Source organism: Arvicola amphibius, chromosome 10 (assembly GCF_903992535.2).
Source record: "Arvicola amphibius chromosome 10, mArvAmp1.2, whole genome shotgun sequence".
In the NCBI taxonomy this organism is placed as follows: domain Eukaryota; kingdom Metazoa; phylum Chordata; class Mammalia; order Rodentia; family Cricetidae; genus Arvicola; species Arvicola amphibius.
This window is the reverse complement of record NC_052056.1, coordinates 99,219,008-99,333,852: the sequence shown is the minus strand read 5'-3', so window position 1 is coordinate 99,333,852 and position 114,845 is coordinate 99,219,008. Positions and strand designations below refer to the sequence as shown.

The 114,845-nt window shown below is 46.7% G+C and overlaps 2 protein-coding genes across 3 annotated transcripts; one reads left to right on the top strand and one right to left on the bottom strand.

Moving 5' to 3' along the window:
* Window positions 1–1,186: 1,186 nt before the first annotated feature.
* Gna12 (G protein subunit alpha 12) lies at window positions 1,187–84,511 on the top strand. The gene is made up of 4 exons (XM_038346443.2): window positions 1,187–1,504; window positions 48,809–49,024; window positions 80,229–80,279; window positions 81,666–84,511. The coding sequence occupies exons 1-4, from the start codon at window positions 1,202–1,204 to the stop codon at window positions 82,233–82,235; spliced, it is 1,140 nt and encodes a 379-aa protein (XP_038202371.1). The 5' UTR covers window positions 1,187–1,201; the 3' UTR covers window positions 82,236–84,511.
* Window positions 84,512–89,759: 5,248 nt separating this feature from the next.
* Window positions 89,760–104,501, bottom strand: Amz1 (archaelysin family metallopeptidase 1). Of its 2 annotated transcripts, none has more exons than XM_038346180.1 (6): window positions 104,198–104,501; window positions 101,804–101,971; window positions 98,361–98,489; window positions 97,879–98,061; window positions 92,083–92,189; window positions 89,760–90,711 (listed from the first exon to the last, which is right to left on the bottom strand). In XM_038346180.1, exons 1-6 carry the CDS (start codon window positions 104,499–104,501, stop codon window positions 90,154–90,156), a joined length of 1,449 nt encoding a protein of 482 aa, XP_038202108.1. In that variant the 3' UTR covers window positions 89,760–90,153. The 2 variants fall into 2 exon arrangements, with proteins under 2 accessions (XP_038202108.1, XP_038202107.1); XM_038346179.1 differs by having other exon boundaries at window positions 92,083–92,259; window positions 97,892–98,061.
* Between the last annotated feature and the right edge of the window lie 10,344 nt (window positions 104,502–114,845).

Sequence of the window (114,845 nt, the reverse complement as noted above, 5' to 3'; positions counted from 1 at the left end):
CTCTCAAGTTCTGTGATGACCTACGTGCACCACCAATACCCTTCAGGACTCATGCTTTCTCTCACCATGCCATTTCAGAATGCCTTTGAGTGATTTTAACAATCACGCGTGCGTGTTTGTGTGTGGCAGTGCCCACACATACAGAGGCCATGAGGTCACCCAGTGTCTTGCTCTATTGCCTCTCTACCTTCAGTTTGGAGACAGATTCTCTTATCGGACCTTAAACTTACTCTTCGGGCTAGGCTAGCTGCCTAGCAAGTTCCCGGAATTAGTCTATAACTTGGCTTCTCCAATGCTGGGGATACAGATACAACTGGGAAACTCATGTTCTCACGCTTTCCCACAAATGCTCTTTCCCACTGAGCCGTCTCCCCTTAATCACACTTTAAGATTAAAGTACCCAGGAAGGCCCAAGCAACTCTCTTTTTTTGTTTGTTTTTCCTTTATTTTGAATCCATGCAACACTTAAAGGAGCATTTGTTTGAAAAATTATGGCCCACCGTGCTCCAGTGTGTTTTGGAAGGAAAACGGCTGAGTTTTCTCCCTAAACTTAAGAGCAAGCGGACCTCATCGGTATTTCCCAGCTTTACGGCCCGTCTTATGTGGCTCCGGGAAGATCTAGGTCCCATAGCCGGACCCAACCTGGGAAACTGGGCAGAAAGTCACTCTGTACACCTGGCACTTGTGGCCACGCCTCGTTTCGCCCAATTTCCAATCCCACGCATGGTCACTGTGATGGACAGACACTAAGAGAACTTATAATTGGCCGCGGAGAACTGCAGCTCCTCCTCCTCGATGGCCCCGCCTCCCTTTCATTCTGAAAGAAAGAAGCTCGCCCAGCCGTCCAATGAGACGTCCCTCGCCGCAAAGATCCCGCCTCTTTCGGCGCCGGCTCCGCCCCAAAGGCCGCAGGAGCTCCCGCCTCCTCCGAAGTGCACTTGTCCAATAAAAAGTCGTGCTCCACCGAATAGACGGCTTCTCAACCAATAAACGGGCTCCTGAGCGGCGCCGCCCCACCCTCCGCGCCTTTCCCTCCGCCCCTCAACCGGCCGGGCTAGTGAGGGCCTCGGGGCGGCGGCGGCGGACGCGGCCTGAGGGAGCGGCGGGCGGGGCGGCGCCTGGCCCGGCAGGGCCGCGCCGGCTGAGGGGCGTCCATGGCGCGCGGGCCTCGGCGGGGCGCGGCCGCGGCCTGAGGGCGGCCATGTCCGGGGTGGTGCGGACCCTCAGCCGCTGCCTGCTGCCGGCCGAGGCCGGAGCCCGCGAGCGCAGGGCCGGCGCGGCGCGCGACGCGGAGCGCGAGGCCCGACGGCGCAGCCGCGACATCGACGCTCTGCTGGCCCGCGAGCGGCGCGCGGTCAGGCGGCTGGTCAAGATCCTGCTGCTGGGCGCCGGCGAGAGCGGCAAGTCCACGTTCCTCAAGCAGATGCGCATCATCCACGGCCGGGAGTTCGACCAGAAGGCTCTGCTGGAGTTCCGCGACACCATCTTCGACAACATCCTCAAGGTGACGCGCGGCACCGCCCACACACACCTGGCCCCGAGTGGGCTCAGGACCCCGCCCCCTTTGTCCTCCCCGGGACCGGCCACCCTGCTGCCGAGCGCCCCTCCCCTCCGAAAGGGACCTCTAGCCGCGCCAGCCGGGGTTACTCCGGTGACCCCCAGGGGCCTGATAGCTTTCCAGAATCTTGGTTGCCTGGGGACCGTGGGAGTGGAAACTGGACCACGCGCGGGGCCTTGGGTTCTGAAGGACTCTTAGGGCTGGACACGTAGAGTAAGTGTCGCAGGCGAAGTTTACAGTGTAGGTTGGAGGACATCCGTCCCTGTTCTTATTTGTAAATGAGAATCGACCATTCTAATCGTTATTTTTTGGACACAGTGTCTCTTATATCCCAGTCTAGCCTTGAACTCACTAAATAACTGAGAATGACCTTGAACTTTTGATCCTACTTCCCGCCCCCCCCACCGCTTCCACTCCCCAAATACTGGAATTACTGGGGATGTGGGGCGCTGTGTCACCACGCTTGGTCCACAGAGGGCTAGGGATTGAACCAGGGCTAGGTGGCACTTGACTGACTAAAACTATCTTGCCAGTCCCTAGTCTTCAGTTTTAAAGTTTTGTTTTGGATTTTTGAGACAGGGTCTCGTGAAGCCCAGGCTGGCCTTGCTGTGTAGCCCAGGATGACCTTGAGCTCATACGACATCCTTCTGCTCCCCATCTCCCCAGTGGTAGGATTACAGGCATGTGCCAGCCCCACATTGTTTTTAAACTTTTTAGTATGAACACTTAACATATACGTACCAAGTTAGAGGAGATGTTAGAAGGAGCTGTGAGACACAGCTCAGCTTTAAAACAAGGATCCATTCTGTGCCGATCTCCTTCACCTCTGACTCCCTGGTCTCTAAGTAAATTCCAGATGTATAACTGTATTAGAAAATATTTTGGTATGTGTCACTAAACAATAAGACCTTACTTTAAAAGCTTACGCACAGGAGCATTATGGAACTAAAGGAAGAAAAAAAAAAAAACTAGGACTGGGGAATTGTTGGGTGGTAAAGCACTTGTCTAGCCTGTACAAGCTCCTGGGCTTCAGCCCCGCAAAGCAAAACATAAAGCTTCCTGAAAGCCTGTTCACTGTGATTCAGTGTCCACATTGTCTTCGTTGTTGCATGGTTGTTGTTGACTTTGGACCAGATACAATAATCTTCATGTGGTTTTGAACTCAGGGTCCTGTCCCTTGTGCCTTTTATATTCTGTGGCACATGTGCGAAAGAAACAGTCATGTTGACAGAGTCTAGGGCCGGTGTTAGAACTGTGAGTCTGTACAAAAGGGTCTGAAAAAAAGATCTGGAGGGCTGGGCCTGTAGCTCAGTTGGTAGAGTGCTTGCCTAGCACCCACAAGGCCCTAGATTGAGTAAACTGGCCATGGTGGCCTACTCCTGTAATTCCAGCACTGGAGGTAGAGGCAGGAGGTGAAGTTCCAGGCTTAGCTACATAACGAGTCTGATGCTAGCTTGGGCTATGTAAGATCCTATTTCAAAAAAGAAAGCTATAGAAAAGTCTAGAGGAAGGCAGAGAGCATCCTATCTAACCTCGATTAGTTTCCTCTCGAAGTTTCTCATCTCCCTTTTTTTTTTTATCTTCTTGATCCTTCCCAAGCCCCAAGTTATTTGGCGGGGAGGGCAAATTATAGGTCTGAGTAAAGCTGTCTCAAACAGGTGGAGAGCTTTGTCCTACCCTAAAGCCAATTTGGAGACCAGATTTATAGAGCCTAATAGGCTTTTAATTTAGCAAGGGGGCACAGAAACCCATCTGGGACATGTCTTTCACTTCGGCCTTGAGGAACCTTGGTGTAGGGTGGTTGGGCTGGGATCCTGGGAGCCAGACTTCCGGGCCAACACTCCCACACTCAACATGTTTGTTACTAAATGTTTCGTTTTAATACAAGTAGCTCCTTTGGGCTCAAGATAGGAAGAAAATCATTTGAAGGATAAATCATACCCTTTTTCACCTTTCAGAGCCTCAGGCAGCTCAGGGTTCTGGCCAAGTGCTCCGTAAACATTAGACAGTCACCTTAAAGGGATGGATATAGTTGTTCAAATTTCCCTCAGCGACAGAGGGGCAAAACGCACTTGACTGTCACTCAAGGAGCCTGGTTTTATTTTTGCTGCTTTTCTGTATCCCAGAACCAGGTAGGCTTGAGGGCTCAGTTTCTTTCAACCTGGGAGGCAGAAAAAAATATTTAGAAACGTAAACTCAAGTCTACTTGAGTCTGTTAAGTACATTTTAGAGAAGTCAGTCTCTGCTTCCTGAGCTCTTAGTGTTTGCTTTTACTGGCCTCCTTATCAACAGAATAGCGATTTGTTAACAGGGATTCTGCAGTGTCTTTTTTTTTTTAAATGTACTTTGTTAAATTAGTAATTTAAAATGTGTAGTCCTTTACAATTTCATATATGTATAAAATGTCTTTTGGCTGTTTTTAGACTCTAGCCACTATCTTTCAGCCCCTCCTAGTCTCTCTGAGTCCTTCTTCCCAGCAGGCCCCTTCTACTTTCAAGGCATTTTTTTTTACCCAACCTTTTTACTCATTGTTCTATATTAAATGTGTTTTATCTGCGGTAACTAGTTAGAATTCATTTTTCAACTTTAAATCCTTCTCTGTCCCTGGCCTCCTCACTGATCCTGGCCTTGATCAATCAGTTCTCCCAATTCTATCATTTTGTCATTTCAAAACTATTGCATTGGAGCTGAGGAGATGGTTCAGTTGGTAAGAGCATTTGTTCTGCAAACAGGGTACCTGGGTTTGAACCCCCAACACCCATGTAAAAAGCTGGGCAAGGCTGTAAACCACAGCATTGGGGTTTGGGGCACCAGAGACAAGGATGACCCCAGCTAAGACCCTAAGCAATAGCAGAGAGAGTACCTGAACTGGTCTTCCCCTGTAATCAGATTGATGACTACCTTAATTGTCATCATAGAACTCACCAGAGCTTGCTTGGCAGCCAGCCTGGCAGAAACATGCTTCTAGTTCAGTAAGAGACCCTTTCTCAAGGCCATAAGGCAATATGATAGAGGATGACACCTGATGTCCTGTTCTGGCTCCTGTGCACACCCACACACTCACATGCATCCACTGTACACCCCACACAGCATATTCTATAAATGGAATTCATGCAGTGTATGGTCTTTTGGAATTGACTTTTATCAAAACATTTCTGTGGCGCTCCCCATGTAAGCAACTGCACACGGCCATAATTCTCGCCTTCCTGCTGAGTAATGTACCACCTCTCTGATTACCTGGTGAGGGTATCTGTGTTCTTCCCACCTGCCGCTCACTACACATAGACTACTACATTCTTTTAGATTGGTTGGCTGATTGGTTAGTTGTGACACGGTCTCAGGTACCCTAGACTAGCCTCAAACTTAACCATGTTACTGAGGCTGGCTGCTGCTTCTACTACCTTCCAAGTGCTGGGATAGCAGACATGGGCCGCTAGTCTCAATTTTGTGTCTGTGTCTATGTTTTCATGTGTCTGGAATAATGTTCAACAGTGATGTGTTCATCTTTATAAGAAACTGTCAGACTGTTTCCCAAAGGTTCTTTTGTACGTGTCAGTTTCTCTGCATCCCTGCTGGCATTAGGTGATGTCACCAGCTTTCTTCAGCTGTTCTTAGAGGTATATGCTGTATTTTCTTAGAGTTTTAATTTGCATTTCCCTACTTTTAATGATGCTGAATGTCTTTTTTCCTCTTTGGGGAAAAAACATATTTTTTGGTCCCTCTTCTAATTAGGTTCTTTGTGCTTTGTTGAATTTAAGGAGTTCTTTATATATGGTGGATAGTAGTCCTTTATTCCACATAAAGACTGTACATATGGTCTGTCCTTCCATTCTCTACATTGGGTCTTTTGCAAAGTAAACATTTTTAATTTCAGTAAAGTCAGTTTATCCATTTTTATTTTTATGGATCATGCTTTTGCTATCATGTCTTAAGAACTTTTTGCTTGGCCTAGATACAAAAAAGTTTTCTCTAAGACTTTTATAGTTTTTCTCTTTTAAGTTTGTAGTTTAAGTTGAAGCTCTTTTTTTTTCTGCCTGTGAATATTGATGTTCAGAACTATTAGCTATTTTCTTATTAAACTGCTTTATGTCTCTATAAAAAATGATAATCAGTTGGTCTATTTGTATATGTGTGAGTTTTCTAATTTGTTCCCATGGTCTGTATGTTTGTCCTTATGCTAGTGTCACACAGTGTTGATTACTGTAACTATATGTGAGTTTCAGTATTTCTCCCACATTGTCTTTTCCTTTGTCCCAGATTTTAGCTAGTCCAGGGCCTGTCTTTTTTTCCTTATAACTTAAAAAAAAAATCATGTGAATTCTTATGTCTTAGTATGGGTACATTCAGGAGTACAGTGCCCTTGGAAAGCAGAAGAGGGAGTTGGACACCCCACCCCCACCCCCACGCCAGAGTTATTGTGGTTGTGAGCTGTCTGATGTTGGTTCTGGAAGCCTAACTTGGGTCCTCTACAAGAGCAGTACACTCTTATTCCCTGAGCCATCCCTCTAGCCCCAGTGTAACTTCTATAAATGACCTCCTATGTCTATAAAAACATTGTTGGGAAATTGATGATTTAAACCAGAAGATCAGCTTGGAAAGAACTGACCTCATGCCCATGTTGAGCTTTCTAATCCATGAACACAGCATCTTCGTTTAAGCCTGATTTTTTTTTCACCAGCCTGCTCCGCGTCTCGTGATTCTAAACATGTTTTATGAAGTTTATGCCCCAGAGCAGTTTTCTTTAAGGCAATTATAAAAGATACTCTGCTTTCGCTTTCAGCCCACTCACTGTTAATGATAACAGTGTACTTGGCCTCTGTATTTGGGTCTTGTGCCATGATATTGCTGAGTGGTTATAGGGGCTTTCTGTCACTTGCAGTAGTCTGCACAAACTGTTGTGTTATCTGCAAGTAGAGGCTATTTTAATTCTTCCTTCCCTTGAGTCTGCCCTTGTACATATGGCAGTATTTAAGAAAATAAGAAGTTGGAGGTCTGGTGGGAGCATGGAGGGAGAATAGAGTGTGGATTTAAAAAATAAAAACAATTGGCATAGTTCTGAAAGAAAAGAGAATACCTTTCATTTCTTTTTCTTTGCCTATTGCAATGGCTACAATACTATGTCAAGTGACTGTGCTAAGAATCCTATGGCCTCTCTTTTTTTACTGCTGCTGACAGTGTTTTCTATTCTTTGACTGATTTTTTTGTGCCTTTGCGTATGTGTGGCTGTACCTGTGTGCATGTGGAGATCAGAGATCAACCTTGAGTGTCATCCCTTGCTTTTGAGACAAGGTCTCTCACTGGCCTAAAGCTCACTGATTAAGCTAGGCTAGCTATCTGGTGAGCCCCCAGGGATTCACCTGTCTCCTCTTTCTCACAGTTGGGATTAAAGTATATCACCACCACGTTCAACTTTTTCATGCCAGTTCTGGGACTCAAACTCATGTTTCAATACTTCCTCATGTAAACACCCTACCAACTGAACCATCTACTTGACTGGATTGATTGATTTTAACACCACACTCACACCCACACTTTTTTTTTAGGAGATGGTGCCCAGGGTGTTGCACATGCTAGATAAGTGCTCTGCTGCTGAGCCTCACTCCAGCTCTCTGTTTTCTACTCTTCCTAGAGGGTTATTAGTTTTACTGCTAATTTTTCCCTAACCAAAAATGATCAACTTTTTTATTCCATTAGTTTTTTCTCCTCTGTGATATTCCAGTTTTAAATTTTATTTATTTCTGTTTATTTTCTTGTTTTTAAGAATTGGAGGGGGGGTAGCCAGACTGGCTTTGAACTAACTATGGCAATCTTCATGCCTCAGCTTCCCGAGTTCTGAGATAGGTGTGAGCCACCACCCCAGGGTTAATTCTGCTCTTTACTGTTTCTTTCCTTCTGTTTACTTTGGATTTAATTTACACTCCCTTGTTCCTGGTTTGTTGAAAGAGAGTACCTCCCCAGAGGTGGGATTAAAGGTGTGAGCCACCCATGTTTGGTTCCTTTCCTTTTTGCTGTTTTCAGATAGCCTCATGTTGACTGGTCTCAAACCAATGATGCAAATGAGGCTGACCCAGAGCTTGCAATCCTCCAGCCCCACCTCCCAAGTGCTAGGACTCTCCATCTTGTTGAAGCAGAGTCTTGTTTCTGCCTTGCGATGAGCTCCTCACTCTCAGATCCTACTTTCTCTGGCTTCATCTCACCCTTAGAAGAGCTGGGATTCTGGGTGCCCACCACTCACTGCATCTGAATATGGCTTTTTAGGGGTTCTAAGGATTGAACTTGGCTTTTCAGCTTGTCAGGCTTCTGAGCCAAGGGCCTTTACCACTGAGCCATCCCACTGCCCCAGCATCTTTTTTTCTAACAGACATTTTAAGTCTGCCTCCACTGTCACCATATATCTCAATATGCTCTTTTGTTTTTAATTACCCTTGTGTTCATTTATTTTATTTAGCCATCTTCAACTCATAAATTATTTGTATGTGTGATGTAGTTTCTGACTATTGTCAGTTTGTTATTGAGTACTAGCAGAGTTCATTGTGGTTGGAGGACACAATGTATATGCTTCCTATTCTTTTCTATTTCTTGAGTGTGTCTTACAGCCCAAATCACAATCTCTTAAGCATATATTTTGTGGTCCTATCAGTGAATATTCTATAGGCACTTAAATATGCATAGCTTTCTATTTTCTGGAATATTCTGCAAATCAGCTGTTGTTAGTTGACATTGATGAGCACAGTATTCTGACTGAGCTGTCCAGTGGGTTTCATCAGTTCCTGAGAGTCAGGTATTTGGGTCCCCAACTATAATTGTGCATCTGTCTTGCCTGTAGCTGTGTCCATTTGCTTTGTATATTTTGAGGTTCTGTTTTGTGTTCCATAAACATTCACAATTTGAAGCATATTTCTCTGAATGTATGTGGCCTTTTCATGAGGTCAGGATGTGTATATCAAGCCACAGACAGTGAGGGAACTGTCTAGTTTCCTTGCACTGGTACCTTCTTTAACAGCCATTGTCTCACAGCTTTCTCTTGATGATTCCATAGTGTCTGCTCCCTCTTGCTTGTACTTTTCATCTGCTCTTCCCTACCCCCTGTGTGTGTATGTGTCTGTGATGTACGTGATAAATGTGCCTGAGCCCAGACATACGTGCTGTGGCACGGATGTGGGTGGAAGCCAAAGAATAACTTGTTTCTGGAAAAAGGGCCTCTATGTGTATCCTAGACCAGTCTCTGACTTGTGATCCCTCCTTCCTGAGCTTCCCAAGCACTGGGGTTATAGGCTTGTACTACCATACCCAGTTTATGAAGTACTGAGGATCGAACTCGGGGTTTTTTACATTCTAGGCAAATACTGTACTGACTGAGCCCTTTTGCCCTTCATTCTTAAAGACTATCCCATCACCACCTTTAGAATTCATATTTAACACTTACTTATTTACTCTGAGATAGCATCTCATACAGCTTGGTCTGGCCAGCCTTGTCTGTTCTCTAACAAGGACAGCCTTGAATTATGATCCTCCTGCCTCCATCTCCCTAGTGCTGGGATTATAGGCATGTGCTACCATATCCGGTTTATGTCCTCCTGGTGATGAAACCCAGGGAGATCCTCTATCAAGTGAGCTACATCCCAAGTGGGACACTTTTAGTACTTAGAAATGTTCCATGTTCCTCCTCCCCTACTGTTGATTTTGGAGAAGTCCTTTTTTTGGGATTTGTTCCTCTTTGATGCTTTATTTTTCTCCAGCTACTTTTATGGCCTTTTTTCTTTGTCTTTAATTTCCAGAAATTTAATTATGATTTAGCTCAACATAGATTTCTGCTTATCCTGTTTGGGCCTTGATCATCTTCCTGAGTTTGGACATTTATGTCTTTTGCCAGATTTTAGGGGAGGGTTCCAGCAATGTTTTGTCAAATACTTTTCAGTTCTATGCACTTTTTTTTTCTTAACGTGGGACTCTATTGACAGAGCTGTCCACTTCTTTTTGTTGTTCTGTTTTGTTTCTTGTTTTCTTGGACTGGGGGTTGAGCTGCATGCCACCCTCTAGCCAGGCAGCCACTGCACACTCAGCTGTTGCTCCAGCTGCACTTTTGTTCTTGACCTCTGCGTCCTTGTCCATTGAGGCTGTGACATCAGTCTCTGGGCCGGGGTGACAGAGTAACACTAACCCAGTCCCCATTTCCTGCATCCTTGGTCCAATATGAGAGCCCTGACACTAGGCAGTGGAGGAATAGGAGCATCCCTGCCAAGCAGAGGGTCGGAGGTTAGACCCCTTTGTGGCACTGCCACCTCCCTCTGCTGGGCCACATGGAACATGCCTGTCTCCTGGTTCCTCAGGGCAGGAATATAGAGGAAATCAGCTTCCCTCTCCACTCTGCTGAGCTAAATATTTAGGCCTACTTGTTGCTTTGATTTACCATAAATAATCCCAATAAGACTGCCTGGTTCATTCTTTCTCCAGTCTTAAAGATGACACTCTCTTGATTCCGACCTGGGGCTCCCTTGGGGCTTGTATATTAAGTATTTTGGAAACCATTAGTAATAGAATGCCCCCCGCACTGAAGCCCAGCTTGGTATCATCTGACAGTGTTTTCATCCTTTGATCTGTGTGTGATGTGTTCAATTTTAAAATCATTGTTAATTACTGAATTTCACATACAGTTAGAAGCTAATGATCTGTTTGGAGGATCTTTGTTATATCTTGTAATTCCATCTACATAATTATATTGTTTCTCATTTAACTACTTCAACTGAGATTTGCCTTGCATGTGTATGCATTGCTTTAGAAACTTCTGGGAAATTTGGATTATTTGAGTGGGTAGTCCCACATTGAAACTGAAATAAAATAATTAAATTCAGAATGTTCAGGGTTGGAGAGATGGCTCAGCAGTTAAGAGTACTTCCCACTCCTCCAAAGGACAGAAATTGAGTTCCCAGCACCCACATCTGGTGGCTCAAGGCCATCTGTAACTCCAGCTCCAAGTGATCCAGTGCCTTCTTCTGATCTCCGTGGGCAGCTACACACACGTAATATATATTCCACACAAGCACACATATAAATAAAAATAAATTTTAAAAAGGTATTTAGGTTTAGAATGTGCAATGTACTGTACTGGGAGCTGAGGGGGGTACATTTCATGACTATCAATTATTTTCAGCCTTGGGCATCTGTTTCCTGCAGAGATATTGCACAAGTACCTAGAGTATGATTGTATACAACACTAAACACCACTGAAGAGGTGGAGAGATGACTCAGTAGGAGAAGGGAAGATTAACCCTGGCAGAGGCATCAAGAGGCCTGGTCCAGGAAGTGTGAATGCACCAGCCTTTGAAGACTCTGGAAGATTCCAGCAGGTAGAGAAGGAGGATACAGATGCAGGCAAGAACCATTTGGGCACATGCAACAGCTAGAACTGAGGGGACAGTCAGCACAGGTATGAGCTGGGCTTTGTAATTTAAAGGAGTGGTTAAAATATGGTGGTTTGCTGTGGCAACTACAGCCACAATAGAAAGTTCATATACAAGCATCTACTTTCAAGGATATCTATGGACTGCAAATTCAAAACTTTTATTGTAAATTGGAAAGATTGTGTTAAAATTGAAGGTTTTAAGAGTTGAAGCCTGGCTTCAACTGTAAAATGATTGATGCAAGCATGAGGACCTGAGTTTAGATCCCTCAGCTCCCACATAAAAAGCTGGGCACAGCAGTGCATGCCTGTAACCCCAGCACTGGTGGAGTGGAGACTAGGGACCTGCTGGCCAGTCAGTGTTGCTGACACCGTGAGCTCTGTGTTCAGTGAAAAGAACTTGACTCCAAAACTTATGTGGACAAGAATAGAGATGAGACAACCAGTTATCTGCCTTTAGTCTGCACATGTGTACATATAGGCAAGTGTACCTGCACATACATATACACACATGCATGTACCCTTCATACACACACACATGCTCAACACAAAAGAGTCAATTGGGTTTTGTTATTTAGAGCTTGAGGCAAAGGAGTCTGAGACTCTGGAGATGCCTCTGTTGCCTGTTTGTGTTTTTAGTCACGTTGAAACTCCTGGCTTCTGCTAGTCACTGATTTTTGGGCTCAGAAGCCCCACTTGGGGCTCAGTGCCTCCCACAGTGGGTGGGCTGGCACGGGTGCTGAGGCGGAAGCTCCCTGGGTCTGGAGCACAGTTGGGTTTTTACTGCCTTGTTGGCAAATTGCACTTGAGTAAGCAAATTTTCTCTTACACTTGGACACATGTGGTTGGTTCTTTTGAAACGCCCAAAAACAAAAGCATCTTTTCCATCAGTTGAGAGAGAAAAAGCCAGCAAGAACGTTGTGGCTACAAAAGGGATTCAGAGCTCCAAATGATAGGTCTTTTCCTCCCAGATTCCCAATTACTTGTGTGAGAGGAGCAGCATTTGCACTTCATCATCTGTCAGGTGCATTTGGAACAGGGCTGTTGTAGGAAGGCTGCTGGTTAGTTCCCAGCTGCTCAGCCCTGAAATAATCACACAGAAACCATATTATTTGCAATACTGTTTGGCCAATATCTTAAGCATATTTCTGGCTAACTCATATCTTAAATTAACCCATCTCCATTAATCTGTGTATCAACACGAGGCTGTGTCTTACCAGGTAAAGTTCTGGTGTCTGTCTCTGGCGGGGCTACATGGCTTCTCTTAACTCTGCCTTCTTTCTCCCAGCATTCAGTTTAGTTTCCATGCCCTACCTCTGTTCTGCCCTGCTATAGGCTCAAGCCAGCTTTCTTTATTCACTAATGATAATCACAGCATACAGAGGGGAATCCCACATCACAGGACTGCACCTGGTATTGGCAGATGTTCACAGTCAACTCTTAGCAATTTTGTTATGGCAAAACCAAGAATGGGCAAAGCCAAGAATGGGCCATAGAGCCCATCAGTCATAGATGAAGATATAAAATGTATCTAGAGCTGTAATTACAGGGTAATTGTCAGAGGAACTTGTGTAATGCTGCTGGTCCTTCTCTCACTACCTGAAGGGCAGCAGCATTCCTAAAGATAGGTAGATTGCATCTAGACAAAAGGGTCAAAGCCTGTGAGACTAAGGCAGGAGAGTCACTGCAAACTTGCAGCCGGCTTGGTCTGTGCTGTAAGGACAACATAGGGGACACCCTCTCTGAGGAAACCAAGAGGTTTCACAACCAAGTTCAATCCCCAAAACCCACATAAAGACTCAAAGAGAAAACTGATTTCACAAAGTGGTGTCCTGTGACCTCCACTTTGTGAATGTGCACTGTGGCACTCATGTGCCCAAATACACATATTAAGTGTATTCACAATAACAAATAAAATCGAGGTTTGGAAAAGAAAATCAAGAGAATTGCAGTCTTTGTGTCTCTTGTCAAGTGAGCTATCAGAGCTGTCACCTAATATCACCTGATTCCCTTGTAGGGTAAACAGAGCAGTACTAATTATTGCTGGCCTATGTCACAGTCTTTCTGTGCGTATCTTTTGCCAATTAAGACATCTGTGTTGAGCTGTCGAGATGTCTCAGTGGTTAAGAGCCCTGGCTGTTGTTGCAGAGGACTCAAGTTCAGTTCCCAACACACACATGGTGGCTCATTAGTGCCTATAACTCTAGCTCTAGGGCATCTGACACTCTTTTTTGGCCTCTGGAAACACTTGTATGAACATGGTGTACATATATACACATAAAATCAAGTAAGACATCTGTTTTGGGGCAGAGAGTATGGCTCAGTAGAAAAGCATGGGTTTAGCATGCATGAGGCCTTGGGTTTCATTTCCAGCACCTTTCACAGGAAAGTGTCTGTGTCTGAATACATGTTTAAGTCTGTCCTGGTACACTGGCTTTGGAGAACAGACATAATTTTCACTCCACATTAGTATATCTATTGGAGCAGCTGCTTCTGCATCAGTTTCTTGAACTAGTCTGAAAATTAAACTTTAGATACGTACCATCTGTAGGGCAACAAGGAACAGTTGTTCCAGGGGTGGGGGCTTTTGAGGAGCAATCAAGAGTTGCAAATGTCCAAAGGAGGTAATGTCCCTGACCTCTGCCATAATATACAGCTTCAGCAGTCTGGTGACTGGCAGCTTTCTCTGAACTCTGGCATCTATTTTACCATCTTACCTGGGTACAATTGGCCCAGTAGAGTTAGACTGCTATAAACAAGGCAATGGTAATGATCATCACTGTGCTAGCCTATGCTTTTGCAGGTGACAGAAGATACCAAGTAGCTACTGCAGCAGGGTTGAGCAGAATTGTGGGTGGGGGAATATGCAAATGCAGATAGTGGATTAATGTCATGACTGTGTCTACTGGGGATGAACCAGTCATCAGGGTCTATTTGGAGCAGTAAAGGAGTCAAATGGCTTTCAAGTGTGCAGGAAGACCTGCTCCATCTCTCAGAGCCAGTAAGAGCCAGGTCCTGTGTGTGGCTCTTGGGCTTATCTCTGGTGGCTTATCTCTGGGGACTGGGAAGATAAGGGGAGGACAGAGCAGAAGGCTGGATGTCACTGTCAATAGTCTGGGAGGATGCAGCCCAGGAGACCTTGCCTGGCTTTTGGCTACTCCATCCTTCTAATGGGTGTCTGATGAGATTTGCTTGATTAATCCTGCACTATGCTGGGGCCAGTGCTTCAGACAGATGGGAAATTTCAATCAGGACTAGGGTTAAGGTGGACACACCTCCTCACCCACTAACAGCACCAAGATTCACAAATTGCATGAATTTTTAAAGTGAAATTCTGCTTGTCTTTCTAGACAAGATGCACAGGGCTCTGAGAAAAAGACCTATTAACGCAGAAAGGAAGTTACTCCCTTCCAGCTCCCTTCCCAGTTATAGTTATTAATTGCTTGAGAGGAGTGCTTTCAGCCCACCTGTAATCCTAGCACTCAAGAGACTGAGGCAGGAGGTTCACAAATTCAAAGTCAGCCTGGCCTACAAGGTGAGACCCTATATATAGAAAGAAGAAGGAGGAAGGAAGGAAGGAAAGAAGTCACAAAACAGGACTGAAGAAATGAGCTCAGTCAGGAAAATTCTGGAAGACCAAACCGTAGTTTGATCCCTAGAACATATATTAAAAAGCTTTGTGTGATAGTACATGTCTGTGATCCAAGCATTGGGAAGCAAAGACAGGATTTCTAGGCTCTCTGGCCAGCTTGTTGAGCCTACTTGATGAGACTTATCTTAAAAAGAAAGTTGGGGGGGGGGAGGTGGACAGCACCTGTGGAACAACACCTGAGGATATCCTTTCACACATACACACATGCCCTCCCTTCAGTACACACGAACATATTTCAAAAGATGATTTTTGAAAGCTTTTCTCTATTATAATAGGATTTTCAGTTCCCACTTGAATTTCTATCTTTAATTCTTGCCTCACACAAGGTAGCCAGTGACTATATATTTTTGTGGCCACATGCTTTTTTTCAGGGAAACAGTTTCATAGTTCTAGGATAGGGAAAGGTTGTCCTAGGACCCTAAAACTTGTAGGTGGAAAAACGCTGTTAATGTTAATTCCAGGGTGTGGTAGCACCCATTTATAATTCTAGCACTTGTGAGAGGGGACATTAGAATTAGAAACTCAATGTTATTTTCAGCTATGTACTGTATTTGAGGTCTGCCTGGGCTACTTAAGACACTTAATCCTAGCACTGGGAGGCAGAGGCTGGTGGAACTCTGTGAGTTCAAGTCCAGGACCACATAGTGAAACACATCTCAAAACAAGAACAGAGAGGGAGAGAGGACCAGAGGAAGACCCTGTTAGAGGATGTGGAGTGTCTCCCTGGGAACTTGGTCATTTACCTCCTTATCAGTACATATTTAGTGTGACTATAAAGTACTAAGATTAAACAAATATACCAGGACTGTCAGCGACTAGTTAGAGCAGGTGTCTCATTAAAAGTAATCATTTGGGGAAGCTGAGTCAGCAAGTCCCTTAATGTCTAACTAACCGTGAGCCAGACCCTGCTGCAGCTGCCAGTCTGCCTAAGAGGGATGCCTCTGTGCCAAGGTGGTCTGTGTTCTTTCCTCCACATCTTAATTGTCACTGTGTCAAAGCCTTGGGTAACCCTGTCTGGGTAAGGCTGAAGTTTCTGGTGAACAGGATCTTCATCTTCCTAACCTCAACCACTATGATCCGTTACCTTCTCCCACTTCCTCTTTGCCCCATGTGCCAAGGAAGGAGCAATGGCTAGCTGTGCTGGTGAGTTTGTGGGAACAAGTGGGTAGACTGGGCTCAGCAGACCTGCTATCAGAGCACATTCCGTTTTCTTGATGCTGTGGACTGTAAGGTACTTGCCTATGTCTGTTGGCTGGCTTTAAAGAGCTTGCCTGCCCTCAAGCTAAGCTCTTAGGAACACACTCAACATTTTGATCTCCATTTGCCTGACTCCTACATTTTTCCTTTTTTATTTGTTGTTGTTTTGTAATGCTGTTTTGAGACAGGGTCTCACTATGTAGCTCAGGCTGACCTTGAACCCATGATTCTCCTGTCTCAGCCTCCCAAGGGCTGGAATTGCAGGTGTTTTCCAGCCATACCCAGTTCTGACTCTTGTTTTAAATCCAGAATCCAATCAACTGGTGTGAATATGAATGCTGTAACTAGGACAGAGGGACGATTCTAGCACTGGTATAGTGAGGAGCTGCGGGCAGGCCTGCTTTTCGTCCCGCTCAGCTCCCAGCCACCTGGCTAGCTTATGCCCTGAAATAACAACACACAAACTATATTCATTTAAGCACTGCCTGGCCCATTAGTTTCAGCCTCTTACTCACATCTTGACTAACCCATATCGAATAATCTATGTAACACCACAAAGTGGTGTCTTACCGGGAAAGATTCAGCATGTCTGACCTGGTGGCTGGCTTCATGGCGACCGTCCCAGAGAGGAGAGGTGGGACAATTGTCTGAGCCATCTACTTCACTTCCTTCTTCCTCTTCTGTCTACTCCACCCACCTAAGGGCTGGCCTATTAAATGGGCCAAGGCAGTTTCTTTATTAACGAATGAAATCAACACAAACAGAAGACTCTCCCAAATCACACTGGGGTTGCAAGAAAGAAGCCATCCAAGGAAAAGACAAGACACATGGACAACACTGGGGTGGGCTTCTCTGCATTCTTGCTAATGAGCTCCAGTCTGGGAAGAAGCAGACCCAGGAATCTGAGATTCAGGGGACCTTGGCAGGGGCAGAGAGAATATTGTCTCCAGATCCCTGGTTATACCTGGAGGTAAGCCTGAGTCCTAGAACCCTAAGCAAGATGGAAAACAGAGTTCATCCCAAACCAGTGTTTGGCATTCTTCACCTCCTTCTTGCAAACCATGTCTGTCCATCCAGCAACTTCAACTCTGAGTTTGGAAGCAAGAAGGAAAAGTGCATGATGACCTAGAGCACTTCTGATAAATGGGTTAATGGAGAGCCACACATGGGAAAACTAAAAAAAATGGCCTGATATGGTTGCACATGCCTGAGATCCATAAGAGGCTGGGCAGCTTGGGCTACAAAGTAAGGGCAAGGGCAGTCTAGGCAACCCCATCTCAAAATAGAAAATCAAGAGTGGGAGAGATGGCTCAAAGGTTAGGAACGCTGCTGCTGCTCTTCCAGAGGACTCAACTCTGATAACAGGACCACATTGGGGAGCTTACTGCTACCTATAGCCAGGGGATCTGATACCCACTTCTGGCATCTATGGTCATATACGTGGCATATATACACAGATTCAGATAAACTAAGTATAAATAAAACAAAAACAGAGTTTGAAATGGAGTTCAGAGGTAAAGTGCTTAGCTAGCATGTATAAAGCCCTACTTTCAATTCAAAGGTGGGAGAGGGAGGGAGGGACACATACACAAAGAGAAAGAGAAAGAGAGAGACAGACATAGAGACTTTTTAGATGCCAAAGCCAAAAGCCTGGAAGACAGGGGAATGGAGAAGACAAAAGACTGAAAACCAAGTCTGAGAAGGGAAAAACCGGCAGACTGGAAAGAAGTTGATTGCCCAGGATGTTCTATATTGTATGAGAACACAGGGCATATGGGTCAAAGATAGAGTGAGACAATGGCACAAGATAAAGAGGGATTGCAGTGCTAATGAGAAGATAACAGCTGGGAGACCTAACAGGTGAGAAACTGGGAGCAGCAGATAGACGCAACTGAAGAATAAGTTAACAGCAGTCCCAGCTTGAGGCGTTGGGAGTTGCATCTGGACTCCTGCAAATGCTTCCTATGGAACGAACATGGCATCAGTGTCCAGAGGCTTGTGGCTTTCCTTCCCATCATAGATCAGGAGGAGTGGGGATTGGCTTGTTCTGGGATCACCTCTTCCTCCTGTCATCTCTCTTCACATGGCCTTCTGTCCTCATGGTGTCTGCCCTTTGCCCCTGATCACTGTGGACAGGCCATCTCAACATGGATGTGCCTACAAAAAAAAAAAAAAAAAAAAAAAAGGCCTATTTGAACAGAGAATTGTGTTCCTTTGACCACTGCTGAACCGAGGTCCTCAAAAGGAGGACTGTGTTTGGTTCTTTAATTGTGTGTGAGTGTGTGTGTGTCTGTGTGTGTGTGAACACATTGATGTGAGAGTATGAGCATGTGGGGGTCAGATAACAACCTCATGTGTTGGTCCCTGATTTCCACCTTGTTTGGAACACAGTCTCTTATTTTTTTGTTTTGTTTTGGTTTTTGTTTTTGTTTTTTTCTGCTGTGTACCCCAAGCTTGCTGGCCCAGGTACTTCCAAGGATTCTCCTATCTCCATTCACTAGGAATGGAGTCCTGGGAATTCAGACACATGCCCAGTACATGGGTTCTGTGGACTTGAACTCAAGTCTTCACACTTTCACAGCAAACACTTTAACCCACTGAATCATCTCTCCAGCCCCAGGAATCATTTTAGCAATTACTGGTTTTTGATATTTTAATGTATATTTTTGTTTGTGAGTGTATGCCCTATTCATGTGAGTGCCTGCAGAAGTAAGAAGAGGTTGCTAGAACCCTTGGAGCTAGAGTTGCAGGTAGTCTTAAGTTGCCTGCTATGGGTGCAGGGAACATGGAAGAGTAGCAAGTGATCTTAATCACAGAGCCAACTGCTCCAGGTGTGGCAGGCCACTCTGGCCTTGGTACTGTGGAGGTATTTGGCTTCACAGTTCTCAACCCCTCCTCCCACATACATCCTTCTCAGTGGTTCAGTGGTGGCAGCCCATGATTACTGGGGAGACGCAAGACAGTGCTTATGTTTCAGAGAGAAAAACAGAGCTACTAGTCCATGTGACATGGACTGCCTGGTAAGCAATGGAAAGATAGTTACAGGTCCGTGAGCTTGTCTAGTAAGAGAAACAGGAATGCTGGAAGTGTGGGAATTGCTACCTGGGAACATACACTCCAAGGCTGGTGTGGGAGGATAAATGCTCATATTTCTGTCAAGCTTACCTCACACTACCTACCCTTGCTCACACTCACCTTCTCACTGACAAATCATCTCACATTCACTCACCTTGTGCTAGCTCACTGTCTTGCTTATTGCCCACACTTATCTCATGCTGGCACACATATGCTCACAGGAACCACTTTATACTGATGTGCTAACCTTGTCAGGCACCCACACTCACACCAACACTCAAATATAAGCACAGTAGAATAAGTAGTATTAGGATCCTGTTTTTAAAACACATGCTTATTTCTAAGATATAACTGTGGACATGTTAGCTCTAAAATATATTTTCTACAGTAAATGGTGTTTTAGAAACTTCTATGTAGCTCTTTTACCATGTGAATCCCTAGGAAGATAGCCCTCCCATATTGACTGAAGTCTTGGTACCTGACAGCTCTTCTGCAGTTGCCCAGAAACTTTGATTTTTGAACCGTAGGTGTTTTAACTTAAGTTCTGGTTAGAATCCTGCGTTAGAATTTTTGTCATCTCGACTATTTTCAGAATGTGTAAATATTTGCCAAGCAGACCACAGCATCTTCAGCATTTTCTTTTTAATTGGAAACTTGTTTTAATTCTTGGTGACTTGCCTGAGTTCCCATCCTCCCATAAGTCTCTCCCGTGACCCGTGTGTTTGTTATACTTGATGGGCCAGAGTTGAGGTACCCTTAGGAACTAGAGTCCGTGTTTACATTAGGGTCCACTCTCTATGTCATGTGATTCTGTGAGTTTTGGCAAATGTATCATGCAGTAAAGTTTCACTGGCCAAAGTCCCCTGTTTCCTACTTCCTCCTCCCCCAGCTGCTGGCTGCTGGTCTCATTGTCTCTGTCACCTTCTCTAGAACATCTCAGATGTGAGTCACAGCCTCTTTAGAGTTAGCTCGTCGCACTTGGCAGTACAGAACTGAGGTTCTCTGGGGATTTTCTATGTGGCCGCACGGGTTGTTTCTTTTCATGCAGAATCATAAACCTTTGTGTGGATGTACCATTCACTTGCTTGTTAAAGAACATCTTAATATTCCCCAAATCTGAGCAATTATGACCCAAACGCTTGGGTGCGGATTGTTTTGTAGTACTCACAAGTGTTGAATTCATTTTGTCAAGGAATGGTCTTGAGTGTTTTGCATTCCCAGCAGTAGGGACTGAAAAGTGGCTGTTGGTCCACATTTGTGCTGCATTTGGTGTGGTCAGTGCTTTGGATTAAGCCATGTTAATAAGTATGTAGTGCTAGTTCACTTGCTATAGGGTTTGTGGTTTTTTGTTTGTTTGGGGTTGTTTTCTTCAGGCTATGGTTATAGGCATGAGGCGCCACAGCTGGTTTCAGTACCTCACTCATTTAATGGCCAAATAATATTCCATTGTGTAGGTGTACACAGTGTGTATCTATCAGTTGATGGACATTTGGGATTGTTTCCACTTTTTGATTATTACAGACAAGCCTCTCTGACCATTCATGTGTGGACATATGCCTGTGTAAACAGATCTGTATATCATTAGATATATGTGTTAGCTTTTCATTGCTATAAAGCATCTTAACTAAATAGACTTACAAAAGAAAGAGTTAAATTTGGCCCGCGGCTTTGGAAGTTAGTTGGCCATACTGCCTGTAGGTCCTGGGGAGTCACCCTGTCAGGTAAGGAAGAGGAGGAAGGGAGAGCTCACATCTCTCTTTGGGGCCACACTATCAGTGCCCTAAAGATTTCCACTGCTATCTCCCACTAGCACCTCTGTCAGGGTCTGAGTTTTGGGGCCTCATACTGAAGACTGGGTTTGTCAGCACAGGTGGCAGCCCTGTGGCTGACATTCTGAGGAGTACCAGGCTGCTTTCCAAAGCAGGGTAATATTCTCTTCATGTGTATTCCAGCTCACGGAGGCCCCACTGTTCTCCGGGCCCTGGCCAACACTTGCTATTGCCTGTTTCTTTTAGTGTAGCCATTGTGGGTTTGAATTTGCATTTCCCTTGTGTTGAGATCCTTCCATATGCTTATTCACTGTGTTCTGCCTTTAAGAGCATTTTATTCTTCTCCTGGGAATGGCGCTCGAGCCCAGGTCCTCTAACATACTAGTCAAGTTCACTACACTAAGCTAAGTTCCATCCCAAGACTTGTTTTTGACTTCTTGTCATCTTTTTATTTCCTAAGACCTGGGTGGTGACTCATCCTGTTTTCCTAATGACCCTTATGTATATAGGAGGGAGGGACCTATAGCAATTTGGGGTGATCATATATCAAAGAATTGGAAGTATGTATGCAGTGATTTTTTTCAAGTGTTATATTGTCATTATTTTGAAGAAAATGTTGGGAATGTACAACTGGAGTCAAAATTCTCTCAAGAGTTACCATTTTCAGCTGTTTATGTTTCCTTCTGCACAGCCACCATTCTGAGTGGGGGTGTCCTTCCTCGATGTCTTCTGCATACCTGTCCTAAGAAAGTCTTTTCATATGTTCTTCATAAGGATGTTTTCCTGCTGAGGAAATTAACAGTGGGCCTCAATCTCCCCTCCCGATCTACCTTTCTTCCTTTTTTTCTTCCTTCCTTCCTTCTTTCCTTCTTTCCTGCCTTCCTTCTTTCCTTCTTTCCTTCTTTCCTTTCAGATAGGATCTCACATTGTAGCTCAGTTTCACTTGGGACTTGTGTTCTTCCTGTGCTAGACCCCGGAGTTGGGGGAAGGAGGAGGTTGCACACATGTGTAGTGAGTGCCTAGGGATGCCATTGGATGTTACCAGTCACTCTCCACCTTAGTTTTTGGCATAGGTCTCTTACTGCTCTTGGCTCTCACTTTGGTTAGAATACTAGCCAGTGAGTCCCTGGGATCCTTCTGTCACTGCTTCTCTAGTGCAGGGATTTCAGGTACACATAACACAGCTTTTCTTTATTATTTACATGAGTTCTTGGGGATCAAATGCAAGTCCTATGTTTTCAGTGAAAGCACTTTACTGCAGCCCTGCATACAGTCATTAGTAAGGCAGAAATGACCACAGTGGCTATTGTCCATCAAATACAAAACACTCCTTTCTTGCTAGGCCCCCTCCTGTCCCTGGCCTTCTTCCTACTCTGCTTTCTCCACTTCTTTTTTTCCTTTTATTTTATTTTATTTTATTTTATTGAGCTCTACATTTTTCTCTACTCCTCTACCTCTCCCCTCCCCTTCAACCCTCTCCCAAGGTCCCCATGCTCTCAATTTACTCAGGAGATCTTGTCTTTTTCTACTTCCCATGTAGATTAGATCTATGGTTGTCTCTCTTAGGGTCCTCATTGTTGTTTAGATTCTCTGGGATTGTGATTTGTGGGCTGGTTTTCTTTGCTTTATGTTTAAAAACCACTTATGAGTGAGTACATGTGATAATTGTCTTTCTGTATCTGGGTTACCTCACTCAAAATGATGCTTTCTAGCTCCATCCATTTGCCTGCAAAATTCAAGGTGTCGTTACTTCTAAGCGTCAACAAATCAAGTGAAAAACACTTTGGGGGAAAGTAGAGAGCTTCATGTTCTTTATACACTGCTGCAGGGTGGGTCTTTGGGAACTCACAGAAGCTTCTGATTGGTCCTGTCTTGTTCCCTTCACCCTCTGCCATTGCCCTCACCACAGCTGACCTGGTTGATGAGAGCTACAGTTTTCCTACTTTCTAGCTGCTGTGTAGTAGTGGAGGAACCCTGGCAAGGGATCAGAGGTAAAAGAAAGGGAGTCCTTCCTCCTTCCTCGTTTGTTGTGGTTCCCGAGCCTCCACCTCCTCCAATCTGTGTGTGCTCTTTGCTTTCTCATGGGCACCAGAGGGATGTAGAGTATAGGCTGGTATAAGCTGCCTTCTGAGGGCAGCCGATGATCAGAGATGGTCACGAAGATTCATTTACTACCCAGGACAGCTTCTGGGTCCAGTCAGCCAGGCCCATGCCAGAGAGGGTGGTGCCTCCTTGCCTCATTTCACAGACGGTGTTGCTTGAGTGATCTTGTGCTGCTGTGGTACAGTCTTGGTAGTCTTGTTCACATCCAAATGTGATTCAGTAGGCCAGAAGCAGGGTCTGAGAGTCAGAAGCTCTTCAAGTTCACAGCTGATATTTATGCTTCCCTTTGAGTAGCAAGGATACTCGGGATTTTAAAAACCTGCAACAAGCTCACTGAGTGTCAGGATAAAATGACAGCATAATAGGGACCACCTCCCTGTCCCCAAAGTATTTAATCAGCAAATATTTACTGAACACTTACTGTATAGTTGCTCAGGACACATCCCTGGAACAAAAAGAAAACAAGCCAGACACAGTGGTCTGGCTTTAATGCTAAACACAGGCAGTTGAGGCAGGAGGATTACAAGTTTCAGGCCAGCCTGGACTATATAGTAAAACCCTGTCTCAAAGAGGGGAATGGAGGTAGGAGGTGCTCAAACTCTTTAGTGTCCATGGAGCCCTGGGCAGAAGACATAAAGAGGCAAGACAAGGACTGTGAAGACAGAGATGCAACTGCAGAGACTGAGCAGTGAAGACAGGGAGCTAGCTGCCAGTACAGGGTTGGGGCATCCTGGAAAGACATGTAAGCCAGTATGGCCAGCTTAGGATAAGGGCCTAATTCCTCATCCTAAGCTGCGATTTCCATGGGCCTTGCAGGCCACTGGGTCCTTGGTCTTAACAGAGGACTCTCACCTTGAAGTTTGTCCTGCCAGCTGACCCTGGAGAAAGGCTAGAGGTCACAGGGGCTCCAGTGGAGGTATAACAATGGGAGTGGGCAAAGGCACCAGGGCCTGGAGTCTGGAAATGTTTCCAAGAAATTAGTTGACTTGGAAAAAGCAAATGGTGTGTTTCATTTCATTTTGTTTTGTTTTTGTATGTGTGAGTATAGAAAGAGAGGGAACGGGGGTGTTTGTGTTTGTGTGTATGGGTAGATGGTATTTGTGTATTATAGGGGATGGATGGGGGTGGTGTTTGTATGTGTGTGATATTTATTTGGTGTGGGTGGGTGTGGGTTTGGTGTGTGGGAGGGTGTTATATGTGGAAGATGTAAGGTGTTCTGCTCTGTGTCTTGACCTTATTCCTTTGAGGCAGGGGATTTTGATGCTGGATATTCCTTTGATGCTGGGGAATCAGGTCCTTATGGACAAGCACAGCAAGCATTCTGACCCACTGGGCCATCTCCTCAGCCTCATGAGCTCCAAATAGAGACATATTCATGCACATAAATAAAAAATAGAATAAATCTTTTTTTTAAAATGGTGGTTGATATGTTGACATTCATCAAAATAATCAACTAGTGGGGAACTTTTACTTCTCTTTCCTAGAATATACACTAGCTTAACACACAAGTTAAATTGTTTTGCTCCTTGTATATGTGATTTTAACACATATTCTTTATTCTTCCATTGGGTCACTCATTTGCATTGTGTTTTATAGGTTTAGTTTCATTGAAACAAGGTCTTGCTCTGTAGCCCAAGCTAAGCTCTTGGTGAAACTCACTGTATAGTCAGGCTGGCCTGGAACCCCAAATCCTTCTGCCTCAGACTCCCAAGTCCTGGAGTTAGAAGCATGTAACAATACCTGGCACATTTTATAGATCAGAGTATATGGTTTAACTTTATTATGTCTGTAACATGCCTTTTAATTTTTATTCTGTTAATTTTGTTTGTCTGGCCAACTAGAATATGGGTCCTTTGACATCCAGGGCTGTAATTTGGTTCTCCTTGTCCAGGCAGTGACAAATCCTTCCTAAGTGTGTGTTGAGTGGATTGTTTTAAGTCTTTGCATCATGCCTGCTTCAAGACAGCCTTGTTTTTCTAACTCTACAATGGTTTATTATTAGCATAGCCAAGAGCATAAGGGACAGCCATCTGACTTTAGAAGGCCCATGCTCAGGCTCTATGCCTTTTACTTGCCCTAGGGACTCTTTCCTGATGCCATTAGAAAGTTCAGAATTTGGGACTGGAGAAATGACTTAGCAGTTAAGAGTGCTTGCTGCTCTTTCAGAGAATCTAGATTCAGTTCCCAACACTCACATCTGGAACTGTAGCTCCAGAGCATTCAGCATCTCCTACCGTATCCGAAGGCACATGCACTTACATGCACAGACCCACCTACATATGTAAAATCAAAAATAATTACTGTAGAAACTGGAGCATCAGAAGTCATATTTGCCCATACTGCTGTCATTCCTTAGTCAGATAAGCAGTTCCTTCCCCCTCTCTGCAGTTAGGAAACCAATCCCTTGGGCTTGTGTGTGCATTAAGTGAAGTGTAGAAGAGTGTTCTGAGGGCCTGGCCAGCTCCATACTGCACCCAAAGTATGCAAAAGGCCCCTCAAGCAAAGGTCACAGGAAATGGCTTGGGTCTAACCTTCGTCTTACATACCCCCATGAATAGTGCCTGGCCATCAGAACCACTGTCATCAAAGCCACAGGGGAGGCTAATGCCTGCTGTGTTCCTAAAGAACTTTCTGTCTCTAATCTCTGGACTGTGTTCCAGCAAATGTGAGGTCACTGAGAGTAGCAGAGGGCCTCAGTGATTAATCTGTGGAGCTTCTCTCATTGGTGTTCTAGGAGTGTTCGCTGACTGCCTTGGGATTAGGGGCCTAAGAACCATCGATTTTGTTTGACTCCTTTGCAAGTCCCTCTCCTCAGTCCTCATAGGGTGTAAGAAAGGAACCCAGGTGACAAGTATCTTTGAGACTATAGGAAGGAACATGCCACATTCTCTGGTTATTGGACAGTCTATAGATCCTAGTGCCAACAGGTGGGTCTTTGAATGCTGAAGAGGCTGCTCCTGTGTGCTGGTGCACACCTGTAATCCTAGCACTAAGGAGGTGGAACAGGAGGATCGTCTAGGCCATGTGGTGACTCCTTATCTCAAACACACAGACACATAGAAAGGGAGAAAGAGAGGGAGAGTTTACAGCTGACCCCCAGCAAGCAAACCTGGGAGAAAAACCTTCAAAGGATGCATCTCAAAGAATTCCTTCTAGTAGTAACTACAGGATGATCAGGTTTATTCAGAAGGTTTTGGTTTCTTTTTCCAACATGGAACCCAGGGCCCTGAATATTCTAACACCAAGCACTCTGCCACTGAGCCGTACTCTAGTCTAGCCAGAAGTTAGGAGATAGAAGTTGGAAATACTGATTCTCATATCTTCAGGCTCACTTGGTCAAGAATGTCAATGTTTATGTGAATCCCACTCGTGCATATGATGTTGCACATAGTTACAGGTAGTGGACCCCAGAATGTTCTAGGTAGCCTGGCACACTGCTGACACACAGTAGGTACTCAAATGTTTATTGGATATATAAATAAATACTTTACAATGTCTGGAGGAAACTTGCAAAGCAGATTTCAATATTGCTGATCTTGTCAACAGAATATTTACCATGTTTCAGTAACAAAACGGTTGAGATCTGTGGACAGGAACACAGTATGGCCCCGATTTTCCTGGTGGCTCTCCCTTGATTGGTAGACCTGCTGAAGGTGGAAAATAGCTCATGGGTTCTAGAGTATGACAGTCTTTTAAGGTGGAATGGACAGAGGAGCAGAGAGCTCCAGAATATAGAACTACTTACTAGAGGATTCCATTGTCCTTGGGAGCCTGGCTCAGGATGGATTGTTTTGCCTGGGGCCACCCAGGGAGTTAGTGGGGATTTGCAAGGCTCCTTTCCTTATATAGAGTCATTGGGAGGATTCATTAGTCTTGTGAGCAGATGGTAAAAGCAGTTCTGTATTCATGACTCTCTTGAGCTGGTGATACAAGGATATGGTTGCTCTGACATCCTCTGGGGACTGACACCATTTTCTTGTACCCTACTTACTACTGAAGAGAATGCAGGCTTCCAGTAAGACCTCAGGATGGGCTTCTAGTAGCAGGAAGTAGTAGACCACCACTGTTGAGAAGAGGACTCCGCTTCTCAGTGGTCTTCATAGAACAGCTGTCATTCACACAGCTTCAGAATTCATAAACCTAGAATAGTTAGAAGGTTCATCGGAAAAATCCTTGATTGGTGTCTTTCATTTAGCATCTCAGAAGAATGGGAAGGGCTCCTATAGGGGGTTGTCCCTGTAGATTAGAAGGTGGCAGCACTGTCATCTTTATGAGGTGATAAGGCAGAGACTATTTGTGGCTTGACCAACAGACTGTACTGGGCAGGTTGGTGCAGGACTGGGAAGTTTGCAGCTGCTTCACCTCACTGGAAGATTTTCTTTTCATCTTTGCAGTATTGAGAATTGAACCTAGAACCATATATATACTAGACAAGTGCTTCCTACCTGAGCTGCATCTCCAGACACTGTTTTCTTTTGCTCTCACAAATATTGCTCCAGTTGGCCTCAGACTTTTAATTTTGATTTTGCCTTAGCCTTTCCCATGCTGGGATTACAGGCATGAACCACCATAACCAGCTAGGACTTTTTTTCACCTAAACTATTGCCAGGTCTGGTGGTGCCTGAGCTCTGTGAGGGGCAGGCACTTCAGGCTCAAGCTCCACTTAGTGTGATGTTTCCAAGTCATCTATATTGTGCAGTGGAAGCCTGTTCCTTGGAGAGTTGAGTGGTATTCTGTCTAATAGCAGTTACTGGTCCATTACTCAGGCAGTGGACATGGAGTGTAGTGTTATATGTATATGTGTGGTGTGTGCGCATGTGTGTACAAGTGCACGCACACACGCAGATGACCAAGAAGGACAATTAGTGTCCTACTCTATCACTACCTTCTTCTTTGATACAGTCTCTCGCTGAACCTGGACTTTGCCATAATCACCCCAGTGATCCGCCTGTCTGTCTACACACACACACACACACACACACACACAGAGAGAGAGAGAGAGACAGAGACAGAGACAGAGACAGAGAGAGAAATAACTGGGGTTACAAGCATGTATTACCATACCCAGCTTTCTACATAGGCTCTGGGAATTTAAACTCAAGTCCTCATGTTTACAAAGCAGATGCACTTGCCTCTGAACCATCTCCCCAACCCCATTTCATTCTTTACAGCTGAAAAAACTCTATTGCATGTCTGTTCATGGGTATGTGGCAAGGTCTGTAACCTCACTATTGAAACAGTGCAGTCCTTAGAGTATACCCTCAGAACTGGTGGCCAGAGTTTGGGTTTCTTTCCATTGTGATTGCACCCATTTACATCTCTGCCAACAGTGTATGGGGTCCCTTCTCACCAGCACTTGTTTTCTCTATAGCAGCCATTCTGACTGCGGTGAGATGGAATCTCAGTGTCATTTTAGTGTGCCTTTCCCCCGCCCCCCCACAGCCGAGGGTGATGAACATTTTCTCAAGTTTACTTGCTGTTTGTACTCTGTGTCTCAGGGACTATCTGTCTATTGTATTTGCTCATTTACTGACTGGCTCATTTGTTTGGGGAGCACTTGATTTTTTGCATATTCTTTAAATAGTCTAGATATTAATCCCATCAGTTGTCTAAATGGCAAAGATTTTTCTCCTATACTTTAAGCCATCTTCACCCAGGTCACTGTTTCTTTTGCTATGCAGAAGACTTGGGATGACCAGTTTTTTAAATGGCAGTGTTGCTTTGTCTAATAAGTCTTTTTAATGGCAATTCCCCCAGAACCTTCCAAACCCTAATGTGCCTTTTAGCCATTATATAGTCATCGTCTATTCAGTAAACTAACTTTAATGTACTGTACTGAATGTTAGAACCATTTGAAATGTTAATTTCATGGTGTTCTAGTGCCTTTTAAACTAGTGATTAGTGTGCAATGTACTCAACAGAGATTTAAAAATAAAACCGAGACGAGAGATTTGCAAGTAGGAGAGACCCAGGAAGAGAGGCAGAAAGAGGCTATGCACCCCAAATGTCCATCACTCATAGCTGATAGCCAAAGACATCACCATTCTTATTTCAGTGTGTCGTCCATTTCATCACTTTGAACTTTCTTCCATGATGCTTTCTTCTCCTCCTAGAACTGAACCACACTAGTAGACTAGAGTCTTCACCAACTCCATCTCTGTGTTTTGGGATAAGTGTCTCATTCATGCATGCATCCATTCATCCCAGGAACTCCTGAGTGCTAGGGGCTAAACTCAGCATTAGGAAGACAGCAGTAGTCAGTCAGATAGACACAGTCTTTACAGCCATGGAGTTTACATTCTTGTGGTTAGACAGCTTAGTAACAAATAGTAAATTAAGAAATATATGATTCAGGCGTGGTAACATGTACATATAATCCCAGCATCCAAAACTTTGAGGCAGGATTGCAAGCTCCAGGTCAGACTATGCTACACAGTGAGATCTTGTCTCAAAACAAACAAACAAACAAGCAGAGAGGTGGTGATGCACACCTTTAATCCCAGCACTTGAGAGGCAGAGGCGGGCAGATCTCTATGAGTTTGAGGCCAGTCTGGTCTACAGAGCGAATTCCAAGACAGCCAGGACTACACAGAGAAACTCTGTCTTGGGGTGGGGGTGTGGGGGTGGGAGAAAAAAAACATGAAGGGAGCTGGAGAGATGTCTCTGAAGTTAAGACCACTGACTACTCTTCCAGAGGACTTCCATTTAATTTTCAGGACCTAATGGCAGCTTCCAACTGTCTGTAACTCCAATTGCAGGGGATCTAATGCCCTCTCTGGCCTCTGTGGGCACCAAACACATACATGATGTACATATATACAGGCAAAACACTCATACACTAAAATAATTTCTTAAATTTTTTAAACAGAAAGAAAGGAGTGTGACTGCCAGGTGATATGGAGCCTAAGGAATAATCAATTAGATTGAGGGAGGAAAGAATTGCTGATTTGTGCCAAGCTTCCAGGTTGAGGATGATGAGCAAAACCTTGAAGAAGAAATAAAATAGTAGATGTCTGAGAAAGACTACCCAGGCAGAGGGGTCAGGGAACAGACACTCGGGAAGGCTCGTACCTACAGATTGTAGACAGCCAAGGATGGCCAAAGCACAGCATCCCACAGATATGGGGGCAGGAAGAATGATGTGGTAGACAGTCTCCATTTACAATGGAGAACGTACCTATAATCCCAGCACTCAGGAGACTGAGACCAGCCTCGCCTGTGTAGCTTCAGACCAGCCTGGACTGTCCATCAAGTCTTTGTCTCAAAGGAACCAAAGTAGGAGGTAAGCCCTGGGCTTCATCCCCTGAGCTGCAAAGATAGTTAAAATGGAAAGGACTAGGGAGATAACTCAGTCAGTAAAGTGCTTGCACATGCAAGCATGAGGACCTGAGTTCAGGTCCCAGCACCCCATAAAAACCCAAGTGAGGTGCTGTCCAGTTGCAGTCCCAGTGCTGGGAGGCAGAGACAGGAGTTCCTTGGGGATCTTTGATCACAGCCAGCCTAGCCTAATCAGTGAGTCCAGGGTCCCAGTGAGAGACCCTGTCTCCAAAAATAATAAATAAAGTAAATAAAAAATAAAACAAAAAAGATCACTTCTGAGTAACAACACCTAAGGTCAACTCCTGGCCTTTACACAGACACACGTGTGTGCACACTTGCTATATATACATAAACATACACACAAATAAAAATAAGTGGTAGGAAGTCATTGCCATGAGTATAAGAGACAAACAATGCAACCTGTAATTCTAGTGCTTTCTGCTTAGTGGGATATTGTCCAAGAGCAGGAGGTGGGTACAAGATTCAGAAAGAGTAAGAGTAAGGTGGACACTCAGAGGGAAACAGGATCCACTCAGGAGGGCCAATGTGTGTGGTGCCCTCACTGGAATGCATTTCCTGTTATACTCAGTTTGTGAGCCAGCTTCCTCACCTGTGAACTGGAATGTGATTATCCCTTTCTCATGGTTGCTCTTGGGGTAAAAAGGGTCTGTGCACTCCTGATTTGTGTCTGGACATAGCTAGGTGCCATTTTGTCAGCTTCATAGTTATTCTTCCTATAGCTGCTGCCCTCGGCCCAGAGGCAACAACTTGATTTGTTCAGACCATGTTCTTACATCTCTGTTATATGAGCATGTGCACACGCACGTGTGTGTGTGTGTGTGTGTGTGTGTGTGTGTGTGTGTTAAGAATTTAAATAAGTGCCAGGCATGGTGGCATACCCCTTTAATTCCAGCACTTGGGAGGCAGAGGCAAGCAGATCTCTGTGAGTTCTAGGCCAGCCCCATCTACAAAACAAGTTCCAGGACAGCCAGAGATGCTACACAGAGAAACCCTGTCTTGAAAAACAAAACAAACAAAAAATTTAAGCAGCCAGATGGTGCTGGTGGTACATGACTTTAATCCCAGCACTTGAGAGGCAGAGGCAGGCAGATCTCTGTGAGTTTGAGGCCAGCCTGATCTACAAGAGCTAGTTCCAGGACAGGCTCCAAAGCTACAGAGAAACCCTGTCTCAAAAAAAAAAAAAAAAAAAAAAAAGGAGGAGGGGAGGAGGAGGAGGAGGAGGAGGAGAAAAGAAGAAGAATTTAAATAAGCAAAGTGGTGATGGTGCACCACTCAGAAGGCAGAAGCAGGCAGATCTCCAAGTTCAAGGACAGCTTAATCTACAGAGTTCCAGGACAACTAGGGCAATACATAGAAACACTTTCTCAAAAAAAAAAAAGAAAAGAAAAGAAAAAGAAGAAAGAAAAGAAATTTTAAATAAATAGTGCCACTTTGAACACATTGTTTGAAAAATCCAACTACTGTCCTGTCAGTTTGTATCCCATCCATGCTGATATGTGAAGCTGTTGACTCTCACCAACGCATGGCTTGCCACAGTGATGATCTGTTCCCCTCCTGATGGTGTTAGGTTGTTTACCGTTTCTCCTGCGCCCAACAGTGCTGCACTGTATGTCCTTGCCCATGTCCCTAGTGTGCTGTGGCCAGAACTGCTCTGGAACGTACTTAGATGTGGGTCAAGGAGCAGTTTTAGGCCAGGCTGTCTCCACCAGATGCCGTCAACACTGCTTCTCAAGGGACGTATCCAAGGTCTGGAAAACCACACAGCTTATTTTAGATTAATGAACAATGCACAGTAAATATATCATTGGATCTTACTGAATATGTGCGCTGTAAAAAGAAGGAAAGGGTGATGGAGTGGCGCCAGGATCTGTCTCCAGCAGGGATGGGAGACATGCAGAAATGGATGTTACTATGCTGAAGAAAGGGCTTAATTCTCACTGGTCTGGGAAACCCGAGCAGGCATACCTTACTTGGCCTCCACTGTGGTTTCTGCAAAAAGAAACAAGCGAAGTGGGACAGAAGGTTTAGGGTCAGGCAGGTTAAATCATGTTTGGGGCTACAGAGTGGTACCTGGGTTACTGGGGCAGAGGAATACAGGGGAAGCTTCAAAGAGGTGTACTCTGAGTGTGTGCTCTGTGCAATGGAAAGGGTTCTCACAGGAGAGTATGTCTTGTCCTTAGGAAAAGCTGTCTTACCAATCAGCAAGGCCTCAGGTGTCACAATACCAGAGATACAGAAAATGAACTCATTTGTGAATCTGGAATGCCAAGAAATGTGAAATCCACCATTTTCCTGTCCTAACTGTGTGGAACTACAGGACAGACCCTCGGAAGTGCTCGACCTGGACTCCAGCGCCAGAGACCTTGAATCAAGATGTCTGGGGTTCAGCCTGGAGTCCAGAGGTTCAAATTGCCCAAGTGATTCTGAGGCTGCGGAGAGGATATAGCCTGCTCATGAGGACCACTGACATATGAAGTCACACAGAGAAGAGAAAGAGTCCTGAGGTTAGCTCATGGCTGTCAGAACATGGCATCCAGAAAGCAATATGTGTAACAAGAGAAGCAAACTCCATACTGCTATTATGGATAGGATTCACAATACAGTGACAACAGTGGAGTACACCTTCTTATGACAGTGTTTACCAAGGGGAGGTTTGTACCTTCTGGGGGACATTTCACTTAAGATACGAAGTCATTTTCCAACCATCTAATCAGTGATTTTGTCTACCTGTCCCCTAAGAGATGGTCATGCAAGAGTGTCTGTCCTGGTCTGAACTCATGTCACCATAGCTCACCCCCTCCCTAGTGTACAACCCATAGTTCTTGACTGAGGGCAGTGTGGAGAGAGACCTTAATTCTATCCTGTGGTTCTGACAGTCCAATGTCGGCCTGCTCCTAATGCTTTGAGGTTTGGGCTTCCCCGTGGATGCAGACCGAATTACAGGCTTCTTAGCATCACCCAGCCCTGGAGAAGGCGGTCTCTGATGACCTCAGAGTGAGCAGGCAAACACAGCTTCTTATAGTCTGGCTCTCCCCTAGACCTGGTGCTGTGTGGTGGGGGCAAGGCAAGCAGTGTCCTCAGCTTTATTGGCATCTTGACCAGTGGTGACCAAATCTGAGAGGGGCTTTGTGGTCCACACATGGATAAATGTGTGACAGAAGGCCAAGCTCCCAAATGGGCAGTCTCCAAGTCTATTTTGGCAAACTTATAAAGAATTTTCTTTTAGGTGCTAGAGATGTAACCAAGGGCTTCGTGCATGTGAGACAAACACTTTACCACTAAATTATACAGTAGTCCTCAAAGGTGTGTGTGTGTGTATGTGTGTGTGTGTGTGTTTGTGTGCATGGAGAGATCAAAGGACAACCTTTAATGTTCCTCATGTGCTGGCCACCTTGTGTTTTGAGACAGGACTGACTGGCCAATCAGACTAGCAGTCTGCCTGTGTCCACGTTTCCAGCACTAAGATTACAAGTGCATCACTACTTTTTTTTTTAGTTTGTTTTGTTTTTAGTGTGGGCTTCAGGGACATACCAGTCCTCCTTAAACTAAAATGTTTCTGTTTGTATGTATATATGATATGCATGCATGTATGACTGTTGAGGACACACGTATGTATGGGTACATGTATAAGTATGGACAGTTGAGTTGACCCTGGGAGTCTTTCTCAATCTCTCTCCACTTTATTGAGGCAGGGTCTCTCACCCAACACAGAACTTGCCAATTGATTAATCGAGCCAACTAGCCCCAGACTCTCCCTACTTGCCTCCGAAGGTGCTGAAAAAACAGGCCTTTCCAGTTTTCACAGGCGTTCTGGGGATCCAAACTCCAGTCCTCATGTTTGCATGACGTACAAGTTACCCACAAAACTGTCTCTCTAGCCCCTTATAAAAAATTTTAATAAAATATCAACCTTGACATTAAATTTCCTCTATTTCCAAATGATTTTACTCATTTTCAAACAGTAGTCAAAGAAAAATCCAAAAAGTCCAGTGAAGCCTAGGCCACAGCTTTAACCCAGTGCCTACCTCCTCAGTGATATCTTCTCGCAACATTATCCTGGCCTCTCCAGTGCTTTGTTTAATTTCGTAAAAATGCACACCTCAATGGCCTTTGCCTGTGAGATTCCTGCTGACAGGGAAACTGTGCCAGTTTCCTGAATGGCTGGTTCCTCAGCTTAGGGTCAGTATCAGTGCTACTCTCTTTGTGACCTTCTGGCAGCTTGGCTTTTGACAGTCCCTTCCCACAGACAGAACACTGGTGTGGTCCTGCAGGCTGCCCTGCCTTTCTGTTGTTGTCGTCCATATTCTTCCTCCACAGTCAGCTTCTCAGTGACCCAGCCATAACTGGCCTTGGTGCTGCCACAGTACCAGCACACAGCAGCTCAGGAGGCAAACTGAATTAGGTTTAGTGGGTTGCCACAGGAGAGAAATAATGTCCTTGTCACATGTGTTAAGCATGAGAAATAAAATGTGATAGTGTCCTAAGCCCTGTGTATAGTGCAGCCTAGCAGGGAAGCTGGCAAGCCACTACAAATTCCTATGGTGTATCATACAAAAAGGAAAGTGTGGGAGGCTGGGGGTGCTTATGGGGCTTGTAGTTACTCGGGGTATCAGACTCAGTCTGATAAACTCCCGGCTCTGAAATCCTGTGCCATGACAAGCAGCCAGGCAGAAAGTAGAGCAAGGAGTTGTGGGGGAGTAAGCACACCTGAAACCCCAGTGGCTGAACTTCATGGGTGCAAAAGAAGTCCCCCAGAGTCTTAGTGTGTGACTTTGAGTTTGTTCATGAGCTTAGAGGAAGTTGAAAGGTGGTTTATTCTGATGTCTGTAATTGTCTTTACTTCAGGCTGTTGGAGGTGTGTGTGTGTGTACATATGGGTGTGTTCGCCAGTGTGTGTGCTTGTGTAGAGGTCAGAGATCAATAGATGTCTTCCTCAGATACTCTTCACCTTTTTCTTTAGACTCCCTGAACCCACAGCTAGCTGTCTCCACTACACTGACTAGCCAACAAGCTCTCCAGTGCTGGGTTTAACAACCAGCTTTTTAAAGCACGTGCTGGGAATGTTTAACATGACCTGGGAACTCATGTCCTCATGCTCTCCTACTGTGCTGTCTCCTCAGTCACCATCCCCCACCCCCCATTTTGAGGTTACTACTCTGTAGCCCAGGCTGGCCTCAAGCTTGCTGACTCCTTGCCTCAGTCTCCTTATGTGTTCTGGTTACAGGCATGCATCACCATTCCAGCCCGACCCAGTTACTAGTATTAACTAGAGTTAACTAGGTTACTAAAGTCTACCGTCAGTGTTGCTAGTGCTCAGAAATGAGTGCTGCTGTTGAGTTGTTCTGATGAAGGCACAGACACATGGAGTTTAGCTCCCAGAGGCAGCATTGCTAATAGCCAGTCAGAGCCTCCTAATCTCTGCCTGGCCAGAGCTCTCCAGGGAAACATCCGAGAGGATATGTAGCAGCTATGTGAAAGGAGATTTCATGTGAGGAGTTGGCTCCATGATTATGGAGGCTGAGCAGTTCAGTGATCTGCCAGTTTGGAGACCTGAGGAGGCCAGGGTGAAATCCAAGCACAGTCCTAAAGCCTGAGAATGTAGGCGGCTGGCAATGGGAGCCCCAGTCTGAGAGCAGATCAGTGAGTTGTCCTGGCTCAAGCAGCAAGGCAAGGAAAGGACAGGTCCCTCCCCACTGGGCCTTTCCTTTGTCCAGGTTGTTAGGGGCAGGGAGATGCTCACCAGTGCTCTGAATGGCTGTTCTTTACTAAGCCTCAGAGTCAGCATCCTTGGAAATACCCAGGATCAGTGACCTATCTGGTCACCTCAGGAACTTCATGTTGACACATACATTAATGATCCTAGTTTATGTCCCTTGCTTATAGACATAGAGTGCTAGGCATGGTCAGGGATCCAGATCTCCTCACTGCAGCTTGCTCCACCAGGAGCAGATCCATCTTACACCTAACCAGGGACACTTGCCTCATCTGTCTTTCTGTCATAGATTCAAGTGCATCTATGTTGTTGTGGAATGCCTGTTTTTGTCTTCAGCTTCAACCCAAAGTCCAGAGATAGCACCGTCCAGTTCCCACATGTCCCTCTGACCCCAAGTCCACTCATGACTGCATGGTGCCATTAACACTGTCAGCAAACATTGCTGACAGAAAGGCTCCCTTTCCTCCCTGTGCCAGTTGTACCTATGAAGTTTGTAACACATGCCTTCCCTGGACTTAGAAAATACAAACATCACCTTTGTCTTATCAAAGCCTACAAATATTTACAGTTTTGAAACTGTGTTTCGTTCTTGAGCTAGAAAATATACACTGCAACCTTTATAATAGGGGCAAGCTGATTACACTTCAAATGTAGGAAATTCTTAATGATTATTTACATTTGTATGTATATACATTTTTTTCTTAAGCCCCTTGAAAGCCAAGTAACTGTACTTCCTTTACTTTGAGTTAGAGATAAAGCACTCCCCCGTCTCACACACACATGTGCAATCTGTGTGTGTATGGTGTATGCACACGTGAGCAGGTGTGTATACCTATGTGCAGGTGTGTAGAGATGGAAGAGGATGTGGCCTGCCTTATTCACTTGAAACAGAGCCTCACTGAACCTGGAGCAGGCTAGCTCTCTGTTTTATTTTTATTATCATAATCAAAAGCTGAGTTATGAATCTTGGGAGATGGCACAGGGGGAAAGTGACTGCTATACAAGAATGAACACCCAAATTCAAAAACGCAATGCCTGCATGAAAGCTGTGTACAGTGTCATGCATCTGTAGTTCCAGCTCTAACAGAGATAGGCCAATCTGACAGCCAGTCTGTTCAAAAACTGAGCTCCAGGTTTAGTGAGAAATCCTGTCTCAGAAAATAAGGGTGAGTGGCTAGAGAGGTAGTTAGGTGGTTAAGAGTGCTGGATGCTCTTGCAGATTACCTGGGTTCAGTTCCCAGTGCCCACATGGCAGCTTACAATCAGGGATCCAACATCCTTTTCATGCACACATGTACACACAAAATACTTACATACATTTACACTTGTATATCATAAAATAAAAATAAATCTTCAAAAATTAAATTGTAGGCCAGGCACCTGAGAGGCAGAGGCACTCTTGAGTTCAAGGTCAGCCTGTTCTGCATAGTGAGTTGCAGGCAAGCTAGGACCATATAGTGAGACCCTGTCTCAAAAAATATATATAAGTAAATAAAATAAAGTAAAGAAGCCATTGAGGAAGACACCTGATATTTACCTCTGATCTCCACACACACATGCACAGGTAAATGTACCCACACACAACCTTACACACATGCACTGCAGACACCGCAAACCTAAGTTGCCCCTAAAAGACTCACCATGGCTGATAGTTGTGGTATTACGACTTCTGTGTTGCTGTGGTCTGAAGGTCCCCCACCCTCCGCAGACCCACATACTAAAATTCCACCCCAAAGTGGTAGTATTAAGAGACACGGCCTTTGGATAATAATGATCAGGTCACTAGCACAAAGACCTCCTGAATGGGATTGGAAGCCTTAAAAAGGGGGTTCCAGAGAGCTTTTACCCCTCTACCCCATGAGGAAACAGAAGGCCTCACGAACCAGAAAGCATCCCTGACCTCTGAATAGCTCAGCTGGTGCTTGGTCTAAGATTCCTACTCCCAGAAGTGAAAACTACATTTCTGCTCTCTGCAGGCCACCCAGCCTGTTGTATTTTACTGTAGCTCAAAGAGAGATGCAGAACCCTGAAAAATCACCATTAAGTTGATGCTTCCTCAGAATGCCCTTCCCTCCCAGGAAGACTCCTTCTAAGCAGCAGAATGTTTCTCAGTAGACTGGGCCCCAGGTTCCTGTGCTTATTAGCCAGAAAAACAACTGTATACTTCGAAAACAAATGAAACAGATGGGAAAGTTCTTCTGCCCGTGCCACCTGTCCTTTGCAGCTCTATATTCACATCAGTAAACCAAGCTTTTTGGTTGAACTCTTCTGTCAGTTGGCTCTTTTCTTTTGTCATTGACACATGAAAAGGGCGTATTTGCTAAAAAAGAATTTAAGCTAGGTGGTGGTGGTGCACACCTTTAATCCAGAACTCTGGGAGGCAGAGACAAGCGGATCTCTGTAAGTTAGAGGCTAGCCTGATCTACAAAGCAAGTTCCAGGACAGTCAGGACTACACAGAGAAACCCTGTTTCAAGTGGGGATGAAAAAATCACCACTACCACCAACAAAAGAATTTAAAGATACAGCCTTTTTATTTTTTTTTTTTAATCAGGATGAGCCACTATGCATTTTTAACCTCATTGATGAGTGTGCCTCATGTCATGGACCTCCCTCTGGAACCTGGCTAATGATATCTTATTTGTCTCCTGTTGGGGAATGATAGTGTAATGCACATCTATTCATATAAATAATGGAGAGTAACTGAAGTGTGGTGGTGCACTCCTAGGATCCCAGCACCAGCCTGAGCTACATGATGACTGTCTCAAGAATGATAGCTTCAGGCGTTCCTCTCTGTAGCCTGTGAGACAGAAGGGTGATCACTATTATAAGTGATGACCCCAAGAAATCTTTCATTCTTCTTCTCACAGGGGCATCTGCTGTGTGTCAGGCCAAGGGACATGGAAGGGAACATGGCAAACAATCCTGCCCTCCTAGGGCTGACATTCCAGTAAGGGAATAAAGGAGAGATAGTAACCAAGATAAATGAGTAATCTAATGTGTGTTTGCTAAAGAGAAAAACAAAGGTTTGTGAAAGATGGACAAGGGGCTTAGCCTTCAGGTACCAGAAGTGCTAAGGCCCCTAGGCAGAAACAAAGAGACCTTTGAGGCTGGAGTAGAGCAGGCCACAGGAATAAGTGAAGGAAGTAGTGTCAGAAGTCACAGGCTGACCCATGCAGGTCTCTAGGGTGTTTATAAGGACCTCTGCTTTTACTCTGAATCCAATGGTGGCCCTTGTGGGGATCTGAACAAATCACTGATCTCAGCTGACTTGGTTTAATCAACTGACTGGCTGCTGGTTTTGAGAGTAGACTGATGGGATAAATGTAGATGAAAGGACACCAGTCAGAAGACCTGCAGCCATCTAGCTGAGACTGTAATAGTAGTCAAGGGACAGCATTTGCTGACAGCGGGATACAGGACATGGGGGACATGTTCCTCCCACCTGTCACCACCGAAACTCTCTAAATACATGTAGTCTCATTATACCAACCTACAAGGGGCCTAACTTGAGTACTAGGATCTCTCTTGGACCATGGCCAGCCTGCAGGGGAGGCACAGGCTTTGGGGGCCAGCCGGTCTCTTGGCAGCTGTTTTTGGCAATCTACAGAGAGCCCTGGAGTGATTCTTACAAACACATACTGATGGCAAGGACCTAGACCCAGCCTGAGCCTTCCATGGACTGAGGTGTGCAGAAAATTGGAAATCACTGTAAAGATGGAAGGAGGGAACTGAGTGGAAAGAAAATGCATCAGCAGATTCCTGAAACAGATGTTGGAACTGCAGGGACCAACTCTGCCCTTTCATAGTGCTAATTAAGTGCAGCTTAAAATTTTTGTTCTCAGCTATCTAGACTGGTACCATCCAGTCCATGGAAGGCAGGTGCCTGAGTTACTGCTCAACTTCTAAGATGAAGGAAACAGCCATAAAAATACCAAAGTAGATGGGGAAGGGCAGCGTGAGACAGGGCCCCATTCTATAGCCCAAACTGGCCTTGAACTCGAGATCCTAGTGTTTTCAGGCTCTGGGGTGCTGGGGTGGAATGTGGGCTCCAACAGTCCTCTTCCATCTAATTATGACAGTGACTCCTCCATGGCCAAAGCAGTGTTATGTTCCCCTGAGTTTTTTCCCTAGGAGCCAAGCAGCCACACTCTCCCAAGTCTGTTTATGTCTGAAACCTGCCACTTAACTTGAAATGCTCAGTGTGACAGTTCAACAAGAGGCCACTTAGTGCTGATCCTAAATTTACTGACATGCCAAAGTACATTTTTGCTGATGTTTATGTTACCATTGAGTTTATTTTCTCTGATAATCATTTTATCTTCTGTCAGTTTTTCTTTAGTCAATTGGGTCATATCAGATTGGTTTTTGCAGAGCTGGGCCTGGAACTTGGGGCTTCATAGCTGCCTGGCAGTACTTCATCCACCTTCCCCACTCCATGCTAGATAGTTCTAGAGGCAAGGAACAGCGACCATGAGCAAGTCATTTTCCCTTATACTTTATTTTAATGTGTCAGTGTTTCACATAAACAGTCATTAATGTTAGCTTGCCCATCAAATTCAAGGCTCGTCTGTACTCAGACTGAATGTTTTTAATTTCACTTTATGCCCTGACATGATGGTTCTCTGGGAAGTATTGGCTGGACCTCAGAACACTAGACATTAGCACTTTATCACTTTATTACTTAGGAATGGCTACTCACTGCCGGCATAAAGATTGAATGTGAACGTCTATCTGATGGATGGAACCCAAATATCTGTTCCTTTTCTGCATTTTCTATTTAACTACTGTCTGAATAGAGTCAGTGAACCTGCTACATTTTCATTTCTGCTGTGGTTTTCTGACCTGTGCTTCAAAGATAGCTACAAAGGTATTGGTGAAGGACAGTTTCAGTAAAAAAGATTGATTAAAAACAATTTGTGAAAATTAAAGGGCAATGAAAAAGTATCAATCTGTAAATATTGCATCTTTTCGGAGTGTATCTTAGTACTACTTGTCAGAAGCATCAAATATATATGCATATATTTTATTTTTAAAAATATGTTTAAACATTTATTTATTTTGTGTGCAGAGGGATAGATATATACCTGCTGCAATGCATTGCAGGGGTCAGTGCGCAAACTCGGGTGGTCAGGCTTGGCCGGAGGTACCTTTACTGGCTGAGCCATCTTTCTGTACTATGCATATATTCTGTGTGTCTGTGTCTGTGTGTGTGCACACACACATGCAGTTGTCTGTAGAGGCCAGAAGAAGGAGTTGGATCCCCTGGAACTAGAGTTACAGGTGGTATTGAGCCCCCATATGGGTGTGGAAAACTAAACCAAACTGGTTCTCTGCAGTCTCAGCAAACACTCTTAATCACTGAGTCATTTTCTAATTCCTTATACATAAATTTTGACCCAGAAATTCCATAATTCATCTAGCTGGAATTTCTTACTAGGAAATATAATCAGATACATACCAGTATATATGATCAAGAGGATTCCTGAATGATTTTTCTACTCTTCATTTACTGGCAATGATCCTGGGTTGTTTGATTGTTTATTTTTGAGACAAGGCCTCTTACATCCTAGACTAGCCTCAAACTCCTTGTACCAAGGATAAGCCTGAACTTCTAATCATTCTGCCTGTACATCCATTCTCAACAGCCTGCTATCCTTCTTCCCAAAACCTACCCCTAAACCTAATGGGTTGACACAGTGGGCACCAGCAAGGGCCAGCCCCTGTGGTGCTTGACAGAAGAATGTATTACACAACTCAGCCTGCAAAGATAGACACACACACACACACAGAGAGAGAGAGAGAGAGAGAGAGAGAGAGAGAGAGAGAGAGAGAGAGAGAGAGAGAGAGAGAGAGAGAGAGAGAGAGCACACTTGGATATATTCATTCAGGTTTTGTGCTCCTTATGATAATGTGGCTATTTATTTTGAGCAAAAATTGTATGAAGCACCTTCCCTATGTACAATTTATTCCAGTATTTACTATTACATGCTATTTCCTTCCTTTAAAATACCATGGAGATTATTTCACTGGCTTGAATCAGAAAACATGGAATGAGCACATGGGGCTGGAGTGGTAGGGGTGTTTGTTTACTCTTGCTTGTCAGGGCTAAGCGCATTACAGGAAAGCCTTCTTTCCCCTCGGTGTTTGTCTTTATAACATTTGGCGAAATGTTTAGAAGATTCCAGGGTTTCTGGGCTGACACCTGGGAGAACAGGCGAGGAGGGACTTGGCTGTGAGTGGCCGCAGGTGGTGGTTTTAGGAAGCCTCTAAATGCTGGAGTTTGAGCTCTCACCCAGTTTTGCATGCACCGCATTAGGAGAACTGAGGAAACCTGGGCAGATGTTGGAAGCCCTCTTTTCCCCTTCTTTGCCTTTCAGAAAACTGTTTTCTAGGCAGTTGAGGATCTATGGTGATGTCCTCTTTCTCTCCATATCCTAAACCCAGAAGGTTGTTATGTCTGTTTTAGGGGGTTTGTAGTTGTTTTTGAAGGTCTCATGTGTTCCAGGCTGACATCCATTTTGTTATGTACCCTTGTCTTTCTATGTCCAACCTCCCCAGTGAAGGGATCACAGGCATGTGCTACCTCACCCAACAAAGCCCAGTTTGGTCTCTGGGTCCATCTATTTTCTGAAAATTTTGCTTGGAATTTCCCACTGACCCACTAATTTAAGTTTGCCAAAATCTCACCCACGCATTACCCCACTGCTTCCCGGCTTGCTCTGTGTTCTTTTAGGGTTTGCCCCCTCTCCTTTGTTTGGCTCTCTGCGACTGCCCTGCCTTCTGTTCCTTCTTCTTGCAAGACCCTACTCTACATAAATCTGGAGGTGCAGCTAGGCCTCATGTCTCTTTTCCAGAACCTTTGTTTGTTCCCATTTCTTACCAAAGAAGTTCCAGATTTCTTAGCTGGCCCATCATCTGTCTTTAAACCACGCCTCCCACCATCAGTGACATTACTGGCTATCCCTTCATTGTTCTGACCTTCCTTTGTAGCATTATCTCTAGACTCCATCTGATGGCCCTGCTCTGTCCTGCTCTGAGAATCTTTGAACACACCCTGGGAGCAGGAGTCACATTCTAGCCTCTTGGATCTTTTCCCATTGCCTGGCACTGTTCTTTGCCTCAGGCTGCTGGTAGAACTCAGTGGGTGGCTTTCCTAGCAGAATAATGTGCTTGTGTGTCCCAGAGAGAGGCAGCAGACAGAACCGCCAAGGGTAGGGGTGCCATCCACCTTCTCATCGTCAAAAATAGGGTGCACTGGCTGCCTTTACTTTTCTTTCTCATCTCTCTGGCCTTTAAAATGTGAACAACCCTGGTTCTGGTTCCAGAGAGAAACTGAGAGGCACTGTCTCTGCCTGCCGGATTCATCAACTTACAGAAACGCATCCTGTTTACATTTCTGGCAGCCTCTCGTTGATTTGGATGGTGGCCAACAGCTAGCCACTCAACCCTTGTGGGTTTTTAACCAACAGTATTCCAAGTGCACATGCGCTGTGAAAGCATATTCAAACCCAACATGTCCTCTGTGCACCACCACAGCCAAATCTCCTTGCTGGCCTCTAGTGTCTAGCAAGGCTTTAGTGTGTTTTGTGGAAAGACTTCAGTCAGGAGTCACTGCTCTAAAAAGACTGGGTGACCAGGGACTAACCTACAAAACCCATTGGAAATGAGGCCAGAGTTTTCAACTTTGGGTCCTCATCTGAAAAAAGAGTCAAACTAAAACACCCAAAATCCATCTCTCCATTAGACAGGGGCTCTGTTCTCAACTGGACATTTAAATGGCTAGATTTATAAGCTGTCTTAAAGATGCCCTTTGAACAGTTTAAAGTGCTCCGTTGTTCTGAGATGAAGTCATCAAACTGCTTACGACCTTATTTATGTTTTCACAACTGACCGAAATGTGCAGTTGTTAACAGATTAAATGTGCAGTAACAGTTCCTGGGAACGGGGCTTTCCTCCCGGCTATTAGAGAATCCAGTCTGTAGACTTCTGCCTGCCTGCTTTCTGTCTGTCTGTCTTCTTTAGGTGTATTCCAGTTTTTAGGTTTTCTTTGCTTTCTTATTTAGGAAATTGATCTTTTACTTTAAAAGAGGGTAGGAGACAATGTCATAGTGTTAGACTGTGCAGCACCCACACACATCTGTGTAGCCCAGGTAGGCCTTAACTCGATCATCCTGCCTCTGTCTTCCCAATTCTGGAATTAGAAACTTGTACCACCACACCCAAGCTAGTGTCTTACTTTTAGGTTTGTTTTTGGTTTTTGGTTTTTTGGGGTTTTTTGTTTTTTTTTTTTTTTTTTTTTTTTTTTTTTTGGTTTTTTGAGACAGGGTTTCTCTGTATAACAGTCCTAGTTGTCTTGGAACTCACTTTGTAGACCAGGCTGGCCTCAAAGTCACAGAGATCTACCTGCCTCTGCCTCCCAAGTGCTGAGATTAAAGGCATGCGCCACCACCACCTGGTATAGTCTCTTACTTTTAAAACACTGGTAACTCTCAGTTCTTTTTTTTTTTCCCTAAATTTTCTTTTAATTGTGTGTGTATACTCTCACTTGCTCAAATATTTGTAACATAGCACACATGTGGAGGTCACAAGACAACTTGCAGGAGTCACCTTGAGGATCCCAGGGTTTGAACTCAGGTCATCAGGCTTGGTGGCAAATACTCTTACCAGCTGGGCCATCTCACAGACCCTGCAAGCACATTGTAAGCCCAGCCAGTGTCCCTATCAGCACTGCAGAAGGCCTGATTCCTGGTGCTGGGAACAGTCTTAATAAATAATCTATAGAGATTTGTGTCTGTGTGGGCACAGTCTTTGTTTCTGCTATAGAAAAATGATTGTTCTTGAGAATTATCCATCTCTTTTGTGTTTGTACATTTGTTTTCTTGAGACAGGATTTAACCCCTAAGATGCCTAGACTGTCCTTGAACTTGATCTTCTTGCCTCAGCCTCCCAAGTGCTAACAGTGTCTACCATTACAACCTGGCTTGGGTTTTAGATTTCATTGAGTAAATCAAACCCTCAATAAAGCTAAATTATTATATGAAAATAACACCTGAAAAATACCTTGTAGTAGACACTTGGGAGGTAGAGGCAAGAGGATCTCTGAGGGTTCAAATCCATCCTGGGCTTTGTCACAAGACCCTGTCTCCAAAAGCAAAACAAGGCCTGATACCACAGAGTAGCACAACAGGGCTGCCCATGTCATCTGTTGAGTGGATTGGCTTCCTGATCCAGGCCATGTGGAGGCTGAAATCCTATCCCGACTGTCTTTGCCAGGCTCAGACTGCCACTGCCTAGCAGGACAGGGGACCTCCTTCTGGTTTCAACAAATGGGACTCTGCATACTCAGGTTAAGTTTTGTGGTACATAATGTACAGAGTAAGAATGACCTCTCATTCACAACCTTTAGGCTTTTGTCTTTCGGGGAAGTCAGAGATGAGATAGTGTGGTATGAGAAAGCAGAAGGTGGGAAGGCCTCAAAGGCAGCAGCCAGCTGAGAGCAGAGCAGTGAGGTAGGAGAGTAGGGGACTTGCTCAGACACTGGCCCCAAGTGAGTCCCGGTGGTCACACTCAGTATCTGCTGAAGACCCAGCTCCTGTTAGGGCCTTCAGAACCTCAGGAGCCTTGCCTTTTCCTGCACTGTCCTCTGTCTTTTCTAGTTCCTGTCCCCTTCATCATCATTGAAACATAAACTGTTCTGGTTGCTGGTGAACTTTCTGAAGCCTTTTTATTTGAAATAATGATAGGTTTGCAGGAGGCTACCAAGCTAGTCTGAGCAGTGTCAGCCAGCGTTCTCCACTGTTGTGACACACATAATTATAGTACAATAGCAGAGCCAGGAAATGGACATGGGTATAGTGTGCATAACCATCACAGTCGGGATCCCAGAGATCCTGTGCTATCCCTTGTCATCATCATCCCTTCCTCCCATCACCAACCTCCACAACCGTCGCGCACTGCCCACCTTTACATTATGATTTCAAGAACATCATATAGGGGATTGAAGAGGGGGAAGAAATAACACACAAACTGTTGTGTAATTTGATCTTTTCAGACTGCACTCTTTATTTGGAGTATTGCACATGAAATCCTTACAGGTTGCTATGACCATTGGTTGCAGAGCTAAACCCATTGCGTTTTTACTTGCAGTACCAAAGATGGAACACGGGGCCTTCTGCATGCTAAGAAAACACTCAACCCCTGAACCACACCCCATCACTGCCCATTCCTTTTTATTGCTGAGTACTATTACATGATGTGAACATTTCACCCTCCATACCATATTAACATTCTTGTGAAGTTTTTGTGAATAAGTTTTGATTTCTCTGGGATGAATGCTTAAGAGGAAGGTCCCTGAGCTGTATAATGTGTTTCGTTTCCAAAATGCTTCTGAATCTTCCAGTACTCTCACCCTCACACCGTACTGGATTGTCCCTGAGTAAATGGGTGTGTCTTCAGTCAAGGCCTTGCTCTACTTTTTCAATCTGTGACCATTGTAGGCATGTGGGCTTCTCCTTCACCTGTTGACTCACTGGCTATGCCTGCTCTTTGCTGAAATCCCTGATGTCCTTCACTCATTTTCTTTTTTTTTTTTTTTTTTTTTTTTTTTTTTTTGGGTTTTTCGAGACAGGGTTTCTCTGTAGCTTTGAAGCCTATCCTGGAACTAGCTCTTGTAGACCAGGCTGGTCTCGAACTCACAGAGATCCGCCTGCCTCTGCCTCCCGAGTGCTGGGATTAAAGGCGTGCGCCACCACCGCCCGGCCTTCACTCATTTTCTAACCTGATTAGAAACTATTGAATTTGGATGTTCTTACATCTCTCTCTCCCTCAATGTGTGTGTGATGCACATGTGCGGCAGTTAAAAGACAGGGAGTTGATTCTTTCCATTGTGTGGGTCTATAGGATTGAACGCAGGTTGTCAGGTTTGGCAGTAAGCTTCTTTGCCTGCTGAGCTATCTCAGCACCCCAGGTTTGAGTTCTTTATAAATTAATACTAAGCACAACTCCATTGTCAGCTGTGTGTTTTTTTAAATGTTTCCTCCCATTGTTAGTGAATGATGTGAGTGAGATCACCCCAACTCCAAGGGGACAGCACCTCTGCCAGACGTTCTTATCAGTTAGACCTCCAGAGAAGACTGAGGTATCACTACATTGCCTCAGTGGATTGAGGCAAGAGTGGAAGGCTGCACTTGAACTGTGTAGTAGGTACAGCTGATGAGGGCCTGCCTTGTGGTTAGAGTGATGTATCTTAGGATAAGGGACAACTAAAACCATGGAGCCATGCACTTTACATGAGCAACATACATTATATCACAATAAGTCTGTTATTTTTTTAAGGGTAAGTATGTGGGATGGGGTAGTGCATACCTATCATCTCAACACTCGGGCTGTGGAGGTAGGAAGATCAAGAGTTCAAGGCCAGCCTTGGCTACACAGTTCAAAGCCAGCCTGTACTGTATGATTCCTTGTCTCATAGATAGGTAGGTAGGTAGGTAGGTAGGTAGGTAGGTAGGTAGATAGATAGATAGATAGATAGATAGATAGATAGATAGATAGATAGATAGATAAAATGAGTAGCTTTGGAGAGTTGACTTGGTGAGAAAGAGCTCTTGTAGTGCATGTGTGGAGATCTGAGTTGAATCCACTGCAGTACATAAAAATTAGGCACGGTCATGTGGACCTATAACTGCAGCCCTGTTAGGATGGAGACAGCGGGATTCGGGGCTTACTGCCTGCCAGCCTTCCAGGTTTATTGTGATAAAGGAATAAGGTAGAGAGCAACAGAGCAAGATACTAGATATCCCCCTCTGGCCTCCACACGAAAGCACAGGCAGGTGCACCCATATGCACATACACCACACACATAAATCAGTAAAAAAGGATAAAATACCATGTGAGAAGTAGTGGAGCTGGTGATATGTAGACTGGCAGGCAGCAGGGCAAACAGACTGCCCTGAACTGGGGGGTCTTTCCTACCATTGTCTTCTTGATGTCTGCACTACTCTACACAGTACTAACTATTCAGAGAGAGCTGAGTGATCTGAGAGGGTGACCAGGAGCCTCCACTTAGATGGAGTTTTTCTGAGCCAGGCGTCCCCTAGCACTGTTTTATTTAGGCTCCTCCATCCCCTTGACCCTGTCTATAAGGGGAGAAAAGGGCAGAGAAGCACTCACTGTGAGGAAACAAGCAAAAGAACAGAAAGCAGTTTTTGCCAGCAGCACAGTGTAGCAGTACATCTGGGGCCTTGGCTCCTGCCAGGGGTAGGCTCAGCTAATGTCAGCTCCATCTTTTCCTGTCTCAGGGTCGCTCACTGCCCTGTATGCATGACTTCCTGTCTGTTCTGAGTTGAAACAAGCAGATGTATCTTGGTAGGAGTTGACAGTCCTAGGACAGTGTGGCTAAATGTGTGCTCCCCCATGCAGCAGCCCTCTCCCAGTGCTTTCATAGGAGGGGAAGGAGACACTGCACATGAACCTCCACCTGGAGATATAGGCTGTTGTTCTAGTTTCTTTTCTACTACTGGGTAAAACACACTCACCAAAAGCAATCCGGGGAAGAAAGGGTTTATTTCATCCTGTACAAGGTCACAGTTCATCATTGAGCAAGTCAGGGCAGGAACTGGAAGCAGAAACTATGAAGGAACATGGCTTGCTGGTTCCCTCTCTGGCTCATTCAGCTAGCTTTCTAATACAGCCCAGGACCACTTGCCCAGGGTGGTGCTGCCCGCAGAGGGCTGGGCCCTCCTCATTGATTAATAGTCAAGACAATCCTCCACAGACAACTTTGATCTAGGCAGTTCCCCAGTTGAGGCTTTTCTCCCAGATGACTAGCTGTGGTCCTGGGACTCGAGACATTCATGCTCAGACAAATGAGGAGACATGCAGTGACTGCAAACTTGATGGCTTGTGAGTTTCCTGCCTGTGACAGCCAGTGCTAAAGTTCTCCACTGTGGGCTCAGAGCACACAATTAAACTTCCTTTCCCTTCTCACCTCCTTCCAGGGCTCGAGGGTGCTTGTGGACGCACGTGACAAGCTCGGCATTCCCTGGCAGCACTCTGAGAACGAGAAGCACGGGATGTTTCTGATGGCCTTTGAGAACAAGGCAGGACTGCCTGTGGAGCCTGCCACCTTCCAGCTCTACGTGCCAGCCCTGAGTGCACTCTGGAGGGACTCCGGGATCAGGGAAGCCTTCAGCCGCAGGAGCGAGTTCCAGCTGGTGAGGGAGCCTTCAGCCTCTATGTGACAATCCTGTCCCCTAGAATTTCCTTTCAAACCCAGCTCTGTTGTTCCCACAATCACTCAGGATGCTGGGGCAGGAGGATCTTGAGCTCAAGGACAGCCTAGGTTTTGTAGAGAGACCATCAAACAAGAGGGAAAAAAATGTATTAGCAGGAGTGAGCTTTATCATACTACAAACCCTAATATTAAACAAAACAACATAGCAGAGCCCTGGCCATCTCAATGGTTCTAGGGAGAGCACACTACTCTTGGCACAAAGAGCAAAGGGTTCTTACCATAGTCCAGACTAGCATTCGAGCTACCTTGCCCTCATAGGAAAGCGGTACCCTTGAAACAGCTTTCCCTCCGAAGAGGTGCAGCAGCCACAAGTCACAGGTGTTCTGTGATGCCCTTTGCAGTTGTCTGACCTCTGCAAGTCAGTCTCTGCAGGTTTTTTCTCTCCACTGGAGGGTCTATAAGTCTCAGAAAGACTAATCACTGTAGCTATTTCAGCTACTAAGGACAAAACCTACAGCCGAAAAATGAGGGATATTTTGCTTGTTTGCTTTGGGTTTTTTTTTCCCAGCAATCCTACAAAACTGTCAGTTTTCAAAGAAAAGTGTTAGATCTGTCCAGTAACCAGGAGATGCACAGCTGACTGCTATGGTCACGGTATATCAGGACCTCAACACACTTCTTGTGTCTTTGCCCCAGGTATAGAGGATCCTGTTCCACCTCCTTCATCCCTAGCCTTCTTTTGTGGTGATGTTGCTGTAATAGTTCATTTTTAAGCAATATGATCTTGAACTTTCAACAGTTTTTAAGCTTGTATCAGTGGTTTCATAGGACATAATTTCTTTTGTAACTTGCTTTTTTTCCCCCAATTCAGATTATTCTCCATGTTTTCTTTTCACTGCTGACTACTGTACCATTGTGCAAACAAAAAGACTATTGCTTTTCATTGGTGTCTTTCTTTGTAGTTTCTATGTTTTGTCTCACAGAGATGGCTGTGACTGTCTTTATCTTTCTCCAGGTGTGTACACGCTCAGGGGTGGCTCTAGGTTGTCTACCTCAGAATGTAATCACGGGGTCATGAGGTATATTTATCTACAGATAAACACGGTGACGTCAGCCTCTTTGCAGAATAGCAGTTGTACTGGTTGTGCTGCTTCTGGTGCTAGAGAGGGATCCTGTTGTCCACACACAAGCTATTGTTTACTATTCACAGGTCAGGGTTTAGCTGCTCTCCTTAGGGTATATTTGAAGTTGTCTTAAGTTCATCTATGGGTTGCATGTATTTTCTCTTCTACAGAGTATCTTCTTCTGTCTTTTGCCATTTCTTTGCTGTTGAGCTGTGCTTTCTCGTTCATCTGGCAGGTTCTGCTCACAGTCCACTAACACACTCCTTTCAGTTTAGTCCCTGTGGTGACATCTTCCACAGCCAAGACCAGCTCTGGATGCCCATTGTGTGGAGCTATCTGTCCACTTGGTCTCTTCCATCTTCCCTGACTGTTATGACCTAGACACCTGAAGACCACTAGCCAATTACTTTATAGAATGTTCCTGTGTGTCCAGTGTCTGGTCATCACTGGAATGAGGTCTTGGAGGGTGGGCACAGTAGCACAGTCCTGTCATCCCAGCACTTTGAAGAGTCAGGCGGGAGGATTGTGAGTTGAAGGGCAGCCTGGGTTTTTAAAAAGAGAATAAGGCGGATGACAGGAGAGGTGGCTCGGCAGTTAAGAATCTTTGCTGAGTAATTGTGAGACTGGAGTTCAGATCCCAACATCCTGCAAATACCTGTACCTATCTCTGAGGGATCTGCTGCCCTCTTTCTGGCCTCTGTCCAGCATAGGCACACATATCAAAACACATGTGTGCATGTATTCACTGATAAATTCACACTCATGTAAGTAAATAAAGTGAATCTTTTTAAAAGAAGAACACTTTTTTTTGGGGGGGGGGGGCAGGAAAGCCACAGATGTGGCATTGTCCCCAGACACCATGTCAGGAGGCATGTTCAGTTGCTTAGTTACAGCCCTGTCTGATGGCCTTTCTCTTCTGGAAAGTTACTATTTCTCTGTATTCCTTCTTCATACTTACTCTGGGAGACACTATGAGACTGTGTGTATCCTCTTTTTCTTCAGTTTATGTGTGCATGCGCATGCATGCGTGCATATGGAGGCCAGAACTTGACATCTTCCTCAGTTGTTCTCTATCTTATATATTGAGGCAGGGCCTCTCACTTGAACCCGGGGCTCACTGGTTTGACTAATCTAGCTAGCCATCTTGTTCCTAGGATCCCCTGTCTCTGCCTTTTAGGGAATTGCCATTGGGTCCCCACATCCTTGCAGCATTTACATGTGTTCTAGAAATCAGAACTCCAGTCCTCACATTTGTATGGCAAGTACTTCTTCCAGTAAGCCATCTCCTAGCCCTGCCTTCACCTTTACACGCTAATTTTTAAAGTCTATCTAGAGAGCATGGTGATACTATCTTTCCCCCTTTGAGGCAGAGTCTTCCTACCCAGCCCAAAACCTCACAGATCCTCCTGCCTCAGCCTCCAGGGTACTGAGATTCTACAGATTCTAGCTGATGCTTTCAGTAGCCCTTTCCATTTGCACACACTTCCTGAAGTTAACTTGAACAGCTAAGGAGAAAGAATGAAAAGTAGATGATGATGTTGTCTTAGGGAAAACTTTTTCACAAGAGTAGGAATGTAAGCAAGGACTGGGTACTGAGTAGAAGTTACAATGTGTAATTGAATGTTGGACCTTTCTCCGTCAAGTCCTGTGGCCAGGGAAAGGGGCTGCAGACCTGAAGTTGAAATGAAAATTATTCTAGTGTGGAGAGTTTGCCAGGGAAGAAAGTGCGAACATCCAGAGTGTTTATTTCCAACGGCAGCTTGATAAGATCTCCATCTAGGAAGTTAATGTGGAGTTCTCTGGTCAGATTTTGCCTGCCTTGTCCCACTGGGTATAGTGTCTTAAAACTGGGATGGATCCCTGACCTAGGAAGTCAGCTCTGTGTTGTTTAAGGAATGGGAATAAGCCCAGAAAGGTGGTAGGGTGGTTAAAGGCCTTGTCTTCTTGATAGTCAATGAGAAATTGGGGTTTCAAATTCTTTTGCTTATTTTTATTTCCCTGTATTCATTTACTTACTCAACATTGAATGCATATCCAGGTGTGCTGGACACCCAACTCTAGTGCTGAGGATTGAGCCAGGTGCTAGGGACACAGCAGGCAGACCAAAAATGTTTGATCCTGCAGCTTCCAATCCAGAAATAATGTGGCTTACATTCAGACTTAGGCTGCCCCTGGTGAGGGGACAACAGTCATGTCTCTTCATCATCTTGCCATCATCCACTTCAGCTGCAGCTTGAGGTCACCTGTGTGTGATTTCAAAGACAAAGTTAAATACATACCAGTGTGGCTGGTTGACTTCCTGTTTAGTGGATGGCAGGAACATGGTGTTTCATCCCTATACTTTGTACATTCCTGTAGTTTTCTTTTAGGAAAGCAGCTGACCAGTAGTGCTGAGCTGCCCTTGTCAGACAGTGATTTGTGCAGCACTTGGAGAGTGTGGTCCTCCCTCCCTGTGCCTAGCTCTCCCCAGAAGCTCTCAGTGTCAGAAGCCTTCCCTGGACTGCATTCCAGCCATTTGTGTTTAGGGCTCTTTCCCTTTCTGCTACACTGAGAATCACGTCAGCAAAGTGGCAACTTCCTTGTCCTTTGCCATCTCAGATGTCTTTCCACACAGAAGAAGAAAAAAGGCTGGGTCTGGTGACCATCTTAAGACAGCTTTCTCCTCTGAGGAGAGGGAGACATGGGATCTTCCCTCTCCAAACATGAGTCAATTTATCTTTGTCCCGGTCCCTAGGCTTCACGTGCACACTAGCGTCCACTGCCTAAATGTGCCTGTGCCTCAATGACAGAGAAAGATGACTTTTCTAGGTTGTACCTCAGTTCTTATAGCACAATGAAGGGGGCTGGCAGGAGGGCTCAGCCAGAGTTCCATTCCTGGGTCCCACATGTTGGAAGGAAAGAACCAACTTCTGAAAGTTGTTCTCTGACCACACGCAAGCCAAGGCTTGCCATGTGTACACACAAATGGGGAGGGGGATTTTAAAATCTTTTCAAAATAAAACAGTGAAAGGAGAGAAGTGTAACAAGACACTCAACAGAAGATTTTGTCGTAAGTATATGGTTATGGATATGATCTTACCTGTCCTCTGTGTGTGTGATAAATGCACAGATGTGTGAATATATGTGCCCATGAAGTCAAAGAAGGATGGCATTTGTCCAGCTCTATTACTCTCTACCTTATTTCCTCGAAATAGGGTGTATCACTGAACGTGGAACTGGGCTGGCAGCCTCAGGCCCTGTCCTCCTGTTTCTGCCACTCCAGGTACTGGGTTACAGGGATGTATGCCACACCTGGCTTTTTAAATTTTTGCAAGTGTGCTGGGGGTTTGACTCAGGTCCTCATGCTTGCACAGCAAGTGCTCTTACCTACTGAGCCATCTCCCTAGCCTATGACCTGCCCTCCTTTTCTATAAAATGGATTTAGGATATTTTAAAACACAGCATGTGAATTATTACTGACCACCATGTTTTCTACTTAGGACATGGGTGGTATCACCTGAGTGATCTACTTTCTATTACCCCGTGTACTTTGAGGCATTAGCTAGTTAGAATGGGTTAGCAGTCATCTTTGGTAGCTAACCAGAGTATGCTCTGAGTATCTTATAAATTTGCACAATCCAACCCCCCAGGGATGCCTGACACACACTGTCAAGTCCTAGTTTCTCAGAGAAATAATAAGACAAACACATAAACCAGTATTGCAATAATATGTGATAAATATAATCAAGGATCACACAGGTCATGTGAGGCATACAGGGCAAAGGATCTGTATCTGGCAGGATTAGGTCAGGGTTGTCTCAGGGTGTTTTTTGATAAAGATAGGTATATTGTATCCAGCCATGGTAGAGATGAGTTGACATGGAGGTGGGGGGTGGTGCTGAGGCCCAGCAGGACTATAAGGGCCACACACCCACTGGCATAAAAGCAGGACTCAGCTCCAGCTGACTCTATCCACAAAAAGATGGTATTGGCTAAGAGCTGACAGAGCTCAAGACTGGAGAATAACACAGGGGCATGGCCTGCATCTGAACTATTCACAGTTCTGTTCCTCACTCTACAGTGCTGGTTTATTCTGGCCAGGCTTCTGTGACACCTAATGGTGTCAGCAGGATCATCTGACAGGTGTGCACCACTCATTACATCTCTAAACTCATACTGATGGTGGTAAGGGTGACCTCACTATGGCAGAGTGATCCCCAAATATTGTGTACACTATGTAGAGTGGAGCAGGGCTTTTGCTGTGGCCATGAAGACCACACTAAGCAATGAGGACTCTTCTACAGGCTAGAAGGTGTAGAAGGAGCGGGCAGGCCTGCTTTTCGTGCCTTTCTTTTTTGTTTAAACAGAAAAGGGGGAAATGATGGAGGACTCTCAATGGTTAATAAAGAAACTGCCTTGGCTTTTTGATAGGACAGGATTTAGATAGGTGGAGTAGATAGAACAGAATGCTGGGAAGAAGGCAGTGAGGCAGATGCCTCAGGCAATCGCCATCCCTCTCTTCTCTGGGTCAAAAGCCATGGAGCCAGCCACCAGGTCAGACATGCTGAATCTTTCCCGATAAGCCACCACCTTGTGGTGCTACACAGATACTAAATATGGGTTAAAGCAAGATGTGAGAATTAGCCAGTAAGAGGCTAGAGCTAATGGGCCAGGCAGTGTTTAAAAGAATACAATTTGTGTGTTGTTATTTCAGGGGCTAAGCTAGCCATGCGGAGCAGGGCGGGATGAAAAGCAGGCCTGCCTGCAGCCCCTCACTACAAGAAGGCTCCTCTGAGGTATTGGAAGTAAAGGGAGGCAGAGATGGCTGCCACTCTCTGTCCAGAGGCTGGGAGAGCTGCACCTGCTGCAGCAGTTTCAACACTTAGACTTGTGTCTGGGATTTGTGTCAACCACAGTTTTTAAACAGGCTTTGGCGTGCCCTGTGCTTCCGTTCCTTGCTATGCTTCCCCAAAACAGGTCCTGAGAGGGAAGATGACTAGGTACAGCACTCGTCAGCTATTATTTAAAGTGTGCCCTGGAAATCATGGAAGTCAAATAAATGAAATGGCTGATTTGTCTCTAGAAGTTAGGTTGACCTTTTCACTCTGTCAGGACAGGACAGTTAGCTCAGGAGTTTGTGCATCTGTCTGTGTCTTCTCTGGACATCTCCATGACTGTTTCCAGCCAGGCAGTCACTTGCTGGGGAGGCCTCACTGAGGTAGATGTGCTGCATGCAAAGAGACCTATTTTCTCTGTCCTCTTCTCAGGTACTTTCTGCTGCCTTCTTCTTGGCCACTGAGAGAAGTCACTGAACCAGGAGTCACTCACTCCTGTCAGTTCTTATTTCAGGTCCCATACATTCTTGAAAGACCTGCACTATTGATGTTGGAAGTTGCAAGTAATGAACTCCATTCACAGAGGGTCAACTGGTGTCACAGCTGGTGTTACCCTCATGCACGTGCGTGTGCATGTATGTGTGTCTGTTTTCAGGAAACAGACTGGAAATCCAGGACTTTGCATATGCTAGGCAAGCACTATAAGACTCTGCCCCTGAACCGCAGCTCTAGCTTTCCTTTTGTCTTCTATTTTGAGACTGCCTTACTAAGTTGCCCAGCACTAAGCTCATGGTCCTCCTCCTGAGTGGGATGACATGCCTGCACTACCTCACCTGGCTCTCAGGTGAATTTGAGATGTGGGGAAGACTGTGGTTGTATGCCTTAAGATTCAGCTGTGTGAATCTGACAAGGAAAACCACAGCATGGAGAGCAATGCTAAGCACAAATAACAGCCTGTTTACAAAAGTCATAGGATCCCCAACTGAATGATGTGAGCACGCCAAGCTGGCTTGTCCATCCCTGTCTCCCTCTTCCTCCCTCCAGGCTACCTCTAACTTGTAATGTTCTACTGTAGCCACACCCCGAGCTGGAATTATAGGCACATAACACCACACCAAACAGGTTGATACTATTTTAATTGACTCTCAAAGTGTTTTTCTACAGGAACTAGGGAGGGCTTGTGGATAAAGTATTTGCCAAGCAAGTGTGAGAGAGAACCTGAGTTTGAGTCCCCAGAAGCCACAGAAAGCAAGCATGGTAATACACCTCTGGAGAGATGGGAGAGAGACAGAAGGATCCCTAAAGCCCAGAGGCTGGCTTGCCTGGAGTACATATCAGTGAACAAGAGATGTCTTAGTTGTCTCAAAACAAGTTAGAAGGTGAGACCAGACACTAGAGGTTGTCCTCATACCTCTACACTTACACCATGGCACACAAGTTCTTACACTCACACTGTATACTTATACATCATATATACACTAAATAAATAAATATACAAAAGTGCCTTTCTCCAAATTTTTAAAGATATATTTATTATTTTATGAGTATGTGTGTATATCTGAATATGTGAGTAATGTACCACATGCATGCAATTGCCCTCTCGGGCTGTAAGAGGGTATCCTGGAACTGGAAATTATAGTTATAGACGGTTATAAACTGCCTGTTGTAGGTGTAGGAGCCAAACCCAGGTCCTCTAGGAGAGCAGCAAGGGTCCACAACAGCCAGGCTAAGGAAGAAAGGGAAGTTTGTAGCTGCAACAGCCTTCTGTAATGGTTTTGAGGCCACAGGAGCAAAGTGTCTTTGCTGCTCACTGCTGTGTGTGCATTGGAAAGAGCTGTGATTGACCTGGCGGTGACTTGACAGTTCAACCCTCATGGAAAACTCTCCTCATAAAGTAGCAGCATTTCTATAACAAATGACAAGCTCCCTGCGGGTTCTGTTAGTCAGTGTTTTGACCATCCAGTGGTCACCATTACCCTGTCGATGGGGTCTTGCTTTTTCCACAGACTTGATTACCTTTGAGACATACTATATATAGTTCAGGCTGTGAACTAGAGGAAGAGAGAAGCCTGGAGAGCTGGTGAGCATAGTCTTGGACCTTAGTGTTTCTTGTTTGTTGAAACAGTCAACCATTTCAGAGAATTGTTGCTGTATAGAATCCACATGGCCCTACTGCCAGTAGCAACTGAGTCTTCCTAGGACCTGTGCTTTTGCCTTCAAGCTAGTTGATGTCCCAGAAGAGGAGACTCAAGCTTGGCTTTCAGGCATAACCATGACACTGCACTCCAGACAGAAGACAAAGACAAGCATCCACCCTGTGGAAGCTCTGTCCAACAGCAGTCCTTGAAAGACACATTGCCTAGACCTACCAGGAAGGCAATTGGCCAAACATAGTTTCTCAGCTGGCAAATTGTCACCAAGGAGAAAGAGCAAGCTGCAATGGAGGAGATCCCTGACAACATCAGCCAGAGTTCCTGTGGGACCTTTCCTATCTAATCTGAGGCCTGGGAAGTCAGTGTGACCTGTGGAACCCACCCTACATAGGCTACATTTGGGCTGTGCTGAGTCATTTTACTATCATGTCCAGTGTAGTCTGTGAAGTGTTTCACAGGCTGATGGAGATCAAGACAGGTGTACTTGAAGTCTTGTTCATCTTTTTAATCATCTCATTCTACAAATACTTGCAGAGGAGCCACTGTGGATCTAGTGTTCTTATGGGAGCAGGAAAATTGTAGCGGCTAAGACCCCCTCCTCTTAGGGAAGCTGTGTCATACGTGGGAAAAGACAGTAAAGAAACTGTCTTACTCTGGTTGAGAGCAGCTGTGGGACTAAGGGCTTGTTGTTTCTCTTTAGGTTCCTGAGCATGTTTGCCCAACCTTTGTCTCTGCCCACTGACTGCTCCAGGTCAGGAATCTTGATGGCAGTGGAGCCATGGTGCCGCCTTGGTGTCTAACCTAGGCCTAGAACAACTTGCTAGAACTAGAACTAGAACAGCTTACCAGAAAGGTCAAGGGGTGGGAGAGGCCAGAGGGAGGGTGTTCAGAGTGCAACAAGAGGGAGGTCAGATGGAACCTCAGCTGGAGTAGCGAAAGATGTCAGATCCAGGCAGGCAGCTGTTGTGAAGCACACAACAGGTCCTGGAGAGAGTTGGCTGCAGCGGAGGAGTGGTATAGCTGTTGTATTTAGTCAGACTGTTTCAGTAGCTTCATTGAAAATAAAAGCAAGGGTCACCTGGGAGAGAAGAGTGGATGATTACAGGTGCATCACCACACCCAGCTCAGAAGCTCAGCTTTCAAAATGTAAGATCCCAATGGGACTTTAAAAACTCATTGACTAAATCCTGTATCTAGAGACCATCCCAGTCCTGGTGGGACAAAGCCAGTGAATGTCCTGTGCCAGAGCGTGGGAACTGGCAGCTCTGGTGGCTTCAGCTCGTTTGGGTCCTGAGCCTATACTAGAGGGGTAGGAATTGCAACTGTGCTCTTAGGTGGCTCTTCCTGAGGATAAAGCTCCAGAAAGTTGGGTTGTGAGCTCTTCCTGGGCCTCGAGCTGCTGAGAAGCCTCTGCTCCAGCTGTAGTGCACACTGTTCTTTGCCTTTCACTGACCTCATATAACACAAGTGTGGAAACTTCTAGAAAACCACCACTGTGGAAAGCATACAGTGTTGCATGCTTTACCACAGATCCTTCTGGAATATGCTGCCAGAGGCTTTTATCTCTGAAGGGCTTGTCAACCTGAGATACAGTGTGGATAAAGTAGAAATAATCATGACATAGTCTACACAGTGAGGCCAGAAATCTCAAAGAGAATGAGTAGCGGGGGTAAATGGAAATACAGTCTTAGCTTTTATATGGTGTGAGTTAGCATGAAGAAAACAGCAAATGCTGAATCAGGGGAAAGTACAACATATAAAAAGGTTCTTTAAGGAGCTGGAGAGATCGCTCAGTGGTTAAGAGCACTGGCTGCTCATCCAAAGGACCCGGATTCAATTCCCAGCACCCACGTGTCAGCTTACAATTGTCTGTAACTTCAGTTCCAGTAGACCTAACACCTTCACATAGATATATATGCAGGCAACATACCAGTGCACAAAAAATAAAAATAAAGTCCTTAAAAAAAAAAGATCCTTTGAGGGACGGGAGCAATGGCTCTGTGGATACAAGCATTCACTCTGTAAACATGAAGACCAGAATTCAAGTCCCCAGTACCGTTAGGAAAGTCAGGCGTAGCCATTAAACCCATAAACCCAGGATTAGGGAGTAGACACAAGTCGATCTAAGAACCAGTCAGCCAGCACGTTTCCAATGGTGTCAGGGTTTTTTGTTGTTGCTGCTGTTTTTGTTTGCCTGTTTGTTTAGGAGGGGGTGTTGACACAGCATTTTGTCTCGAGCTCAAAGAGATCCACCTGCCTTTGCTTCCTAAGAGCACGGATTATAGACATGCACACCACACCCAGCAAGTTATTATTTATTTATTTTGAGGTGTTTTTTTTTTTTTTCGAGACAGGGTTTCTCTGTAGCTTTGGAGCCTGTCCTGGCTCTTGTAGACCAGGCTGGCCTTGAACTCACAGAGATCTGCCTGCCTCTGCCCCCCCGAGTGTTCGGATTAAAGGTGTGCGCCACCACCGTCCGGTTCAGCATTTTAAGAAGGCTAAAATGAGTGCCAGAATTGAGGGTGCAGTGATGTGTACCTTAGTAGTAGAGCCCCTGTCTAGCACACAAGACCCTAGTTTCTGTCCTCAACAATACAAGCATACAAAGGTGGACCAGTCTGTCACAGAGACCAGCAAACTACAGCCTGAAGAATAAATGTCATGTGGCTTATTTTACTATGCTCTCACCCAACTAAGAAAAACAATATGTAGTAAAGAAAGCTATTTGTAGTTCACGAAACCTAGAATTACTGACCTGGTTCTTTATCAAAGATCTTTCTTGATCATGTATAAAGATGGGTTTTTAATTATCTTTAGTAACCGAGGCAGCAAAGGTATATAGATGGAGATATAGATAAGCAGAGCTGTGTGATCTCAGTGACCTCACTCAGCTCCAAACAGACCAGACACCAAAATATGAAGAGCAGAACTAGAACTATAGACCTTGCAGGAGGAGTTTCTCTCTCTCTCTCTCTCTCTCTCTCTCTCTCTCTCTCTCTCTCTCTCTCTCTCTCTCTCTCTCTGTGTGTGTGTGTGTGTGTGTCTGTGTGTCTGTGTGTCTGTGTGTCTCCCCCTCATTTTGAGACAAAGTCTTGTTCAAGAGCCCAAGCTAGCATGTAACTTTTGCTAGTCTTCTGGGTGCTGGGATTGCAGGTGTGCACCACAACAGCTGGCCCGGAAGAATTTCAAAAGGCAAGTCAAGACAGACATAGTATTCCACACTTATAATCCCAGTGCTCAAGAGGTCAACACAGCAGAATCAGGAGTTCAATACCAGCCTGATCTGCATAAGAAGTTTGAGGCTTGTATATAGCCTAGGCTATATGAGACCCTGTCTCAGAACAACAAACATGTAAGTCAAAGAGGGAAAGATTAGTAACTTAAGTACTATTAAATCAAGCCCTCTGTGCCTTCAGAGGCACCTCCAGCCATGGAAGTGAGATTGTTTGCAACTGTAAGCTCAAGTGCAAGTGTCCAGGCCATTTCAGGAACTTCCATGATGTATCTGCAAGAAAGAGCGCTTACTAGGAAAGTGAGGTAAAGCCTTGAACAGGCAGCTGTCAGATCTGCAGGTACTGAAACATCTAATTCTAAAATGCAGCAGGGATATGACATGCTCAGAGCTCTCAACACTGGTGCTGACAAGAAGGCAAACTGGAACACCCAGTTTAGAGAACACATTGTGTAGTTACTGAAGTAAGAATATATATTCTCTATGGGAGTCACAGTGGTATTACTTAATAGTCACACACAACCTAAATAAATGCTCCTTGGAAATAAACGTGACAATGAGGTCATTGTGCAGTGAATCCCACAAATGATCCAGTGTTTAACTACACACACAGTCATGCTTTCATATGTATTTCCCCTGGCTTTCCTTTTTTTTTTTTTTTTTTTTTTTTTTTTTTTTTTTGAGACAATCTCATATAGTCCAGACTGGCCTTAAACTCTTGATCCTCCCACATCCTTAAGTGCTGGGATTTCAAGTGTGCCCCACTACAACCAGTGGTGCTGGGTGTGTAGTCAGGGCTTGCTAAGCAAGCATTCTGCCTCCCTGACCCCCAGTCTGAGCTTCATACAGTACAACTTGACTGTACTCCAAATTCAGCTACACTGTGGGACAATGCATAACTAGGTATGATAAAAGCACACAGACACACATGCTTGTAATCTCAGTGCTAGAGATTTAGACAGTGTCCTTCAGACTGGCTGGCCAGCAGCCTAGATGAATGGGTAATAATGTAAATAAATAACCTAAATAAATAAATGGAAAATTATCAACCTCTGGCCTCCACACACACAAAGAGGTTACTTTTTAATGAAGTGGGGGGTTTTATGAGGCTGCTCTGGGGTTCAAGTCATGTCCTACTTTGTAGCTTGTTTAGACAGGTTCTCACTATGTAGCCCTGGCTGGCCTGGAACTCAGAGAGATCTGCATGCCTGTGCCTCTGGAATGCTGGGATTATAGGGTACACCACCTCCTCTGGCCTTGTGAGTGCATTGTGTCAGTTGGGTGTTTATCTTTTATATGCTTTCTCTGTCTGTCATAATTCCCAATGGTAAGAATTGAAAAGAAAGCAGTTAGCTGATTATGCAAAGCTTGTTTGTAAGGAGGTGAGTTATGTTATGAAAGAAAAAGCAAACAGAAAGGAAGTAACCCAAACACTTACTAGGAGCCAGGCAGCCAGACTAGAGCTCTGACTTCTTGAGCACTGTGTAAGGGCCAGAAAAGCTAAGGGCTCTGGGTGCTGACGTAGCAGAAGTCCCTGGTCCTACAAGTGAGGAAGCACAACACCACATTTGTCCTGTCGCTGAAGAGAGGCAAACGCCTGAGGCATAGATGAGGAAAGCCTACTGTAGCGGGACCACCTCCATTCCCACTTTTGCTTTGTATGCCTACAGCCACAAAATGGTATATTCTCTGAGTTAACTTGTTGATCACAATAATATTCAGTTCCTCGGGCTGATCTCCAACTCTCTGGGGCTCAAATGATCTTCCAGCCCCTATCGCTGTATGAGCTGGGAATACAAATGTGTGCTGCCGTACCCAGCTCTAAATTATTTTTGTTATATTTATTTATTGTCTGTGTGTATGTGTTCATATACTACAGAGTGCAAGTGGTGGTAAGAGGACAACTTATGAAACTCAGTTCTCTCGTATGTCTGGGGATCAAACTCAGGTCATCAGGCTTGGTGGAAAGTACCTTACCTTACTGAGCCATCTCATCAGTCCCTAAAGTGCATTTCTTTTTAATAGTGCTGAAAACATATTATTTTTATAATCATAAAAGCCATGAGACATTTTAAGGACAGACTATAAAACTCAGCCCCTGCAGAAGCATGTTTTATAAAGTCCATATAGAGTAAGGTAAGCAGGGTCCAGGTTACCTTCCTTTGACTAGCTGTAATGTGCTATGTGAAAGGCCCACCTCCTGTCACCCAATTCAGCAGGGAGCCTAGTCACCAGCTGAAGCCACCATTGCCTGGCTGTGTAGGGTAGCAATCTCTCTCAGGTAGATTTTGGGAAATATGAGCATGTCCAGCAGCACCTCAGGATCCCTCCTTCAGAATCCCCATTGGGCTTTGCCCTGGGAAGTGACTTCTGGGAGAAGACTTCCCAGTGAGTGCAGGACTTGAGGAGCCTATAGTGAGGCCCTGCTTTGGCCTGCGTTCCTCACAACTCCATGATAAGGAAACTGTAGGTCAGAACACCAGGAGGAAACGGTGTTCCGTCCTTGCAGAGAGGTTAAAGATGATTCTTCAAAGAGGGGCACTGTCCACTGTCCTTAAAAGCCTGGGTAATAATCACTTCAATAAAGCAGTCTGCCCTGCTCCAGCCATCCTGAGGATGGTGAGGTGATGGATTTATTGACTTGTGGTACCTTTCTTCCTCTTCCTCTCCTTCTTTTTCTCATTCTCCTTCTTCTTCTTTATGTTTCTTGTTTATTTTGTTTTATTTCTTTCACATCCCAAACACAGTTTCTCCTCCCATCTTTCTTCCCATTTCTTAACTTTCTTCTTTTTTTTAATTGTAATAAAATGTGCCTTTTTGTTTCTGCAGTCCCTTATCACCAGTCCTTATAGCAGAACAGCCTTATTAAGTGCAGGTCAAATTTGTGGCTCTTCTGATGGGGCCTTGGTGAATGCTAGTGAATGTCACCATCTAACATGAATATCAAGAGGTTGGAAAGGGGAAAATGTCCTACCAAGACCAGCTCAAAATCTTGATGTTGGGACCAGGGAGGCACACATGTGCCACTGTACACTTGTGAAAGAAGACAACTTTAGGAGTAAGTTCTTTCTTTCCACTGTGAATTCAGGGACTCATACTCGGGTCATTAAACTTGTACCACAGCACTTTTGCCCACTGATTCGTCTCACCAGCTCTACTCTCCACCTTGTTATTTGAAACAAGGTCTCTCGTTGAGTTTGGGTTAGACTGGCTAGCTTGCCAGTCCCTGGGATCTGCCTGTCTCCACCCACCAGTACTGGAGTTACACATGATGGCCGCTGTGACCAACTTTTTACATGGATATTGGAGATCAGAACCCAGGTCTTAATGTTTGCATAGGAAGTACTTTATGCCTACTGAACCATCTCCCTAGCCACCCTCCCCACACAGGTACCCTTCCATTTTTTTATGGCACTATGAACATGAGTATCCATCCCTGGATGAACAATTCCTGTGCAGAGTCAATGTCCACGTCCTGTGGAGACCCATCTGTAATGTCTGACTCACATCCAACTCATGTTTCCAATGAGGACTCTGCCACAGTCACTGCATCTGTCTCTCTTGGTGGCAGGCAGTGCATTGCCACCATGTTAGCCATCCAGACCTTCTCAGAGTAGTCTGGGCACTCTACCCCTGGATCAACTCCATTGGACTGAGTCGGGACTCAGCATATCTGTGGAATGCTCCTCAGGTATTTCTGATGCCATGTTGTCCCTACCATGTCTGCTTGTTTGGAAATCTGCTGTAGTTCCTAGACGTAGCGGTACTTGCTCTTCCTAGGAAAACTTACCACTTAGAACAAGCTTTCTAATATAGTAAGACATTTGGTACCCAGGCTTCTTCAAATGCACAAGGACAAGGCACTTCTGTTTCCCTGCTGTGTTTATTAAGAAGGCTAGCAGAGGCCTCCAGCCGAGATACTAGGCATAGGGGTCCTAAGCTCTGGTGACTCAGAGGAATGGAAATCAATCCCTTAAACTATGTCTCCCATTTTGAGCATAGTTTCATGGTGTTGACCTTGAACTCATGATCTTCTTTCCTCTACCTCCAGAGTGCCTAGAATTATAGGTATGCACCACCTTTGGGTCATCAAGCCTTGGTTCTCACATTATATTCTGCCTCTGTTGCTCTTTACTGATCTTTATCCAAAATGTCTTCAGGCCCCATCACTTAAATCTGTCTCCCAAGGCAGCTCAAGCTGACTCTTCTCATTTCAGTTCACTCTGTAGTGACATTTCAGCCAGATTAAGGCTGTGAAAAAGAAGACTGTGTTCTGCTCTGCACATCTGTAATCCCAGCACCCTAGGGGCCAAAGTAGGAGGTTTGAGGCCAGCCTTGGCTACAGAGAAAGATGTTGTCTCATAGCAAAGCCACATCCCAATAGGAGAAAAGGGCAGATCTATTAGAATAAAACTTAGACTCCCCCACCCCACCCCCCAAGAAACAGGTTAGAGGAGAACTTGTTTTACATGTTTAGAAAGCTAAATGACAGACTGGCTAAATGAGAGATGGCTCAACTTCTCTTCCAGAAGACCTAGGTTCAATTCGTAGTACTCACATGACAGCTCATAATCAGCTGTACTTCAGTTCCAGGGGATCCAACACCTGCTTCTGGCTTCTGTGGGCTTCAGGCATGCATGTGGTGGTGCACATACATACACACAGGCAAAACACCCATACATATAAACTAAAGGGAAATTTTATTTATAAATTTATAAAGGAAAACTAAGTGAACACCATTTGTATGTGACAGCTCCTGCATTGTACACCTTGAGCTCTGTCCTTTTGTTTTAATAATCTGATTTATTAGTTCCATCCCTTCTCTTGTACTCTGGCAAGAAAGTCCAGAAACACTGACCAAATCCTCCATGATGACTTAACCTTTAGAAACACAAGGCACAGTCCTCTCTGCATGTTCTCCTGATGGTCACCTTTAATTGGCTGTTTGAGTCAGAAGAGGGGTGTCACACTCACAGAGCACCCATTATTCTCTGCCCACTCAGTCATCGGCAGATCCTGTACTGAGTTTTTTGCCATCAGCCCAGCAAAAACGGTTATTTTTTTCCCCTTAAACTTGAACACAAATGGTTATAGATGTCAAAGGCTGAGGTTTGAAAGAGTCACTCAGGTTCCTGGGACCCAACTGCTTTCATTTAAGGAAAGGTCTTCATTTTCTTCATGTCACAGTAGATTATTGCTTTCCAGTGCACCTATTTCAGCACTGTGCACCCAGCCTGAACAGGCATTTAACATAATTAATGCTGCTTAAGTCTTCCCTGATTTCACCCACTAAAAAGGAGAGGGCTGAAGCCAGTCCAACTGTAATCAGTCTCTGCAGGACCCACTGGTACATGCTGGAAGGGAGGGGAGAGGCCCCAAGGCTGCCCTGTAAACCACCAGAGTTTGCTTTGAATCAAAGGAAACCCAGGAACACTCAAGTGGAGTCCAACACATAGAACAGACCATGGCTTTGATCAGGCCAGCTGACAGGCCCTGAATCCTAAGCTGGGCACAGAGACATGGCAAACCCTATCTGATGCCAACAGAGCATCATGAATTTAAAGCTGAGGCTATCATGGTTAGTTGTGAAAAGTTATGGGATGGTATGGAAAAGTCACACTTGTGAGCCAATTACCTCCACACAGCATCTCAGCTATCATGTGGATTAGGACAGTCCTAGAAACCTAAGCTCTTCTGGAGATACCAGTGCTCCAGCCTCAAGGAGTCTTCTAGAAAATGCAGGGCAGCCTCCCTGGAGGAAAGGTTGTACTCATGCTCCAGGCATCCTCATAGAAGAGCTGGATCTGTGATTAGCAGTCAGGTGCTCTTCTGTCCAGTAGTCCCTGGGACAGCAGTTCAGGAAGGTGTGCATGTCCATAAAAGATGCTTGTGGCCTTGCTGAGGCGGCCCTGCTGGCCAAGGGAGGGAGCTCTGGGTTCCTGAGATGGTGGCGGGAGGTTGGGTGAGAAAGCCATTCAAAACACACATTCCCCGGATGTTCCAGGCTTTGTCCTTTTCTGGTTTGGGAGCTTAGAAGGCTTTCGGTAGACCCCTGTTTGGAAGCACTGTTTCTTGGTTGTTTCTATGCTGATGTTCATAAAGACACAATGTCTACATTGTCATTTTTTTTCTTTTTTTTTTTTTTTTTTTTTTTTTTTGTTTTTCGAGACAGGGTTTCTCTGCAGCTTTAGAGCCTGTCCTGGAGCTAGCTCTTGTAGACCAGGCTGGTCTCCAACTCACAGAGATCCGCCTGCCTCTGCCTCCCAAGTGCTGGGATTAAAGGCGTGCACCACCACCGCCAGGCTTCCATTGTCATTTCTTACATAGGTTTTTGGCTTTTTGTTCTGAGGTAATTTCAGGCCCAGAGAAAGGCTGCAAAAGTTGTTCTGAGAGTTTCTATTTGCTGTCTGTTTGCCCACGCTCCTTCTTTCCCCTCTCCCCATTTCTCTTTCCCCCCCTCTCCCCTTCTTTCTTTTGTCATGTTTTCTCAGCCATGTTTTCTAACCCTTGCAACCTCCTACCACAGAGCTCTAAGGAGTGGATTATCTTGATAAACTTCTAACAAGCAACAAGTTTTAATAATTCTACCATGATTCCTCTCTCTCATGAGACACATTCTAAATGTTTTTTTTTTTCTCTCCCTTCTCCCGACCCTTTTATTTCTCCTCTGAGCTTGTCTCACTCTGCAGCCCAGGCTGGCCTTAAACCACTTCTGGTGGTCCTTTGGCCTGGTCACTGAGTGGCCAGGATTACAGGTTGAGCCACAACACCTAGCTCTCTCTGACTTCATTGGGGGAGTCTTAATCTTACATGAAGAAGGATTCCATTTGGTTAGGAAGTTGGCTCATTGGTTTAGAGCACTTAATGCTCCTGCAGAGGACCCTGGTTCTCTGTAGAACAGGCTTCATTTCCTCACTGCCTCAAGGAAATGAATTCCACTTCTGGAATCACCCACACCAGCAGCACTGGCTGCAGCTCTCCCCCACCTTCCTTCCCAGAGGCCAGCTACTCTACTCTGAGGACCTTTGAAGGGAACTTGCCGGAGCTTGTAGTTCCATTTTTAGGGCTCTTACCCAGTTTCCTTTTAATTGACATGCGGGGTCTGTTTAACTTCCTGCTGCTATTTTGTCAAATAGCTGTGGTTTAATAAAGATGCACACAGCCCGTAACAGACTGTGTAATTGGAGTGTTCCTGTCCTGCAAGCTGAGGCTCTGAAATAGATCTTAGCCCTGAACCAGCACTGTGCTACTCAGGATTATTAAACGGAGATGATTAATCCTCCTTGCAAGAAAGGCAGGAGCTGTTTTAAGTAAATAAGCAGGCTTTGTGGAAACTTGGTTCTTTTTATGCAGTTTTTTAAAAGTGTATAATTCAAGGACTTTCAGTAAATTTCCCCAAGTTGTGAAAACATCACCCTAAACCCATTTTTAAAACATTTCCATCACACCAGTGAGATCCATCACACCCATCCATACTGGACCCAGCTCCTAGCCCAGACAGTTTCTCGGCCATTCTCTGCCTGCAGACTTCCTGCGTGTTTCCTGTAAATGCAGTCATACAATAGCTGGCTTCTTTTTGTTGTTGTTTTATTGTGCTGTTGTGGGACAAGGGGAGGGAGGGAAAAGGAGGGAGGAGACTTACAATGCCTGTACATGTAGAGGCCAAAGACTAATTTCACTGTGAAGTCTCCATCTTTGTTCTGTTCTGTTTTGTTCTGTTTTGTTTTGTTTTGAGAGAGGGCCTCAAGTTGCTCTGGTTGATCTGGAACTCACTAAATAGACCAGGATGGCCTTGAACTCACAGAAATTCCCCCACCTCTACCCTGAGTGCTGAAATTAAAAGACTGTGCTACTGCACACTATTTTTCTCCATCCTATTGTTTAAAGCATTTTTATTTTATTTATTTTTGTGTATGAGTGTTTTACTTTCTGCATGTCTGTGCACCATGTGTCTGTTTGGTATTCAAAGATGCTAGAAGAAAGCATTGGGTCCCCAGGATCTGGAGTTACGGGGGGGGGGGGGTTGTAAGCCACCGTGTAGGCTGAATCCTCTCCAAGAGCAGCCAGTGCTCTTAACAAGTGAGTCAACTCTCCAGCCTTCTCCATCTTAAATTTCGAGGCAGGGTCGGTCACTAAACCTGGAGCTCACCAGTTGATTGACTGGATGTCCATTGACCACACAGTGCTGGTGTTTCAAGCACACTCCTCCACGCCCTGATTTTTTGTGGGTTCTGAGGACACTTTACCTGCTGAGCCATTTCCCCAACCAGCCCATAGCTACTGCATTGACTTAACATCCACGTTTCAGATTCCCTCAAATTATACATGTATCCTGTGTCAGAATGCCATGTATTTTTGTTGTTGTGTTTCATTGTGCAGATGAGCAGTGTTTTCTACTAAGGACATGCTGCTATCTATAAGGAGCTTTATCCCACTTGTTTCATACTAGCCCTTGGACCTGGGTCTTAATGCACACTGGGCAGTGCTCTACTACTGAGCCCCTTACTTCTTCTCACTTGGTATCTTGGCACACTCTAACTAAGACACCCAGGCTGGCCATGAACTTGAGATCTGATTTTCCTGCTTCAGCCTCCCTAGTGGCTAGGATTTCAGACCTCAACCACCAGACCATGTTGTTAGGAAGCTTTTTTTTTTTTTAATTTTTTATTGGTTTTTATTGAGCTCTACATTTTTCTCTGCTCCCCTCCCCACTTCCACCCCACCCCTACTTCAATCTTCTCCCAAGGTCCCATTTTTCTACTTTCCATGTAGATTAGATCCATGTATGTCTCTCTTAGAGTTGTAAGGAAGGATAAATATGAGCAGTGCTCACTAAGGGCTGAGACTTTATTCTTTTAATCTGTTGTTTCTCTCTTCTTCCAAAATTACCCTGTATTCAAGGCCAGCCTGGTCTACAATAGCTAGTTCCAGAACAGCTTCCAAAGCTACAGAGAAACCCTGTCTCAAAAAAAAAAAAATTATCCTATATTCCATAAGAACTGAGGTGCCTTGATGAGGTAGCTTTGCTAGTTGTTCTAGTGGGGTCAGTCCCTGGGGAGGATTTTGTCTTTCCAGGTAAACACTGGGAGAGCTCTAAAATAGTGAAAGCAAGCCTGGTGTGATAACTCCCCTTTCCATCCTTGCTATTATAGACACTGAACCCAGAAACTACTTTTTTATAGTGTGCGTGCATGTGTGTTAGTATGCACTTGTGCATATGGATTTCCTCAGATGCCAGAAGAGGGTGTTGGGTTTCCTGGAGCTGGAGTTATAGGCTTTGTGAGTCACTTGATGTGCATGCTGGCAACCAAACTCTGGTCCTCTGCAAGAGCAGCCAGTGGTCTTAGTTGCTGAGCTGTCGCTCTAGCCCTGCCTCCCCTTTGACTTCTCAATGAATGTTCTCCTAAAGGAACTCACTGACTTTAGGATAGAATGTGATAAAATATTGTATCTTTTCCCCAGCCAGCTTCAAAGAGCCAAACTCTGTGATGCACCTCTATTTACCAGGCTTTGAAATTTTTCAAAATTACCAAGTTAAATTCTCCCCCCAAAAAAGTGGAAAACATGTTGCTTTGAGAGACAAGTCATTGACACCTTTCAAATGTCTGCTTTGTCCAGAAAGTCCTTACTGCTCAGGCTATGGAAGGATGACACTTCACCTGGCGCAGTTCCTGCGTAAACGCCTAATGTTTCTCCAAGGAGGTGTCCCCGACGTGGCCTGGCTTTGGCTCTGAGCATTCCAGACTGTTCTCTGAAGAACACCCTCCTAGGTGGTACTGCCATCACACAAGTCCCCAGTCTTCGTTCTTGAATGGCTGGCACATTTGTTTGCTTTGTTTTGAGACAGGCTGTTCCTGTGTCACTTGGGCCAGCCTCCAACTCAGGCCTCCCTGCCTCCGCCCCTCCCTCAAAGTGCTGGGATTACACATGTGTACCACCGTGCCTAGCTGAAAGCTAGGACAGGGTATTTGCATCGATCCATACAAAGGGGAAAGGCAGAGATGATCAGGAAAACTAAATGTTAGCTGTGGTTTATTGGCAAGTTAGTTTTGTGTAAGTAATTTCATTCAGACTTTAAGTCCTGCCTGGGGCTGTGCTCTGACTCCACAGGGAAGCTGTTTGCTGGTGACAAACAAGGACCTGGATAAAGGTCATTTTGCTCCATCTGATTTGTTTCATATGGTAATTTTTATTTTTGGTAAGGCTGAAGTTAACTAATGTGAAGTTAGCTAAAGTAACTAATTTTTGCTAGGTTAATTAAGAGTAATTAAAGAGAAGCAGGTGTGGTAGCACAAACTTTTAATCCAGGTACTCAGATAGCTGAAGGAGGAAGAAGGCAAGTGTAGAGTGCACGCATGTACACGCACATACATACAGATCAACCAAGTTTTGAATATGATGAAAGAATCCAATAATAAAACATAAGCAGAATGCACAGTTAAGCAAAGATGCCTAATCAAAAATCTTCTTTTTATGCTTTTTAGTCATTGAAAAATGCAAATGTCATAATTTCACCCAGATGTTTATACCTTGAATTGTTTCTTTTGTGGGAGGGTGGTATTGGGAATCAAACCCAGACCCCATACATGTTAGACAAGTACTCCACCGCTGAGCTCCATCCTAGCCCTCAGTTCACTTTGTATTTTGAGACAGGGCTTGGCTGTATAGTGCAGGCTGACTTCGTGCTTAGGCTCCTCTTGTCTCAGCTTCCTGAGTGGCTGATACTGATGTGGCCCAGCTTTTTGGGCTTTGTTTGTTTGTTTGTTGATTGGTTGTTTTGTTGTTGTTGTTTTTAATCTTTTCTGCTTTGAGCCAGCCTTAGCCACTGAGGCCATTGGTATCAAAATACTCTTAATACATATGGGTATATGGGTCTGGGTGGCAGGTGTGTCACAGTGTTAGCCTCAAACAGCAGCAGGGGTGGGTGAAGGGAGTTTACCATGTTAGACAAGGCCTTGACTCACAGGGAGCCAAACAAGGCAAGCATCCCTCAGAGGGCCATTTGTGCTGCAGTTGAGCCATCTGCCATGTGAAGCTGTCACACTGGCAAGTTGGCAAGTGTGTACTGCCATTCATGATCAGATGAGGTCATTCTGTGTCTACCTCTCCTGAGGAATATGGGGACAACAACCTTCCTATTTACACTACTCTACACATCACCCTCTGTGTATGTGAGTACGTGTGTTTGTGTGTGTGCACGTGCGTGCGTGCATACGCTCGGGCAGGGTCTCATAAAATCCTGCTAACCTCTCATCAACAGAACATTCAAGAAGTGAGAAACTCTGAGAAGAGAGGAGAAGACGACTTCTGTTTGTTATCTCTGGTCAGAAGCCAGGAAGGAGCTCTAAGCCCCTTGTCCTCCCGAAGTTCAAGTTGAGAGTGCTAGTTGAAGGGGGTGGCTTGCTGAGTCCTGGGACTGCAGGCCCAGGAGTCAGAGCAACAAGCAAGAGAGGCAGCACAAGGGCCCTTTATGAGGACAGGCCCCACAGAGAAGCCTGGGTCTCCTTGCCCTCTGCCTGGCCTCCCAACTGGCCGCAGCGCCTGGGCTGCATGGCAGAGCTTGCCTCTTCTTGCTTTAGAGGGCCCACTGCCCCCACATCAGGGATGACTCAGGGTCTGGCAGGCAGAAGCTGCTTGGAACCTTTTTCTTTTTGTTCAGCATGTGGTTGGGGAGCTCAAGGCTTTGTCATATCCAGCAGGAAGACTCTGTGACCCCTTCCCTTTGGCAAGCCTCCACCACCAAATGGGAGGGACTTCCATATGCCTGGCCCCTCATTGTCTTGCAGCTCTGTCTGTACCCCTGGTCTCCTCAGGGGAGAGCTGCCGCCCTATGCACAGGTGGCCTAATGTAGTCAGTAGGAGGCACAGTTGCACTTCACTTGTAGGCAGAAAGCCTAGTCAGTAGCTTTTTGTCATCCACAGTTCTGTTCTCAGGCTGTGTGTGTCTGTGTGTGTGTGTGTCTATGTGTCTGTGTGTGAATATGTAGAAGCCAAAAGATTGGCATTGGGTATTTTATTCTGTCATTGTCCACTTTAGCTTTTGAGACAGGATTTCACACACACATATGCACACATACACACACATGTGCGCGCGAGTGACAAGCTGTGTATCTACATCCAGCTTTTACATAGTGATCCAAACTCAGGTTCTCATACTTGCCCAGAAGACACTTTACCAACCGAGCCATCTCCCCACCCTTTACTAACTTTTTGACTATGACCAAGTTAACTTCTAAATTTTGGTTTCTTCAACTGAGAAAAAAAATGAAATTTTACTGTACCATGTTTGAATTAAGCAAGATAAGGTATGTCAGACATACAGTCTCTCTAGTGCCTGGCACCGAGGAGGTAGTTAATGTGTAGTACTTGGGGACAGAGCTCAGGGCCTGGCATGCTAGGCAAGCATTTTATCCCTAACCTGTATTTTCAGTCCATGGCTTTTGAGACAGTCTCACTGTGTAGCTCAGGGTAGTCTTGCACTGCTAATCCTCCTGCCTCAGTCTTCCTTTTGCCATGATGACAGGCCTGTTTTTACCACTTTCATTAGCAGCCCCAGCTTTTCATTTGTTTGTTTGGGTTGTTGCTGGTTGTGTTGAGTCAGGATTTTGTTGCCCAGGTTAGTTCATGTGTTCCTTCTACCTCAGCCTCCTGAGTAGCCGTTGCTTTTAATTTTAGCAGTGTTGATAGTTTTTCTTTTCCAGCAGCCCATTTGGGCAACTGCTCATTGTCAGGCTTCAAGAAAAAAAAAAATGTGAAGCTGATAAAAGCCCTTGCTGTGCAAACGTGAGGAACTGGGTTCAAGTCTCCAGCTCACGTGAAATGCCCGGTGTGGTTTTACACACCTGCAACCCCAGACACTGGGCTGTCCAAACCATCCTCTGCGGACCAGTGGCTCTCCTAGCAAGTTCCTGGTCCCTGAGACTTTTTCAGGGTCAAAATTACGTTCTCACCACTAACAAGCCAGCCCCCACTTGCTCATCCCCTCTGACCTGTGAGAAATGTCAGGGTATCGTTACTCTGATACCACACTAGATATGTATATTCTTGGCTTTGAAAATGTTCTCAGAACTAAACCTGACAGCACAGGCCTGTCATCCCAGCTGCTCTGAAAGCCAAGACAGGAGGACTGCAAGATCAAAATTAGCCTGGACAATTTAGCCAAAGCCTGACTCTAAATGAAAACTCTAAAGAGGGCTGTGGCTAGGACTTAGAGGTAGATCCTTGCCTAGCATGTGAGGCTCTAGTCCAGCCTCTAGCAGTGGGGGTGGGGTGTACTTCTTCAGTTTTCATTTCTAATGCAATGATTATTGAAAGTTTGAGCTACTGAGTGTTTGGGGCTCCAAGTCTGCTCTATTTGGGAATAGGGTAAAAATCCAGGGACTTTCCAGGAGCTGAAGAAACAGGTGCTGACTCACCCTTGTTCAAAGCTAGAACTTCCCAGCAGGCTGTGGGGTTTACTGATTGCTTATTAGCATCTCTGCCTGTGGGGTGAATCTTTCTCATTGCTGGGGACCAGGTGTAGACAGGTGCTAGATAGTAGGCAGTCTAGGAGTTACTAAGCTAGGAAAGGGGAAATATCTGACAAAGTCAGCCTTGAAAAACACACATCGTACTGGGCAGTGGTGGCACACACCTTTAATCCCACCACTCAGGAAGAGGCAGGTGGATCTCTGAGTTTGAGGCCAGCTTGGTCTACAGAGTTAGTTCCAGAACAACCAGAGCTGTTACACATAGAAACCCTGTCTTGAGCCACACCCCCAAAAATGAAAACAAAGACACACATTGGGCTGCTGAGATGGCTCCAGTTAGTCCCTGGAGCCAACTCCTATAAGTTGTCCTCTGACACACATGCACACACAGTGGTGTACACAGGCAGACAGAAACAAAAACTTTTGAAAGTCAGGTATTGTGACATACACATTTAATCCCAGCCTTTAGGAGGCAGAGGCAAATAGATCTCTCTGAGTTCAAGGTCAGCCTGTCTACATAACAAATTCCATAATAGCCAAAGCTGTATGGTGAGATCCTATCCCAAAAAAAAACAGGTACAAAAAAGAATCTCTTAAGGGTTTTTGAAGGGCTGAAGACATGTATCTTTATGCAGTAAACAGGACCTCTGAGACTCATGGGATTGCTGGGGCTGAGGGCACACTAGGGAGCATGACATTTTTTTTTTATGGTTCATAGTTTCCTATCCCTAAAATACTGCTTTCTATAGATGGATAGCAAAGAGCCTCTATATAGCAACTTAAAGCCACAGATGCCTGCTGTGCAGGTGGTGTAGTGCGTTACACAGAGGGTAGGGAACAGGACTGCACTCAGGTCCTCAGCAGTTCAAGTGTCATATGTGCCCTCATCTAAGTTCTGTGACTGACTGATGTCCCCATTTTTTGGTAGCTGTCAATAAAGAACATTCTCAGCTCCTTCTTGTTACCTACCACCTTGACTGTGTCCACCAAGGCCCCTGTACACATCACATCTGTGCTGTACCACTAATCCTCAGCCACGTATTGCACTAAACAGGGACTTCTCCTTCCTTTTGCTAATGCCACCGCCTAAGCTAGCAACAGGGACATGTCTAACAGTAGTCAGCCTTGAAAGCATACACAAAGACTGCTCCAGACCATTGAGACCTGATCAGAGAAAGTGGACAGTGTTCCCAAAGATGGTACCCAAGATTGTCTTGTTCTCCATACATGTGTGCAAGCATGCACACACACACACACAAGCCCCAGATATGGACTCTTTCTTCTGTCTGCTTATGCTACTGCCTCAGTAGAACCAAGAGGGAGTGGCTCCGACTGTGAGCCTGCTGGGATGATGTGGTGGAATAACTGTGATCCAGCAGCTTCCTGTCTTTGTGTTGGGGGAGGGGATATGTGAACAGGACCAGGAGAGAGAACAGTCAGTACAGGGGCTGAGCCACTTGGCCTCTTGACAGTGGCTTCCTTGCATAGAGGGTGGGAACTGCTGTGTGAGGAGCCCATGTTGCCTGGAGAGGCAAGAGCTTGTTTCTGAACCTCAAGTGCCTCCTCTCACCTCAGAGCTTGGTTGCCAACCACCAGGGCCGCCTTTGCTGCTTATCGTGGGGGCTGGGTCAGGGGGACCTTCAGCTGCAGTTCTGGGAACAAAATCTTCTCTTTGAGTCATCCCTCTGTGGCCTTCCTTCTCTCTAGAGCAGGAAGGAAGTGACTGTTCACCTCTTCCTCTGGGCCATCTGGGACAAAGGACAGAAAGACAGACAAACAAGGGCCAGGCTTTGTGTGCACATATGTCATCTCAGCACTGAGAAGGCTGAAGCAGGAGGATGGATTAGTTCAGACCAGCCTAGGCTGCATCATGAGATTCCCCACCCCACCCGACCCCCATATCTCAAAGGTTTTAAAAACAAAACAACAGGGACTGGAGTGATGGCTCAAAGGTTAAAAGCCCTGGCCACTCTTCCAAAGGACCTGGGCTCAATTCCCAACAAAGTTGCCTGTGACTCCAGTTCCAGTGGCTCTTGCATCCTCACACAGACATACATGCGGGCAAAACCCCAGTGTACATAAAAAAATAATCTTTTTTTAAAAAGGAAGAAAGAAAGAAAAACTTGATTTAGAGGTTGGTGAGCCCTGTTCTCAACTTTTTTTTCTTTTTTTCTTTTTTTGGTTTTTCGAGACAGGGTTTCTCTGCAGCTTTTTTAGAGCCTGTCCTGGAACTAGCTCTTGTAGACCAGGCTGGCCTCGAACTCACAGAGATCCGCCTGCCTCTGCCTCCCGAGTGCTGGGATTAAAGGCGTGTGCCACCACCGCCCGGCACATGCTGTTCTCAACTTTTTGTCAGCAAACCACAAGCTATAATGGGTGCCCTGTCATGGTCTTTACTTGTCAAAGACCTAGAATGTGTAGCTTTGGAGGTGGCTCAGATGGCATAGTATTTATTTGCCTCACAAGCATGTGGACCTGAGATTGACTCTTGGCACATACCAGTAATCCCAGCATCTGTAGGCAGAGACAGCAAGAACTCTGGGGTTCACTGCCATTTCAGCCTGGATGATCGCCAGACATTGAGGGACCCTGTTTTAGAGAAAGTGGAGACTGACACCCAAGATTGTCTTTTGGCCTCCACACATGTGCATGTGCACATACACACATATATGCACTCTTCAAGGCATAAAGTAAAAGAATAATTTTTGGTTTTTGAGCTCTACATTTTTCTCTGCTCCCCTCCCTGTCCTTCTCCCCTCTCCCTTCTATCCTCCCCCAAGGTCCCCATGCTCCCAATTTACTCAGGAGATCTTGTCTTTTTCTACTTTCTACTTCCCATGTAGATTATATCTATGTAAGTCTCTCTTAGTGTCCGCATTGTTATCTAAGTTCTCTGAGATTGTGGTTTGTAGGCTGGCTTTCTTTGCTTTATGTTTAAAAACCATCTATGAGTAAGTACATGCGATAATTGTCTTTCTGTGTCTGGGTTATCTTACTCAAAATAATGTTTTCTAGTTCTATCCATTTTCCTGCAAAATTCAAACTGTCGTTATTTTTTTCTGCTGTGTAGTACTCCATTGTGTAAATGTACCACATTTTTCTTATTCATTCTTTGATCGAGGGGCATTTAGGTTGTTTCCAGGTTCTGGCTATGACAAACAAAGCTGCTATGAACATAGTTGAGCACATGTCCTTGTGGCATGATTGAGCATCCTTTGGATATATATCCAAACGTGGTATTACTGGGTCTTGAGGAAGGTTGTTTCCTAATTTTCTGAGAAATCACCACACTGACATCCAAAGGGGTTGTACCAGCTTGCATTCCCACCAGCAATGCAGAAGTGTTCCCTTTTTCCCAAAACCTCTCCAGCATAAGTTGTCATCAGTGTTTTTGATCTTGGTCATTCTTAGAGGTGTAAGATAGAATCTCAGAGTTGTTTTGATTTGCATTTCTCTGATGACTAAGGATGTTGAACATTTCCTTAAGTGTCTTTCAGCCATTTTAGATTCCTCTTTTGAGAGTTCTCTGTTTAGGTCTGTACTCCATTTTTTTAATTGGATTATGTGATCTTTTGGTGTCCAATTTCTTGAGTTCTTTGTATATTTTGGAGATCAGACCTCTGTCTGATGTGAGGTTAGTAAAGATCTTTTCCCATTCTGTAGGTTGTCATTTTGTCTTGTTGACCGTGTCCTTTGCTTTACAGAAGCTTTTCAGTTTCAGGAGGTCCCATTTATTAATTGTTTCTCTCAGTGTCTGTGCTGCTGGGGTTCTATTTAGGAAGTGGTTCCCTGTGCCAATGCGTTCAAGTGTACTTCCCACTTTCTCTTCTATAAGGTTCAGTGTGGCTGGCTTTATGTTGAGGTCTTTGATCCATTTGGACTTGAGTTTTGTGCATGGTGATAGATATGGGTCTATTTTCATTTTTCTACATGTTAATATCCAGTTATGCCAGCACCGCTTGTTAAATATGCTTTCTTTTTTCCATTTGATATTTTTTTGCTTCTTTATCAAATATCAGGTGTTCAAAGATGTGTGGATTGATATCCGGGTCTTCTATTCGGTTTCATTGGTCCTCCTGTCTGTTCTTATGCCAGTACCAGGCTGTTTTCAGTACTGTAGCTCTGTAGTAGAGTTTGAAGTCAGGGATTGTGATGCCTCCAGAAGTTCTTTTATTGTCCAGGATTGTTTTGGCTATCCTGGGTTTTTTGCTTTTCAACATAAAGTTGAGTACCGTTCTTTTGAGGTCTTTAAAGAATTTTGCTGGGATTTTGATTGGCAAGAATAATTTTTGTCTCAGTGCTGTCTTGTTGCCCATGTGTGCACACTTATTGAGAATGCACAAAGTAAAGGCAACAGGTGAGCCCAAGCCCACTGTCATCTCTAAGACTAAGGTTCTCATGGAATTTAGAGAGCCACACTCTGGGATTGATGGAGGAATTGTTTTCCAGTCTTCAGCTTGCTTGCTTTTTATTATAATTATTGTTGTTACTACATTTATTTTGTGTGTGTGAGTGTGTGTGTGTTTATGCGCACACAGGCACATGCATGCTGTGGCACACATATAGAGGTCAGAGGAAAAGTTTGTGAAATCAGTTTTCAATTTCTACCTCTATAGGTTCCAGGGATCAAACTGAGGTCATCAGCTGTGACAAGTGCTCTCACCACTGAGCCACCTCAGTAGCCCTCATCAGTCATGGCAATAAGTGTTCTTACCACTGAGCCAACTTACTAGCCCAGCCTTTGATTTCTAAAGAAAACTTTGCATTCTGTAACCCCCACATACACACATATGTGACAGTCCCTTTAGTCACCACATAGCAGCCTCTCAGTTCCTCTAGGGCCCCGTGAGTGCCATTGCATCAGTTAGAGGGCAAGGCCATGAGTGATGCACACACATGGGCATTGGTTGTTCAGTGGCCCAGTTTGTGTCCAGAAGAGAAATTCACCACTAAAGATTCTCCTTGTTCTGGGTTGTAAATCACAGAGAACTTCTAGAAATTGGACTGCCCATCCTTGTCCCTTCTCCTCAAGACTTAATGTTTTTACAGACATCACCCAAAGCCCCTTGGGCCATGTGTGTCAGAGGCAAAATCACACAGCAGACTGGGTTTTACTTCTATCCCTAGTCCTTTTTACTGGTGTGGCCTGGAGGTGCCCATATCCATCATCTATACCAGAAGGCTGTAGGGAAGCACCAAGAAGAAGAATTTGAATCTGGGGCTGAAGCTGCCAGAATAACAGTTGTTTTGTTTACTTGCTTGTTTTGAGACAGGGTCTCTCATATCACAGGCTGGCCAAGAACTGACTCTGTAGCTCAGGATTATAGGTATGCCTATCATACCCAGTGTATGTGGTGTTAGGAGTGGAACTCAGGGCTTTATGCTGCATGCTAGTCAAACACTCTAGCACAGAGCCACATCTCCAGCCCTTGAAGCAGCTTTTTCTTTTTAAGTTATGGGGTTCAGGATTTATTTTTGTGTGGTGGTTGTTTGTTTTTCTAAAATAGGGTATTGTTCTATAAACCTATCTGGATTGGTACTCACTATGTAGTCCAGATTGGCCCTGAGCTGTGGTAATCCTGTCTCAGCTTCCCAAGAGTTGGCGTTATGGATGTGTACCATCAACACCTGTATTATTTTGGGGGGCTGGCGGGGGAGTTGAGACAGTGTTTCTCTGTAGCTTTGGAGCCTATCCTGGAACTAGCTCTTGTAAATCAGGCTGGCCTCTAACTCACAGAGATCCACCTGCCTCTGCCTCCCGAGTACTGGGATTAAAGGCGTGCGCCACCACTGCCCAGCTTGTATTATCTTGTAAACTACCTCTGTGTCCTATGTTGCTTCCCACTGCTGTAACTCAGAACAACCTGAGGCAGGAAAGGGTTTCTTAGGCTTATACTTCACCTTGCAGTCCATCACTAGGGAAGTCATGGCAGGAACTCAAGCAGGAACCTGGAGTTGGGAACTGATGCAGAGACCATGGAGGACCACCGCTTACTGTCTCACTTCTGGTTTTCTCATCGACCTTTTTTATACAACTCAGGAACTGTCTGCCCAGGGGTGGCACCACCCACAGTGCACTCAGTGCTCCCATATCACATATATCATTAATCAAGAAAATGCTCCCCAGATTTACCACAGGACAATCTATTGGAGGCACCCCTCAGTTGCTTGTCCCTCAATGTCTAGTCCCTAATCCTAGATAACTCTAGCTTGTGTCAAACTAACAGAAAACCAAGCACACGCAGACACTCTTCCTTCCTAGACCTTGCTTTCCTATTTGCAGCAGAACAGCCCAGCCATCATCCCCCACTCCCACCCCCATTCTACCCTTCCATCTGCTCCTGTGGCTTCCTCCATCAGGACTGAGCTGTGACTGTTTCTCTTCATGACAGGGTGAATCAGTGAAGTACTTCCTGGATAACTTAGACCGGATTGGCCAGCTGGTGAGTAGCCCCCGTTTCCCTGCCACCCCAGTCTACCATCCAGGGTTAGAAAACCTGATGTGGAGACCAAAGCAGACAGTGGCTCCAGCGACACCATGAACCAGGCAGTTCATAACATCTAATTCTGTAAACTGTTCATCTGTTATATCCTGCTCAGCTCTACACACCTGGTCTTAGGGAAGAAATAGCCCTGTGAGAATGGCTTCAGCCCATTCCCTGTGACAAACATTGGCTAGAGCTAGCGCCAAAGGAGACTTCCTGTCACTTATTCTGATAAAGAGTTCTAGCATATGCCAAGGGAAGCAGTATGGTGAGACCCTAGGTAAAGTGGTGATCATTCACAACCAGCCTCAGCAACTTGCCCGCCTGTCTGCCCGCCCAAGAACATCTCCATTTGCACTGCCTCCTCACAGTCTCTCAGTTCTTGGTCTGGTGGAATGGCATCCCTGCACTCAGCAGGCCTAGGCCAGAGGATCAAGAGTTAGAGGCCAGCCTGGGAGACCCTGTCTCTATAAAACACAAAAATAAGATCAGTGTACGTGGCTAACAAAACTGAAAAGCACATTCATACCGCCATTGTGACCTCCAGCATCTAGGCAGTTTTAAGACTTCCCAATCAGCTGGTGAATTTTCCTTGGTGATACTGTTACTTTTTTAACATTTTGAATTGAACTGACATCTTAATGAGCCCTGCTTATTGCAGGTGGGTAGTGTCACCTAAATGTCTGTTGTCTGGATTTTCTCCTCTGTGCTGGGTTTTCTCTCCCTTTTGATTTATTGACTAGAATTATTATTACTCATCCATGTGAGTGTCTTAGTGTGGATCTCACTGGTCTATCCTCATAGTATAATAGACAGATATCGTCTATTCCCTGTGACCTAGAAAGTTATTCTCCAGCCAGTGTTGGTAGCAGCCTGTTGACTTTGGGTGAGGCTATAACATGAGTGGACAAATGTTCTGGTCCCTGAGGCTTCAAATGCAGAATCAAAGGGGTTTGTCCATGGAAAGATTTTAGAATGTATGTGCTCTGAAAGCTAGAAAACTAAACAATATCTTTAGTATAGAAGTAAATGAAAAAGATGTTTAATTTCTTCTGGTGGAAAAGACAGACAAGATTTTATACAAGGCTCAACTGAAGATTCTGGCCATTCTCCCTTAAGCCAGAGAGCCTGTATTCACTGTGAAACGAGGTGTTTAATCCCGTGGCTTTGGTGTGAGCTGAATTTATAGTTCTGTTAGTGAGACTTGCTTTTGGTGTTGGGTTAAATGTTCTTGCAAAAGTCCCTGTATCTTTCTCCTGCAGCCTGTCCTTCTGCCAGCATTTTTTGCTCATCCTTTCCCATTTTTCTTCCTTTTCAAATGTCTCTCTTCCTCTCGCTTTCTAGAACTACTTCCCCAGTAAGCAAGACATCCTGCTGGCCAGAAAGGCCACCAAGGGAATCGTGGAACATGACTTCGTTATAAAGAAAATCCCATTTAAAATGGTGGATGTGGGTGGCCAGAGGTCACAGCGCCAGAAGTGGTTCCAGTGCTTTGATGGGATCACGTCGATCCTGTTCATGGTGTCGTCGAGTGAGTATGACCAGGTCCTCATGGAGGACAGGCGCACCAACCGGCTAGTGGAGTCCATGAACATCTTTGAGACCATTGTCAACAACAAGCTCTTCTTCAACGTCTCCATCATCCTCTTCCTCAACAAGATGGACCTCCTGGTGGAGAAGGTGAAGTCGGTGAGCATTAAGAAGCACTTCCCAGATTTCAAGGGTGACCCACACCGGCTGGAGGACGTCCAGCGCTACCTGGTACAGTGCTTTGACAGGAAGCGTCGGAACCGCAGCAAGCCCCTGTTCCACCACTTCACCACTGCCATAGACACCGAGAACATCCGCTTCGTGTTTCATGCTGTGAAGGACACGATCCTGCAGGAGAACCTGAAAGATATCATGCTGCAGTGAGAGACAGCCCCTCTGCCGTCCTCTCGTGGCCTCCATGGCCCTTGGTCACATGTCTCTGGTGTGTCGTCGCCTGCATGGACCTGCAGTGGGCATCTCGAATCCACACCATTTAATACCTGGCTCAAGAATGCTGGACTGCCAGCCACACCAGCGAGCTCCAGGCAAGAGGACGTAGGAGTGTCAGTGATAGCTACTGAATCCGGGGACTGTGAAACTACTGAATCCATGCCATCGCTCTGGTGTTGATCTGTAAAACCTGGTAACACAGCTTTCTCCCTCCTTGTAGAAATCATTCCTTGCTGACACAACTTAACCAAGGTTCAGGCACACACGTGCTCTCATTAATGACAGAAACACAAACCCAGCTGGCCTTATAGGCAGCTCTACCCTGTGACATGCAGGTCCTCACTGAGACACACTAACTCAGAAGCTTAGCCTCACGTTAGGGCATAGAGGGGCATGCAATGCTGCTAAGCTCAGAGTGCCCAAGCTCAGGCCACAGTGCCACCCCCCAAAGTGAACACACTGCCTTTAAAATTGTGCCAACACCCTCAGAGTCCCCACTTCAGGCATATCAGGATGAGCCAAGGAGCTGAGCCAGGTGAGCCCACTCCCTGCTGTAGAGAACAAGGTGGGAGCTGTGAAGCTGTTAATGCCCCAGCAGCCACTCACCTTGTCTTCATGCCCAGCAGGGCACGGTGTGGAGAGGTGGCCTCTGGAGTGGCTGTGGCTAGCCTGTGTACACATAGTGGTGCTCTCTACTCCTTCCCCATCCCTCCCCATCCAATGGCAAAGACACATAACCAAGTGACCTTGTCCATGGCTCCTCTGCCTTACTTGACAGTTGGTGGCATGTAGCCTCCCCTGTCCTGGGTTCTGAAAGCAGGCCAGAGAGATGTTCTGCAGCTCTAGAGCATCTTCATGCCTTGGCTGCTTGGTGGGCCCCAGCCACTAGCATAGCCCTTCAGGAGAAGCCCTGGGCTCTACACACCATCCCTCACCGTTGCCTTCACACAGTGCTCTCTGCTGTCAGAGTTGCTGGCAGGCCACCTTCTGTCACTGTGCACACAGAGCCAATAGGCCCCTTCCGCACTCTGGTCCATGAGGATGCAGAAGGCTGAGGACATCAGCACAACCTGCTGCATCTCAGCCTGTCCTGTCCAGCTTCCTGGCAGGTATCATACTGTTTTACAATCTGTTGCATTCCAGACCTGACCCTCAGTACATTAATTATTCTCTAGGGGCTGGGGGCGGGGGGCTTATAACTTCCTAGCATTTGAAACAAAAGATCTCTAGCCCCAGAATGTTCTTTGGCTCACTAACACATCCAAGAGCCCTGTCTGCAGCCACACTGCTCCTGACACTTGATCTCTATTGCATCCCAGTCTTGGCTCATTTCAGCAACCAGACAAATAGGATTCTTGGAGCAGATGCTAAACCAGGAGAAGGGGGCTGCTTCTGAAACCCCACTATTGCAGTGCTCTGATTAGGAAATAGCAGTCACTTTCTTGCTCACTTGTTCTCACCCTCTTTGCTTAAGAACTTTATCAGCATTTGCTGAGCTTCTGGCTCTTTCCTTTGGGAAGAAAACAGCCATTCTGCCTGCTTCACCAAGTCTTCATGAGCTGAGGGGATGTGGCTAGCAACCACGTGGGGCTCCTTGGGGATCTTAGGTCTGCACACAAAAGGCATCCTTGCCAGGTGCCTTGTGCCCCATGTATCTCAGTCAGGGCCGAGACCCCAAGCAGACACAAGCTGTTCCCCAGCCACTGTTGGAGGTCGCTGTGACTGAGGTGAGTGGTGGGGCTGTCAGGGAAGAGTGCTTGTCCCTCTGACAGCCTGACATACGTACCAGTCACTTTCAAAGCTGGAAGCATGTGAGTAGCAAGATGTGAAATTCCAACTAGCTGAGCAGGTGGATGGCCAGAGGCCCAGCAGCTTGGACCAGCTCAGCCTCTGGCCCACCGTCCTGGTGAGCTGAGCCTGGCCATGTCCTCTGTTAGGATGCCCCTACTCTGTGATCCGTGAAGTGGTGCAATCGGAAAAGGAGACAGTGTTTGCAGGGCGAGGCTGAAATCATTTACAAGTCTCTACACATAGATTGTAGTCGTTTGTCTCCCAGACATTAGGCTTTTGTATTTTTTTTATTTTAATTTCACTGTTACCCTTGACTATTGTCCTTTTTATTGCAGTGTTGAGAAGCAGAAGGTATTTGTGCCTCCTCTATTACTGCAAAAAATAAATAAATAAATGTAACAATAAACTTCCTAAAATCAGATTGCTTCCTGCATAGACTATAGATGTTAAAGGACGGGCTGGGGTCGGGTGGGGGAGGCATTCTGAGAGGTGTTCTTAGTTAACTCCTATACAGAAATTATCTCAAAGCTCTTGACTCATTCTGTAATTTAGAACTGTCTAGGATTTCTAGTCTTAAGATTTCCCTACTTCTTTGTTAAGATAAAAATAATAACAAAAAGAAATCTGGGGAGGTGGCCCAATCAGAAAACTGCTTTCCATACAAGCATGAGACCCTGAGTTTGACCCCCAGCACCCACATGAAAAGCCATGAGTGGTGTGTGCATCTGTAACCCCAGCCCTGGGGAAGCAGGGACAGGGGCCCAGTAGGCCTCAGGCCCCAGTAAGACACCTTGTCTCAGTGAGCATGGTGGACAGCCCCAAGGATGACCTCCACATGCACATCCACACACACAAAAAAAAAAAAAAGCGAGCCGATGGGTTGTGACTGGCCAGCTCCGGGGCTGAACTGGTTATGGTTTGTTAGGGCTCCACTAGGGCAGTAGTAGGGAAGTAGAGAGCAGCTCAGGGCTAGCTGCTCTCTACTTCACACCAGTGTTGACATTGATTGGGTGGATCAGGCTTGAAGATTTGGCCTTCACACCTCTAGATGTTGGTCAGAAGGAGTCCTTGGTTACTGTAGCTCAAAGCAAAGCTACGCTCACTTTCTCCTTTTTCCATCTCAAAAGCACAGCCTTCCTCACTTGAAGATTCACTACTGCAAATTTCAGTTCCGTGTGCCTGAGCCTGGCAGCTCAGAGAGCCATCCTAAATGTCATTTTCAAATGAAAGCCCCCAAACACCTGTGATTTGATGTGGTTTGTACATTAAAATGTATCCTTGTCCAGGTACTGTGTCATACACCTTGGAAGGTAGAGGCAGAAGAAGCAGGAGTTCAAGGCCATCTACTGCTGCTTACACAGTCAAAGCCTGGCATGCATGAGGCCAACTCCAAAGGGGCCAGGGAGATGGCTCTTAAGAGCAACAGGACCGGAGTTCAAATCGGAGCACACACATAAAATGTTACCTACACCCCTAGCATTGTGGAGGACTGGGACAAGTGCTTGCTGGCCACCAGCACTGCTCCTAGTGAAACCCTGCGGTGAGGAAGAGCTGTAAGGCAGGGCACTGGACATCCTCTGGCCTCTGCTCATGCACATGGACATGTATACCCCACACTAAATAACAAAGGAGTGTGGGTGGGTGGCTTCACAGAAGCACCGAGAACCAACCAAAGTGCTGAGTGAGCTTGTGGTAGTGGAGACTCCAGCCTCTGCCAGGGAGTACCATAGCAATGCCGGGAAGCATGGTGGTTAGGGGCTTCCTTTTCTAGCCCCAGGACTGGTGAGCAGAATAAAAGAGGGTTGTTCCAACTGTCACCTTGTCACCTTTCTTGTGTGACCTACCCAAAGGAACATGATCCCAGCCATTCAGTCTTGGCAGAGCTGTTCATGGGACTCAGTCACTGGCTTTCTCCTTTTTATTCAGTCCTTGGTGTAGCAGTTAGTTTTAACTATCTACTGCTCAAATCTAGACTCACTTGGGAAGTCTCAATGGACTGTCTAGATAAATTTGGAGATAGGGTCTGTTTGGAGATAGGGTCTCTACTGAACCTGGATCTCGCCTGGCACCCAGCAAAACCCAGTGAGCCTCCTGTCTTCCCCCTTTTCCCCCATACCACAGTACTAGGTTCACAGGTATTCCTGACCATGCATGGCTTTTTATGTGGGCTCTTGGGATTTGAACTCAGGTCCTCATTCTCGAGTAGATAGGATCTCGTGTATACCACAGTGACCTCTAATTGCTCGTTGCTGAGTAGCTAAGAATGACCTTGAACTTCTGCTGGTCCTTTTGCCTCCATCTCCTGAGTCCAGGCCTGGTTTATATAACCCAGCACTGACAGTGGAACCCAGAGCTTCCTGAATGCTAAGCACGTACTCCACCACCTGAGCAACATCCCCAGCCCAAGAACCCAGCTTCTGAAGACTGCTGCAAGAAATGCAAAGGATCAGTGGACAGTGGCTGGAGCCCTCCCTGGCTCAGCGTTCCCCAGCATCACCGCTCATTGCCGGCTGGAGCCCAAAATAACTCAGGTTTATTTTTGAGCTCTGCTCCTTGGGTAAGAGGCAAATGAAAACAAGCTTTAAGTCGAGAGGCTTGTTTTAAAAGGCAGTTTCCAAGAAACATCTGGGGGTCACTGTGGGTTCAGCCCCACCCAGCATACCGTGTTCCCTGTGATAGTTGGCAGGTTACAGGCCCCCTGCTTCAGGCTGCAGAGGGATTGGGTCCCCAGGGGTCTTTGTTTTATTAGTATTATTTTTATTATTGCATGTGTGTGCAAGTATGCCACGGCATGTGTGTGGAGGTCAGAGGGCAACTTTGGAGAATCAATTCTTCCCTTCCACATTTACACAGAAGATCAAACGCAGGTTGTCAGGCTTACACTACCCACTGAGCCATCTCACTGGCCTGATTTTTGTTCTACTTGGTGTACCTCCAGCTTCCCACCCTATGGAGGTAGGTGTGTGGAAACGTTCAGAAGTTTTAACAGAGCTGAGTGGGGAACGCATGAGAGTCAGGGTGCAGGTTCCCAGCCATCTGTGCATCTCTTTATTCTGCCTAATTTCTCACAGAGTTCAAAGAACACAGTGGGCGAAGGCAGAGGACTCGTGCAGGGCCAACAGCCTAAATTTCACTCAGCTCTATGTTGCTGAGCCTCACGTGGTTCCGGACCACTTCGGGTTCTGGAGCCATGAAATAGGAGTGGCGTGGCCTGAGGCTGGCGTGGCAAGATGACTGAAAAGTGCTTTCCATGCAAGCCTGATGACTTGAGTTCAGTCCCCATTACCTGCGGGGTGAACCTACTTCTGAAAGTTTTCTTCTGACCTCCACATGCATGCCATGACACACGTGTGCCTTCATCTGCCTGTTCACGTACGCCGAGATTTTAATAAGGAAAGTGAGTTAGCGGACACAACAATTTCCCTGCACTTAGAGGCACAGCAAGGCATGGTGGTGGATACCCACAGTCTATATGTGAGAGGCTGAGCCAGATGGCGAGGTTCAGCCTGAGGGGATAGTGAATTACCACCTCAGCCAGCAAAGGTGCTTAGGATCCGAGTTTGATCCCCAGGAACCAAGTAACAAAGCTGGGAATGGTAGTACATGATCCCAGCTCTGGAGAGGTGGAGACAGGCAGCTCTATAAGGGCTAACTGGCGTCAGTCAAGCCTGCATGGCAAGTTCCAGGCTAGTGAGAAACCCTGTCTCAAAAAGCCAGATAAGACATTCTCAATTAATAAAAATATGTTTAAAATAGCAAGATGGGCCAGACCTAGTGGCGCAAGCCTTTAATTTCCACACTGGGGAGAGAGGCAGGTGGATTTCTGTGAATTAGACCCCAGACTGGGGTGCTAGATGGCTCAGAGGTTAAGAGCACCCGTCCCGAGTTCAATTTCCAGCAACTACATGGTGGCTCACAACCATCTATAATGAGATCTGGTGCCCTCTTCTGGCATGCAGGCAGAACACTATACATAATAAATCTTTAAAATAAAAAACCAAAAACAAACTGGTCTACAGAGCGAGTTCGGGAGAGCCAAGGCTGCGTAGAGAAACCCAGTCTCAAAAAAGATTGACCTCTGGCCTGCACATGCGCACGCTGTTTTTCAAGACCTTTCCTGTCCTTCCCAGGCAGACTTGGGCACAGCTGCCTGTCCCTCCAAACCCTGGCTATCTCTGCCTGTTGGATCCACAGAGTGGCTCACCGTGGCACTGCTCACAGACCTCCTGTATGTGAACACATCCCAGGAATGTTCTAGCATCCCCTTCCACCTCAGCAGGATCAAAGTTTGGACTTTTAGCTTTACCCAGCTCCCCAGCTAACCCACTGCATGTCTGTGTTTTTAAGCGCTTTGGAGGGTCTTCTTATCCACAAAGGTCTGTGTCCTAGGGACACAGCCCCTCCCTGCTCATGCCCTGGCCATGAGGTGGAACTCCATCTTCCATCCCCAGCAGTTTCTGTCATGAACAGGAACAAAATGATGTCCTGCCTTCCCCTCTGATGTGAGCCTGGGCTCCAGGTAGAAGAGGGGACATCAGGGCAACTGAAGAGGTATCCACGGCCATGATCCAGGCTCTGCTGTTCACCCAATAAAGCCAGAAAGCATAAGGAAGCATACAACACAGGGGGCGTGCAAGACTCAGCAGCATGAAGCTGAGGAGGCAGGAAAGCCACAAACGGTTGCCTTGACTACATAGAGAGAGACCAGCTTGGGCTACTGAGACCTTTATCCCAAAAAGGGGAAAAAAACAAAAACCATGAGGGTGGGGGTAGTGATAGGAGACAGAGCCCAGCAGGAAGGCATCAGTGGGAATGTTTCCTTAAAGGGTAGATAGTTCACTGGCCCCTTCTGCTTTGCTTCCTGTAAGGTGAGCATCTCTCCACACGCTCTCCCCCACTGTGATGTTCTATGTCACCACAGCCTAAAAGCCACAGAGCCAACCCATCACAGATGTGACCTCGGGAACTGTGGACCCTAACAAACCTTCCGTCTTTTAGAGATCCAACACAGCCACTCACCTACAAGATGCACATACTCCCCTTGATTTGCCAAGACCCTCACGCTCCTTCCTCTCCGGACAATGGGGACAGTGATACTGGCATTGCTAGCCAGCTGGGTGGGACATTGGAGAACAATAAAGGTCACTTCAGGAAAACTGTGTGTGTGTGTGTGTGTGTGTGTGTGTGTGTGTGTGGTGTGTGTGACAGCTTCAACAATACATGACATAGAAACAAAGGAGAAAAACACAGCTGTGGATGAATAATTTTAACACCATTTTTCTGTCAGGAGTTTATAGACTGCGACAGGGAAAATGTCATCAAAGACAGAAGAGCAAGCCCCTAGCCACACTGGCCCAGCTGGTAGCAACAGTACAAGCAGCAGCCTCAGGGTTGGAGAAAGGATCTCTCTGCCTTCCATGTCCAACCCCATCACCCCACTTCTGTTTGGAGAAATGGTCAACCTGACAGGGCACAGATTTCTCCAGGAGTTTCACAAAGACCTGAGCCAGCCTTGAGGAGCAGAAAGCACCCTGTATGAGTGACACAAGGTTGCCAAGACAGTGCTGGATAGATAGAGGGCTCAGACATTAAAGGTGTGCACTGTACTTGCGGAGGGCCTGAGTTCAATTCAAGCTCCACATAGGCTCACAACTTCCTGTAATGGCATCCAGGCATTCTGGCGCCCTCTTCTGGCCTCTGTGGGCAGCTGCACTCATGTGCACAGACACACAGTGACAGAAACACACATAGCCACAAAAACCATGCCCCAGGGTAGTCCACAGCTCCAGCTATGATTAATTTGACAGACCAAAGCCCCCTCCTGTAGGGAAGAAGCAAGCATGTGGCTACCTCCTGCCTCTCGGCCATGGCTGCAGGCCCCATAACATGGGGACCCTGTGGTCAAGCACCCAAGGAGCATGTCCTCAGCTTCTGGGGACATTTCTTTTAATCCTAAAGATAGCAGAGTACCCTCAGTCACTGGGCAGACATGGTCGGTTGGTATCTTCAGGAAAAATACCAGGAGCTGACTTCACTGTTTCAGATGGTCCACCTCACTGCATTAATTCTCCGCCCCCCAGCGGCAGTGGGAAGAACTGGCCTTGGCAAGTCTTCGAGAGCTCAGCCGCCGCCTCAGGGAAAAGAACTTGTCCCCCAGGACCCTGCGCAGCCCCACATTATCTTTGGCACAGGGCAGGTGCTGCCTGGTGACTGGGAGCTGCCCTGTGAACATCTCCCACCGGCCGAGGGCGTCCACAGCTGCATCAACCTGGACCAACTCCTCTTCAGCCACTTCCCTCTCCAGGGCCTGGATGCATGCATCCAGCCACCGTCCATACCCCTCAATGGCCTCCACGGGGCCCCCGAGCTTCAGCAACACTTCTGAGGCCACCAGAGAGCTCAGCCCATCCTCAGACCCTGGTTCAGGCCCATCAGGGAAGGCATGACTCCACGCATCAGGGGTGACGGGCTCCGATGGGCTGGTCACAGGCTCTGTGTCACTCTCACAGCCCACGCCTGAGTCAGCACTGAAGGGCAGGGTTTCCTCTGACACAGATGGTCCCCCAGTCTCTTGTCCAGACCACATCTCCACTGTCACTCGGGTCCAAGTCTGGAGTCTCTGTGGGTAGAGACGTAAACTGAGGTTGCTGGTTAGCCATGGAGCTGCTGGATACCACCCCAGGGCCAACAGGAGGCTGGAGTCACAAGGGCCCTTGAGCTGGGCCTATCTGAGGACTGGAGTCCAGCCCGCCGCCACGCTGGACCTCCCAGCTCCCAGAATGCACCTTTCACAGGCACTCAGGAAGCTAGCATTAACCTACCATTGCTCAGAGCTAAATTACATAAAGATTATAGTCAATCTGAACTTTGTGTGTCTGTGCAAGTGTTTCTGTGTTTGTGTGTGCATGCGCGCATGTGCAAGGGGGGCACACGTGCGTGTGGAGGCCAGAGGTCAGGACCAAGCACCCTCATTTGGTACCTTGTATTTTGAGACAGGCTCTCACTGTACCTAGAGCTCTCCATGGTTAGACAGGCTAGCCAGCAAGCTTCAGGGATCCTACCGTCTCTGCCTCCCCGGCACTAGGGTTGCTAATGCATGCCACCACACCCAGCTTTTTTGGTGAGGGAGGGAAGGTTTCAAGATGAGCTTCCTCTGTGTAGCTCTAGACATCCTGGAACTCACTTTGTAGACCAGGCTGGCCTCAAACTCACAGAGATTCACCTGCCTCTGCCTCCTGAGTGCTGGCATTAAAGGCATGCGCCACCACATCCAAGCTAAATCAATCTTTATAAAAATTAAAAGAGAGAAAAACTTGAGGGGAGGGAGGCTTCCCACACCGAGGAAGTTGAGCCTAGGTGCTGAATACAGCCAGTTATTACAAAGACAGAAATATCCCCTCCCTGCACTGAAAACTTTACCTTGATTTTAACCGAAGGTAGACTTCAAAAAAAAAAAAAAAGCCGCCTTTGATCTCAGAACCCTGAGCCAAGTGTTCTAGTTTGGAAACAAGCCTTTTCACAGGGATGGCGGCGTTGGGGGGGGGGGGGGGGGGGGGGGAAGGTAGGCTTGTAGCAATACTGCAAGCTGACAGCAGAGGGCAGCATCCCCACACCAGCTCAGCCAAAAGGGCATCTCTGGCTGGCTGCCCTTCTGGACACCGGAATGGTGCACTTCCCCTTTCTTCCAGGGGCTGCACTGTGTCTGGGTACAGGATCCCCAGTGTTCACCAAGGAGCAAGGAAGGGGAAAGAGGACATGGGGAAGATGTGGGGAAGAGGGCCCTCATCTGAGCTCTGTAAATACAGAGCTTCTTGGGGGACCATCTGCACTTGCCCCTCCTCCACTGCAGCCTGATGCTGTCATCTGCCAGCAAGACCTACAGCCCCCTCCCCAGGAATGATGGCACATCCATGTCCCCCACACACATCCAAGTTTTGCAAGCTGCCCCATCCCACTGCCTCTAGGTGGCTGTCCTCGCCTACACACTCACCTTGTACCTCTCCAGGAGCCTGAAGCCCAGGAGATGCTGCAGTTTCCGCAGGCAGATGGGACAGAGGTCCAGGGGACGCCGTACGGCCTCATCCAGGCTAAGTGCCCCTTGCAGGAGGCAGCGGAGCCAACGACAGCTGCCTAGGCCCAGGAGATGGCACAGCTCATGGCAGGTAACCTGAGGGGAAATGACACCACGACCCTGCCTCACAGTCTCAGCACCTGCAACCCCCACCCAGGGACCGCTGAGCCAGCTGGCCACCTGGATGTCCAATACCTTGGGTAATGAAGATTCCCTGGGCAGGATCCCCATTGCCCTCGCCGCATCCTCCTTAATGGCTCTAAGAAGCCACACAGCTTGGGGAGGCTTTGAAGACAGCCAGCCCAGGGGCCAGCCCAGGACCCTGTAGGTTCCTGGCTGTGTGGCCTTGAACACTTGTGGGGGCAGGTCTTGCAACCTTGGTTTTCTCACTCTGGAAAGTGAGGGACTGTTGTGGAATATTACTTTAAGATGTGTTACATTTGTCTATGCTGTGGAACATTTGTCTTAAGGATGTAAAAAGATGTGTTGCGTTCTTTTATGTTGTGTTTGTTTAACTCTGTGAAGCCGTGTTACTTTGTCTAAATCACCTGATTGGCCCAGTAAAGAGCTGAACGGCTGACAGCTGGGCAGAGCGACAGCTTCGAAACAAGCCCGGAGTGTGAAACGGAGCGACGGTAAGCTGCACGGTACAGCTTGCAGCTCTAGGAGCGGCAAACTGGATGGCAGAATCGACTGGATAAATGTCATGAAGAAATGATGACCACGAGTGAGAGTTATCACCAAGAGAAGCATGCCCGTCACAGAGATGCTGCGCTCAAGAGTTAGAACGTGAAGCTGGGAAACTCCAGCAGAAAATGCAGCTGGAGCAGTAAGAAACGCAACGGCACGGAAGCCACACGCGGGAAGTCAGTGATCTGAAAAATAACTTAGAAAAACTGAAAGTGGAATTAGATGAAGCCAGATTAAACGAGAAGCCGCTGAAGCAGAAGCTGGACCATCAGGAGGAAGTTCTCCCGCACAAATCAGAAGTACTCGGGCTAAGGACTGAGCGGCGCATGCTCAGTAGCATGTCCTCGGAGGCGTTGGCTCTTCGGACTGAGCTAACTGAAACGGAAAGAGTGAAGAAGGGGCGAAAGAGATGGGTGTTGGTGGCGCACGCCTTTAATCTCAGCACTCAGGAGGCAGAGGCAGGCGGATCTCTGTGAATTCAAGACCAGCGTGGTCTACAAAGCGAGTTCCAGGGCAGTTTCCAAAGCTGCACAGAGAAACCCTATCTCGAAAAAAACGTGTGTGTGTGTGTGTGTGTGTGTGTGTGTGTGTGTGTGTGTGTGTGTGTGCGCGCGCGCGCGTGCGTAAGAACTGCAGTACACACAAGAGGAACTAGAATGTTTCGATGCTTCCTTAATGCACCAGGTAGACCGGCTTTAAGAAAAAGGAGCGAGAGAAGGAAGCCGAAGCGGGGTCCTCCCATAGCTTCAGAGAAAGCTCACATAGAAACTAAGATCTTCAGGAGCAGCTGGGCTGCACACTTCAGCTCAACTCGAGGAAAGTCAAATATCAGTCACCGAAGAAGTCAAATACATTCACCAGAGGGCAGATGGACAAAGTGAAGTTCCAAACCTCCACGCTGCTGAGCAGGAGGGGATCTGAAAGCGAATTTGAGCAGCAGGAACGGCTGTTTGCCATGTTGGAACAGAATGATGAAATAACAAAACACCTTTAGGTGAAATCAGCAATCTGGAGAAATCTCCAGAATTTACATAGAAGTACGGAATCTAAGCCTTCCATGTCTGCCCACCCTTGTGCTCGAGAAGACAGCACCTATAAAGCTTGATAAATAAGAAACAAAGGCCCAAAGAGAGTTATTGTTTGAGAGCCAGCCGGCCTTAGGTACTGGGCAGAAACAGTTCGCAAATGAAAGACACCTGCAGCTTTCAAGAAGTGTGATATGAAACCGAGAGCTAAGTTAGATGAATTAAAGCGTGAGGCGCTGCCGCTGGATATATCCACGCCAGAAGAAACACTCGCTGTCAGCGCCATCAGGGAAGAAGTTTCAAGACTGCCCCTTCAGGGAGAGGAGAAAGAGCCCTGCCTGGCATGGTAACACTGCAGTGGGGACAGCCAGTCTCTCTCCCCGCAGGAGCCTGCATCTGGCTGTGTTACTGTGCCTGTCTAAAACACCTGATCAATACAGCGCTAGACAGTCAAGAGCGCAGGAAAGGGTAGACGGGGCTGACAGGCAGAGAGAATACATCGGAGGAGGAGCAAGATCAAGGAGAGGAGGACTCTAGGGGTCAACCACCCAGGCACCCAGCCACTGAGGAAGAAGAAAGAACAGAAAAAAAGCCCAGAGGCAAAAGGCAAATGGCATAATTTAAGAAAAGCTGGCTAGAAATAAGCCAAGCTAAGGCTGGGCATTTTATAAGAAAGAATTAGTTTCTGAGTGATTTATTTGGGAGCTGAGTGGTGGACCTCCAAAAGAGTAAACGAATTTAAAAAAATAATAAAACAACATTTTGGTGTATATAAGGCTCAAATTTCACGGCTCTTTTTAAAGTTTCTGCCTTACCAGGCAGTAGTGGCACATGCCTTTAATCCCAGCACTTGGGAGGCAAAGGCAGGTGGATCTCTGTGAGTTAGAGGCCAGCCTGGTCTACAAAGTGAGTTCTAGGACAGCCAGAGAAACCCTATCTTGGGAAACAAAAAACAAAAAACAAAACAAAACAACAACAAAAAAAAAAACACAGCAGGCAAGCATCAACTTCCTACAGCTAGGAAGGTTGACTGCAGCTCCAAAAACACAGCTCGAACTGGGCACAGGCTTAGTGCTTGGCTTTCAGGGCCAGAGAAGCAGGAGAAGCCAGCAGAGGTCCACACTGTTTATCCGTTTAAAGGCTCAGGCAGTCAAAGGCTAAATGATATGCAGTGAAAGAGGCTCAGACTGAAAACCCTGAGAACAGGTCCCAGTGTGTCTTACAATCTGCGTAGGCTTAAGAAAAGAAAATGGGTATAGAATAGAATAAAAATAATAAAGCCTTTAAAGAGATATTCAAAGGGAAAAGCCACATAAAGATGTATGCTATTGTGTGGATTTTGAATATTTGCATTGCTGATAAGCACAGGCCAGCTGCTAAGAGACATGGGGTTGAAAGGAACTTTTGAAATAAACCAGCCTACATATTTTAGGAATGCCTTAACTTTAAAATGGAAGTCAAAAAATGTATTTGTCAAATGGAAATTTAAAAAAAAATGCTTGGAAGAGAAGTTTTGCTTTTGTTTCCATAGGAAATGAGGCACTGTAGATTCCTTTCAGGTTAATATGGCTTGATCAGGGAAGACCTCCTGAATCCTGACAGATGATATATATCAACAAAGGTTGTCCCGGGACTCGGCCAGTATCTCAGATTTTCTCAGAAACCCTAAAGATGCCTTCTGCCTGCAGACAACAGGAAGCAGTTTAATGAACACAACACCCACATTCCCAAAAGGGGTGTGGGAGAGTTTTAGTTATTTGGTGGATTATGGATGTTTATTACTTAGGGGAATATAGTATATTGATACAAATTTAAAGTTATTTTTGTTATACTATATATATATATGTATACATATATATATATATATATATATGTTTCTACTCTTGTTTAAGTTATTGTACCTATACAGTTCACTTTAAAATAAAAGATAAAGTTCTAGTTTTTGAAAGCTATTATAAACTATTTGGAATGACCAAGAAACATAGGTTAGTAGTTATTTATAACAATCAACTTTGTAGATATGTTAGGCGTGTTTTCTAGATCCTACAAATATATTTTAGATAAATAAATGGTCCTCAAACACTTCAAAGGCATATAGAATATGACATTTAAAATGTTTTGTTAACTCAGGGCTTTTCATGACGAGACACATCTATCTGCTCCTGGCAGCACCAATTTACTGTATTTTTTTTAAAGATTTATTTATTTGCCGGGCGGTGGTGGCGCACGCCTTTAATCCCAGCACTCGGGAGGCAGAGGCAGGCGGATCTCTGTGAGTTCGAGACCAGCCTGGTCTACAAGAGCTAGCTCCAGGACAGGCTCTAAAGCCGCAGAGAAACCCTGTCTCGAAAAAACAAAAAAAAAAAACAAAAAAAAAAAGATTTATTTATTTGCCGGGCGGTGGTGGCACACGCCTTTAATCCCAGCACTCGGGAGGCAGAGGCAGACGGATCTCTGTGAGTTCGAGGCCAGCCTGGTCTACAAGAGCTAGTTCCAGGACAGGTTCCAAAGCCACAGAGAAACCCTGTCTCGAAAAAAAAAAAAAAAAAAGATTTATTTATTTATGTATACAGCGTTCTGTCTGCCTGTTTGCCTACAAGACCAGAAGAGGGCACCAGATCTCATTACAAATGGTTGTAAGCCACCATATGGTTTCTGGGAATTGAACTCAGGACCTCTGAACAAACAGCCAGTGCTCCTAACTGCTGAGCCATTTCTCTAGTCCCAACAAAATTACTTTATAAAAGGATGATGGGCATCGAAGAAACTCCAGAAGAGTTTGCTTTCACTGTGGCAAGATTAGTCATTTGGGCAAGAAACTGATTTTTGGCTTGACTGCTTGACTGTGTGCTGTGCAGACTGGACATGCACAACCCACAGGAAAGTGACTGCTGAACTTTGCTGACAACAAGGCAGGACAGTCCTTCGCATTGCCAGCTTCACTGAAAAGTCTGTCAGGTACTCTAGGCCTGTAGGCTGAAGACGGCCTCAGTGTTGCAGAGGAACTCTGGGTGACTGTCAGATGTCTCTGTCATTTCTAAAGTCTTGGAAGCTGCTTGCAATGCACTTCCTGTTTACTTGGGTGGAGGTGAAGACTAGATAATTATAGTTGCAGTTTTCTTTAATTATGAAGGAAAGTAAATTAGGTATAAAATTTTGGAGTCAGCCAGGTGGTGGTGGTGCATGCCTTTAATCCCAGCACTTGGGAGGCAGAGGCAGGTGGATCTCTGTAAGTTTGAGGCCAGCCTGGTCTACAAGAGCTAGTTCCAGGACAGGCTCCAAAGCTACAGAGAAGCTCTGTCTCGAAAAAATAAACAAACAAAAACAAAAAACTTTGGAGTCACTAAGATGGGATGGAAGGTAGAGTGTTTTCTCTGAATTTGCTAAATGCAAATGGAAAAAATATTGTAAATTCTTGATAGCTGTTTTTATTGTATATAAAAACATATATTTTACTATGTTAAAGTCAAAACCTTTAATTATTATTCAGAGAAAAAAGGGGAAATATTGCGGAATATTGTTTTAATGTGTTACTTTTTTCTGCTGCTTTGTTAACAATGCAAAGACATGTTACATTTGTTTGATTAAATAAAATTAACCTGGGGTCAGGAGGCTGAGTCACCAACTAGCTGACAGGAAGTGGTAGGGAGGAACCATATGTAGCTGGGGTTCTAAAGTGGGGGCTGAACAGGAGGATGCCTGGCTTTTGGGGAGATGTGAACAAGAAGAAGAGGTTAGCTGCTTGCTGTTCAGCCTCTCTGAGTGAGCAGAATTTCACCTCAACCTTTGGATCCTGAGTTTATAGAGGGATAGAGATCTAGATAAAGTTCCCTTTAGCCGCCATGCAATAGATCCGAATTCCCGCCTGGCTGGCTGGCTGCTGGTAGCTGTGGAGATTCAGTTGCCAATCAGAACAGCATTTGCTTAAGGGGCCATCCTCCTTTTATCACCAACTGTGCCGGGGCTCTTGTCTCTGATCTGTGCTGTCCCCTCCCCTTACCTCCCATGCTCACCTTGCAGCACTGAACCATGCCTAGGGCACTGAAGCATATGGTCCGGCCTCCCTCATGTGGCAGTGTCTCAGGGCCATATGCGGCTGCCTCCAGCAGAGCTGGGTCAGGAACACTGGGCCCGGCCTGCAGAAACTCCCCAGAGAATCGAGCGAAGCTGCACACACCCACTTCTGGGGAGAGGCCGAAAGAAGAGACAGCCATGATTCAAGGGACCCAGGGTGGAACCATCCCAGCATTCACTGAAGCCCAGGACAGCTTGATGAGAAACTCATCCTCCAGTCCTGCCCTGTGCAGTCAACTCTGGGGACCAGCCCCTTGCCCAGGCCCAGTGAGAACATAGCCTTGAGTTGGTGCACACACACCACCCTGACTGGGTGGAAGCATGTTCACCATGCCCGGCACTGGTACGAGCGCCTTGGGACCACACAACTCTGCCTCCTGAGTAATAGTTGCTAAGGCCTCCGCTCACCATGCCCCGGAAGGAACCTGCCAAAGGTGAAGGTCCAGGCATCATGGGGGTACAAGTCGGCCAGCGTGAGACCCAACACGCACAGTGCGTCCCCTGGCTTGTTGTTCTTCAAGAAAGACAGGATGCCATCTGCAGGAAGAAGGCTGGGGTCAGGGTGGGCAGAAGAACCTCTCATCTGTCTCTTGGTCTGGGACCAACCCTCTCAAAGCTGGGTACTAGCAAGCTACATCTTAGGGAGACCCAGAACCCAGACCAGTGATATGACAGCCTGAGAACCATGGGCCCAACCTGAGAGACAGGCCAGGGATCCCCAGTCACTTCCGGGGTCCCTGTCTCCTGGGTCATGAGAGCTGATCTGGACACAGTCCCTGTGGAGAGGCTGAAAGGAAAGTAGAGCTGGGGACATGGCCCAGTAATGTGACTTCTTCATCTCAGTAAAGTGCTTGTCACACAAACATAAGAGCCTGAGTCTGAATCCCAGAACCCATGTAGGAAAACTGGTCCCAGTGACTTGTAATCCCAGCACTGGGGAGACAGAGACAGGTGGATCCCTGGGGTTCACTGGCCGGCCAGCCTGGCCAAATCAGTGAGTGCCATGGCGGTGAGAGACCTGTCTCAAAAATAAAACAGGTTTTCAGTAAGAGAAGACCTAACCAAGACTGACCTCTGTTCTACACACACACACACACACACACACACACGCACACATGCACACGCACACACACATGCACACATACACACATGCACATATGCACTCACAGACACACACACAGGAAACAAGAACCCAGCAGGGAACAGGCAGCTGAACAGTTACCCCAAAATGCCCACATCCAGGTCCCTAGGCCTGGGAACAAGTTACCTAAAGCAGCAAGAGTGACCTATGGTGGTAATTACAGTGTTAGGAGGATAGTGGCTCTGCATTGGCCAAAGAGCCCAAGTCAGAGCAAAGTGTCCGAGCCACCGAGGGCAGCAGGAGGGAGACCCAGGTGGCCAGTGAGGCCCAGGAAAGCCAAGAGAGTGGCGGCAAAGGGGGAGGGGAACAGACACTAGACAGGGAAGAGCTGCCCCAGTAAGTCTGCTGTGGACGGGCAGAGAAGTCGATGGGGCTGGGAGCACCTCCATGAAGATCAACATAGAGACCAACACAAGGCAGGGAGACAGCTGCACTGGGGACTGGGAGCCATTGCTAAAGAAGCATAGAGGGGAGCCCCTCCGCGGCCTTTACAAAGGAAGCAAGCAGACCTCTGTGAGCTCCAGGCCAGCCAGGGCTACAGTGAGATGATGTCTCAAAGCTAAATTAAATAAGGTCTCAAAGCTATTAAAAAGAAGTAAACTGATTTTGACAGACTATTTGATGTAACTAAAACTATTTTTACAAACATTTTTTCAGTGTCTTTTGGGCCCTGCATGTGCTACATAAATACTCTACCACTGCACCTTACCCCCAGCCCCTCACTGGGGGATTCTAGGCAGGGGCTCTATCACTGAGCTACGCCCCAGCCCCTCACTGGGGGATTCTAGGCAGGTGCTCTACCACTGAGCCACATCCCAGGCCATCACTGGGGGATTCTGGGCAGGTGCTCTACCACTGAGCCACATCCCAGCCCCTCACTGGGGGATTCTAGGCAGGTGCTCTACCACTGAGCCACACCCCAGCCCCTCACTGGGGGATTCTAGGCAATTGCTCTATCACTGGGCCATACCCCAGCCTTCTTTTTACTTGTTTAAAACAGGTTCTTAGTATGTAGCCTAAGCTGCTCTAAACTCACTCTGTAGCCCAGGCAAACCTAAAACTTTAAATCTTCCTGCCATAGCACTGCACTACCCCCTCAGCTGACCTCAATGAACTTTTCCTGAGGCCAACACCTGCTAAGAAAGGAGGGCCAAGAGAAGCCCAGCCCACAGTGCAGTGAATCTGGGCTGCTCCTTAGGCAAGAAAGAGACACCGTTCTCTGTCTGCTGCCATTGGGTTCCACACCCAGCACAGGATGCAGACTGCCACCAAGGATCACAGAACAGCCCAGAAAAGAATTATGCCTTTGGGCAGTCAGGGTGAAGGGAAACTATCCTGGGACATAGATGCTCCCAAGAATGCTTTTCAAAAAAAAAAGTGTCCAACTATCAAAGCTAGTAAGTCTCTGGGCACTGCAGTGTACATTTTTAATCTCAGCATTCAGGAAACTGAGGCAGGAGGATCACAAGGTGAAAGCCAGCCTGGGCTACTCAACTGTCTTTAAAATCCACAAAGATGGGGAGGCGCGGAGGATTGATTCAGTCCCAGCACCTCGTGGAGTCACACAATGTCCTATAACTCCACTTCCAGGAGATACGATGCCCTCTGGCCTCTGGCACCTGCATGAATGTGATCCACATAAACTCACACAAGCATAGACATATGCACATATATAAAAAATTATTATTCTTAAACGCACTTTTAAAAGCACTGGCTGCTTTTTGCAGAGGACCCCGGTTCAGTTCCCAGCACCCACCAGTGACTCATAACCATCTTTAAGACCAGGTCCAGGGGGATCTAATGCCTGCTTCTAACCTCGGCAGGTACCACACATGCACATGGTGTGCATACACATGTACTGGCAAACACTCATGCACATAAAAGAAAGCAACTAAATCTTTTAAAGTCTTAATTATATAAGTAAGTCAGGCGTGGTCACTTGTGACTGTAATCCCAGCACTGGGGACGCAGAGACAAGCAGATGCCTGCTGCTCACTAGCCAGTCAGAAAACAAAGTAGGGATGGAGAGATAGCTCAGCAGTTAGGAGCACTGGTTGCTCTTCCAGAGGTCCTGAGTTCAGTTCCCAGCACCGACATGGCAGCTCACAACTGTCTGTAACTTCCGGTCCAAGGGATATGGCAGCTTCACACAGACATACATGCAGGCAAAAGACCAATGCATACAAAGATAGAAATAAATCTTTTAAAAAATAAGCAAACAGCTGGGCGGTGGTGGCGCACGCCTTTAATCCCAGCACTCGGGAGGCAGAGGCAGGCAGATCTCTAAGTTCGAGGCCAGCCTGGTCTACAAGAGCTAGTTCCAGGACAGGCTCTAGAAACTACAGGGAAACCCTGTCTCGAAAAACCAAAAAAAAAAAAAAAAAATAAGCAAACAAAGTAGACAACTCCTGAGGAATGATATCTAAGGTTGTCCTCTGGCTTACACACATATGTATACACACACACACACATACACAGACACCTGCATGCACACACACATACACACACACCTGCATACACATACACACACACCTGCATGCACACATACACACACACACACACACCTGCATGCACACACACGCACATACACAAAACATCAAAAAACATTCCTTCCCTCTCCAGGGCTCCTTCCTTCCAACCCTTCCTTCCAGATGACTCTATTGCTGCATAGTGGTACCCCAGGCAGCCTCCCAACACCCTTCTAGCCCACCTGTGTGAAGCTGGAACCCATCAGCGTCCTGACTGGGTCTTGAGGAGCAGTGGATGGAGGCAGCGGCCACTGAGGGCAGGCACTTGACTCGAAGGCCCAGGAAGAAAGCCTCGGCACAGCTTTGAAGGTGGTCCAGCAGGGGGCATCCCGCCAGCCCCTCACTCAGATCTAGGTGAACAGAAACACATCAGCCTGCTGTGACCTCTGGCGCAGTGAGCATCACTCATGTGAAAAAGGCCAGTTTCCTGACAGGGCAGGGATCACAGCCGTATGTGATAACACAGGATGGGTGAAGGTATCTAAGCTGACCGAAGAGTGCAGCTGGCATAGCTAGAAGCTAACAGGTCCCAGGCCAAGAGAAAGGCAGCCTGGAGAGGGCAAAGGGACACCAGCTGACAGCGGTGTTCAGAGCATCTGGAGCTGGGGACAGCCACTGGAAGGGGGGCATAAGCTCACTGTATTATATTTGGACAGGGTACAGATCTCAGATGGAAACAAGGAGTGAGTGACTTCAGGGTCCCAACACTGTTAGAAATGCAGGTTTTAGAGACCGGGGATGTGGCTCAGAAGGTAGAATGCTTACTAAGCATGCACAAGGCTCTGGATTTCATCCCCATCGCTGCACACACGGGGCAATGGTGGTACACACCTGCAATCCCAGCACTCAGGAGGTAGGGGCAAAAGGGGCAGGAGTTTAAGGTCATAAAGAGTTCAGAGCCAACCCAGACTAAGAGGGATGGAGAGATGGCCCAATAATTGAGAGCACATACTGTTTTGTAGAGGACCCAAGTTCAATCCCCAGCACCCACGATGGGCAGCTCACAACGGCTTATAACTTCAGCTTCAAGGGGATTAGATATCTCTGACCTCTGAAAGCATGGGTGCGCATGTGCACAAATCCACACACAGACACAAATACACACAATGTTTTTAAAAGGATGGAAAGAAAGGAAGGAGGAAGGGAGGGTGAAAGACAGGTCCTAGGCCCACCCTAGCCCTCCTACCCAGACCCAAGAGATGATGTGGACAGAGGGGCTAACTCTAAAGCAAGTGTGAGCAGTCTGCAGGCTGCAAGTGGCACTCTGGCCCAATCAGCAAGGAGGAACTGTCAGAGAACCCAGGCTGGTCACTAAGGTACCATTCTAAGGGGCAGGACAAAGCAGGGCATACCAATGTTCAGAAAGTCTGTGCCCTCTGTCCTCCTTTACAAAGATAATAGCCACAAGTGCCCTGCATGTCCCTCTGCCAGCTTGTCCCTCCTCCCTCTCCAGCATCTGACTGAGCTACTTTCTCAGCCCTAGTTGCTCCACTTTCTCTAGTGTCTGCCTGATAAGGAGACCTGGAGGATTATCTGAGGATCCCTAAGTTCCCTCCATGCCCAATCCAGTGTCATCTGAGAGATCATGAGGCCAGTTGGATTTGCCTTCAAGTCCCACCTCATCCAGAATCTAGCTCTACCACCAAGAAAGCCAGTAACATCTCCAACCTCAGCTACCAACCTGTGACATGAGTAATTCTTGCCCTCAGCACCCACAGAGACCCAAGCACCCAGCAAAGGGCCTAGGGCAGGTTAGGTTATGACCAGGTCATGGCCAGGACTGTGAGTATACCACCTAGATGACCCAAACAGAATGGAGAATCCTAAAAAGGCAAGCCACTTTGCTGTGGGGTAATGCTCTTGTTTTAAAAAAGAAAAAAAGGGGAAATGCTGTGGGATAATGCTCTTCATGTACACTAAAGATTTGTTACTCATATTGGTTTAATAAAACAGTGATTGGCCGGTAGTCAGGCAGGAAGTATAGGAAGGGAAACCAGACTAGGAGAATTCTGGGGAAAGAATAGGCAGAGATGTAGTCATAAGCCAGACATAGAGGAAGCCAGATGAGAATGCCTCACTGAGAAAAGGTACCAAGTCACGTGGCTTAACATAGATTAAAAATTATGGGTTAATTTAAGTTGTAAGAGGTAGTTAGTAATAAGTCAGAACAATAGGCCAAACAGTTTATAATTAATATAAGCCTCCGTGAGTTTCTTTGGGACTGAATGGCTATGGGACCAGGCAGGATAGAAACTTCTGCCTATACCACTTTGCCCCACCTGAGTACCCAACAGACCCCAAGCCATTGCCTTCAAGTCACTTCTGTCTGTAGCTGTTTCTTACTGGGGGATTCTAGGCTCTACTGCTGAGCTACACTCCAGCCCTTGATTGGGGGATTCTAGGCAGGTGCTCTACCACTGAGCCACACCTCAGCCCCTCACTGGGGGATTCTAGGCAGGGGTTCCACCACAGAGCCACACCCCAGCCCCTCACTGGGGGGTTCTAGGCAGGTGCTCTACTACTGAGCCACATACACCCTCCCAGGAGTCCTGGTGGCTCCAGAACTGCTCTCATACCTATGGGCTGCAGGTAAATGTGTTTCCGGGTCAGGCTCTGCTTCCGGAGCTGCAGGGAAGCATGGAAGGTCTCGAAATCCTCAGGGGCCTCTGGGCGACTCAGGAGCCAGTCAAAGGCCGAGTGGATGAGCAGTGTGCTGAAGAGGGTCCGGTGAGGGTTGTAGGCCTCAGACAGGAAAAGCCTCTCCGAGGGGGAGAAGGCTGAGGTGTAAAGCTGCTGCAGGGCCAGATCGCAGGAGATCAGGGCATCCTTCAGGGCCCGGGGCCCGAAGCTGAACTCCTGGGGTGGTCTGCACTGCAGCATGGCGTGTTTGTGGCCCCTGGCCACTCCTTGAGGCTCCTTTTCTGGCCCATGAATCTCCCAGGGGACAGCCACGGTCTCTTCTAGAACCTTCCCTCAGGCTGACAGAGTAGCTGCTCAGGGCTCCCAGGAGATAGACTGGACTGAAAGACAGTGTGGCTCCAGTTCTGCCTTGTGCCGGAACGTCTCAGCAAGGTGAGCAAAAGCCTGCGACGCCCTGCATAAGACACACGAGGCACCGCGGTCATTGTCCTGATCACACATACCTGTCTCTTAGACTACAGGCGGTTTTCTGTGAACTAGCGTCAGAAGGATGCTGTTTACCACTAGGAGGTAGCATTCCCCTAGCCCTGTCAGAAGGGATGCACGCATGCGTGCTGGTGCAGACACGACTGTGGAGGCCAGAGGTTGATGTCAAGTCTATCACGCTCCACCTTACTTTTGGCAAAAGAGTCTCTCACCGACTGAACCCGGAGCTTAGAAATTCAACCAGGCTGGCGAACTGCAGCCCACAGATATGCCAGCTCAGTTTTTCACATGGGTGTTGGGGAATCCAAACTCAGATGCCCATGCCTGTGTGGCAAGTGCTCTACCCACTGAGTCAGCTCTCCGAGCCAGAACTGAGCACGGACGCGCCCTATTTCCTGACAGAGGTCTATTTCCACAGGACCCCAACTCTGCTTTAATCCATCAGAAGTGAGGGGCATGCATATAAAGGAAGCCTCTCCCCTCAAGGCTAGGAGGGCTCCTTCAGAAAAGCCAGAGGCTGTCCCTCCCGCCTCTTACAATCACAAAATGGCACCCTGCTCCCTGAGGGAGGCGACCAGACCCTCCCCCCAAACCATAGGCTTCCTTTCAAGAGCCCTTTGTGCACCTAGGGGCTGTCCTCTGGGGAGAAAGGCAGCCCGACTCCTCCCAGGCCCTGATTTCTAGAGTATTAACAAGGCTCTAAGACACAGACCTAACAGTCAACAGTCAGTGTGCAAGCCTGACAAGGCGAATTGTAACTGGAGGCAAACAGCTGGGCGGACAGGCAGAGGGGCTGCAAGCGGTGGGAGTCACTGTCAACCAGAGCCCGCCCTGGGAGTGAAGATAAGCACGTGAGTGCTTTCATCAGGTCCTGCTTGGCTCCAGCAACAGGTGGCTTTGGGATTTATTTCGCATCTCAGAGGGGTCTGCTCAGGCGGGAACATAGGGCAGGTGCTGCTCGCCTTCCTTCCCTGCCCCAGCAGGGTCAGTTCCCACCCAGAGGTGGAGGAGGGACGCAGCCCTGGAGGCCTGCAGCTGCTAAGCACCTGACTCCTCACACATCTCATCAACCTATTTTTGTGTCCGGATGCCAATCACACCACCTACTTAGACTCCCTGCTCTGCCCCAGACCAGCTCACACGCACAACACCCAAGCCTCAGCCAGGAGCTGTGCCTCAAATTACCCCTCAAGGTTGTAGCTACTTCATATTTCCTTCCTTCCTTCCTTCCTTCCTTCCTTCCTTCCTTCCTTCCTTCCTTCCTTCCCCCTCCCTCCCTCCCTCCCTCCCTCCTTTCCTCTCTCTCTCTCTCTCTCTCTCTCTCTCTCTCTCTCTCTCTCTCTCTCTCTCTCTCTCTTTCTGTGCTAGAGATGGAACATGTGACCTAATGCAGGCTAGGTAAAACCTATCCCTGAGCCATACCCATAACCCCCTTGCTGGGGGATCCTAGGCAGGTGCTCTACCACTGAGCCACACCCCAGCCCCTCACTGGGGGATTCTAGGCAGGGGCTCCACCACTGAGCCACACCCCTAATCTCAGAGTTACCCTTTCTACATTTTGAAATGGTCTATATGTTATTTAATCTGGAGTAGCCCTTGAGAGTCTACCTCACAACTTCCTCAAGACGAGAAAGGAAGGGAGGCCGTGGTATCACAAACGACCTGAACCACTCTGATCAACATCTTATCTACCTCATCTGACATTTTGAAAATCTCTCAGGAACTAGATGGTAATGCACACCTTTAATTCCAGCACTCAGGAGGCAGAGGCAGGTGGATCTCTGAGTTCCAGGCCAGCCTGGTCTACAGAGTGAGTTTCAGGACATCCAGGGCTACACAGAGAAACTTTTGTCTCAGAAAAAAAAGAAAAAAGAAAATCCCCTCAGATCACTTCGTGTGGGTTAGGTGTGTGTGTGTGTGTGTGTGTGTGTGTGTGTGTGTGTGTGTGTATGTGTGTGTGTGTACACATGGAGGCCAGAGGTCAGTATCAGGTGTCCTCCTCAATCATGTTCCACGTTATTTGTTGAGGCAGGATCTCCCCCTTAACCTCAGGCTCACAAGTTCAGCTAGACTAGCTGTCCAGTGAGCTCTGGGGATCCTTCTATCTCCACTCCCCACAACAGTACTCTGGTTACAGATGTGCTCAGCTGGAGGTCTAATACCCAATGAGCTATCTTCCCAGCCCAAGGCCAGTTTTAATACAACATTTCATCCGACCTGTATGACAAGCTTAAAGTGTGGTTATTAATATTCACCTATCTTATTGCCAAATAAACTGAGGCTCAGAGAGGCAAAGCCAATTGCCTAGGGTTGCACAGCTTGCTTGAATACTGACTATGATTTAGTTCCCTCTAAACTTTACTCATGAACCCTCTCCTACCCATAGGGTCTTCCCTGTGAGCATGCAACTCCCCACTTACACCAACCACATGGACCAGTCAGGGTCTTTGCTGCTGCCAAACACTCCCACTCGGGCAAAGCCGCGGGAAATGAGAAGTGTTTGTCGTCGGTGAGACAGGGTTTCACTATGTGGCCCAGGCACACCCGGATTAAGATACCCTGCCTCAGCCAGTTCATCCTGGTCTCAGCTGTTTAAGGACTGTCCCTTGCATCCTCCTTAGGAGGGCTGCTCATGTACCCACACGCATGCTCAGTACGCCTTGACGGGAGGAAAGCAAACCAGAACCTCACCGTGGCATCAGCCCACCCCTGAACCCAGGGCTTGGAGGAACAGGACACACGCCAGCTCCAGACGACACACATGGATGATGAATGTCATGCCTGCAAACCCAATACTTGGGTGGCTGAGGCAGGAGGATCACCATGAGTATGAGGCCAGCCTGGGCTATATAGCAAGACCCTATCTCACAAAAACAAAAAGAAAAGCAAGACCAACAAGTAGGAACACAATGGCATCGGAGCATGATGGGAAAAGAGAGTGGTGGTGTTGAGGACCAAAGGAATCACCTTCCAGCGGGGACAGGAGGCTGGTTTGACAGGGTCTGAGTTGGGCTCCAGAGTAAGCAAGTCTCGCTGTACCTTCTCATGTCTTTCTCTGGGGTCTGGTGGCCCGGATGTCTACACAGACAGCATTTCCTCTCAAACAGCCCTTGTGGCCATATTTAACTTCTGGGGTTCTTAGAAGGTGCCCATATCCCCACTCTCTCAGGTTTTCCGTCTTGTATGTCAAGTCTTCACAAGACCACACAGTTCACATAGAGACTGAAGAGACAGGAGGAAGTGGTCCTAGCAGCCGAAACAGCCACAGAAAAAGCTGAGGGGCCACCCATCCTGTCAGCCATGCCAAATCCTCCTCAGAATAGCATGTCCAAGATAGCCTGGAGCTGTCCTCTGTGTCTGTCATGGTCTGTCGCTATCCCCTGCTAATCATCATGACAGTGGCTGTCCATGTCCCCCAAGCCTTGAGACCTCAAAGAGCTAGAGATACTGCCTTTCAGATAGGGAAACTCATGATGGTCATGGGTCCCAGGGAGAGGCAGGAAGGCCTTCCGGTATCCAAGTCATGGACCCCCTGCATGGTAATGAGGTTGTAGACTGGTAGTTCTCAACCTATCTGGTGATGAGGGGACAGGTACCACCCTCTCTGAAGAAATGGATTCTCTCCCCTGCTGCTAAACCTAGATTCACCTGTGAGGTGCATCCCTCTCTGTCCTGTATTGCTCAAAGCCGGGGACAGCATGCATGTCCCCAGAGAGACAGCTTGAGGTGACCAAGATCAGGTCACCCAACTCCAGCAGCACACTTATTCACCTCTCTTACTTGCAGTTTTATTTTGAGACAGAGATTTATCATATAGCTTGGGCTAGCCTCAAATTCACAGCAATCCTCCTGCCTCAGCCTCCCAATAGCTAGAATTACAGGCTTGCCTCACCACATCCAGCAGATGCCTGCCCTTCGGACAAGAATCACGGTCTGTTCCTTGTTTTTCCGAGACTACAAAAAAAGCCCAGCAGCTGCAGCCGTTCGTTCCTTTACTAAGGGCCAAGGCTTCAAGGCGGCTTTTAGCAGCCCCAGGGAGAAGGAAATGCAAGGCTCGTTTGGAGAGGGGAAACAGGGCTTAGATGGCTGGGGGAGGACTCTCCCGAGCAGACCCCACTCTCCCTAGTGACCCCAGATCCAAAACCAGTTCCTTTCCAGGCAGTGAAAGATTCACTTGCCTAAGCTTTCATGCAAGTTCGGAATCTCCGGGCATCAGCTCTTTGGATTGACAGGTAGCCCTACCTTCCTGGAGCTTTGACATTACCCAGCAGTCACTCACACCCCTCCCAGACACAGGCTGAGGAGCAGCCCGAGTAGCAAGAGACTTCACCTTTCTGGGGACATCCCACAACAGTCAGCCTGTCCTTGCTGGGAAATGCCTTCCTTTGGGAGCTTTCCCATAGCCTGATCGCCCCCCATCTGAAAATGTCATGGCTGTTTGACCTGGGGAGCTGCTGGCGGGGATTTGGCACCCTGCTCCTCGGAGACCCTGCTCCTCCCTGGAACCTGACCATCAGCGCGCGTGACATGTATCAAATCCCGGTCCCTGGAGCTCACCGAAACCTTACCCAAGTCCATCCTGTGCATCCCGCGGTCCCCGGCACAGGGACACGCCGCCACCACCCGGACGCCCCCCTGGCTTGTGCTGGTTGGAACCCCGACTCTGCAGCACCACCAGCACCCACCCCGGACATCAGGGCCCCGCCAGGTCCCGGCGCCTGGGGCTGCTCTCTCCGCGTGATACTGACCGCGCGTGCCCTACCTTGCAACCGGGTGCTCTCCGGAGCGGCCCCTGAGCAGCTTGGTGTGCGGCCTCGGGGACCAAACCGGTCCTGGTGTGACGTCAGCAAGCGAGGCAGGGACTGAAGCTGGATCCGGTGGAAAGTGTGAGAGGAGGGCGGTAGGAAACGGTGCCACACCCTCCCCAGTGGCGCTCAGACTTCTGATGTCTTGTCTGCTCCGGAGCACGTGGGCCACTGACACTCGCAGCAACCGTGTGTTTTGGAGCTCTTCTCAGAGCTCGAGGAGAGGTGGCACAGCCCAGGCCAGCCTAGGACACCAAAGTTAAAGACAACCGATGTGTGTGGGAGGGGGGCCGGGGGGGGGGGGGGGGATCCTAAAACTAACACTGAGGCAGGAGGATTGAAGGCTCCAAGCCTATCTGGGCTATATATAGTGAGAAGCTGTCTCAAGCCAAAACCAAACAAACACGCAAGAAAGGAAAAAAAAAGAAAAGAAAAAGAAAAAGCCCCAAATAAGAATGCCTGCCTGTCTACAAGGTTCTGGGTTTGAAGCACGGCACAGCATAAAATCACATGTAGCAGTGCATGCCTGTAACTCCTATAACTATGTAATCAAAGATGACCTCCAACTCTGACCCTCCTGCCTCTACCTCCCCAGTCCTCCCTAGGGTTGCAGGGTACACATCACACCCATGAGTCCTCCCTAGGGCTTCAGGGTACACATCACACCCATCCGTGCAGGGCTGGGGATTGAACCTAGGACTGGGTTGCATGTTTGACAAGTACTCTACCAACTGAACCACATCTCTAGCCCCAGAGAGTATTCTGAGTGCTTCCAGAACATTCTTACCACAGTCACCTATGAGACTGTTCCCATCTTCCTGATGGAAAAACTGAGTGGCAAGCAGGAAAAATGATGGTGCTACAGACTGGAAGCCCAGCTAACAGTTTCCCAACCTAATCTACCTAACGCTCTTTTTTTTAAAAAAAAAAAAGATTTATTTATTTATTATGTATACAGTATTCTCAGTATTCTGTTTGCATGTATGCCTGCAGGCCAGAAGAGGGCTCCAGATATCATTACAGATGGCTGTGAACCACCATGTGGTTGCTGGGAATTGAACTCAGGACCTCTGGATAGAGCAGTCAGTGTTCTTAACCTCTGAGCCATCTCTCCAGCCCCCCAATGCTCTTTTTATTCCTCTTCAAGAACATTCTCTTCCCCCCTCAAAAAATACACTGCTCTAATAGGGACCCCAGGAGGCTGCCTCAACCTCCCATGGCACCTGTTATCCCCAGGTGGATGCTAAATCAGGGTTTTGTCCTGTCCCTTTTGCTGTATCTGAAACCCATGATCTGGACCCCAAAACAAGGCCTAGCAGAGAGCAGGCATTTGATACATAGTAGCCAAGGGCAAAGACGCATAACCCAACAAATAATTATCTTAAGCTGGTATAGACAATTCACTGGTGGCCACGTGAGACTTGGTTAGTCACTTACAAACACTTTCAATGCTGCCAGGACAGGGAGTCAGATACAGAAACCTCCATGGGAACCAAGCGCCCCCAACCCCGGGACCAGAGGACAAGGGGTAGCAGCTACCACCACGTTGGGACCACATTGGTCCTGGGTTCTTCTCTGAGACCAGCCATCTAGGCTGTCCCTGGGGATGTCCTCAAGAAGCCCCAGAGCTGCCGGTTATGGGTGGACAAAGACCACCCCATGGGGTCTTCAGCACATACTAGCAGTGAGTCTCTGGTCTGCCTCCCAGACCCACTAACAGGTCACTGAAATCTGAGGCTTCATACCTGGCATTCTCGCACTAGCTAAAGGCCAAGGCCTCGGCATGGCTATAGGCAGGACCAAGACCCCGACTCCCCACCCCAGAGTCAGGCTTGGAGTCTGTGATAGTGAGCTTTGTCAACGTGGCACAGCCTAGGATCGCTTAGGAAGAGAGTCTCAGTGAAGGATTGTCTACGCTGAGTTGGCCTGATGATCTTATAAATGGATCGATGCAAGACCCAGCCCAGTGTGGGTGGCACCATTCCGTAGGCAGGGGCCCTGAGCTGTGTAATAATGAAGAAGTGGAACGAAGCACAAGCAAGCAAGCAGGTATGTATTCATTTCTTTCTGCTCCTGACTGCGGTTGTAAGTTCCCATCTGGACTCCCCTACTAGGACAGGCTGCATCCGGGAACTCTCAGCTAAGGAACATTTACCCCACTAGGCTGCTTTCTGACAGACTGTTTTACCATTGGGGCTGGGGACTATGGTTATAACGTGATGGGGGAGGGAGGCTGCTACATGTCTTGTTTCATTTTTTTTTTTATTCTGGTTTTTATTTTTGACACAGGGTTCCTCTATGTAGCCCTGGCTGGGCTGTCCTGGAACTTGTACTGTAGACCAGGCTGGTCTCCAACTCAGAGATCTGCCTGCCTCTGCCTCCTGAGTGCTGGGATTAAAGGTGTGCGCCACCAGCTGGGAGGCTGCTACTTAACGGATGTGTATTGACTGGAACTAAGGAAAGAACAGGAGAAGTGAGAAAACACACTGGAGGGACCAGGGACAGGGCTCAGCAGGTAAAGGTGCTTGCCACGAAAACCTGACCACCTAAGGTCAATCCCCAGAACCCATGGAAAAGTGGAAGGAGAGAATTGATTCCAAAGGTGTCCTCTGACCCACATTTGCTGTCTCCGCCCTCTCTCTCTCTCTCTCTCTCTCTCTCTCTCTCTCTCTCTCTCTCTCTCTCTCACACACACACACACACACACACACACAAATATGTCAGACATCCTTGCCATGGGGTCCAAGGTCAGAGAGCCATTGTGATTCTGTCCACTTGAGAGGGGACAGGACAATGGACACTGACCCCAGTGCTGGGAGCCCACAGGGTCTGTTCCATCCCATCCAGCCCAGGTGTGGAGCCAAAAGCCGGGGAAATGCTCTCACAGGGATCATGGGACTGAGAGGCCACCTGGAAGCAGCGGCTCTCACACCACATCCCCCTCTCCTGGGCCCTCAGGAGCTGCTGACATGTGACAGACATGTGTCAGCCCTGCAGTGGACTCTCACCCAGTGAGCCCAGAGAGGTAGTCCCATAGAGTCAGGTCAGAGGCACGCTGGGGCGTGTGTCACATGACCTCTGAGCCTCCACAGGCCTCTGCTAGGCTGGGTATCTCAGCCCCTCCTCTCCGGAGGTCATTCCTAGGATGAATGGAGCCAAGCCCAACTCAGGCGGACAGGCGCTGGAAAGATGGCTCAACACTTCAGAGCCAATGTTATTGCAGAGGACCAGAGTTTCTCACAACCTGTAACTCCAGCTTCAGAGAACCCAACACTCTCCTCTGGCCTCTGTGGGTACTGCATACACACGCACACACCCAACCCCCGCCCAACACACATACACAGAAGTAAAAATAAAACATAAAAAAGCCCGGCATTGCACGCCTTTAATCTCAGAATGTAGGAGGTAGAGGCAGGCAGATCTCTGTGAGTTCAACGCCAGCCTGGACTATGTGGTGAATTCCAGGAAAGACAGGGCTACATAGTGAGATCCTGCCTCAAGCAATCCCCAGCTGGGAGAGAAAGAAAGAAAGGAGAGAGAGAGAGAGAGAGAGAGAGAGAGAGAGAGAGAGAGAGAGAGAGAGAGAGAGAGAAACCATGCTCTTCCCCAGAGTCTCAGGGGTCTCAAATACTTGTAGGCCACTAGCCCACAGGCAACCCAGGTTTGTGGTACATCTGTGCCCATCACACTGACCTCAGTGATGAGCAAGGTGGTCCAGGCCTGACTACCGTCTATAGTGAGAAGTCAACAAGCCAGTATCAGAACAATGGCGCCCTCCATCATTACCAAACCACAAGCCCAGCCTATTTCTTCCCATCTTGCAGGAACAAATAGCCTTACTGTGTTCTAGAAGCAAGTATTAGGTGGCGACATCAACCCCAAAGTCACCTGGGTGGCCAGGAAGAACCTGAAGGGACCTGCCCTGGCCCCATCAGGTTGGGTCAGGGGTCCAGATCACAGGGAGTTCCCCCAATGTATCAAGCTTGTATTTGGGGGTGGAAGGCCTTCCTTGCTGAACTGACCTACCCTGCAAAGAACTGTCAGCTAAAAGGGGGTTCCTGTTTCCAAGGGTCACCAAGGGTTAGGCAAGCTGGTGACAGCAGCCAGAGCGGGGAAACTCAATACTCCAGACACAGGAACAGGGAATGCTGCCTTCAGATTCATGTCTGGTTTCCACAGACACTTACTAGTTCCCATAGCCCCCTGACAGCCACTCCAGAGGTGGATTCTAAGCCCAGGGCCAAGCCTGTGCCCAGCCTCAGTCGTAGGCATGGTTGCTACCGTTGATGGAGTTTTGTTTTTTTGCTTGATAGGGTCCCTGTATGTGGTCCAGGCTGGCCTTAAACTCTGCTTCAGCATCCACAGAACTGGGATTACAGGTTTATAACACCACGCCCAGCGTTGAGGTCCCAGTTAAATCTCCATGCCTCTCCCAAACTTTCCTTTCTCCTTGGGTCTCTTTAGGGTAACAGATTCTTTCATGAAGAGAAATAGACAGCCTCCTGGGACCTTGGCAGGCAGCCCGCCCTCTCCAACCGCATTCTTTGGAAACACCCCCTGCTCCCAGCAGCATCCCCATGAATGGCGGAGCCATGCATCGCCATCATTCCCATAGGGCAAAGGAGTTTTCCGTAAGAAAATAATGATTGAGAAATAATTATTCAACCATAAATATCCAATGTAGAAAATGTGGGGAATTCTGAAAAAAAAAAAAATCAAAGGCTGACCCCGTAATCCCAGTACCAGGTCTCTTCCCTAATTTCTGACTTTTTTTCACTCCACATTTAAAACTGTCTTAAAGGGATTGTCCACATAGTCCTCTCTGTTAGAAACTGTTTCCTTCCTTCCTCTTCCTTTCCCCCTTCTTCCTTTCTTCTTCCCTCTCCTTCCTCCTTCCTTCTTCTCACCCCTCCCTTTCTCCCTTCCTTCTTTCTTTACTCCCTCCCTTCCACCAAAGATTTAGGTCTTACTATGTAGCCGAGGCTGGCCTCAAACTCACAAGGCTCCTGTCTAACTTCCCCCAAGTGCTGGTATTACGAGCTTGCCCTGAACAGCAGCTAAAATGCCACACACTTATGGTGAGTATTTTCTGGTGTGCTTTGTTAGGGAAAAAGCTAAGGCTGTGAGAAAAGGTTCATGGTCCCTTCCAAAGCTGGTTACTATAAAGAACCTGTGAGGGACAGGGGAGATGGTTCAGTGGGTAAACTGTTTGCCCTGAAAGCATGAGCCCTAGTGGCCAAGGAAAGGCCAGGCACGGAGGCTCAGGCCTGTGATCCCACCACTGGGAGACAGA

Bases quoted from the DNA above. Each gene is read 5' to 3' on its own strand.
- Gna12 (XM_038346443.2), top strand. From the start codon at position 1,202: ATGTCCGGGGTGGTGCGGACCCTCAGCCGCTGCCTGCTGCCGGCCGAG. The intron at 1,505-48,808 runs GTGACGCGCGGC...ACCTCCTTCCAG, and splicing joins TCTTCGACAACATCCTCAAG to GGCTCGAGGGTGCTTGTGGA. The intron at 80,280-81,665 runs GTGAGTAGCCCC...CTCGCTTTCTAG, and splicing joins TAGACCGGATTGGCCAGCTG to AACTACTTCCCCAGTAAGCA.
- Amz1 (XM_038346179.1), bottom strand. From the start codon at position 104,501: ATGCTGCAGTGCAGACCACCCCAGGAGTTCAGCTTCGGGCCCCGGGCC. The intron at 98,490-101,803 runs GTGGGCTAGAAG...TTCTTCCTGCAG, and splicing joins TGGGTTCCAGCTTCACACAG to ATGGCATCCTGTCTTTCTTG. The intron at 92,260-97,891 runs GTGAGCATGGGA...ATTTCCCCTCAG, and splicing joins GCATGGTTCAGTGCTGCAAG to GTTACCTGCCATGAGCTGTG.